This window comes from Sebastes fasciatus, chromosome 16 (genome assembly GCF_043250625.1).
Source record: "Sebastes fasciatus isolate fSebFas1 chromosome 16, fSebFas1.pri, whole genome shotgun sequence".
Classification (NCBI taxonomy): domain Eukaryota; kingdom Metazoa; phylum Chordata; class Actinopteri; order Perciformes; family Sebastidae; genus Sebastes; species Sebastes fasciatus.
In genome coordinates, this window is record NC_133810.1 from 21,905,748 (window position 1) to 22,044,061 (window position 138,314).

A 138,314-nucleotide genomic window follows, 5' to 3' on the forward strand; every position below is an offset into this window, starting at 1 on the left:
TTTAGTTGGTTGCAATCTGCAACCACACCACTAGATGCCGCTAAATCCTACACACTGCACCTTTACACGATTTAATTAGCTTTCAATTAATTTCTTATGATGAGTTGTTCTGTTATAAACCGTTGTTAGTTGTAAGCTTTCGCTGATTATGACATCTCAGTCTGGGATGACAACATCTGCACTTTATAACAGCTTCCTGCTCACAATGATCAGACCACCCTGTTGCAGTTTTACTTAGGCTATATTTATTTCAAAATGTTATACTTTTATCCACATCTTTAGATGATTCAAATTGGCAATTTCAATAGTTTTTTGTGTTTGTCATACCATAGATCTCAGAGAGAGAGGGCCCTGACTAAATATGTAGCTACTGTATTAATTCTAAAGTGTTTTGACCACCATTTTGAAAGTGAGCCTACTTTACCACATAACATGAAAATGACACAACCTGCAGTTTATTGCACCAAACAAGTTACACACGGACGCAATTTTAAAGACCCTCTTCTTCTTCTTCTTCTTATTATCATTCTCTGCTCGTGCTGTGTCCTTGGTGCTGAATGCTCATGATAGTAGATCTGAGGGTTGTTTTTTTCTCATAAGGTTAAGTACTGATCTTAACATATCTTTAAGGGTGGCCTTCACAGAGTTTTTTTTTTTTTTTTATATCTCCCTTATCTGACCATTTGACCCATTGCCAGCTGGGAGAAGATGACTCGTTGTGGGAGGCAGCCTTCTGTCACTCGGACACCGTGGTTGTTCTAGATGAACTGTATCTACAAGTGCAGGGCCTCAGTGCCGGTGCTGTTTGTCTCTTAAAATATGCTGACATTTGTCCTGCAGTGCTCCCATAAAATGTCAAGGATTCTCATCGCTGGTGGAACCCTTCAAATGGCTTGAAACACTAAAGCTGCGCTCCGTTCCAGAGCGTACATAAACACTACTCCCTATTCCCCGTTCTGGGAATGTCGGTCAGGGGAACTTCCCTCGTTAAAATTACCCCATTCGGAACACCCTGCAACGTCACCAACGCAGACATCACTTCCTTCGTGCATTATTTTGGTAACATAAACTCCTGGGATACCTGTTGCTGCTACTGTGGAAATTTTACTCTCCTAAAATAAAATATTGAAAATGAATAAATTTGGTAGTCTCCTCCCGGGACCCTGAATTAAACATTGGATGTCGTTAAACTGTGTCTCCAGAACACAACGCTGGCTGCGGCATGAGTGCTGTACTCAGCTGTTGGTTAGGTTGGTTTCTAGCCAGAGTGAAGATACTTTCTAGAAACTAGAAAAATCTACGGAATTCATTGGTACCAACCATGTCATACTAGCTTTTCGCAAAGCAGGCTAAATAACGCTACAAATTTACGCTACATTTTGGCGAGGAAAAACTGCCATGGCCATTTTCAAAGGGGTCCCTTGACCTCTGACCTCAAGATGTGTGAATAGAAATGGTTATGGTTACCCACGAGTCTCCCCTTTACAGACATGCCCACTTTATGATGATCACATGCAGTTTGGGGCAAGTCATAGTCAAGTCAGCAGACTGACACACTGACAGCTGTTGTTGCCTGTTGGGCTGCAGTTTGCCATGTTATGATTTGAGCATATTTTTTTATGCTAAATGCAGTACATGTGAGGGTTTCTGGACAATATTTGTCAATGTTTTGTGTTATTAATTCCCAATAATAAATAAATACATACATTTGCATAAAGCAAACATATAAGAGTATTAAATACTTGACAAATCTCCCTTTTAAGGTACATTTGATCAGATACAAAATGTGTTTAATTGTGATTAACTATGGACATCATGCGATTAATCGTGATTGAATGTTTTAATCGATTGACAGCCCTACTACTTATATACCTTAACATTGCCGAATAGTAGGATTGGGAATCACCAGAAGACCCACAATATGATATTATCACGATACGATCTTATTGCAATTTTAAACATTTTGTGATATACTGAGTATTACGATGAGATATCTTGTGATATATTGCGATTTATTCCCTTTTTTCAACTGCAAATTATGCAGTTTGTCAACAGCTGTTTTATCTAATAAGATACAGTTTTCACTCTGTTCATCTCAGAGTTTTCATTCACATATCTTGAGGTCAGAGGTCAAGGGACCCCTTTGAAAATGGCCATACCAGTTTTTCCTCGTCATAATTTTGCATAAATTTGGAGCCTTATTTAGCGTTCATTCCCTGACAAGCTAACATAACATGGTTGGTACCAATCGATTCCTTCGTTTTTTTAGTTTCATATACTGCCAGTATCTTCAGCGGCGGGCCGAGGATTGTTATGAGGATAATAGTGCTATAAATGTCTTTGGACTGGCTATATGAGGTCAGCTGTTTTTAAAAAACAGAATCCAGGTGGCATTACGTTTTTCCAAAATGTATGTGAAAGATATGCATAAGAACATAATTCACAGAGAATCCAGCTGATTGTGCAAGAGGAATATCATAGAGATGGATAATTGATTATTCATTCAATCAAAGATGTTTCCAGGTTAAAATGCCATTTGATAGAGTGAACTGTTACTTATAATCTACAAATGATCATGTGTGATATATGTTAGAGCAGTGCTTTGAGTCTAAATATAGTTTATGCACGTTGCATGCATCAAAGGCATGATGTTAGAGGCAGGACTGTAGTGTAAATACATATAAACTGTAAAGCTCTTAAAATGAAGGCTTTGGGTCATCTTGGCCTTTAACTGGGGGATGAGAGGAGGCTCAGGTGATGTAGTTCAGCAGGTGTGTGGGCGTTTACTGTCCATCAACAACCCAAGCAGCATTCACTTTAGCTGATGCTGCCACCTGTTATTCACCTGCCCAATTTGTGCAGACTAAATGGGAGCTCAACATCTTCACACATAAACATACAATTTCCCAAATCACAAATCAATACGCAGTTATCAAGCTAAACATAAACATGCTAGTTTCTAAAAAAAAAAAAAAATTCTGAAAGCGCACTGTTTAAAGAGTAAAGTAAGTTATGTACTTCCAATAAGTTTGGGGACTTGCTAGAGACGATTTTATAAAAATATGGTAAAAATTGAAGCAGTAGAGGCTAAAATATCCAGAGAATAGGTCATGCTCTAAAACTTCTGTCATATATTTCCCATAATGCAACTCAAAAGCGTCTTTCATTTGATCCTCCTCATCTAGTAGTGATGCAGTCAGGTCAGTTCTCCATCTAACCAGCACTTTGGTCCATGACAGAGTTATTAGGTACTCAATCTCGAACTCAATTCATTCATTGTAAGGTGTTTCCATTATTTTGTCCCCCAGCAGTTGGTTTCGTTTCTGATCATTTGATGGCTCTATTGAGTTTGAGTAGTGATCCTAAAGTTTCTCTCAAACCCTCTTCCTGTTTGTGCTGAAAAACAAATATGAGAAGCTTTGAGGAATTGAAAAACACAAAACCTTTTGAAGGTTTTTGGTCTTTTGACCAGCCGGGACAGAGATGCTGGTATTGGTTTGACCTTGTGAGTCTGTGTGTGTGAGTCATCATGGCAAAATGTGATCTTGGAGACAACTACTGTAGTGGGAACTACCACAGAAACTGTTTAGAGTACTTTGCCAGGTGTTTATATCTCTCTGTCTGTGGACAGATTTTGTCAACGTGATGGCGTCCCAACGGTGCAAGATACAGTCACAAAACTTTACAGGTGTGTTGTTTAGATTTCAACTTCTCCTCTGGCTTCTGTGAGCATCAGTTGCGTTTAAATCATGATGTGATTATGTCATTTGAAACAAGCAGTTGACATAATGTGTCGAGCAGTACGCTTTAGAGAAGGGAAACAAGTGTTGGCACCTTAGCTCGCCCTCGTGTATAGAGTGCCATCAATCAGCCAACATGCCTGTGTGTGGTTCTGTGGCCCGACTGCTCACTTGTTTCTTGGTTGGGTTGGACTGGCATCTATGGCTGCCAAGAGCTGCAGACCAGCGAGTCCTCCCACGTTTCACAAGCACAAACATTTATACACCGCAGGGAACACACCATGAGATGGAGACTCTCCAGTTTAGTAGTTAATTCAAAATTACTTATTTAATAAAAAGAAAGGTCTGCTACCGTTTGTTTTCTTTAGCCTACATTTTACAGCTTCAGTTTCTGAAATCATCAAACTTTTCATATCACAGAACATTATTTTAGAGTAATAATCTCTCTGTCATAATAATAATAAATGTCTGTTAAGTTACTATGTATCGCCGAATGAGGTAACACAATAGTAATTGCGCCTATGAACCACTGATGAAAGCCCTTACATTTACAGTATTACAAACTGGGTGTCTGTGGTGACATTCCCGGGAAAAATCACAAGCGGCGAACTATGGGAAGTAAGATTCAAAAACACACCTGCAATTACTGCTTGTTGCCATAAGTGTCGCCAAAGAGAACGAAACGGAGATCTTGGAGATGGTAACTTTAAATTTTAGTCGAGATCCAAACATTTCCACAGAAACAAAACACATCAGTCTGAATTTTGGGGAAATGTGAAGACTGAAGGGATACACAATACGTCTATAATATTCAAATTTGGTTTCATGGTGCAGCCAGAAGGAGCTACATCATATGTGATATTGTCAGTGCAGAAATCCTTTCCGATCCAGGGCATTCCTTAACGACCCGGGACAAATCAAATCCTGACTAAATTACCAGCCACAGCAGCAATGCTGTTATTGTTTTCACCTTGCGAGTCTGTGTGAGTTATCATGGCAAAATGTGGTCTTGGAGAGCTTGTAGCGGGAAATACCACCGAAAAAAGACTTAAAATAAGGTTCTTCTTCGCCTGAATTTAGTCCATTTCCGTTGTGACGGGAAAAACGAATAGTATACAGTATGTTTCTCTTCTGCTCTGGACTTTAGCCGCAACATTCAGGAGCGCATGCAGCAGCATTACAGCTCCCCAAAAGCGAAGTGAAAACATCTTGATCACTCCCTGGTGGCTGGCTGCTAGATTAGGAAGCGCTTGATTTGACGTATTTTAAACGTCAATATCGCTGTCGATCATGTCCATTTAACTGTGGGAAGACAAAATGTGATCGCGATTAATATTCGATTAATTGTGCAGCCCTACTGTCTTTGGACAGATTTTGTCACCGCGATCGTGTCACAACAGTGCAAGATTTCACGGTGTGAAATGGACTTGAGAGCAAGCATAAATAAAAGAACATAATTCAAAGCGGTAAGCACCCACAGCATACATCCGGCTGTCCTTCCTTTATTTGTCAGTTTAAACTGTGTTGATTTTAGCCGGGATTATGACTTTAAACTTTGTGCAATATTATCATAAGATCTGTGCACCGAGCTCTGATTGGTCAGTAGGCGGTGCTTTCAAACGAGTTGATCTCTTATCTGAAACATAACCTGCTCCGGAGCAGGTTAGGTGTTCAGCATAAGTAACCATTGCGATCTACCCTGGTAAGAAGTGAACGGAAAACTCAGGGTTAACCCTGGAGTTATCTCGCTAGCTCCAAATCCTGCTTCGTAGTACAGACCTCTGGGTGTCAGGTTTAGTGCAGAGCAGCATTTTCTTTACTACTGCAGGGTTTTGCTGACAGCAGCTCTGGAAAAGAAGGTGCTGGCTACCTGAGACCGGCTGATGATGAGGAATTTGTTCTTGTGACATTTAGGAAGCATTCAAAAGCAGAAGGAAATTAACTCAGATGACATGAGCTCTGAATGTGACAAATGTGAGGATACTGTCCAAGTAGCGGTCCCAGGAGATATTCTGACTGATGAGCGAACCTCATTTAGTTACCTCAACTGGCTCGACCTTGCTGTTATAAACAAGCAAGTAGTTTTCCTGGCCAAATTTCCAACTTGGAAAGCCAAAATATCTCACAAGCATTACGCTATTCTGGAAAAACCTCGGCCTTGTGGCCATGGCTGGAAAAAAGGAAAGAGGTGCCACAACTTCTAAAAGCGGATGGGTGCTCTGAACATAATTTAGACGTCTTTAAGAATCAGAATCACAAAACGTTTTTCCAGAAACAAAAATTCTTTAACTGAGGAGCTCCGACAAAAAAACACTGAACATGCTACATCTGTCTTAGGGATGCACCGATCTAAATTTTTCAGTCTCGATACCGATAGCGATACCTGGGCTTTGGGTATCGGCCGATACCGAGTACCGATCCGATACCAGTGTTTAATTAATAAGCTGTATGCCTCATCATTCTATTATGTGTAAGGCAACATCACGTGTTTAACATCGCTTTCCTAACTTTGTAAAACAAAATGTAACAAATAAATATATAGATAACATAACGTAAATTTAGTGAATTGTTTTTTTATTGAAATAATAAATTGTACACCAACAACAATCTTCAAAATTAACAGGAATTACAATTCGGGTGTAAACCGTTTTAATGCAGCAACAAATTGGTCAAAACTTCAACAGGAATTAAAATTCTAGTATATAATGTATATAGTGTATTACGACGGAGTATTAGGGCCACATTGAGGAAAAAAAATCGGAGATTTCGAGAATAAAGTAAAAATATTACGAGAATAAAGTCATAGGTTTACGAGAAAAGAAAGTCGTAATATTATGAGGATAAAGTCATAAGTTAACTAGAATAAAAAGTCGTAACATTACGAGAATAAAGTCATAGCTTTACGAGAAATAAGTCATGTCCTCCTCCTTAAAAGAGGCAATTTCCCCCAGGTCCGTGTGTTTTTTTTTCCGGAATAAACACAGTTTTTTGCACAATCTTTCCAAGTTGCTGATACTTATGATAATGTGGTGCTGATGTGCCAAAATATTAAGTATTTCATTATTTGTGAAACCTATACTAAAGTAACTTCAACTTCACAAGATGCTCCACGTTCGGCATTTTCACACAGGCGGCACGCTGCTCTATTTCTATTTCCCCTCTAAAATAATGCTTAAAATTACTACTTTATAATACTATGATTTTATGACACGCCCTGAAGAAGTCTCCGTGCCGAAACGCGTAAGCGTATATCTATTGTGATGTGAGCCAACAAGTGAAATGTTAGCATTTTGTCCTCCTTGATTTTCAAATCTGGGATGTGCTACCCTATCACATTTTTATGATTATGACTTTCTTCTCATGATACTACGACTTTCTTCTCTTAAACTTATGACTTTATTCTTGTAATATTATGACTTAATTCTTGAGATTTGTTTTGTTCTCAATGTGGCCCTAATACTCCGTCATAGTATAGAAACATAGAATTTAACTGAATAGATCAGCCCCATTGTCACCGATATCCGATTAATCTATTTGAGTCGGTATAGCCAATATAGCGGTGCATCCCTGATCTGTCTCAGAGAGTGGAGCGCACAGCTCTGTTGCTGAAGAGGTTTTAAATGCTGTCATGTGTTGTCAAATTGCAATGAAGAAGTTGTCTTCATCTGCTTGTGTTGTGTCTATTTGCATGTGTTCTCTTGATTGGATTGTGTGTATAGGATATCAGACCGATGCCTAACGGAAATAGCTTCATAAAGGCGAACTCACATCTCTCTATAAGAGAGATCTAAAAATGTTAAATTTGACAAATGAATCACTCAGCGCCCTGCTTTTCTTTCAGTGGGGTAATGTGTTTTACTGATAGGCTTTACTTCTCATCAAACCCAGTGTGAGCGCCTCTGACTGAGAGTCTCCGTTTAGGAGGAGTTAGTGACTCCTGGAGCTCCCTCAGGACCTGTCCTCTACCAAAACACGCTTTTTTTTTTTTTACAACGTGAGACTTGCAGAGACCTTTGTCGTGCAAAGTTCGGTCTCCTGACCGAGTAAACACTTTCTGGGAAATGAGCCAAACTAACCGTCAGTTATCTTGGAGCAACATGTGGCCAGGGGGGGAGAGAATCACAACGGGCGACGGTGTGTGCACTCCCAGCATGGCGCTAAAAACTGAAGAAAGTCGCCTCTATTTGACCAAAAACTCAACTGGAAACGGTGTCGGACAGCTGATAGAAGCCAACAATGCAGACGCAAACACTTACGGCTCCGGACACATTAACGCGCTGGCCCGTGCCATGGAAACACGGCGCTGTCACACAGCTGCTGCTGCTCAGGAGGAGCTGTTAAACGCTGACTGCCGGGTGGGCGACGGTCGAGCTTTTTCTGCCTGCGCCACAATCTCGGAAACAGCCCGGGAGCTGTGCAAAGCCGTGTCCGTGTCTCTGGGACTGGCCACGGAGTCCGCTGACACGAGCGACATGGACGCCGCGCTCACACCGTGCGTCGCAAGTGACCAAATGCGAGGTGACTATGTGTTTGGAGTCGGAACCGGAACCGGGTCACTGAACTGTCCCGCAGCTCAGGGTGCTGCCAACTCCGAGTACAAGTGTTCCTCCGACCGGGACGGCCACAAGCAACTGGTGGAAATGTTCAAAAGTTCCGAGACTGCTGCGCGTCTGCAACACCTTGCGTCCACTCGGACGTCCGCGGACGAGCACAACTTCCCGCAGTGCGAGGAGGCTGACGACAGAACTCCACAAGACATAGATCACCTGGACACAGCGCGTGCTGCCTCGTGCCCTTATGCCCCGTCCGCGCCAGGCGACCTGGCACACTTTAGCCAGCCGGCTGCGGAGCGACCTCCATGCAGAGGCTACAACAAGCCCGCCGAGGAAGCGAGAGACTTCGGGGAAGTCATGGAGAACAAGTTCGGCGGTTACCAGCCCGCAGAACAATACAGCAGCGTCAAAGTGAAGTGCGAGGACGGTGAACCTAGCGGGGCGTTTTGGGGCAGTAACTACACGTTTAATGACAAGTGCAACACTCAGTGCTGGGGCTCCAGGCAGTGCGTAAATGCGCACAGCGCGGGCACCAACACGTTCATATGTAATCCATATGAACGGAGCGTCATGCGTCCTGAGCAGTGGTACCCGGGCGGGATGCTGAGGCCGCCTTATCCCAACTCTAACTACGTGAAGGCTGAAGTCGGAGAGTGGCTGGATGTCGCCTACAATGACAACAGGTCAGTTATAATAATAATAATAATAATAATAATCACAATAATAATAATAATAATCACAATAATAATAATAATAATAATAATAATAATATGAATGAATGAATGAATGAAAGACTTTATTTCGAACATATAATAACTAAAAACAGATACAAAATAATAACAAACAAAACAAGAGTTATAGTGTCCGAAAAGGAGTAGGTAGAAGAAAAACTTATATTACCCTACCCCTTTCTCACTTCTCCTCTATTAACTCATATATCATAGAATGATAATATAATATAAAAACTATCTCAGATTTATTTACATCCCAAGTTGAATATATGAACAGCATCCCACATTTATTTACAACCCACAAATACATCCGCAGTTAAAAAGTATATAACCAACCTTTAACACAACTCTTCTTCAACCATGTACCTCCCAAAAATATCTTTCTTGTATAGCTTTTTAAATTGATTTATATTTATAATAGAAACGAATAATAACTGCACTGTAAACAATTGCTGTTAATTTACAGCAGGATTTCAACAGTATTAACCTGTTATTGCTAAAAACAGTGCTTTACTTTTAATACAAAAGAAAACCTGTTAAATTACGCTCATAGGCCGTTTTTTAACTGAACTATAATGCATTCTTAAAAAACAGCACTTTACTGCTGATCAACTGTCTAAAGTATCATCAGTAACAGTTTCATGCAGTATTTTTTGAATTCTGGGACCTGATCTGCACATGTGAGGCTTGTACATTGTACATGATTGGAAAATCAGTGAATTAGCTTTACTGTTCTTCACTCACATTTTGTTATGGTTTGCATTCTGTGCTTGTAGCCAGCTATAGAAAATACATTTTTGGGAAAAGTGTCAACAAGTCTATTATAGCCTTTTTCCTAAGAAGTGCCTTTAATTGTCTTTAGTGTGACTATTCCTATGTCTGTAACCTGCTATTCATCTAGGCAAAAAATGATGTATAGTATACACAGACAGTATAATAATGTTAATTTTAAAGTAACATAAAGGCAACCCTGCTGCCAGTTCTTTACAGTTATTTTACTGGGAAATTCTTAACAGTGTGGTATCCATCATGTTGTAAAGAAGCTGAAATAATGTTTAGGGAGCAGAGAAGGGTGAGTTTGATTTCTAGAAGATATTGCAACACAATGTACACCCTGATCCTAATTTAGTGCTCCGTGTCTCCAGTATGACCACAGTGTGACCTTAATCTGACCCCAGACATGAGTGTCAAGAGTCTGTCATCTGTGAAGTTACTGGCCTGTTTTTGGCAAAACAATGTGAACATTTAATCATAACACTAGAACTTCATCTGGGATGGATTTAGTCACTCATTTTGTTTTTTTATTTATTTCTTACAGACAGCAGTTTAAGTTCTTTGTGTTTTCTTTTTTTTAATGACAAGTAATACAACTATTCTACATTTGTTTCTTTCAGTTAGAAACCAAATGTCAGTGTGAACAGATGGGGAGTGGGGTGGAGAATCACATTTTCTACCGCATAGACAAAAGAATATTTTATGACATTATCAGGCTACTTTCAATAAAGGCTTTGCAAACTTAAGCTCACCAATCTGAGGTTGTGCTGCATTTTGAAGCAGATGTAGGAATATATTAGGCTGGTTCACATCCATGACATTTTAGATGCATGTGCAACTTAGAGCTTATTTCATGTTTTCATATATCAAATGTGACTGACTCGGTTTTAAAATGAAGCTCCTTCTGATTATATGAGAGGGGAAGCAATCCTTGTTAAAATACATTTTTCCATTACATGTTCCTTTTAATTAAAGTAATCCCCAGTTATAAAGCAATTATAAAAATGTGCATTATTAATGGCTGTAAAAAAAAAAGAAAAGTAATATCTACAAGATTTTATTTTTTACTTGTTTGGCATCTTTCATCAAACATAAAATGAATATAGTGTTGAGTGTTTTGTCTGAGGCACCTGCTCATAACATCCATTTGAACCTGAAGAAATTCTATTCTTTAATACAAATATTTCTGATTTCACCCAGTGAAAACAAAATGTGTATCACTGAAATGTGTTCTTTGTCTTCTGATATACGACTTTGCTTGCAAGCATAAATCTAGTTTTCCTTTAAGAGAATATTATCACTGAATTTGTTGGATTCATTTCATAAAGAGGTCAGATGTGACGGCACAGAATAGAATTTTGACAAACTAATGTTTGACTTTAATTTGTTTTGAAGTGGAGGCGAGCGTTTATAGTTCTGTGACAATTTCAGACGCTTGTTGATAATAAAGCTTTCACATGCTTTTTTTAGTGTTTGGTCCGACAGTTATATTTGCATGATTCGCCAAATGTGAATATGGCCTCCAGGAATACAAGGGACACATAGTGGACATGTTGACTGACAAAGTACTATGTGTACCTCAGACTGAGGTCTCATGCAGCTGACGTCATCAAGCCTTTTCTCAGACAGTCTGTGATTTCACTGGGCTGGTGAAACGTCTAAGCAAGGTATATAGATGAAGCAGTGGTGTTTTATAACATACAGTTAATTGAATTTCAAATCTTTACATTTTCAACGCCACAAAACCAATTCCTAAACAACGCCAGACAGAAGAAAGAAAAATTATACTAAAATAACAAAAAAAATGAAATAAAATAGGTGAGGACTAACTAATACTAAAAGATAAATAAAAGCAAACAGATAATAACAAAATAACCAATAAACTAAGGTAAATCAAAATAACAGCATTAACATGACATGTTAAGTAAATTTGTCAGATGAAAACTTATTGTCCGCTTGTTGTCCTTAATCAGAGGAATGTTTATATGATGTCCATACAATGTTTCCTCCCTCTGCGCCATCACCACATCCACCCTCCTGCAATCATGACTGTCTCAATCAGAGCTGTATACAGTACAGAGAATATGTCTTTGTATGTTCACAAATACACATAACAACATTATGTAGCAAACAAATATCAATAAAAGTGCCTCCCATGTGTTTTATGAGCCTGGCCCTTAAACAAAATCACTCAACCTAATGCTAAGAAAGGTGTGTTCACTGGTTCCCCTGTAGTGAGTGAAACCGCAGCAACATTCCCTATTTATTCTTGTATTTTTCTACCTCATTTAATAGATTACATGATATCCTCTCAAAAGCCGCCACCTTGCCCCTGTCAGAGATCCAGTCTTGGAATCCCGGGCATTCTACAGTTTTCCATTTTCTAATTGTCATCTGTTTACCAGTCATAAGACTTGAGTTCAGTGGTGTTCTTAAATGTGAGGACAGTGAAACCAGCTGCGAAATGTCAAACAAGGAGCTGCTCCCAAACACGTGGAGGTACAGCAGCAGCATGGTTTGGCCGACCTGCCGAGCTGTGATCTAACCTCATCTGCTTTGAATCAGGAAGATGTAGAGGTCTAAACATACATGGCAAAAGGTACATACTGGTTTCATTTTTTATGGTAATTTGCCTTTATTGAATGTTTGGACAGTAGGGGACAGGAAACAATGGGAGAGAGAGAGAGAGAGAGAGAGAGAGAGAGATGACGGATCTGTGACAGAGGTCCTAAGCCAGACCTTGGTCTGTTTAGACTTCTAGGTAAGCACAATGTCACCAATGTGCATAAAGTCACTGGAGTACTGAAAGATCCAGCTCTCCTCCTGCTTAACACCTTACTGAATTATCTGGATAATGTTGCTGCGTAAAAACCAGAGCATGGTCTTTGATCTGGCTCCTGATTTGAGTTTTACTCAGCAAAGTTACGCAGAAACATTTCTCTACAGGGATTGCATTTCCCTAATCGGAGTTAGTCCCATAGGTACAGTAATGTGTATTTAAATATCATACAGCTGTTTGGATTTTATCCCCCATTTTTTCCATTTAGACTGTCTTTTAACTGATTGAAACACGGCTCATTACCATACATACATGATGCATGATAATGATTCAATAAGACAACAACCCCCCCCGGCATTTAGGCAGATCCATTTTGAAATTCCTTTGTTAGTGGCCCAGTCAGAGGAGTGAGCTGAAACAGTGATTATCATCTAATGATTGCAACTACAATCAGTTTTTCTATGATTCAAAAAATTAAATACAGATTGGGAAAAAAAATCATAGACTACTGTAAACTCACTCACCCTTCATTTAGCTATTTGTGTGATGGTCTGATGCTATCACTAAATGGCTCAAATATCTCCTCTGGCATCTCTGTATGGGTTTATTAAGTCTGAAGAAGAGCTTGGGCTTACGTCACTTACAAAGATGTGCCAATAACTTGTACTCTAAGGGAGCTACAGTGTGGGGACCTTCTTCTACGTTTTTCATTGCTGTCTTCTACTGGTCTGGTCCAGCACCGGCCTACTGCGGTTTTGGATGTGCGTGAACACCTTACATTGATTGTCAAATATCTCATCTGCCATTAATGAGCACCTGTTGCTTTGCGTCTTGTTTCTGCTCGTCTCGGGGTGTGTACGAGGCAGACAAGGGCAAAATAAAGCAAAGGCATGAAGCAACATTGACAATCTGACCCTGAGCAGGAGGACATGGACACGGTCTAAATACTGTAAGTGTGGAATGAGGAAAGTAAGTCAGGTGACAGAGTAGTTAAGTAATGCATGGGTGAAGTGAGACATGGCTGGAGAAGGGGAATGAGGGACAGACCGTGCAAAATAGAAACAGCTGAGGCAAACGATGTGACACTGCTGCTGAGTTACTCAGTATTATTTTTATTTAAAAAATCAGTGCAGTAGATGAATGTGTTGCAGTTTCATCTGGTCTAAATGTGGAATATCAACAGTATGTAGTTCACTACAGAGTAAGGTGCCATCTGAGAAAAACATCAATGGGTTTTACACATTTTGGCAGTGGTGGAATGTAACTATATTTAATCAAATACTGTACATTCGAGGTGCTTATTGTTTACTTGAGTATTTCCATCTTATACTTCTACTCTAACTGCACGGTGGTGCAGTGGTTAGCACTGGCGCCTCACAGCTAGAGGGTTGCAGGTTCGAATCCGGCTTGGGACCCTTCTGTGTGGAGTTTGCATGTTCTCCCCGTGTTAGCGTGGGTTTTCTCCGGGTACTCCGGTTTCCTCCCACAGTCCAAAGTTAGGTTAATTGTGGACTCTAAATTGCCCGTAGGTGTGAGTGTGAGCGTGAATGGTTGTCTGTCTATGTGTCAGCCCTGCGATGGACTGGCGACCTGTCCAGGGTGTACCCTGCCCAATGTCGGCTGGGATCGGCTCCAGCCCCCCCGCGACCCCTAACGGGATAAGCGGTTGCAGATGGATGGATGGATGGACTTCTACTCTACTTCATCTCTAGAGATGCGTTGGGTCTCACAGGACATTTATACTACAACCATATGATGATTTTATAGAATGAGGCATTGCTGTAGATTAAAATTACCCAGTTAAAATTAGCACAACCTTAAACATGTGTACAACGTACACATTAATGCAGCAGTAATATTAATTCCAAAAAATCATTATATATAATAGTAAAACACTGAAGGGGAACATTTTACTGCAGAATGAGTACTTCTTTTGATACTTTAAGTCAATTTTGCTGATAATAATTACATACTTTTACTTAAAGCTTCAGTAGGCAGAATATTTCTGGCATCATTTGGCAAAAATTCCATAATAACCTTTCAGCATATTGTAATTCAAGTGTTCTGAGAGATAACTAGACTCCTGCACCTCCTCATGGCTCTGTTTTCAGGCTTTAAAAAAATCTAGCCCATGACGGCAGACTTTGGCCGATCACAGGTCATTTCAGAGAGAGAGTGTTCCTATTGGCTGTGCTCCAGCTGGTGGTCGGTGCTTGGTATTTCCTCAACTGATCTCAACATGGCTGCCGGGTCACAAACTTTCGCATTTTACAGCTAAACAGTACACTACAAGATGTTTCTGAAAACATTTGAGGCGAGAAATAGGCATTACAGTAACAGAACATTGATTCATATTTGATCAGCGCTGCCTAATTTGACTGATTGACCGGAGTTTGTGAGTGATTGACAGCTGCTCAGAGACGGCAGGCTCCAGCTCGGCTCTGATTGGTTGTTTTCCTCCGGTTTATGAAATCTTGCAGATGCCATTAGGAGCATCGGATGACACAGAGACACATGATTTTTTTTTCAGATTACCTGTCTCATGCACTACTGTCAGGATATAGCAACCGTTTTATAAGAATAACTTTTTTTTAATCATATTTGCTCCATTTCTATCCACTACTGCTTTAAGTAAGATTTTGAATACATGATGTTCACTTGTAGTGGAGTATTTTCAGAGTGTGCTATTTGCTGCTTTAACTTTAGTAAACAACTGGCACAGCTGGCTGCGGGTATATGGCGTGTTGGCTGATGGACCGGCCACTCCGGCCTTTCTACCATCTGTAGGCCACAAATAAGGATTCCAGTCTCAGACAGATGTTATTTCCTGGAATTGTTCTACAAAAGACTTTTTAGTAGGATTGCTTTGGTGGCATGTGCTGTACATAAACTTTTTATTATAACTGTCACACAAACAGACAGAAGTGATGAATTTATCTTTAACCAACCATATTTTAAGACTCACAGGGGCTTTAGTAAAGAGAGCAGAATGAGAAGTGGACCCTGTGTGCCTCCGATGAATTATATCCAGATTGGACTGGGAGCAACGCACGCCACTTACCCGTGACCAGTGAGCGCAGTGCAGCGAGAGAATTGTATAGTAGAGGAATTCAGTCAAGAAAGGTGCTAATATTGGCGCACTGCATGCCGTTACCTCTCCAATGAGTGGAAACAGATGTTTCTTTAACTATTTAGCTTAAGCAAACAACACTGTATACACAGTTTCCAGACTCACAAACTTACTTCAACCTTTCAAAATGTTCATGGATGCACATTAATTTAGCAAATAATACAGACTATGCATAATGAATGAAAATCAAACAAGCTGAAGCAAATCTGTGCAAGGAAGCAGGTATTTCAAACAGCTCATTGATATTTACATGTTTAATCATCAATTGCAGCATCATCGTGTCCTCAGGCAGGGCTCTGCTGGCTCTTCCTAAGTCCTAGTCCAAGACTAAAAGAGGCTTTAGTAGTTGGGGCCCCTCAGCTCTGAAGATCTGAGGCTGCACAATCACTGACATCTTTTTCTCAAAACTTTATCTTTAAAAAAAAAGAAGCTTTTTTAATAATCCTAGCTCACATCTATATTTCCAACATGTCTTATCTGTTTTAACATTGTTGTTTTTATCTCATATTATTGCTGGTTATTTTATCTAATTTTATTTTAGTATTTTTTTTTATTGTCTGATTTTATTTCATTGCAGTCCAGAGATGTTTTAATCCTGGTTCAACCATGTGAAGCACTTTGTAACTGTTTTGAAAAGTGCTTTATTATCATAAAGTTCATTATAGAAAAATACTGCTATTGCATACATACAGTAGAACACACTGAAGTGGGAATAATCCCACTTCTCTGCTGCATTAATCAAACAGCATTGTGCATGGACAATGGCTTAAATTACATTTTACTGACCTAGTTAAGAAACTTTAGAATATAGAAGACCACTCTTTTTATGTAAATTAGGAAATTGTGGAGATGTTTCACTCAAAATGGTTAAGTACCAGTATAATGTAATAGAACACATTCATCTGTATAGGGTCAGTGAATATATATATATATATATATATATATATATATATATATATGCAAAGTATTCAATTTTGTCTTGTGCATCTTATGAATTTATATTTTTGTAATACAATACTTCCTGTTGAAATCTATACACGCATACGATATATCTAGTGTGTCTTGCATTCCAAAGGTGTGAGTGAATATGATAATTTAAAGCAAATTAAAATAAGCAAATCAGCCACTATACGATACAGTATACCTAAAGTCAAATCTGATCATTTAATAGATGACAGAAAATTCAGTATTCAAGCCAGTATGTCAAAAAATCTTATAACCTCACCTCACAAGCCGAAAAGAAGAAGAGTGAAGGTTAAATCTTCCCCAAGCCCTGACAGAGAATGAGATATCCCATTTAAAAAGTAAAGTATCAGTAAAACTATATGGAGTGAGACAGTCTGTTAAACACTGCTCTTGATACTACACCAGGATCTTTGATCTCTTTTATGCTGGTAAAGGACTGGTTGGTCTTACATCCTCTACACATGAATACCACACGTGTAGATACAGACTGTTTTCTTGTACTATGCAACCTGGAATGAAACTAATAACAACAGACATTGAAAGTCACCCTGGCTTATTTAAAGCTTTAATTACAGCACTTTTACACATTTATTTTCACCATTCATTAGTGTGTTGCATCCTCTGGACTGGACTCAAGTTTAATGGGATAATTCATTTAATTTGATTTTTATTTGATAGGGACGACGCAATTTAACATATTTCCAATACAGGGCATGAAACTGATGTGCTGCACAGAGAGTTTATAGCTATTGCTAATTTTCAACTCTTGTCCCCAGTTGGGCTTTTACATGTACAGTGTAATTAAAATATACAGCTGTTAATATGATAAAACTACAATACACTACAAATTTGGAAATGTTGTTTATTGAATAACGAATAATATTTATACCATCCATCTCCACCTGAATAATGCTGCTGATGATCTTTTTTTTTTTTAATTAAAAGATAACCCTTTACCCTTTTTATACTATGAAAAATATCACCATGTGTTCTATCAGGCTTTATTCAAGAAAAATTCAGAAAGTCAGTAAACATGGATTACCACTCATCTTTTACCAATAAAGAGTTTCAGAGCATTGCCATGTAGATCTTGACATGCATATTTTAAGGTTTATTGATCTCTGACCTCACACTAGTCTAAGACTCGACGTCAGTCTGCAGTCTAAGGGAGTTTTGTGAGTGTTATGAATGAAATCCGTCTGATATTGAATGTAAGATCTCCATTATTTTATAATAATATATAAATATGCAGTATGATTCATTTTCATTTTGTATCATCAGTTTCCCCATTTGTCTGAATTATTTTTGTCCTAATGTCCTCTGTCACCTAAAGTAAATGAGGACACAGTTGAGCTTCATCCTTGTCTCTGTTACAGCGAACCTTGATATCTAAAGTTGCACGTCACTGAGGCAACGTTATGTCTGAACCTTTTCCAATCTCTCCGTGTTCAAGGCTGAAGCTGGGCGCCCATCGTGCCCCCCCCACCTCCCACCTCCTTGGCTGCGTTATTGCCGCTGAAATCTTTCCCACAACATCCTCAGCCATCACACTCTCTGTCCTCCTTAAAAATTGCACACCGAGAGGCCGTAGCAGAGGTCTGGGGAGTGAACCGAAACTGTTCTGTTGTTACAGTTTGGACAGTATTTAACAAGGAAAAAGCAATTAGTGTATGGACATGCTGTGGTATATGAGATAAGGCTAGGTTTTTTTGGTCCTAAAGTGGGCTATTAGTTTCACAAGTTAATAAAACCAGAAACACCAAAACAATGCACAATAAAATAGTGTGTGTGCTGTGACCCAATTGATACATCCAAGCTGGGGAACATGAACAACGGCTTCTAATGTAAAGAAATGATAATGATATTATACAGATATAATGAAATGTTTATAGAAGTCCTGTTTCATATGTTTGGCTGCAGGTTCGAGGCTGGCAGAGAGCACATGTTCCCAATGGAGTTCTTCTTTCCACCACAGAGGACGTGCCTGATCTGTTCAGACGAAGCATCTGGCTGCCATTACGGTGCGCTCACCTGTGGCAGCTGCAAGGTTTTCTTCAAAAGAGCTGCAGAAGGTACAACCTAAACTGATGTCCCTCGAGTCCTGAGTTTTTCCCACTTTGATGCCAGTATTCAACAGCTAGAGTAATCACACAGAGCGTGTTTTGCAGGTGAAAAACACGAGGCGCACCGACTTCCTTTTTTTTGGCCTGATTAGACGATCATGATGATTTTTTTTAGATTGCTGCTAAGCAACCACAGAATGAGTGCTAATATTACCTTAATACAAACTATGAACTGTACGCTACCCAAATAGTTAATAGTACAGTTTAAATTAAAGCAGCAGTAGGCAGAATATTTTCGGCATCATTGGGCAAAAATTCCATAATAACCTTTCAGCATATTGTAATTCAAGTTTTCTGAGTGAAAACTAGACTTCTACACCTCCTCATGGCTCTGTTTTCAGGCTTTTTATAAAATCTAGCATGTGTGGGAGACTGTGGCCAATCACAGGTCATTTCAGAGAGCGTTCCAATTGGCTGTTCATTCAACAGAGGCAGCTGTCACTCATTCACGAACTCCGATGAAACGGTCAAACTAGGCAGCGCTGATCAAATATGACTCAATATTCTGTTACTGTAATGCCTATTTCTCGCCTCAAATGTTTTCAGAAACATCTTGTATTGTACTGTTTAGCTGTAAAATGAGAAAGTTTGCCTTGACTGGTGGGCGGTGCTTGGTATTTCCTCAATTGATCTCTACATGGCTACCAGGTCACAAACGTTCTCATTTTACATCTGAACAGTCAGCTGCTTAGAGATGGCAGACTATAGCTCGGCTCTTACTGCTTGTTTTCCTCTGGTCTGTGAAATCTTGTAGGTGCCATTAGGAGCACCGGAGGACACAGAGGCACATGATTTTTTTTAAATTACCTGTCTCATGCATTACTTTCAGGATATATATGTAAAAACGCGAGGCGCATAGAGCAGAAAAACGTGCCAACTGTGGCGTTTTTTTTTTCTTTCCAAGGTGCTTGGGAGGTTACGCCCCTGTCATGCCTGCCGTTTCTTAGCAACCACAACCTGCGTGCTGCGATGACAATGATGATGAAGTTGCGGTAATTTAGCAGGAAGCCCGACTGACTAAACTAAACACAATCAAAACAAAGATAAATGCTTTTCCCCGCACCGTAAATCCTTCACAGGAGCTTTACACTTGATTTCTGTGTCAATGTGACTGACCTTTCAACCGGATGTTGTGACGTCCTCGGTCGGACAGGGTGAAGCAGGTAAAATAGTCTGTGGGGCAGATCATAAAGCTCTGGGTAGCTCTGCAATTAAGTAATTAACTTCTCCATATATTTACCATAGATTGATATTTACGGAAGAAAGAAAAGATATCTGCCGGCTTTGATTGTTTGTTCCTTGTCACATGACATGTGATGCACGCTGCAGCGTTCCAAAGGTTGAACTATTTTCAACTTTCACGGCCCGAAAAATAGGCGCTTGGGAACGTTTTCGCGGCGCGAGGGCGCGGCGAAAACGTTCCCAAGCGCCTGTTTTTTTTTTATTTCAGTTGGAATACAGATTCTGTACATCCAGTGTTTTTCTATCATTCAACAGATTGTTTATCTACAACCTCTGTTTCTTTGTCCAAGCAGGCAAACAGAAATACCTGTGCGCAAGCAAAAACGACTGCACCATTGATAAGCTAAGAAGAAAGAACTGTCCGTCTTGTCGGCTGAAGAGGTGTTTCGAAGCTGGGATGACTCTCGGAGGTAGGATGGATTAATGTACTAAAATCTGCCTTTAGAAGAAACAATTATCGTTTATTTTTTATTTTATTGTTTCGGTTTATTATAGTGTTATTAACCTCTGACGATTTTATTAGCAATATATGTTATCAGTTGTATTTCACTTCAGACATAGGATGTGTACAGTAGGAATATGCATTTAAATATACATCTGTGCAGTATGGACTATAACAAACCCTGTGCACTACATAGTGGATGAACAAAACACACTAGAAAAAGTGAGAGTCCCTAAAAGTGAAACTATTAATGGTTTCCCAAGACCAAGTACTTTATTCTCTCTGCACTGCACATCTTAGCTGGCTCTCTTCAATTGCAGCATCATCACAATAGGGGATGTTACTGATAATCAAGCCCCTGACTGAGCTGCCATGCAATTTAGACCTATTCCATTCACTTCTCCTTACCGTTACCCAGACCTGCTCGTCATATCAGGCTGTAAAGATTGACATGTAGTAGACTAATTTTAGTCTTGTGTTCAATTTTCACTCTCTTCCATTTTCTCATTCTGTTAACGGTGAAAATTGTACTGGAGGCACAAAGCTGACATGAGACATGTGAATTAAAGCAGCAGACATGCTGGTAATTTTGCCACCAGTCACTGACAAACCCATGGAGGGAAAATGTGATCTAATGCTGCGATTGTAAGTAAAAAGGCACACCTTTTCTAGTTGTGGCTAAAAAGAGGCTCCTTTCACTTATACGTTCTCATCCTGGACATGTAATTCACTCGCGGCATTTCACAGGAAAATTTATGACAATCATTTGTAGAAGTGGAGGCAGAAAAATTAGACTTATTATCCCAGAGGGTTTTTACTCAAAATATTTAAATAAAACAGCAGAGTCATAAAATACTGTAAGAAAAAGAGGTTTCTGGTTTGTCTCATTTGATTTTGATTGATTTATTACAAATTTGCTAATATATTTGCAGTTATATCAATTAAATAATAAACTTTGTCATTAAGATTTGTTATTTGTTTCAGTCTTTGTAGTTTGGAAGGTCTGAAGAAGAAGATGAAATCTCAGAATATTGCGTTTGTTGAGTTTGGCATCTGTTCAAGATTGAAAAGCATAATTATTGTAAGTTGCTCAAAGGTTTCATTTTTATAATTTGAATTCCCTATTATTCCTGGAATGTTAATTACATTTGCAAATAGAAGCCGAGCAGGGAGGCTGCCGTTGCCAAACCATGATGATAGCTGTTTCAACCTGAAGGAAGCTCACTGAACATCTGCACTTACATACTTCTTATGTTGAAATACAAATATATCTCACAGATTTTTTATCATAATAAAATCCTTTTTATAGTTCACAACCTCAACCTGTGACTTCCATGAGACTTCTAGAACAAATTGTGTCTTTAAACCAAAGTGAACACTTTGACATGCGTCCATAACCGCTTTGAGTCAGAGTTAGTTAATGATTGATGCACGCTGGTATTCTCCTCCAACTTCTTAATGGAAAAAAGGCAGTGCAGTGATGTAGAACTGTCCTGGCATCATTCCATTTTAAGTTTAAATATATTACTTATTCATAAAGTTATTTTCATGAAACGGTGAATGAATGACCATACTGTAGCTCTTCAAGCCCATAATAATGGGATGATGATTTACAGAGGTAATAACAAGGTCAAATCTTGACAATATGCACTGAGAATATATTGGCAATATTGAAAATTAAACTTTAAGGTAGTATTAGGGAAGTTAATGCAAAGTAAGGGAGAGGGGCATCTCTGCAATAACAAGGTAATACATGTGTAATATAGGGCAGGACTGCAAATAATTATTTAAATTTTTTTGATTAATCGATTTAAAAACGATCAACACTCAAAGAGTTTACAATGATATAAAACCGCTGCAAATCCTCACATTGGCGAAGCTGGAACCAGACGATCTTTGGCATATTTTCTTTAGACATGACTGAGACACTGATATGATCATCAAAATAGTTAGCAATTAATTTTCTGTCAGTCAACGAATTGATTAATCACATAATTGTCTCAGCTTCAGCATAATAACAGGCTGTTAATAATCAGCCAGTCTGATGTTATCTGTTAAAGAGGACCTATTATGCCTATTTTCAGGTGCATACTTGTATTTTGGGTTTCTACTAGAACATGATTACATGCTTGTGATTGGTCAATCGAACCAAACTCTTCAGACTCCGCTCCAGCTCTGCTCTAACTAACTTAGTTTGAGGCTGTGCTAAACTAGCCGCTAGGCAGGTATTATGCAAATGTGTTACTTGGTGACATCACCAGGTTACGGAAGAAAAGGAGGGAATTTATGGACTTTGGGCTTTGTAACTTTGCAGACCTTTTACATGCACAAAAAAATATATAATACACTAAAGGAAAGGGAAAAAGCACAAAAGCATAATAGGTCTCCTTTAAATGTAATGTGTAAAATATTTGCAATTATGTAGTAATAATGGGGAAAAGGGGGTGTTTTGATGAAAGACAGTAACAGTGGAGTAATAATAGAGTAATAACCCTTAAATCATGAGGTAGTATTAGGATATTATTTTAATTACCTTTAAATAATACTGAAATTCAACCTCTTTCTATGGGAATATTGTTCAGAATTCTACTTCATATACAGTCATTTCTCACATAAAACCCCATCCAGTACAGCACAGTAGTTTTGATGTAATAACAATAACTCGGGGCTGAAAAATACAATATCAACAGTGTGGTCCTAGTTAATGGTTATGTCTGTGTGTCAAGTTGAACAAAGTATAACCATAATTTAGAGATAATGGGACTGGCTTTTTATAAATATGTCACTGGAGTTAAGTAATAAGTGGTTTTGCATTTTTCAGAGAAACTACAATGTGTGATTCCAAGTAAATATTCTGGCCTTTGATATTTAGTTTGAAGTGATAATTAAACAGGGTTTTTTTTGTTGCATTTCCAGCCCTGATTCAGGTTATTTGATAGAAACTATCCTTGCCTTGGCATTCAAAGTATTAACATTAATATATCCATAACATCAAGGAGACAGGGCTAGTTTAAGAAGAAGAAAGTGACAGAGGGACTTTATGGAAGGGTTTTATCAGACCTGTCACTTCTCTCTCTCTTCGAGTCAGACTCTTCCTTCCAGAAACACGACTTACATCGGTGAGCTAATGATGTAATGACTTCTCCAACCTGGACACCAAAGTGAGAGTAAAGTGGGATCTGCAAAGGCACACATTACAAAAAGACATTTCAAGAGGAGGAAAAAGTGCTAAACTGACCTGACTGTGTTTTTTTGTGCAATCAAGTCACACCTGGCAACCTGAGAAGATAGTTAGGATAAAGATGGTGATTATAATGGTGATGAGACGGGTAATGGCATAGGGGGAAGTGGACCAAAAATGTGAGTATATTGAAGGGGAAATGTCCAATAAATTTTACATGTGCAATTTGATACGAGTGAAAATGGGCTTGTAACGGATACGTCTGCAGCTTATTCACTGGAGGTCAGTTTTAGCTGGAAACAGTCTGATATTGACGCCGCAGCTTAGTGTACTGGTCAGCCAACGTATGCAGATCGTTGACAACATCTTGACTAATTCATTGTAATCAGTGAGTATAACAAAGGCCGTGCTCGAATCTGTCGTTTGGATGTCAACCTCCTGTTTGCATTGGCTTCAACTGAAGCATGGGGATCTTAAGGTTAGCTCAACCCAAACTATTTACCCTGTGCTCTGCAAAGATCAGATGCCTGCCTGTGTCACAATCGAGAATCCCGGAGAGGAATTTTTTAATTAACCATTTTTATTTGAAATGTTTGTGATCGGATCAGACATTGAGATGTGAGACTTGCCAATTATCCTTCTTATATAATCTACAATTGTCTTTCAACCCCGCTGCTTTTGAGAGAGACTTAAGTTGTGTCTATAACTGGCAATTCAATATTTATCCAACTGAACTGGAAAGCCAGGCTGCGGTATTAATGAGACATTCTTACACACAGAAGCTGCAAGAGGCAATTGCATTACAATCAATGCAGTTTTTACTGCCAGTCAACAGTGACAATTGATTAAAGAAATGATACGTCGCTTCATATGTTGATTCTCTGAGTTTTATTACCTTTTAAAGCTAAAACAGATTGTTAAATTAATTAATGACACTTTTTTAAAGAGTATATCTGTCTTGTAACAAAGTTAGACGTAGGTGAAAAACAGAAATATCTGTTCTTCCAGCCGATTAGGCTGTTGTCAGGCTATTGAATAGGTGTTATCGGTCGCTATAAGCACCAAAGATGTGGGTCAATAGGGGCCTACTACACCCAATATCAGGTTTTATCATCTATTCACATGGCAGATCACCGAAAGAAGAAATAAAGGAACATGATAGTGACCTCTAGTGATCGTAGTAATTACGAGAGGAGCAGAAGTCAGACGCTGTAGAATAGACAGTGTGAAACTCCATGTGTGGTGGAGGTCGATGGATAGGATGCAAAACACAGGGTTTTCACCCAAGAGATAGGGGTTCGCATCCCTTATGAAAGTTTGTGTTCACAAGCGTTAAGTTTCACTTTAACTTTTTAAACGTAGTTATTTTAAGCCAAAACACTGTTTTTCCCTTAACTTAACCAAGTGGTTTTGTTGTCTAAACCTAAAGAAGCCTTTTTGTTTGTGTTCAAAACATAACGCTTCATTCAGTTTTACTTTTACAATGTAGGAGGCCCCTACTGACCCACATCTATGTTGCTTATAACGACCGGTAATGCCTATTTAATGGCCTGATAACAGTCGAATCGGGTGAAGCTTCAATACACTTAGCACATAGTCAATCTGTCCGTCACTCACTCTCCAGCACAGCTGTCATCCTGAAATAACAGGCTGAGCCGAAGCTTAACTGTTCACAGCTCTTTAACTTGTGGAAATAAAACAGTCACTTATTGACTGCAGGGAATGGTTGGAGGTCTTAAACCCGACTGTTATAGAAGCAAATGCATTTGGCTGCTGTTTAGCTGAACATAATAATGCCATTCTTGTTGTATTACTACTTACTCTGCATGGCAGTCTACTCCACCAAATCAAAGACTTGCCTCCAATTTAGTTTGTAAGTGCAGGTTGTCATATGGAGCAGCTGCCTCACGAGTTTCAGCATTTGTGGGGAAATTGCAGCTTTGTCATTGCTCAAGATGGGCAAGGTTTTTTTTTTTTAAACATACAGCATTTGTAATTTTTGGCCTTTTGTTGTCTCTTAATCCCTATATGCTTTGCAGTGTGTAAGGAAACACAAATGTAATGCAAATATGCATGATTTAGTGAGTGGTCTAGTACAATGATATATTTTCTACATTCTGCAAAACCTTCTTGGCAGAAAATAATTTAATAATGGGTGAAAACATAATTTATACATCTACATCACCAGTGAGTTCTCATACATGATGACCACGGACCTTTCCACCAGATGAGGCTCATCTGTTTAGAGAGTTTTCTCTCAAATAGAATATGATTTAATATCTTCAACGCTATTAGTAGGTCAGTCCAAGTATTGTTGGGTAAAATTGATTTCCCTGAAAAGGTTACTTAAAACCCACAGTTGCAGTATGAGACATTTCTAGCAGATGATTTGGAAAGTAGAATTACATTAAAGGTAGGGTTGGTAGTACTGTTCAAATACATTTGTTGCTCCATTTATAGAAATTCTCATTACATCCCGACAGCAATCAAAACATCAAATGCTCTGACAAAAAAAGGGGAAAAAAATATGTGGCTGTTGTGGGACTGTAATAAGCCTGTGCAATCATTTCATTCGGCCCGTGCAGTGTTGCCAACCCGGCGACTTTCTTGCTAGATTTAGGGTCCTTTGGAGCTAGTGCTGCTCGCTACTATCATTGGAAAAGAGTTGGCAACACTGGGCTCAGTTCTTTGGTTGAGATCTACCTTACTCTTGCTAGTTTCTCAAGATTACCCATCCTATTTTTAAATCTGAGGACACTCTAATGTCCTAGAGACAAAACAGCTACCCATAGTATGTATAGTGTAGGTGCAGAATGTGCTATCTAGCAATGGTGATTTAAGAGGTTGTAATTCATTGATTTTCTCATGTTGACTCTAAATTGGCATTCAGTCATCAAAGCTTTGAGAACGCCTGTTTTAGAGCAAGGACAGCTGGATTTGTCAGTCAAAATCAGACAAATATGTAATTTAGTTTAATTTGACACATGCAAATTATGTGTCAAAATATACAAAATAATTTGACACTTAAATTATTAGGTTGGACATTGAAGAGCAGGCTTGCACAACACTGGTTGTGTGATGAAATAGCTTAAACATAATAAATAATAAATGAACTGATTCTTAATTGCCTGCTTTTGTTTGTAGCACGTAAACTGAAGAAGATTGGACAACAGAAGAACCCTGAAGAGGATCCTCCTTTTCAGGACCCTTCAGAGGTCATCCAGAACATCTCTCCTAAATCAGGCCTGAACTTCAACTCCCAACTGGTCTTCCTCAACATCCTGGAGTCCATTGAACCCGAGGTGGTGAATGCAGGCCACGACTACGGCGAGCCAGACTCAGCCGCCACGCTGCTCACCAGCCTCAACGAGTTGGGAGAGAGACAACTGGTCAAAGTGGTCAAATGGGCAAAAGGATTGCCAGGTAGGACACTAGTTGAAGTTTTTGAATCAGTGTTGTGTTGACAGTGCTGATTTTTAATGTCGGTCTCTTTAGTTGCTAAATGCTTCGCTGTGTTCACCAGCTAGTTGCTGCTAGTCTGTCTGCCGTTTGGTGCTGGGTAGGGATATTAATAATTAACCGTTTAACTGCTAACCGACATTAAGCATTTTAACCAATTAACGCTATCGGTTAAATAGTTAAAAGAAATATTAATAATTAATTAAAAAGCTGAGAAAGACTTAGAGGAGCGGCTCGTCTCTTTAAGGAGTAAAGCTGGTCCACCTTAAGAGAGACTGAGCCGGCGTTGCAAGATACAGGAAGTTGGCTCCAGTCTCTGGCTCGCTTTGGCAGAGCGAGTTGTAGCCTCGTAGAATTTATCCACCGACAAATAAACTGTACACACACTGTCTGCTACACCTTCACATTTATAACGCCACCGACAAACACACACTCCCCGCCGCAACACACACACGGCCTATCGGACACTCGCAAAAGTTACGCTGCAATGACAGAGCGGCGGTGAGCACGAAGCTACCAGCAGAGCTACAGCTGCTCACGTAGCACAAAAACACACACTGTTTGTCAGACAATCGCTATCGTAAATCACTGCAGCTGGTAAACCGCTGCATGCGAGGCACTAATCTTGTCGGTTATTGGTTAATAATCGGTTAACAAGGGTCGGTTATCGGTTAAGATTTTTTTTTTGTTTGGATTACAAATGATACCTACACATATTTTTCCATTCAGTTTATTTTTTGCAAACCCATATACTCTATCAGTGATTTTTCAAAGCCAAAATGATACAAATTAAAGAAAAAAATATGTTTGTCAGCAGACCTTTTAAAGAAAATTAAAAACTTGCACGAGTATTCAACCCCTACACATTAGTACTCGGTAGAGCCACCTTTTGCTGCAATAACAGCTTTAAGTCATTGGGAGTAAATATCTACCGGCTTTGCACACTGTTTGCAAGTGATTCTTCCTGGCCGGTGTGCTCCAGGTTGTTCAGGTTGGCTGGATGACGCTTGTGGACCATCATTTTCAAACAGTGCCACAGATTCTCGATCAGTTTGAGATCTGGCCTTTGCGGAACATTTTTTGTTGTTTAACCACTGCTCAAAGGTGATCTTTCTCCCAAGCTTCAGTTTTTTAGCGGACTGCAGCAGATCCTGCAGCAGAACAGCATCCTTAGCGGAGTCACTTGTGCTTTGATATGTTTTTTCTTGAGTAATGGCTTTTTTCTAGCCACCCTCCCATACAGGCCACTTTTATGCAAAGCTCTTGATATGGTTGAGCACCTTCACTTCACTCTCAGTCACTGAGCTCCTTCAGAGTGATTGTTGGTGGCTTCCCTCACAAGTCTCCTTCCCGTCGGATGCTGAGTTTTGAGGGACAGCCTTGTCTAGGCAGTGCCTTGCTGGTACAGTATGATGCAGCGTCCATTTCCTGGCTATTGATCCAACAGCGATCCCTGGGATATCCAGACACATGGATATTATTTGTAGCCTTTTCCTCTTTTGTACATGTCTCTAACTTCCCTTGAATGCTCTTCAGTTTCACAGCTTTTCTTCAGATTCACATTCTGACCCCTGGTACTTAAACTTTGGAGGTTATTTCACAGAACACAATTCACAGGTTTGTAGCCAATTATAAGACAATTGTGTCGTCATTAGGGCAATATTTCTCACCTGTGTAAACTTGGAGCTTCCAGAGCATGGGTGTTGAATTCTTACAAAAACAGCATATTTCAGTTATTTATACCTATTACAAAATTATTTTCTAACATTAAAACAATATCACTTTAAAATAGCTAGTTCTGACAACCAGTCTTTTAAAATAATTATTATATTACACAGAAATAATTCTCAATGTATCATTTGTAATTCAGACAAACCAATACATTTTAAGGGGGTTGATTAAAAGATCATCGGTTTGTCCTGTGTCATTACAAGAGGTGTTGGGCCTCCTGATGACACTACCAGGACGTATCATATATAGATTAAAAAATAACGGCCCTAAAACTGTTATTTTACCGTTTTTGGAGAAATTATCACCTGTAGAGATAAAGAACTCTCTGCCAGAGATATACAGCAGGAGGCAAACCAATTAAAAACGGTTCCATCAGTGTATTTAAAATGAGTTGTTTGACACTCAAAAGATTTTGGGTGGAGTACCAATTTAATAAGAATGTTCTGGTAATGTAAAATGTACAAGAATTAGTGGTTCTTCAAGTACAAAATATGTCACAGTGTTGTATTTAATGATGTTGAATCTTTATCCTTAGGTTTTAGAAATCTTCACGTGGACGACCAAATGACTGTCATTCAACAATCATGGATGGGGGTAATGGTGTTCGCCCTGGTATGGAGGTCCTATAAGAACGTCAACGGCAGGATGCTTTACTTCGCCCCGGATCTCGTGTTCAACGAGTATGTACGGCTCTAAATTCTTGAGTTCTATTGTGTTCTCTAAAATGATTTCATCAGGGGGTGACCGACACGCTGCGCTCCTCATCATATATAGAGATCATCCCCAGTGAGTAAGCTGGTGCCATCGTACATAATACAGTCATCAGTTTCTCTCCATCTTCATCTCATTCTCTCTCCATCTCTCCAAACACAAAGACATCTCTACAAATTTTTGCAGGCTTTTTAGGACCATGTTCATCCAATTTGCTCCTTAGGTGTTCTTTTGTTACTGTGAGATTAAAGTGAGGAACATTAGTTTCCAGCATTCAAACTCTCACGGCCGTGGTGGAGCTGATTCAGGTCTGAATATTACTCAGGACAGACAACAGTGGTTATGTCTGTGTGAGTGTTCGTGAGGAATATTAATGGTCCCATCAAATGTTTACTTCCATAGATTTGTGGAAGTAGAAAATATAAGTTGATCTAAAAAAAAAAAATCTAAATCAATGATTATTTCTTTCAAAACTAATGTATCAGTGTCTAGTGCAAACTGATGATATACAGTATGAAGGATTTTTTAATAGGGCTGTCAATCGATTAGAATATGTAATCACTATTTATCACATGATTGTCCATAGTTAATCGCACATTTTTGATCTGTTCAAAATGTACCTTAAAAGGAGATTGGTCAAGTATTTTATACTCTTATCAACATGGGAGTGGGCAAATATGCTTGCGTTATGCAGATGTATGTATATATTATTACTGGAAATCAATTAACAACACAAAACACTGATAATATTGTCCAGAAACCCTCACAGGCACTGCAACAGGCAACAAAAGTTGTCAGTGTGTCAGTGTGCTGACTTGACTATGACTTGCCCAAAACTGTACGGGATTATCATAATATGGGCATGTCTGTAAAGGGGAGACTCGTGGGTACCCATAGAATCCATTTTCATTCACATATCTTGAGTTCAGAGGTCAAGGGACCCCTTTGAAAATGGCCATGACAGTTTTTCCTCGCCAAAATTTACCGTAAGTTTGGAGCATCATTTAACCTCCTTCCCGACAAACTAGTATGACAGTTGTTTTACCAATGGATTCCACAGGTCTAGTTTCATATGATGCCAGTATCTTCATCTTAGCTTTAAAACTGAGCCAACTACAACCTTAAAATCGCAAGTTGTGTTAATGCATTAAAGAAAGTAGTGTAAATCGTATTTGCGTTAATGCATTATTATCACGTTAACTTTGACAGCCCTAATTAAAAGGCAGAAAAACCCATCATGATAAAGTTAGATAGGTCTGTCACATTTAGAGAAAATTTATGTAATCCTATACCATATACCACCTGTCTCTTGCTATATTCTGTTTTTATGCAAACTACAGTAGCAGTATGTTGTAGTATCTCCCAATAAGAATTTGTATTTATGAATATAATTAAAAGGTTAGTAGCTGGCTCGATCTTGAACTGGCAGGGAAGTAAATGAGCAAAAAAAACTAAACTGCTCATTTGAAGCTAGTCAGTGACAGACGGACAGTAATGGTCAGACTGGGCAGCTCCCAGTTATGATTGTGTAACTGTGTGAGTGAGTGTGAGGCAGGATCTTGCTCAGCAAACCTGCACTGAATAAATAAAGCTTTAAATAAAGTAGTAGTTCAAATTATCCACGTAGCCAAGTGTTAGGAAATAGGAGAAATAGCTAAATGCTTGAATAGTTAATAGTCTCACATTGATAGCACTATTCATAAGTGAATCACAAAAGCCCAACTTACAAAATAGAAAGTTCATTGAGCTATTTACATTTAATTATATGTAGAATTTAGCTATTAGACAGCTCTTTAGCTATTGTTTGGTCCACTAAACTGAAACTGTCTCACTGAATAAATGAGGGAGGTCCATTGGTGTGACATTTTCTTTTCCTTTTTACTGTTTTTACTCTCCTTGACATCACAATCATAATGCAGCAAGGTTTTAACAAACTGTGGAAACGCAGTGTATGGATGTGTCAGTCCTGGCAGGTGGCATCAACATTTAATAATTTCAACATCATGAAGCCCAGATTTACTCACTGTTTAGGTTAACTCCTGCAACAATCAGTGAACTTTATAGTTTAAGCTGTGGTTATTACTTCATGTTTATACTAATGCATTTCCTGTAGGTCATTGAATTGAAAAAAAAAACGGTACAGTCATCATAATTGGGGACTGAATTAAGGAGTGACTGAAAGATTGTTGGGCTTTTTCACTGAACTAAAAGTGCAGGTGTACTTATATACCTCACCTTTAGAAAACCCCGCCATAATTACATCAGGCGTATGGTTTCTGGTTTACTTTAATTATTATAAAAAGATATATTTTCAGGTTAAAGAACAGATATCTGCCATGATACTTTATCTCATAAGACAGTTGATAGAGATATTGAATCTATGGTTGTGTAGGTTTGTATACAGAAGCAGATTGTTATGTAGACATTTTTAGCTGTTGGTATAACTGATTTAAAGCAGTAGTTTGACCTTTTGGTAAATATTCTTATATGTTTTCTTGCCAAAGGCTAGATCGTAGACTGAATATAAGTGGACGTAGTCACCGTAACGTCACCCATTGGTTTGTGGACTACGGTTTTGAAGCCTCGAGTTGGGCATTTTGGTTTTTGGTCGTTGCCATCTTGTTTTTTTGCAACCAGAAGTGACACGAGAGGTGGAGCTAAGTACAACCAAACGCTGAATAAGACATTTTAGAATCTTACAATTAACTTTCATGAACTGAAAACAGACTGTGAAAGAGTTAAAGTTCTAAGATAAAAACATGGACGACTTCCAGACCGGACAACGCCGTGGTAGCAACCTGTCAATCACAAGGTTGCCACGCCCTAAAGCATACCCTGCTTTATGGTCTATTTGACTCTAAATGGGACCATAATTTACTAAATGAACATCATGCTGTATTGAAGAAGACTTGAAACTAGCGTTTGAGACCATAAACTCATGTTTACAATGTTTACTGAGGTAATAAATCAAGTGAGAAGTAGGGTCATTTTCTCATAGACTTCTATATAATCAGACTTCTTTTTGCAACCAGAAGAGTCGCCCCCTGCTGGCTATTAGAAAGAATGCAAGTTTAAGGCACTTCTGCATTGGCTTCACCTGTCAGACCTGGAGGTTGCCCACTGGTTAAGACAAAAGAGTTGATGTTTTCATGTTGGTTCTATTGTGAATTGACATACGAGGCTCAATGTTCAGTGTGCTTAAGAACATGCCATTTGGCTTTATTGGATAGTTGAGAACAGAGAGCAACAGGAAACATAAGAAGGCAAAGAGGGTTGACATGCAACAACATGCATTTTCATCTTTATCTGAACGAATGCATGCTGGACAATTAATTTTACTCGTTGTGATGTTTTTCACTTTGCAAGAAAATAGCATGAAAAGCAACAGGAATGATTTTCCAGACTTTTTGAATCTCAGAAGATTGTGACTGAGCAGCTCATGTTGTGGTGCCAGTGGAAATACTTAGAAGATGCCTGTGCAACAGTGCCATATTTCACCAAATCAATGACAGTGGAAGTGAAGTGTGGAAACATTAAGTCACTACTAGACTTTTATTCCCTTCATTTAAATTAGGACTATTTATTACTGCTCTTGAAAGACATATCTTCTTTAAACGATTCAATTAATTTTAAACTAGCAATTGAGACCATAAACTCATGTTTACAATGTTTACTGAGGTAATAAGTCAAGTGAGAAGTAGAGTCATTTTCTTATAGACTTCTATACAATCAGACTTCTTTTTACAACCAGAGGAGTCGCCCCCTACTGGCTATTAGAAATAATGCAATTTTAAGGCACTTCTGCATTGGCCAGGCTAGCTGTTTCCAGTCTTTACGCTAAGCTAAGCCTTAGGCCTTAGGTCTTAGCCGTATATTTGCCAGACAGACATGTGAGTGGTATCAATCTTCTCATCTAACTCTCGGCAAGAAAGTTAATAAACATATTCCCAAAATGTTAAACTAACCAGCAGGCTTACATTTTGCATACAGTTTGGTTGTTTTAGGTGCGTCGGTTGTCATTTTAACCTGACTGCTGTATGAGTCGTTATACATTGACTTGATGAAATTTCAAGGCAGAAAAGCAGATGCAGCAGCTCAGTATACAGTAGTTCTGATCAGTGCTTGGAGGTTGGTGTCAGCAACATCATCATCCCCCGACGGCAAACCATCTCCATCATCACCATCCTTGCAAAGTTGGCTTAGATGGACTTTTCCAGAAAATTTGCAACAATTGGATTATACACTGGTCTGTCTATGCTATACATTTATACACCCACATATCGGAAACTCTGCATCCATTTGCAGAGGGATGGAGAACAATCAGCTCTATTTAACTCTATTTCATTTCTATCTCGACAGAATAATAATATGTTACAAAGCGTCTCTCTCGTCAGTCATAAGAAAGGCTGAATCATTTCATCAGACTGCATAGAGATAGCAAATGTTGATCATGACGCCTGTTCTCCCACTCCCATGCGTGTTGAAATAACTGAAGATTATTCAGGCATGATGAACATGGAATATCCAATCATCTCTTATTATATTACAATATGAATGACTAAAATGTTTTTCTTAACTTTATAGCCAATCGATAAAGTAGAGATTCTAGCTTAACGGAGCTCTGCATTTTTAACATCTTACTCCAAATTTCAAAGGTCACACAGCAGTATTGTTATAAAGATAATTCCCTGTCAATGCCCCCATTACACCATTAATAGATATACCGATCTAACCTCTGACATTCCTTTCCTCTTCAGCAGTTATTCATTACAGAATAAATGTCCGAGGTGTAGAGCAATTTGTTCCTTCGCCTCTTGCAATTTGAACATTTCCATTGTTTCACCGTTCTCATCCTGACCTTTTTGCAGACATCGGATGCACATTTCCACCATGTATGAGCACTGCATACGGATGAGACATCTTTCGCAGGAGTTCCTGCTGCTGCAGATCACTCAGGAAGAGTTCCTCTGCATGAAGGCCTTGCTCCTCTTCAGCATTAGTAAGCACTGTCCTGTGTACCAAGCATCAAAATGTCAAAACAAACTGCTCTACTTTATCCCAGAAGTAGGTGTGCAGGAGAGAGACAGGTAGTCAAAACAGTTTTTTTCTGTTTTTACACTAGTGCCAGTTGAGGGTCTGAAGAGTCAGAAGTACTTCGATGAATTGCGTCTCACCTACATCAACGAACTCGACCGCCTCATTAACTATCGAATGGCGACCAGCTGTCCTCAGAGGTTCTACCAGCTCACCCGACTCCTGGACTCTCTCCAGATGGTGAGATGCACTGCTTCTAATGATTTCAAGTTACCTATTATGCTTTTGTGCTTTTCCCCTTTCCTTTAGTGTGTTATATAGTTTTTTGTGCATGTAAAAGGTCTGCAAAGTTACAATGCCCGAAGTCCAAAGGGATTTACTCTCCCCCACAGAAACACTGCTCCTGAACTGCCTGAAATGCCTTGCTTGAAGTCCTGCCTTTTATTCTGTAACGTGGTGATGTCACCAAGTAACACATTTGCATAATACCTGCCTAACGGCTAGTTTGGCACGCCCTCAAACAAAGCTAGTTAGAGCGGAGCTGGAGCGGAATCTGAAGAGTTTGGTTTGGTTGACCAATCACAACAGTGATTGGGACCAATCAGAGCAGACTGGGCTTTTCGGGAGGCGGGGGGAGGAGCTTAAACAGAGCATTTCAGACAGAGGGTGAAAAGAGGTGCTGCAGAACAGCCGGGATGAGAAAAATAAAGCGTTTTTTTTAACATTAAATCATGTAAACATGTTTTAGTAGAAACCCAAAATACAAGTATGCACCTGAAAATAAGCATAATAGGTCCTCTTTAACTGTTGTTACATGCACACGTGTTCTCTCCCCAACAGAAGGTAAAGGTATGGAATTTGTGAAAGACATTTGCATTCGACCGAATTAGACAAGCAGGGAAAAACGTCTAAAGCAAGAGTAATCCTACTGATTTGCTTAAAACATTTCTTGGCAATGCATGCAATTAAATCACATCGGGTGCTTTGTTTTTTTTTAATAGCCCATGAAAAATGCAGCATTCAAGCCAGTACAAGCAGACCCTGGCACCTTATAAATTTAACTACAGAAGAAAAAGCCTAATGGATGAGTTTACTATGATTCAGAGCTCTCCAAACCTCAAATTTTTATGTTAGTTGGGTGTAACATATTCTTTTCATGAGGCAGTAAATTTTATTCAAATGATATAATTTATTTGTGTTTCTTCTGTTTCAGACGGTAAAGAAGCTCCATCAGTTTACATTTGACCTTTTTGTCCAGGCTCAGTCGCTCCCCACGAAGGTCAGCTTCCCAGAGATGATTGGAGAAATAATCTCAGTACATGTACCGAAGATCCTGGCAGGTTTGGCTAAACCCATCTTGTTTCACGAGTAGAAGGATTTTTTTTATTTATCAGAAAGTGACTCATCTGCTGCCTCCATAAACTTTAAACAAAGGTACTGTTTCCCTACATCTTCAGTCTAATAGCTCTTAGCCCTGTCCTGTAATCATTATTTTGTTGCTCAAGTTTTTTTTTGTTCCTTTTAGCCATAATTGAGATTGTTTGTTCAGAACTGTTAAAGCTTTTATCTGAAGCGTTGCAAGGCGTCACCTGTTGACAGCTCTGCTATTTCTGAGTGGACAGTTTGTGTTTTCAGCCGGAGCAGAGATGCTACTTTACATACGCAGTAAGTCTGTAAATCATGATTACAGCAGCCTAAAAGTAGCAGGGTTAAAAACATTTTTTGCAAGTTTTGCATGTGACCTTCATTATACATAAACTTGACAAAGTATTCATAAATACAAAAAAACAGACAGCCCAAAGAGCAGATGAGAATTGGATCACAGAAATAAACAAATACTTGTTTCCCATCAACTTCCCAAAATCTGTTTTTCTAAGTGCTGCCTTCAGGTGCACCTACTAAGTTCCTGCTTGTGAAATCGAGAGTGGTCAATACAACTTGGGAGGCGTTTAAGTGCTTAAGAGCCTTCAAATCAGAAATGCAGATCGTTTTAAAAATGTAACTTTTTACACATTTTTTATTAAACTTTGTAACAAATGGGCAAAAATCCAATGCTGTGACAATCAGTGCAGATATGGCAGCCAAGTATTCCAAACACACAACATTATGTGCTACATCATGCATTGTGTACAGTGAAGCTAAAATATTAGATTGTCTGTCTGTGTGAATGTACAGTAGTTCTAGTGCTGCAGGTGGATAAATAAGGGATAATGTACAGCAAGCCGGCCATTCGTTGCGGGGGGTCTTGCATTGTCCTGAAGGTTGTTTTTTTCCCACAACAATGACCCGCTAGCTGTACATTATCCCGCTTATCACACGGCTACTTACTTAAGAAATCAATAATTTGACAAAAAAAATGGTCCTCCAGACTCTGAGATCAGAACTGTGTCCATAGCAACGATCTGTTATGCATGACAACGTTCTGCTATGAAGAAATAACAGACTTTAGAGCGCCGTGTTTGAACAATCACAATTGAGTATGCAACAAAGCCGTGTAATAATTAACGATAAAGTCTACGGGGATATATGATGTCTTAAAAGAACAATGTGTAACATTCCGAGGGATCTATCAGCAGAAATGCAATATAATATTCATAACTATATTTTCATTAGTGTATAATCACCTGAAACTAAGAATCGTTGTGTTTTTGTTAGCTTAGAATGAGCCCTTCATATCTACATAGGGAGCGGGTCCTCTTCACATAGTCCGCCATGTTGCTCGGACAACGGACAAATCAAACACTGGATCTAGAGAGAGCCTTTCACGTTTTCACGTTACCTGACTGCCACCATAGTTCTCCGACACACTTTGGAAAGGGAGGAATGAATGAGCGGAGGGGTATTCAGTTGGTTGCAATCTGCACCTTACCACTAGATGGCACTAAATCCTACACACGGCTCCTTTAATCAGAAACTGAACAGTGAAATTTCAAGTCGAGTATTAGTTGCTGATATGGAAATCCGACAATGTAATGACCAATTACATCATTGTTACTACCTCTTGGGCTCACATGCCTTTCAACAACTAAGGTTGCAGAAAATTCCCTCCCAGTTGTATTTACTGAACATTTAACTGACAGCAATTGAAGGTAGCGGTAGTATATTTGTTTTTATCTGACAGTAAAAACTATTTATGCAAGACTGTGTTCATCCAGTATTCGCTTAAAATCACAATTCCTAATAATAACGCCAAAGGCGTATTTCCTTTCTCTATTTGGAAGCACAGCGGAACAAGATGACAGGTCATGACAGGTCATTTTCGGTCTTTACTTAAAACCTTTTCTCATCACTTTGGCAGCAAACGCGTAGGGCTGTTTTCTATATCTTACTAATTTTAAAGCACTGACTTAAATATGTAGTGGGTGAACTTGTTAAAGCAGGTACTTGGCAAGGGAAATTGGAGAAAATTGTAGTTTGTTAAGAAGTTTTGATTGACTTTATTTCTTCACTACACTGCTACAAAATTATTGATAAAAATATTCATAATGCAACTTTGAAGAAGTTGCCACAGAGATATCATGCTCTTTTTCTGCATGCCAAACTATGTCTGTTCAGATATAGTGCCTTTAGAAAGTATCAAACTCCCCTTCAGTTTATTTTTGCATTCACTAAAAGCATAAAGGCAAAATATTCATTGATAAAACTAAGCTATCAGCACTTGCTGTGCATTATAGCAGAGTACACCATCCCTAATGGACAACAATATGGTGTTGACAGCGTCGTGCTGTGTGCGGCGGGTTGCAGCAGCAGAGACTGGGAGACTTGTAGGGACACGAGGACGAGCGCATGGCACCAAATACAGGCAAACACTGAACGAGAACCAGCGATTAGGGCAGTCATGTTCCAACAGGACAACAAATAGAAACTTACAGCCAATTTATAACTGGAAGGGCTTCAGATGTAGAATGTGAAAGTCCTTGACTGGCCCTGCCAAGGCTCAGAGATGAAAACCAAGAAAAAAATCTGTGGAATGCCTTGAAGATAACTGATCAAAGACACTTGAGTGAAAAGTATGTTGAAAAGTATTCATTCATTGAGTCGAATACAATTATCAAGTTTTTGTATTTTATCTAAAAAAACATAAACCAAGGTGGTGAAACACAAGACACTTTGTACATACAGCTTGGTCTACTTGATGCAGAGCGTACATTACACTGAAATAGTTTCTTTCAGTAAATGAACTAGAAGTGTAGCAGATCAACGTTTTTATCACAATTAGGGCTGGGCGATATTGCCAAAATCTTCATATCTCAATAACTCAATATATATCACGATATAACATGTTTTCTGGTAATTCAATGAATAAATAGTTTATATGAGATAACCACATGGTAAAGCCTATTTTTGTATACTCCTGTGTGAATTAAATACTTGACAAAGACATTTAATTGAGAAGTTTAGTGCAAAAATGAACAGTTTTAAGTGAAATAATATAGGAAAAAAATGAATATTTCCAGCTATACACTGACTATGTTAACATACATGCACACAGATACAGAGTAATCAGATTAGGAGATTGATTTAATTGAGTTTGATTAGATTTTCTGAGAAATTTGAGTTAGTATGTGCTTGTTATTATCAATTTAGACGACATAATTGTGTATCACGATATCTTGATATGGTTTCTTGGGGCAATTGATTAAAATATTTAATCGCAAATTAATCTCAAATTTTTTATCTGTTCAAAATGTACCTTAAAGGGAGATTTGTCAAGTATTTAATACTCTTGTTAACATGGGAGTGGGCAAATATGCTTGCTTTATGCAAATGGATGTATATATTTATTATTGGAAATCAGTTAACAACACAAAACAATGACAAATATTGTCCAGAAACCCTCACAGGTACTGAATTTAGCATAAAACAATATGTTCAAATCATAACATGGCAAACTCAAGCTCAACAGGCTGTCAGTGTGCTGACTTGACTATGACTTGCCCCAAACTGCATGGGATTATCATAAAGTGGGCATGTCTGTAAAGGAGAGACTTGGGTGGGTACCAATAGAACCCATTTTCATTCACATATCTTGAGGTCAGAGGTCAAGGGACCCCTTTGAAAATGGCCATGACAGTTTTTCCTCGCTACAATTTAGCACAGGTTTGGAGCATTAGTTAACCTCCTTTGCGACAAGCTAATATGACATGGTTGGTCCCAATGGATTCCTTAGGTTTTTTAGTTGATTCTAGTTGATACCAGTATCTTCACTCTAGCTTTAAGACCTCTGAAAGTTTGATTGCGTTAATGCATTAAAGAAATTAGAGGCGTTAAAACAATTTTGCGTTAACGCGTTATCGCATTGATTTTGACTGCCCTAATTTCCAGCTATACACTGACTAAATGTACATGCATGCACACAAATATAGAGTAATCACATTAAGACAATAGTTTGATTTAACGTTTTGATCCGAATTTTTGAGAAATTTGAGTTAGTATGTGCTTGTTACTATCAATTTAGACGACATATTTGTGTATCACGATATCTCAATGTATGATTTCATCACGATACGATTCCATTGAAAGATGATAAATTATCATATTGAATTATCGCCCAGCCCTAAGCACAATCCAACACAAACCAAACTAAAAATTCACTTCTGTGGTACATTCTATAACACATTTTTTTATAACTCTGTAAATTCAACACTTTTTAACAATCCAACACATGTCTTTCACAAGCTTGTAGATGCATGCATCATGTGTTTGTATAACCGTATGCATAGTTTTTAGCTTTACACAAAGCAATGCATGGACACATCCATGCATCGCTCCATGTACCCGTTTATTGTATACTGACAGATAGCGTCATCATTGCTCAATGCATGGGACATCTGTCAGAAGGCATGATACCATTTTGTTGTACAGTGGACAGTGATAAGTTGACTACAACAGTCAGTTTCACCATGTTTTGTAACTGATTCATTCATAAACTTCAGTTCAGCGTTTGTAGAGTATTTTACTTCATCTGCACAAATGAATGTCTTCATGTTTTCATCTTGTCTTTTAATACAATATTTGCTATGTGAACAGGAAATGGAATCCAGCATATCTATGGACAAGTTCAGGTGATCTATGAGACTTAACCCCACCACAACAGCTAATTATAGCCCTCACACTTGAATAAATGTGTCTGCTGTCATTTGAGGAAGCAGCAGTTCAGTGTGAGGTTGAAACTACACAGAAGTCTAATCGGTATTTCAAGTAAGCACTTAATGCTTAAAGGAGCAGTGTGTAGGATTTAGGGGGATCTATTAGCAGAAATGGAATATAATATTCATAGCTATGTTTTCATTAGTGTTAGGGATGTTAATAATTAAGCATTTGACCGTTAACCAACATTAAGAATTTTAACCGATTAACGCTATCGGTTAACAGTTTATTAAAAAATAGAAATATTAAATAATAGCTAAAAAGCTGAGCAAAACTCAGAGGAGCGTCTTGTCACTTAAAGGACAATAGCTGGTCCTCCTTAACAGCCCACCTTAAGTAAGTCTCGGGATGTGAACTCTGGTCTCCTGGGTAAAAGTCCTGTGTGTCCCCGACCTCCTTCCCTCATGGAGTTTCACACTGACTATACTACAGCACCTGACTTCCGCTTCTGCTCCTGTAATAATTACTACAGTCACTAGAGGTCGCTGTCGTGTTCTTTTATACCTTCTTTTGGTGATCTATCATGTGAATAGATGATAAAACCTACTAGTGGGTGTTGTAGGCCCCTATTGACCTACATCTATGGTGCTTATAGCGACTGATAATGCCTAGTTAATAGCCTCACAACAGTCTAATCGACTGCCAGAACGGACAAACCAAACACTGGCTCTAGAGCAAGTCTTCTTTTATGTTACCCAAAGGCCGCCGTAGTTCTCCGACATGCTCGTGAAAGGGAGGAGTGAGCGGAGGTTGGATGCAATCTGCAATCTCACCACTAGATGTCACTAAATCCAACACACTGTCCCTTTTAAGCTTTGATCAAATAAAAACATTCAGAAATAGATGCCTTCTTACATTTCCTGAATGCACTATATTGTAAGACTATTGTTGCAGTTAAAATTGTGTTACTCTTTATCGTTGAAATTAACGTTGGTTCTCAATAATGTTGTCATTTTTGTATGCTGTTTTAACTTTATTATGCATTATACATGGGGAATTTGAGGCCAGTGGGTCATGCACCTCAATGAGCCACCTAGTTGCCCTGTACATTTTTAATACTAATATGATTTAATCACAGTTAGGCTACAGTGTTTGTATTATGTCAATGGACAATAGCTGGTATGTGCCCAATGTACTGCATATTAACCTGGTTCTTTGTACTTGATACAGTAACTGTATATATTGATTAGTTTAATGTCTGTTTTGGTGTCTAACACTTGACTTTTAAAGTCATCTCTTGTATGATTTTTACCTTTTGTGATGTGTTTTTCAATATGTGTGTTTTTCAAAATGTTTAAAGCTGCATCATCTTTTAAAGCCAAAATAAAATAATTCTGACTCTTTTTTTTTTTTTTTTTTTTTCAACTTTTTATTTTAAAGACAAACACAAACAAACATACAAACCGCAATACAATGATACAATAACGTTACAAGACTGGTCCATAAAAGAGAAATAAGAATAATAAATACATTTAAAAAAAAGATAAAGCATAAATAAAATTGAGGCACTGCACTTATATAGAAGAAAGTATGGTGAAATTAAATGATAGAGATGAAGTCCATAATTGTGTATGTGTATCTGATTCACGCCCACTGTCCCCGATTCAAACATTTGTCCACAGTTATTATCAATTTAAGTCCAGATTATATTGAACTCCAAGAGATTCCAGTGGGTTCTTCCATTTCTGCAGAAAAAGATGAGTCCTTCCATCGATACGTCTCAATTTGTCTTCATATTGTTTTAGAGAGTCTGGGACACTTCCGAGCAGACATAGAAGTGGGTTTGCTGACACCTGTTGACCTATTGCTGTACTAATGTTAGCGCATATTGCCTTCCAGAATAACGGAATTTTGTTGCATTCCCACAAGCAATGCAGCTTAGTACCCACATGAGTTTTACATTTTAAAACAATTTGGTGATACTCCAGCCTTATATGGTATATATATATATATATAGATATATAAATATTATGTAGGATATTATATTGTAACTCTTTATATCTATTACAGATTGAAATTCTGGAAGGCAACAGCAGGATCTTATCCCACACATCATTATCCATCACACAGTTGAGCAATGTACACCAAGATGTTCTTAACCATGCAAGTTTGTTCAAGTTCAAACTCAATAATTCTGAATAAAACTTAGATATAAAGTGCTTTCGCCCTTTGCGGTCCATAAGAAACATCTCTAGCATGTGAGTGTCATTTGAGAATTCCAGCTAGTTGGCTTTCTTATAGACATAATGTCTGACCTTTAAGTATTTGTAGAAATCTTTGTCTGATATATGGTATTGAACTTTCAGTGATTCAAATGTCTTAAATCTCCCATTCTCAAAGAGATCGTAAACTCTAGTAATGCCTGCTCTTTGCCAGAGTGTACAATTTGGTCCAGTTCCCTGCGACGAAAGCTCTGGGTTATCTACCAGTGTCGTTAGAACATTAAGTGGGTGGGTGTTTTTAAATATTTTCTTTAATTTTTCCATGTCCACATTACATTCGTTATCAAAGGATTGTTCTTAGCAATGTGTGGTAATTCATTCAGGGGCTTACCCAACAGGTTCACAGGAGAAAAGGGTTTACAGATCACTGACTCCAAATCAAGCCAAGGGGAATCTGAATACTCATTCACCCAGGAGTAAATAACCCTGGCCTGCATGGACAATATATAGTATTCTATATTTGGTAAACCCCACCCACCTTGTTCTTTTGGCAAATGTAATGTCTCTAGTTTGACTTTGGATTTCCTGCCGGCCCAGATAAAGTCTGACATTGCTTTATTGATAACCTTAATGTCATTTGATTTTAGAATCAAAAACAGCATAGATGTAGGATATAATATTTTTGGAAGGACTGTCATTTTAATAAGGTTAATTCTGCCAAGAAATTATATAGGGAGGCTCTCCCACCTTGTCAAGGTGTCTTTGAGAATCTTTATCAAGGGATTAATATTTTCTGCATATAGCTGATTCATTTTGGGGGTAACTTTAATTCCTAAATAATTAATTCCTGATGGAGCCCAACGAAAAGACTTGACATAGGTCGTTTCAGTATTTCCGCTGTCATCCAAGGCCATTATTTCTGATTTATCAAAATTGACTTTATACCAATATATTCGGCCAAATTTTGTGATACACTCAGTTAAAGCTGGCAATGATTTAGTGGGGTCTGTTAATGTCAAAAGATATCATCAGCGTATAATACAATTTTACTCCCTGAATATTTGGGTTTTGTCTGATAGCCATTGCTAAGGGCTCTATAGCCAAAACAAATAAGACAGGAGAAAGCTGGCTTCCTTGAGCTGTGCCTCTTGTTAATTTAAATGGAGCAGATAACAGACCATTTGTCAGAACCAAGGCGTAAGCTGACTTATACAAGAGTCTAATCCATCCCAGAAAATTTGATCCCATACCGAATTTCTTCATTACTTCCAACATATATTCCCATTCAATCTATCAAATGCCTTTTCGGCGTCCATAGAAACAACAGCACCTGGTGTTTGACAGAAGTTAAGATAATGAATAATGTTGAATAGGCGTCTTGTGTTGTGATAGGAGTTTCGACCCTTAATAAAACCTTTCTGGTCTGCATCCACAATGGAGGTCAAAACCTGCTCTAACCTGAGAGCCAGTCTCTTAGATAGTATTTTATTGTCCTCTCCAAGAAGGCTAATTGGCCTATAGGAAGAACATAGCTCTGTGTTCCTATTTTTCTTTGCTATTAGTGTTTAATGGCCCTATACATTGATTCTGGGAGTTTGGAGTCCTCAAAAGATTCATTAAAAACCCATAGTAAGAGATTATTAATTTTCCCCTTCATCACTTTAAAAAACTCGACTGGGAAGCCATCCTCTCCTGGACATTTCCCTGATTGGAGTGTGGAAATAGCTTTATCTTCTTCTAATTGGGAAATAGGGGACTCCAATACATTTGCTTGATCCTCTGGTATCTGTGGAAAAGTTAAGTTATTTAAGAAGCAAACTGTCCTGAGCCTCTCCAGGTCAATCTCTGAACTATATAGGTTTGCATAGAATCTTGTGAAGCTCTCATTGATCTGGCGATTATTTAATTGCCTTTGGTTATTCTCATCCTCTATAGCTGAGATAAAGGACTTTACAGGGGCATTCCTTGCCAGCCGTGCTAAAAGGCGATTTGGTTTGTTGGCCAATTCAAAAAAATTTTGTTTAGCAAATAGAATATCCTTTTCTGCTTTTCTATCTATCAAATTATTCAGTGCTGTTCTAGTTACTTTAAGTTCAATTAGGGTCACATCTAATTTTGTTGCATAGTAGGTCCCCTCTAATTGTTTTCTTTTCTTTTCAATTTCCAGTTGCTTTGCTATTTGCTCCTTTTTCTTTTGACTTGTATATGAAATAATCATGCCCCTCATATAAGCCTTATAAGTATCCCACACAATTCTTGGGTCAGCTCCATCCTTATCATTGAATTCTAAAAATAAATCTGTATGATCATTTAAAAATGTAATAAATTTCTCATCCATAAGCAACGTTGTATTCATTCTCCAAGAGAGTGATCGTTCATTAGGTCTAAGAGGTTGAATGGACATAACAAAAGGAGCATGGTCCGAAAGGGCAATATGGCCTATATCTACACGTTCAACTAAATGAGTAAGACATCTAGAAAGAGCAATGTAGTCAATGCGTGATGCTGACAAATGAGGCTGAGAGTGAAATGTATATTGCTTTGAAAGTGGGTTGTAATGTCTCCATAAGTCCAAAAGATCAAATTCCTTATTCATATTTAAGATAGCCTTGGCATTTTTGGATTGAATTGTCTGAGAGGAAAGTCTGTCCATCATTGGGCATAACGCAGAAAATTAAAGTCACCCCCTATTATCATATTAATCCATATCAGCTAGTTGACTAAATAAGGATGCATAAAATGCTTCATCTTGGACATTAGGGGCACATTTCCTAACAAAATATTTTCACCATGTAGCAGCCCTTTAACTAGGACGTATCTTCCTTCAGTGTCTTTACAGGAAGCCGTGACAGTAAATGGGAGATTTTTGTGTATCAGTATATCACACCCCTTTTACTTGTTGAGTGTGATGAGAAGAAAATCTGACCAACCCATTCCCTGAGATACTTTTTGTGCTCCTCATCATTTAAATGCATTTCCTGTAAAAAAGGTATTTGAATCTTATCTTTTTTAAGGGAGTTCAGGACAGATTTCCTCTTCACCACATTATTAGAACCCTGAATATTCCATATACATATGGAAGCAGTCCCGTTCTATCTAACCTCAAGCCAGAGGTTTATTTTGATGCGGGCAGCTTACTGATATAGCCATTGATTTCATCCGTAGATGCGAAGGAGGAGCTGGTGCCGTTTGGGTGAAAGATTCTGATGACAGCAGGGTACAAGAAGGAGTACTTTATCCCGGCTTCTCTCAGTCATTTTCGAGCGTTTGCCGACTCCTTCCTCTTCCTCACGACTTCTGTGGAGAAATCCTGATAGAAGGACACATTTCCACCTCCGATATTTATCGTGCCTCGGTTTCTTGCTGCATACAGAATTTTCTGTTTGTCAGTGTAGCTGTGCAGCCTCACCAGGACGGCTCTCGGACCCTCCTTGCCGGCGAATCTCACTGCCGGTCCCGTACGGTGTGCTCTCTCAAACTTGAGTCGATCCTTTTGCATATTCAGCACATCTGGTATCCATTTTTCAAAGAAATCGACCGGTGTTTTGCCCTCCGTACCTTCTTTCAGTCCGACAACTCTCACGTTCTGCCGTCGACTTTGGTTTTCAAAACTTTCCAGGCGATCTAATGCCTTCTTTAGCTGGACCTCCAGAGCTCCCACCCGGGGTGTAGTTGTAGCCGACACGTCCTCCAATCTGAACCCCGCTGCTCTACTGTCCCCATTCTCTCAATTAAGTTGTCGAGTTTCTCCGAGACTTCGCTAACTGTTTTAATTATGTTAGCTAGTTTACTGTCCAGCATCTTCTCTATATTAGCAGTGACAGTGTCCACAATTCATTTGTCTTGCTGCACATGTGGGACTTCGTTGTCAGTAGGCTCATAGGCCGCATCGCCCTTCGGGTCAAGCTCATTGTCTTGGCTAGCATAGTTGACGAGTTGTAGTATAGACAGTGTGTCGAGTGACATTATAAATATAGTGTACACCGGAGGTATTTTCCAATGGTAGGAAATGTGTTAAAAAATGATATTTACAGCAATCCAGTGGGGAGGGACGAAACTCATGCTTACCAGCTATCTAAAGCTTAGATAGCTGGTAAGCATGATGTTGTTAACTAAAAAGTAGAAAAAAAATTGAATGAGTATCAGACGGTACATTTCCAAAGTAAAATAGGTTATCATAAATACATGTTTAATTCAGCTTGGCCATCCAGTGAACCGTGTGTGAACATACATTCTTTTGTTCTCGTGTGCGTGCTCCCCTTATTTGAAAGTCTCGCACCTGGCTGCATATTCGTTTACTGAAGCTCAAGGTCGTATGAATTGGCACGAATGCTACAAGGGATTTTCCACTGGTCCCTGATGTGGGCCAACCAACCACCAATTCCAGTGCAGAGGCTGGTACAGTCACGGTTAGAAATTGAGGTACAGATCCGCAGATTTCAACGTGGCTCTGACTGGTAGTGAAGGTTGGAATGTGGCGGGAGGAGTGGATGGCAAAATAAATAAAGTGTCCGACTACATGTTTATATAACAGATGGAGGTTATTATACTGAACCGCTGTGTGCATAATGCTATGAACGGTTGTGTTCCTCTGTTTCGTTTGGAATGTTTCAGGTGGGAAAGTTAACCGTCTTAAAGCATCAGTGGGTAGAATTGTAGCAAATATGATTTAAAAAAAGTTATTTTTATAAAACGGTCACTATACCTGACAGTAGTGCATGAGACAGGTAATCTAAAAAAAAAGATGTGTCTCCGTGTCCTCCGGTGTCCTTCGGTGCTCCTAATGGCATCTGCAAGATTTCACAGACCGGAGGAAAACAACCAATCAGAGCCGAGCTGGAGCCTGCCGTCTCTGAGCAGCTGACAATCACTAGCAAACTCCGATCAAACGGTCAAACTAGTACTGTTTAGCTGTAAAATGAGAGAGTTTGGGACCCGGCAGCCATGTTGAGATCAGCTGAGGAAATACCAAGCAGCGCCAACCAGCAAACTATCTAATTTTACAGCGAAACAGTACATTACAAGATTCTTCTGAAAACATTTGAGGAGAGAAATAGGCATTACAGTAACAGAGTATTGATTCATATTTAATCGGCGCTGCCTAGTTTGACCGTTTGATCGGAGATTGTGAGTGATTGACAGCTGCCTCCGTTGAATGAACAGCCAATAGGAACGCTCTCTCTCTGAAATGACCTGTGATTGTCCAAAGTCTACTGTTACGGGCTAGAGTTTCTAAAGCCTGAAAACAGAGCCATGAGGAGGTGCAGAAGTTTAGTTTTCTCTCAGAACACATGAATTACAATATGCTGAAAGGTTATTATGGAATTTTTGCCCAATGATGCCGAAAATATTCTGCCTACTGCCGCTTTAATTTAAACTGTACTATTAACTATTTGGGTAGCGTACATTCATTTGCCCAATGATGATGCCTACTGCTGCTTTAACAGTTTAACTCAACTTGCCTTTTGAGAATATCTTGCCTCTTTAAATTGTATGTATTTCCTGTTCAGACATGATATTTGAATGGAAGTGAATAAAGGTAAAACTTGACTAATCATGCTCCTCAAAACATGGTTGGTTTTTTAGAAAGGATCACAGTCATAGCCAGATGGCTCTATGAGGTTTGCTCAAGTATTCAACACCACGGGGTTTGGACTGGAGGGGGACACAGAGAGAACTGAACATAAAAGAAATTTATTATACAAACTTTTTTATTACTAGCAGCATGCACTCTAGGGATGGCAATGTCTGTGGTCCAGACTGAACAACAACTGAATGGATTGCCGTGAAATTTTGTACAGACGTTCATTGTCCCCACAGAATAAAGCCGTCTGACTTTAGTGATCCGCTGACGTTTCCCCTAGTGCCACCAGCAGGTTGACATTTGTGGTGACGACTGTGGTTTGGGTTGCTGTGAAGATTTTACTACATGTATTTATGTTCCTAATGACTGTGAAATGACTTTTGTGATCCCCTGACTTTTTATTTGACATCATCATAAGGTCAAAATTTCAATGTGCCCAATACTTAATTTTTGACTAAATTAGAATGTTAACCAGCTAAACTAAGATGGTGAACATTATAAACATATTACCTGCTTAACATTAGCAACATCATCATGTTCATCATCATGAACATGTTAGCACACGTTTCGCTCAAAGCACTGCTGTGCCTGTTTACAGCCTTGCAGAGCTGCTAGTTCAGCCCTTAGTCTTCTTTTGGGAAGTTATAAAATGTCATGGCAGAGATGAAAAATGATATCAAACCTGGGACATCTTTCCAATCAGACATGTTCAGCAAACGTAAGGTAGGCAACAGTTCATTCTTTGCGGACATTTTTGTTTGGGATCCCACAGGGTTCATTGTTGGGCCCCATCATTTCCCCCTACATGCTTCTGACTGGATGTTTTTAAAGTACAAATAAACTTGGAAAAAAAGTTTGGAAATTTGTGTTTAGTCGATTATTTCTCTGTTGTTACAATTTACATCGTTGGAAAGCCTGTTTATTTACCTTCACAATGATGTCCAACTTGTAAGGATCATGCATTTGTGGGATGAGCAGCACAGCTGATTATGTGGGTAGCGCCCAAGTAAGATTTGCCAAAATTCTCTGCCAATGCTAAACAGTGTATTCTCCTGTTGGAATTGACTCTTGCTTTGAGCTCCAGGTGCTGCCAATCAGGTGCCTGATGTGCATGGGGCCTGCTGGGTGCTGCACCCTACTAAAGTGATCATTTGGTGTCTGCTCCAAGCATCGGCATGCCACGTTTGTCTAATCTAGATCAGGCCTGTGTGATAGGGCAAGTTGTTCTGCAATACCAAGTTGAATCCAAGTTGAGGAATGGAACGCCATCCCACAGCAACGTGTGAGCAGGTTGGTGACCAGCATGAGGAGGAGGTGCCAGGCTGTTGTGGCTGCGTATGGATCTTCCACCCGCTACTGAGGCTCCTGATGGTGTATTAAATGAATAAAGTGTAAAATTGCCAGCATGTCTTGTTTGTTCCTTATTACTGATAGAGAGTTCAATCATCCAATCCACCAAACAACTCAAAACAAGAGTCAATACCAACAGGAGAATACACTGTTTACCATTGGCAGAGAATTTTGGCATATTTTACTTAGGCGCTACCCACATAATCCGCTGTGCTGCTCATCCCACAAATGCATGATCCTTACAAGTTGGACATCATTGTGAAGGTAAATAAACAGGCTTTCCAACGATGTAAAATACAATGACAATTAGCATTGTAACAACAGAGAAAAAATCAACCAAACACAAATTTCCGAAGTTTTTTCCCGAGTTAATGTCAGCAAATTTTTAAATTTCACCACAAACCAGATCAATAGAAAGACATTTCAAGCAATTTCTTTGTCACAAAAATTCACCACCATAAATGTCGTCTATTTAAAGCCAGTGGTCGTAAACATGAGTAAAACATTTGATGTTATCTTTAATCTGGCCAGACAAATCTCAGAGTTGTTCTTTTTTCATTACATTAAAATGTTTCTAACATTAAAGAGGAACATTCATTTTTGTTCATTTTGGCGGTCTCTGTGTTTCTGAGCACTAGAGTCCCTTTGGAAAACCTCATTTTACTGCAGCAGTGTCTGACAGTGTGCCCCGCGCAGTCCTGGTTCTCCCGTGTCTCCTTTCAGTTCAGTGGGCCCATGTGGCCTGGGCCTCCAGCAGCGTGTCGTCGGTGTTGGCTCCCAGCAGGGACCGGCGGAGCGACAAGGCGAAGCTCTGCTCCTGGCTGGAGGATGAGCCGCAGCTGCCGGGCGCGGAGCTCTCCACCTCCCACCGGAGCTCAGACTGCAGGTCGAAGGCAGCAGCGAAGCCGGATCTGGTTCTGTCAACGGCGGGCTGGTTGCTGCTGGAGGCCTCGCTGGAGTCTGAGCCTAAGGAGTTTCTGATGAACCTGCATGATTTCATCAGATTTCTCACGGAATCCGACCCGGTGGCACCGATGACAAGCATTAAGAATAACTATATAGAAATAGCCAATCTCCTCCTTGATGGTCTTGTTTACATATGTAGGTCATATAGAGGCATCAGTATTAAAGTGAGACTGTCTCATATCCAGTTAAAAATTCCTCACAGTAAATTTAAGCTGTACTAAGATGATAACATTCTGCTTTAATTTTTTTACATGTCTTGAGATTCTGTTATGATTTGACTCTATATAAATAAATTGAATTGATACTTGCAAATTCATCTTGCACTTTCAGTTTGTACAAACATAATAGCTTTAATTTGAACTGAACAAAAAGATAAGCTCACAAAACCCCAATTTTTCGCATTTTTACATGTGTTGTCTGGTTCACTTTGATGGCATAAATGAGTCTGGCACAAAGTTATATTACAGACTAAGAAACAGTTAACTGCTCTGCAATCTCCCCAGAGAGAACACTTAACAATAAAAAAAAGTTATTAATTTAGTGCAAATGTGAAATAGATTTTATGAGTGATTTCTAACGGAACAGGGTTAGAAAAGCCATTTTTAAAGCTGATTGGTATGACAATGGTTTAACGTTTGTCTATGATTTATTGAATTCAGATGGACACTTGTAATCCTTTGAAGATTTTACTAGAAAGTATAAAATTAGAATATACTAGTTTACAGATTCCCAGTCCTTTACTGACAATTTTCGTTGACTGCAGCTTCCGTGCCTTCTCTGAAAGTTGGTGATTTCAATTTGTTGGATAAAAAATGTGATAACAGAACAATTAGTCTGGTTTTCAAACAAAAAAAATATCAACTCATACTCTTTACAGGATAATATAGAAGTCCCTTTAAGGAGACAGTCCTTTTCTTTTTATCTAAGTGAATGGAAACACACAACTACATTTTAAGAAATATTCACGAGCCATGTTAAGAGCTTTTTTTTGCGTTTATTTTCCATCCTGAAAACAGATCCAAACAGACAACAACCAGAATTTTCAAGTCGGGTTTAAAAAATAAAATAAAAATACCATAACTATTTTAAGAATAAAGAAATAAAACAAAACAATGGAGTGTTATTTTCATATACAATATTGTAACAATCACTTTACCTGACCTGCTTTTTTAATCCCAATTATTCATTTGAGGTGCACCAAATTCATGTAAACTTTGAGGATTCTTCTGTGCGACCTGACCTACCTACATCAGGTAAGAAGTGAGGGAATGTACACTATTGAATCTAGTTTTAATAATTCCCTATTAATCTAACATTATACTCACTATGTAAATTCAAACCACACTGACTGGAATGCTGGCTTACATTGTGTAGCAAAATACTTTTGTAATGCCTCTTAAAAAAGTGACTTAAGGCTGAATGACAAGTTATGTCTCAACTGACAAACATGATTCAAATTTTGATCTAAATATTCTTTTTGAACGGACCGACTAAAACAACTTCCACAGAAAAATTTAATCCATAGATGTAGCTTAAAATTAATTTCCTTCATACAGCTCCTTGAATATTAAGACAAATCAGTAATGATTAAACCTATTTAATCAATTAGTCTTCTTTGGGAGATCTATTTTACAATGCTAAAAACAAGTGTTACGAGTGTAGAAGAGATTTAAATAAGCTGTTATAACCAGTTATGGTAGTTAGTTCCCTCAAATAAAATTGGCCATTCAAATGTTTTAACACCTTAAAGAGACTAAATGTTGTAATATTATTTGACAAAATTGTCAATTGGCATGAAACAAGGGGGAAATAGTACTGTTACTCCATCCAAACTTTGGAATAATCAAACACTGAGACAATTAGCTACTTTGCGACCTCATTCAAAAGTCCATCTGCTACCGTGTTGCCTTACAACATCATTCTTATGATTAAAAACCAAATGGAATCAAATACATCCATTCAGTTCTACTGAGAGCCACTTGTTCAGTCTGTCCGATAAGATCATTGACGGTGACTCCCTCCAGCTGGATCAGCACCCAGCAGACCATGTAGAGCTAACATGATGTGGTGGTCACATTAATTCTGAGGAAACAAAACAAACAGTCTCCCTCAAAGATGAAAATAGACACATTAAAAACAGTTTATTACACAAGTACTTTGCAATTTATCCAGTATTTTAATGTTGTTAAATCTTCCACAATCACTGTAAATCTCACCTCTTTTTTTACAGTTGACCTTCTTGTTGCTGACGGTGAGGCCGGTGGACTAAATTAGAAGAGAAAAAAAGGTAAATTACAAATCCATTTTATGGCTTCAGCTCAACCACGAGACCACCCATGATCTGCCTTAAAGGTGGAGTCTGCAGCTAGCTTCTTTGAACTCAACACCCAAACAAATACTAATAACAGATAGGAAGCTTAAAAATACTCAGAACAAACTAATCATCATCCTTAATTACAATCCAAGAGCGCATATTAGCCCAAAACCATTTTAAAGAGTTGAATTGTCTCCCTGTTGAGGGTAGAATTCCAGTTAAAACTTATTACGCAAGATTTTACAAGGTCCATTTCCAAATCTTTTATTGGGTATTTTCAGTACCTCATCAAGCAAGAGCGACGAGAGCAGTTAGCTCTGCCAGTCACGGAAATGATATTGTGCTGTTGCATGTGTTGGCAGAAAAAGATGACAAGTTAGCCACACATTAAAGCTCTTCAAACATGTTTACCTGCACTTAAAATCGGATACAGCATGATTTAATTGAAGCTGTTGTCGAGGTTATCTGGAGTCATATAATATACGACACAAGCACCTTTGTTGTAATGAATGTGGGTGACAAACAGCTCCTTGGTCTTGAAAAACCAAGGCTATGACATCTGCATATGCTCTGTGGTGTAAGAGACAGCAGTTTGACCATCTTTATGATCGTTTTGAACAGGAAAGTGAAGAACTAAAACTGGTAAAAAAGAAAAGAATATTCTATAACGGTCTTGACAACATCACTGAACAAATGAAAACCCCGTTTGACAGTCTGGAGGAGTTTGATTTCCTTGGCTTGGGTTGATGTTGAGATGTCAGCTAAATTTGATGATCACAAATTGAAGAGCCTGTCCAGATATGCAAAATTCTTTGATCTGGTTATACTGTTCAAGTCCAAAGAATGACGCAGCTGCTTACTTTTTTGACAGACAATAAGATTATTGTTTATAGGAGACTATAAAAGGCCACAAAACACCTTCTACCAACCGCATCTGCTGTGGTTAAAGCATTAAAGTGCATAAAGACCTACAGCTGTAACAGACTGGAGCAGAACAGGCTTTTGTCCTTGGCTCATGTTTCCATTGAAAAGGAGAGACTATGAAACCTGTAATACATCAAACAAGGAGGACTTTTACATCAAAGTCATTGACATCTTTGTCCAGAGGGATAGGCGCATGGACTTCATCTACAAATAAAGTATGTGCCTCCTTTGAATCAATAAAATTAGGTCTATATATAATAGGGCTGTACAAATAGTTTGAAGTTTCATTCTTAATGTTGATATTCTAATTATTATTATTAATAACTTATAGAAACATTGTGTGAAAATCCACCTTATCTCTCTTTCACACACACCTAACACACACCTCCTTGTCGCTGTAATTCCAAAAGTCAAAATTTACTGAAAAAAGATGGATGTAATCATTTCCAAAATTCACATCATGTTTTTATCCAACAATGTCTGGCTTCAGTCCATATTTGTTGGCATTTAGCCTTTCAAAAGCAACATTTACACTGCGGTCAAAAAGTGTTTGATCTCCGGCTCGCCCCACACAAAGGGGCGGTCTAGTCGCAATAACACAATAATATTTACCCCATTTGTTTAGGCTGACGACATTATATGATGACGTTACAGCCCCAATGTATATATAGCCTAATTTATTTTATGTTGTCTGTTTTCTACTGGTGCACTGACACCAAGCTTTTTCTTTACCCTGGTGCGCCGTCACCAGACGCTCAGTATCGGTATCTCGGTATCGAGGTCAACCGTCCAAACCAATTGTGAGCTGAGCACGGCCGCAGTTTGTCAGCAAGAGAGACTCACAGCTGCCAATCATGACGTCTCAGCCCCTTTTATAGCATCAAATAACTAATTAAAACAAAACGTATCAGTAAAATTAACACTTGAACATACATCAATGTGATAAGAACTTCCTAAAATGACAAAAACATACTTTGGAAAAAAAAGGTATTTGACATCTACTTTGACTTTTAAGTTTGGCCCATGTCCCATCCACTAACATGGATGGGGCGGGATATATGACCTATACTGCAGCCAAACACCAGAGGGCGATCAAAATGTTTTGGCTTCACTTTTGGGGAGCTGTCATGTTGTCCATCTTTATATACAGTCTAGGGTGTGCACTTTTGGTAGGAGTGGATGAGCTGTTTTCTACTGGTGTGCTGACACCAATATTTCTGTTTTATTCTTTCTAATGGTGCGCCATCATCAGATGCTCATTGTGTGTGGGAACGCTTTTGCGCTTTGGAGTGAATAAGCTATTTTCTACTGGTGCGCTGACACCAAGCTCTCTCTCTCTTTTTCTTTACCCTGGTGTGCCGTCACCAGACGCTTATTGATTGTGGGTGCACTTTTGTGCATTTTGTAGGAGTGAATAAGCTACTGGTGCGCTGACACCAAGCACTCTCTTCATCTCGGGGCGTTTGTGTTGTATGTCTGCCTAATTAATGTAGACTATATTTTATCTATGCATAATGTAAACATACACCGATCAGCCATAACATTAGGACAGCATGGACACCCTGACCGTTCTGCAGTTACGAAGCCCCATACGCAACAAACTACGATGCACTGTGTGTTCTGACACCTTTCTATCGGAACCAGCATTACTTTTTCAGCAATTTGAGCTCCAGTAGCTCTTCTATTGGATCGGACAACACGGGCCAGCCTTCGCTCCCCATGTGAATCAATGAGCCTCGGGTCTGATCCTGTTGCCGGTTCACCTGTTTTCCTTCCTCGGAACACTTTTGGTAAGTCCTGACTGAGCAACCCGGGAACATCCCACAAGAGCTGCAGTTCTGGAGATGCTCTGACCCAGTCGTCTAGCCATCACAATTTGGCCCTTGTCAAAGTCGCCCAGATCCTTACGCTTGCCCATTTTTCTGCTTCCAACACAAAGTTCAAAGTTCAAAATGTTCACTTGCCGTATAATATATCCCACCCACTGCCAGGTGCCATGGTAACGAGATAATCAATGTTATTCACTTCACCTGTCAGTGGTCTTAATGTTATGGCTGATCGGTGTATGTGCCACATTGATAGGTCACTGCCTACCCAGGCAAAGATTTCACCGCACATTTCTGCTTTCTCTTCTTACATCCATGGCCTTTCCCCTGTCCTGTGTAAGAACACCCCCTGTTGCTGATTGGCTGGAATAGTGTTGTGTGGCTCGATCTAAGCCACTTTGTTTGTTTCCCGTTTACAGAGGCAGGGCTGTGTATGAACACCAGATTTTTTCTCAGAGCACACAGAACGGACAGCTAGAGGACCACAAGCAGATATTCGCTGAATTTGACACAAAGTGTTTTGGATTAGAGTCGCTGACTGCACCTTTAAGGCCCATATATGCTGTGTAATAATAGAGATCTTGCATCTTGGTTCATTGCATCTCACACTGTGCGAGATGAGTCTGATAAAGTATTGAGTATTGGTTGTCTGTGAACCACCTGTAATTATCTTCAGAGGCTAACAACTGATTATTAGATCTAAATATATCTAAATATAAACTAGGAGATTACGATGAAGAAAAAGATGAACTCTTTTGATAAAACTCCCACAAACTCTTCCCACTCAGGCATTCTTCGTTTACAGCCGTTATCACTGCGTGTGCAGGGAGGGCAGCAGGGACCTTAACTTGAACCATCCAAGCAGATCATAAAAGCGGAGATGTGTTTCCATAACTGCGTCATCAGAAGGAAAAGTCTAACTTTAATCTTCTGTGATGTTTTTATTAGCTTTCATCTACTGTACTGTAAAAACACGCACATCTGATTAGTGTCCTGAACTAAAGAAAAGGAAAAACTGGAGCACTTTTACATACCTGCCAACGTTCCTGGAGGCATTCTCAAAAAACTTTGCTTTAGAGGCAACACTGCAGAAAAAGAAGAAAAACGACATGTTGATATTGTAGATAAACATGTATGTGAGATTCTTCATTAGATCCTTTGTGATCCAACAGTCATCACGTATTATTTGGTAGTTGTATGTTATAACAGGAAAAGCTAAGGTAACTAAAAACATTATAGTAACTAGAAGGGCATTCGGAGAGCAATGTACCAGAATTCACGACTATGTAGGATATTACTACTGACATTCGTGTAATATTACGTCACAACAGCTGATGTATTACTATGTGTTTATTTGCATATAGAGCGAGGAAGTGAGATCGGATCACAAGTGGTCACTGAAGACGCATGTGGAGACGCATTCTAATGCCAAGTGTGAACAGACGTACTTAGAGCTGAGGACGCATGTTAATACCAGGTCTGAACAGGGCCATAGACTGAAACTCATCTGTTCAGACTGCACCTTGGCCCATAACAATACTCTCACCTCTTTCTCTCTCTCTCTATCTCCAATGTCTATAAATGTAGCACTGGAAGTAGATCAGCATATTTGATGAAACTGATGCATGATTCTTGCACTTCTTGGGGTACCAACATGGTTGATCGCACTTATTGTAAGTCGCTTTGGATAAAAGCGGCAGCTAAATAAATGTAATGTAACGCAGGTGCTCCAGTTCTCTGATATTGTGCATGCTGGCTCACTGGAACAGCTTACTGAGACACTTAATGGAACAGAGGCATTGTTAATGTTATCAGTTGCACCTGTGCTTTTCCTATTAGAACAAGTCAAAATGTCCCTTAGATCAAGTTAATTAGCTCGTTAGCTCAAGATAACATATAGGTTTTCTTGTGATAACTGATAACTATCTTGTTAAAAAGGCTTTTTTTGTGTCAAAATAAAAGCTAATGAATCCATTACCACAAGAAAAAACAACATTACAAGATATATAACAAGATAAATAACTTAAAACTGTAACCTGATTTCTTTTGTTGACATAAGGTCGCCTTTTAAGTTGATATGGTGAACTTGTTAGCAACCTTATTTACATTAGCATTTATTTTGAGTCCTGTTTTTAGCCACCTAGTGTATTGAAGTGCAATACTCACTCTCTTTTAGCTCTGTTTTTGGTCTCTACCACCTCGTGAGGGAAATATCTAGTTCTTGAGTTGCTAAATGCTAAATCATGTTCACCAGCTAGCTGCTGTAGTAAGGTAGTGTACAGTGTTTTTTTTTAGCTTTTACCGCTGAAAAGTTGTGGCCCGTAAAACCAAAACAATGAGCTGAAAGATGGTAAAATGCTCCGAAGAGCTGAGAAGAAATCTGCAGAATCAGGTGATAATTCTCTGTGGGTTCATCACTACAAGCGACCCCGTTCACATGCAAGTAGTCCATTGTTAACATAATTATATTGATTATAGTATCATAATCAATATAGTATTCAAATTGTATTATTGTATCATATTATTAGTATATTTTTACAAATCTTTGGGATAACAGAATCTAAAAAGTAATCGTCACCTCGGTTGCTTTTGGCAGCTCTTGACAGTTTTGATAATCAAAGCTACTAATACCTTGAAGGCTGCTGATTCTGACACTTTGCACGTCTGGCATTATTTCAAGGTTGCCTAAATTGTGAGTTCTATTGTTTTTAATAAAAACAGAAGATCTATAGTTGAATTTTTATTGGACCTCTCTTGGACTTTTGGAGTACTTACTAGGATGTGGCTGTGCTCTCGCTGCTGGCTGCAATCGGGCTCTTTTGTGGAGCGGGGTATCTGGAGGGGGGCTCAGGAGGCCTGACAGGGGGTCTACAAATAACATGTTTCTCTGAGGACCTCGTTCTGGTCAGACCGTCTGAATCTCCTGAAAGAAAAACAATATTAATGTAGAATTACAGATTTTGCAAAAAAAATTGTAAATGGCAAAATGAAAGACTAAAGGCTGTGATGGGTTAAGAGGTTAGGAAACACATTTCAGTATTCACTATAACATGGATCTTCTGTTATTATAACAGATCTATACAATGACATGCTGAGAGTTAGGAAATACTTGGATACCTACTTTCTTGGGCAAATAACTCAATAAGAAACAATCAGCAAAGACTTTATGTCTGCAACCAAGCTCTGAACAGTGACTGCTTCATTATCCACCATAAATGCTCGCATAACGCTCATTATGTGGGAGATCCAGATGATTAATGGCTTCCAAGGCAAATTTGCAAAGCAAGGATCAGTAGGCTACCTCAGGGTCTGAGAAGTGAAGCCAACGCTGAAGTGCCTTAAACTTGCATTCTTTCTAATAGCCAGCAGGGGGCGACTCCTCTGGTTGCAAAAATAAGTCTGATTGTATAGAAGTCTATGAGAAAATGAGCCTACTTCTCACTTGATTTATGACCTCAGTAAACATTGTAAACATGAGTTTATGGTCTCAGTCGCTAGTTTCAAGTCTTCTTCAATACAGCATGATGTTCATTTAGTAAATTATGGTCCCATTTAAAGTCAAATAGACCATAAAGCAGGGGATGATTTGGAGCGTGGCTACCTTGTGATTGACAATCTGCTACCACGGCGTTGTCCGGTCTGGGAGTTGTCCGACTTAACCCTTTCACGGTGTGTTTTCAGTTCATGAAAGTTAAGTATAACTTTTTGGTCGCCTAAAAAAGTCTTATTCAGCGTTACTTCTGGTTGCAAAAAGCCAAGATGGTGATGACCAAAAACCAATAATGCAAGGGCCAAATGCCGAACTCTAGGATTCCAAACGGCAGTCCACAACGGCAGATATCATGGTGACTACGTCCACATCTTATTACTACTGTATACTACAACAATAACCTCGTATTTTTATACCTCCGCCAACCAGTCAAGTTGCAGTTTACATCCATGTCTGTCCAAAATGTCATCACTTCATCATTTTATCCTGTAAGAGGTGTATGAAATTGTCATAATTAGCACATGAATTCTTGAATTATGGCCAAAAAACTTGAGGTCACAGTGACCTTGACCTTAACTAAACACTAAAATCTAATCAGTTGATCCTTGAGTCCAAGTGGACGTTTGTGCCAAATTTGAAGAAATTCCCTCCGAGCGTTCCTGAGATATCGCGTTCATGAGAATGGGTCGGACTGAAGGACAACCCGAAAACATGATGCCTCAAACCACGGCTATCGCTGGCGCGGAGGCATAAAAACAAATCAACTGTAGAGAAGAATGCTTTTGAAGGACTGGATGTAGCCACATGACAAAGGGAAAACGAGTAAATGACGTTCTCAAGAGCTGACTGACAGTATTCAACATGTCTATGACTATTCATGTCCCAACATATCTGACCAATACGTCGCGACTTTGCTTTCTACATTGCATTATATCCCTTTGTCTCTCACTTTTTAAAATCCCATAAAACCTGCAAGAAGTCTTTTTTTTTTAGCTGAAGAAACAAGTGTGATATAAGGAAGTTTCAGCCACATAAACACAGACGTTTCATCTTACCTTCTCTGTTGGCTGGTGTGCCTTTAGGAGGTGGTCTTCTGCCCTGGAAGGACGGTACTCGGCTCACATAGATTCCAGACTCCCCATTTGCCGCTGAAGAAAAGTCTGGCCTTTGCCTTGTATCGTCTATCTTGCCAGCGTCGGAGTCTCCGTCCCGCCGGATAGATGGTTTGGGTATCAATGCTAGTCTTGGAGGAGGTTCTCTTGGAACGAGTGGAGGAAAGCTTACAGGTTTTGTCCGCTGCAGGGGAACGGGGTTCGTTGAGACTTCCCCGTCCACGACAGAGCTGTCGTTCTGGCCATCTGTTGCAAAGAAACAACATAACCGATTAATGCAAGGTACTTGGGAGTGGACTCAACAGCTACACATTGAGATAAAGAATGGGATGTTGTTCTTCCTATCTGACTACAGTAACTTCAGGCCTCAGTCAAATGTTTTCCTCTATGAAATAATACAAATTGTCTTCAATGTGCAAATAGAAAACATGCAAAGCATACGGAAATATGTACTGAAGGTCATAACAATACAATGTAAATGAATGTCAAAAACATTCATTAATCATTAAATTGGTAACCCAACCACAGTGTAGTGGTGTAGTAAGTTAAGAAGAGTTAAATATATAACCAACGCAGGGAGGACAAGCTGCAGGTGCTCCAAATCTCTCTGCCACAGTGTATGTGAGGATGGAGACACACCCACTTAATGAGGGGTTCAAACAGACAGAAAATTACATGATTTAGCCAGAGGCCTTGAAAAAAAAAGAAAAAGACTAATGTGGGAAAAAAAATGTAGAGTGGATAGGTTTATTTGTACTTTATATGAAAAAGAACCAGAAGAATTCCTATCAACAATAAAAGGATAAGACAATAAAGACAGAGAATAATATTAATTTGATTTAACATTCTTTGACAAACAAATAAATGACTCCATGTTTAGGAATATGTAATCATTTTTTTGAATGGTATTTGATGGACACACACACTACAGTAAATCACATTTTTCTGTACTTCAGAAAATGTTAAGATATGACCCTGCAGGGGCGTTGCGGTTCAAATCTTTGGATGGGTTAATGATGAGGATGATGATGACAGTCAAGCCAAGTGAGGCTGATAATTACTCTCTGTGTGGAAGTGGTGACTAAGAGCTGGATAAACACGAGGTGGCCGCTTGGATATGGTGATGGGCTGCCGCTTTCTCGGGGTGATTCGCGGAGGAGGGACAGGTGGGGCAGTGCTGTCCTCTGGCATATAACTGAAGATCTGTAATCACAAGAAAAAGTTACATTAGCACTTTGGTTTAGTGACTACAATTACAGCCTGTAAATGAATTAATAATGTTATATAGATGAGAAGGAACAGAAAAAACAATGACAGTAAAATTAAAAAAAGAAATCACTGCTATTTTTCACAAAACAATCTGAACAAAATCCCATGTACTTCAACATCCACTCCTTTATTACCATTTGCATACTGTTTTTTTGTTAGGAAGTTAAACAGGTCATTACTCCCTCTCTATTATCTATTTTATATTGCTGTGAAAACATCTCCTTCAAACAACTGGATTTATTCAAGTTTCTTGCAAAAAAATACATTTTACAAGATTACATTTTAACACATCATGATAACGTTAAAATTTTCCTTTGCCTTATACTCACTTTTTACTGAATAGAGCCTGAACGCATCATAAAGTATATCATTGTGACCTCCAGTGTTGAAATTCGCAGGACAAGAGCTTGTTAAGGTAAGCAGCACAGTCCTGCACGGCGCTAACAGCGAAGGCCAACTAGCTCTTGTCCTACTGATTTCAACATGGATATGTTGTTCATGTAAGGATGTAGTCTGAATGCGACATTAGGTGTCGCTGTTGTACTATTTATTGAACTGCGAAAACAGCAATTTGCGCCGTTTGTCCTCAACAGGACACTGTAGCTTTTTGCTCCATGTATGACGCCTTATTCAGACTTTATTTTGCCATGCCCCGTAAGGTAAGCATGTGTTAACGGCCACCTACATTATTATCAAATATTGATAAAAAGTACCACCCATTTGGTTAAGTTGTTCGTCATTATGGTTAATAATATGATAAGCTATAATTCAGTGTGTGTAAGGAGTATTTGCGTGTAGTTTTGTTGACTGTTTGTAATGTAGTTAGACGATCATTGTGGTTGGCATGCCGTGCGCTAGCAGTGGATAAACAGGATTTTGTGTAGCAGCGCCGAGTAAGGCAGCAGCACTTTGGTTTACTTCTATTTTATTTGATAATTTGTTTTCATGTTGATGACTTACATTTTTCAGTGTTATATTTAATTTAATGTGGACCTAATCTTTATTTTAATACAATGTGTCTTAAAACTAAGTTAAAAGCCAGATTATTATTTTTATACGGAATTTATTGAAAATAAAGACTTTGTTTTGCCATGGCCTTCAATTAGGTGAAGCCTGCATTATCAGGGGAGAAATAGAGTGCATCCCCTGGACGCGTCGATAGTGAGTTTTCTGCGTCCCAAACATATTTTCTATCGTCCCTGGAAGGACAGGACGACGTTAGTCTCGGGCCAAAAAAAGAATACCGTCACGTTTTCAGAATTTTGGTGTGGACTTGGTACCCAAGTATCGGTTCTCGTGACATCCCTATTAAGAAGCATTACATTTTTCAACATTTTGGGAAATACACTTATTCTCTTTCTTGCTGAGAGTTCCATGAAAAGATTGATACCACTCACACGTCTGTACGTGTAAGTATGAAGCTACAGCCAGCAGCTGGCTAGCTTAGCTCAGCATAAAGACTGGAAACAGCTAGTCTGGCTCAGTTCAAAGGTATAGTTTAGTCTCTTGTTTGTTTAATACATATACAAACCAAAGTGTAAAAACCTCAATTCGGAATTTTATTGGGGGTTATGTACCGGACTATTTCTTGGCCGGGACCAGTAACTTCGTAGCGTCTCCGTCGGTTACCTGGCAACTGGTCCTGGCCAAAAAATTGTCCAACTCCCCGTTGTTGTTTTTGTACTGGTGCCGGTAGGTGATTTTGTTCCCTTTAGACAGAGCCAGGCTAGCTGTTTCCACCCGTTTCCAGTCTTTGTGCTAAACTAAGTTAGCTGGCTGCTGGTGGTCGCTTCATATTTACAGACATAAGTGATACACTTTGATGCTGTTTTACATGTATTCTCAGACCCAACAAAGGCTGCGTTCTCTGTAAACGTACCTTTTTGGAGTCCTCAATCAGAATCTCGACGACAATATTTTGGAACTTGATATCCAACATGGCCGCCACCGTCTCCTCCTTTGCTCTCATCAGTGTGGGTCCAAAGATAACCGCCATGTTTGAAGGGGTCATCCGATTTTCTTCACTGTGACTGCACACACTGTCAACAAACATCACGTTGGGTTGCATAAACTAACTGTAACTAAACTGTTGTAAACTGTGTGAGAGCAAAAGTACAAACTGTAAATCACAACAAAGTATGCTGCGAGCACTTACTTGACCAAGTGTTTAATAAGCATCTCCACCATCTCCCGATTCTTCTCTGGTAGTTTGTAGGAAAGAGAATGAATCTCGCTCAGTCGAAAGTCCAGATTATCTGACTCTGTGACACAAAGACAACACAAAGTTACCTAATGGATGGATTTGAAAGAACGGTTTATATTAAGTTCATGAAATATTTACACAATGGAGGTATAATTTAAAATTCAGGTGCTCTGAAAATATTTGTGATGAATAACAGAAATGATTATGAGTTACATATAAACATGAAATGTTTAAACACAATAGGGCACAGACATACACTGTGATGGCATAAAGCAAGGTCTCCAAAACAAACCGTATAATATGTAAAGACATTTCCAGGAAACTGAAGCCAACAGTGGTCTTACTGTAACATCCTGACAGAATGAGGCTGATGCTATTAAACTTGTTGTCTTCTCTGTTTTACAGTGACGTTGTGTGTGAAAGGGCTCAGATTTCTTTTAGTGTCTTCCAAACAGAACTGGTGGTGCCTGTTAAACTGCTGGACCTGCAGCCTGCACAGTACTGATTTACAAATGTCTCTTTAGTACCTGCCATTCAGGTTTTGCTCATCTTTGCAAAAAGAAAGTCTGTTGACTTTGGGTACTTGAAGTGCAACATGAATAAGCATGCATGCAATGCGATGGAGATATCTTTTTTCCCTATTGCATGCTAACAGGTGAGGACAAGTTTTTGTCAAAAGCACATAATCAAGTTGCAACCTTCTTAATGCTTGTGAGTGACATTTCAACATTTTTATCAAGGGGATTAGATTTTGAGTGAAACACCAGTGTGAGTTCGAGACACACTTTAGCGGTAGGTCTAGATCCGAGAGGAGACCAATAAAACATGAACATGCAAACAAAACTCCTTAATCTTTGCGCTGGACAATTTCCAAAACACGTCTTACTTGCAGCACACATGAGGTCTCTGTGTAGGTTGTAGGTCATCAGAGGTTCAGACAAGCTCCTGCAGATGAATACACACACTCGTAAAGAAGTACAAGGCCGCAGTGCAATATAACTCACCACGTCAAACACAAAAAAACACTCACTTACACAATTACAGAAAGCTCTCAGAGAGTATAACCTCTGTCAAGGCTATTTTAATAACCAATGGCTTTAATGTGCATTAGACAATCGAGCAGATTCATGGAAAATACCTAAATCCTTGAGATATCAGGGATTTGTACAAGAAAGAATCATGGAAAATTTCAAATGCAACTCTTGACCAATTAAAATGTAGTCAACAATTCATGAATAATAATAATAATAATATTCATAATAATATTCATAATAATAATAATGTCAGTAAAAGACAGCCATAGAGCTGGAACTATACAATGTTATTTAGTATTTTCCACGAAATTAACTTTGTGTCTCCTACTAACACACAAACATACCTGAGATAAAACTTCATTGCACTTGTGATGGTTTTAACGTCCACATCGCTGCTGTGGAAATCCGCATCTCCTGGATGTGTGGGGTCTGTGAAGGAGCAAATCAAAACAAACAAGCAGAAATTATTTATAGGTGCCATTGATAACATTCAGCCACTTGATGTCGTGTTCTCCCTCCCCTGTTCCACTGCATTTATTTCACATCAATTCGTTGTCAGGATCTTACTGTCAATATCAGTCATTTATCCGTTTTTTCCACACTAACTGACTTTAGGAAAAGCCATACTCTTATTCGGCACCTTTCTAAAGGCTTTGAATTTATTATTATTATTATTTTTTTAATATTCGTCTACATAACAATGTTATCAACACGACCTTTAATGCCATTATGTTATATTCTGTGTAAACAACACTGATAACCACCTGTGATTAGTACCTTCATTGATCAAACTGGCTAGTTGTGGCATGTACTATAGCCATAATTAAATAATAAGCAATATTAGGGCCAGAAATTCACTAGACAATTAGTAATTGCAAAAATGTATAAAAAAAAGAAAAGAAAAAAAAAAGGCAAATCACAGGTGTAAATAATAACATAAATGATGGCTGAATTCCATTTAGCTGCTTCAGTTTCAGGGTCCTTATTGCGCATGCTTACTCACTGCCATGACTTACAGGGACACTTGAATAGGACAGAGCCATCGTTAATGGTATTAATGTGCTTTTCCTACCTTGTAAAATATCTGATGTAAAAAAAGTATTTAACAAATGTAATTTAAACCTGCGATAACTGATTTTTGGCCACTTGGGGGCAGCAGAAACAAGGTGTAAAAACACTGACATATAACCTTTTAAAGGTCTCATATTATGCTCACTTCTAGGTTCATAGATGTATTTTAATGTTGCACTAGAACATTTTTACATGCTGCAATGTTCAAAAACCCTTTATTCTTCTCATACTGCAGCCTGAGTCTGCCTGCCTCAGAGCCCAATTCAGCCTCTGTCTGAAAACCCCTGATTCACAGCCTGTCTCCTCCCACTCTGCTCTGATTGGTCAGCGTTTTCTGTCAATCAAACGTCCTCAACAACACAGCGTCACTATCTCCCCCTCCCTCCCGGAGAAGCTCTGGAGAGAGGAGTGGAGAGAGAGGAGCTAGAATAAAGTTTATAAACCACTTTAAAGTTTATAAACCAGAAACTTCACCCAGCGCACGTTACTGGAGGAATCTGATCAGAAATCGGCGACAAATGATGAACATCTGCAGTCCAGATTCCAGGTTTTCCTGACGGTTTCTCTCAGGTAAATAATGCTGTTTATAGCTCTGTTGGTTAGCTCAGTGATTACCTTATGCATCAACTCTGTAAACCGTAAACATACACTCCGTTTTACGTTTGACTTTACAGATCCATCTGTGAGAAATGACCGACAGAATCATCCCAGAGGAGAGCAGACAGCTGAGAGCAGATAGCTGTGAGCAGATGGGAGATACAGAGCTAACCCGTTAGCATGTAGCTACATGCTAACGGGTTAGCTACATGCTACCGCTATGACACGTGTGTAAACACAGCGACCATCAGGGTGGAAAATAGAAGATGTGAAACAGTAGTCAGTTCATTATTTCTGCTAAAAGATAAATGTATGGAAGATCAGAGTAATGGTATATTATTTACAGTAGTAGCTGTCTCTGTGTTACCATGACTACAGACCACCGGAGCTTAGCTTACCATAGTTTACCAGAGCTGAAGACTTTCTCCTGTACCATGTTAACATAACTGCAGGTGAGATGATTACAAATGCTGTGAATAATTAATATTGTCATCTGTCAACTCAAATAAAGTTTGACTGTGAAACAGAAATGTGTTGTGTTGCTTACAGTCACTATTTACTACCTGTATTCTGCTACATGCATGACATCAAATATATATAATATATAAATATCATCTGTTTAAACAGTGTAATTACATAAAGCCTTTGTGAAAGAACATGTTATATTTAGATGATGGGAGTACATGAAGCCTGTTCTGCTGGTTCTTGCAGACTAACAGTAGGAGCTACTTTGCTCAAGTTCGGTTGAGGAGGAGAGACAGTGACGCGCTGTGGGGCGGGGTCAGCTACTGAAGTTCTGCTCTGGTTCGACCAGGAAACCCTTACATGGCTTGCATTTCTCTAACGACGTCAGAAGAGAAGGAAAAGCTGCGCAGCGTTTTTCGACACCCATTTCCGGACAAACGGAGCAGGAGAAAAAGAGAGAGGATGGTCTTTTATGATACTATGGTGACTTGTAGACACACTGGGGACAGATATTGATGTTTAAAAGACATGGAAAAGTGCATTTTGCATAATAGGTGACCTTTAAGTTGCCTATTAATACAACCAGATAATAAAGCATCATTAGCATTCATTTAGAGTCCTGTTTGGGTCCACCTAATGAATGTTAGTCCAATATTCACTCTGTTTTAGCTCTGTTTTTGGACTCTACCAACTACTAGAGGGAAATATATGTCTCTTTAGCTTCTAAATGCTCCACTACACCAGCTAGCGAGTCGCTAACTTTATTCGACTGCTGTTTGGTGCTGAGCAGGTAGTGAACAGTGGCTTTTTAAAGCTTTTTCACTGCCTGTTATGACCGAAAGTTATGCTATGAGAGCGGTGAAAGTGAAAAACTAAATTTAAGTTGAGGGCCAGGAAATGAAAGCAGTGAGTTAAAAGACTCTTTAAAGCTAAGTTGAGCTGAAGGGAAGAGCAGAATCCGGTGATAGTTCTTTGTGGGTTTGCCACTACAAGCCTTTAATGCATAGTCTTTTGATCCATTGTTTGTGTAAAAATATAATTTCTAGCCACTTTAAGGCAGAGCCTTCCAGAGCAGGAGCACTGCGAGTCAGCGACCTGCTGATATTTTCTTGTCATTCATACAGACGAGCTTCTTTGATTCGCTAAGGAACAGGATCCCAAGTGAAGAAACACAATGAATGGGCAGATGTAAAACATGTTCACAGGCTTATTTCCTTACCAAAGAAGGCATTTAAAAGCTTCTGCACTTGGATGTTGCTGCCAACTGTTCTGTACACTCCTTCTTGTGTGACTCCTGGAAAGACGAGAGGGGGAGTGTAAAAAGAAGAGGAAAAAAAGCTGGAGTGTAATCTGGACATATACAGAGCAGTGGAAATGTACCACATGCTTCTCTTCAGAGCCTGCAGGAGCCAGAATTAATATACAGATGTTCTTTCCTGATTATGCACGCTTCATTTAACCATTTAGTTTGAGACTGAACGACATGCCATGCTTGGATCATGAGTCAAATTACATGGCTTGAGTACTTCTTTCCATTCTTGTAAGATGAATTGGACAACTGGAGAAACATTTTGTGATTGTAAAATTATAAGGTTACATCTTCTACATTGGGCGTTTACGTTTTATCATGCATGTAGAGAAAGGGTTTTGTTAAAGAAATAATTTAAAGAAAAAATCCTTTAAAAAGATGTGATGATTAAAATTCTCTACAATCTGAAATAGACTATTATTTAAGACTACTAGTATTGTGATGAAGGACATTTATTCCCTGCAAGCTAACCTATGACTCAACTACGCCCCCTTCAGGGCAAGAAAGCAAACTAACAGAATTAAAAACAGCTGGAATAAATTTCTAATGGACCGTTTACCTTTTGTTTCGATGTAGTTGATGCACTTTCGCACAAACTTGAATCCAATTTCATTCAGTTCCACTATGGAAGTAAAAAAAAAAAAAGAGAGCAGGTTTAACAGCAAACAATCATTTTAAGAAAAATCTTCTAATTGTTAAAACATAAATACAGATGTGCTCCGTGACATGAGATGTAAAGTGAGACATCAAAGTATTACTAATATATTAGATTTATATAGCGCTTTTTAGTGATCTCAAAGACGCTTTACTGTGTCTGTCTACATCTCATCACATCAGCATCACAACATAAGAGGGTAATGATGACTGACTTACTTTCAGCTTGCTTGTGAATTGGGGAATGATAGATCTGAAATGAAAAAATATGTAAAAAGGAAATTGAGGACCGTGAAACATATGGACAGCATGACGTCTATCTTAAAACTCAAAATGAGAGAAACACTTGATGGCAGGAGGACACAAATCTGCTCCACTGAATCCAACTTCCCGGATAGTTTATTTTCCAGTTTAAGTTTACCTTATGAGCGGATTGTAATTGCATGAAAATAATATCAATGGAAACAGAGAGAAAAATATGAAGGGACAGAATGTGTGTCTTGTTAACTGGTTGGAAATTAGAAAGTTTCCTGAATCAAAAACAACCAAATGAATAAAAAGGATTCAGTTTACTTGGGAGCAATTTGGTGAAGCTTTAAAATTAAAACCAGTACATGACTACAGTCATAGTCACCAGTAACTCACAGCCGGGACCATCCAACAACTCAAATCTATCCAAAGTAGCTTTTATATCCTATTCCTCCCCCAAAATAGCTGATTTTGTTATCAGTTTTTCACTCTGTCACCCTCCCCACTGATGGCTGTCAGAGGTCATGGCCAGCTACAGAGCAGCTGGAGAGAGTAGAGTCTTGTTCAAGGACTCCTCAGCAGGGATCAGTGCTTGTTGTTCTAGGTGGCTGAAGTGTGAAATATCCCCAACTTTACTGTGTTATTGATTTAGACCTGAGAATAGATCTACTACTACTTCATTCATGGGAGGAAATTACTCAAAATCTCTCAAATCTAATATGTTCTGTTTTGGTATTTTTTAGGGCTGTCAAAGTTAACGCTACAATAATGCGTTAACGCAAATTTGTTTTAACGCCAGAAATTCCTTCAACACATAAACGCGATTTCAGAGGTTGTAGCGGGTTTCAAGCTAGAGTGAAGATACTGGCATCATATGAAACTAGAAATTAGGAATCCATTGGTACCAACCATGTCATACTTGCTTGCCGTGAAGGAGGCTAAGTAACGCTCCAAACTTGCACTAAATTTTGGCGTGGAAAAACTGGCATGGCCATTTTCAAAAGGGTCCCTTGACCTCTGACCTCAAGATACAGTATGTGAATGAAAATGGGTTCTATGGGTACCCATAAGTCTCCCCTTTACAGACATACCCACTTTATGATAATCACATGCAGTTTTGGGGCAAGTCATAGTCAAGTCAGCACACTGACACACTGACAGCTGTTGTTGCCTGTTGGGCTTCAGTTTGCCATGTTATGATTTGAGCATATTTCTTAAGCTAAATGCAGTACCTGTGAGGGTTTCTGAACAATATCTGTCATTGTTTTGTGTTGTTAATTGATTTCCAATAATAAATATATACATATATTTGCATAAAGCAAGCATATTTGCCCACTCTCATGTTGATAAGAGTATTAAATACTTGACAAATCTCCCTTTAAGGTACATTTTGAACAGATGCAAAAATGTGTGATTAATTTGCGAATCATCACAATTAACTGACAATCATGTGATTAATCGCAATTGAATATTTGAATCGATTGACATCCCTGCTGTTTTTACATGGCAATTAAAAAAATAAGATCACATGGTAGCTATGCTACAAAACTGATAAATCTGATCTATAGATGCAAAGATAATGAAGCTACCATCAGAAAAAGGAATTACTGACAGTGAAAACTATGGGGCCATTATTGTAGCAAAACCATTTGCAAATGTGTGCAGAGAGTTAGGTAACTGTTTCTCAATCCGTGTGTTCATAATCAGATATGTAAATCTGTAAAAGAATCTCTAAATGCGTACTGAGATTTTTTTAATGTGTAGAGGAATCTGCAAATGTGTAATCAGAATCTGTGTGTGCATCAGATTTGTAAATGTGTAAAAAACAAATCTCCAAATCTTTATTCAGATTTGCAAGTGTATTGAGATTTGCAAATGCATAAATAAATCTGTAAATGCGGACATACACGTACACGTTTACAAATCTCAATATAGTTGCAAATCTGATTACGCACACACGGATCAAGATACAGTTATACAACTCTCCACACACATTTGCAAGTAGTTTTGCTACAATAATGGTCTAATTTTTTCCAATATTTGAATGATTTTTTAATTTCAGTGGCTAAAAAGAAAATTGCCAAAACGTCCTCTTGCTTGGGGGAGTTTGGAGGGGAACATGCAAACATTTTTCTCTTAGTCCTACACTTTAATGCCAAATACTTTGAACTTGTAAGAAGTTCCAGTGGAAAGTGCACAAAAGAGGGCCTTGAGGCAATTTGTAAGTGTAGTATTACATAACAGTTGTCTGTTGGCGCACAGGTTCATGCATGTCAACCACTTCTTGGTTTGGAAATGTGACAAACTTTCCAAAAGAGACTTATGGACTGATGGACCAGCTGGCTGCCTGTAGAGACCGGCGTCGGCCTGCTTTTGCCTCCAGAGCTCCTGGAAATGTTTTATTATGGGCACAAAACCTCTGAAATTATAGTGTGTCTACTAGGGCTGCAAGTAACCACTATTTTTTATTATCGCTTAAATCTGCAGATAATTCTTGATTAATTGGTTAGTCGTAGAGCTGCAACAATTAATCGATTAGCTGTCAACTATTAAATAATCGGCAATTATTTTGATCATTGATTAATCGGTATGAGTAATTTTCTAAGAAAAAAAAAAGTAAAAATTATCTGATTCCAGCTTCTTGAATGTGATATGAGTTAATCTATTATCAGTTGATTGACTAATCGTTTCAGCTGTAGTGTCTACTCTAAGCCAATAAATATACAATGATAGGGATATATTACTTTCTAGAGTACCAGATTAACGCTGTACATTAAATGTGCAGGAAAGTCAGCATACTTTCAGAGCAAAGGTCTGGGCTCTGAAAGCAGAGCATTAGAAAGTTTCAAAAGATGCGGTATGAAGAGACACATGTTGAAACACATTACAGCATGCATCGACATGCTGCACAATGAGGCCCATATGAGCTAATAGAAAGCGTCTACATGACCGCACCTTATATGTCCGCTATTCAAAAGGCTAAAGGGCATGCAGAGTGTAATAAGTGGCAGAAGAGATTATTCTAACAGAACACCACAGAGTTGATCCCTGTCCAGAGTAGACCTGGCAGTAGTGCAGTGCAGCAGATGATTGCTAGACAATATTTGGGCAGAGTAGGTGGAAAAGCTCTTGTGAAATGTGGACGATATACAGAAGTGATGGGGGGAAGTTGCACAGGAAGAGGGGGCATTGAAAAAGTGTGCTTCTGTTATTTTCACATCCTCTGGTAGTGTTACCGTCTATTTGTTTTGTCCACCACTCACACGACATCCGCCGTTAAAACTAAACCGTCTAATATGACAAGAACTGCAGAGAAAGCAAAAAAAAACTTTAAAGCTACAACCAAAAGAGGAATTAACAATGTTTTACATTTTGCTAGTAAAGCAATGTGGTTTTTAATCGGCTCAAAACTGCTGAATACAAAGACAGACCGTGGGAGCAGAAAGGTTTGTCAGATTAAAGAGGACCTATTATGCTTGTTATGTTTTTCCCCTTTCCTTAAGTGTATTATATAGTTTTTTGTGCATGTAAAAGGTCTGTAAAGTTACGAAGCCCAAAGTCCGCGCCGAAGGGAGTTACTCTCCCCCACAGAATCACTGCTCCTGAAACTCCTTGAAGCCCCGCCTTTTCTTCTGTAACGTGGTGAGGTCACCAAGTAACACATTTTGCATAGCGGCTAGTTTGGCACGCCCTCTAACAAAGCTAGTTAGAGCGGAGATGGAGCGGAGTCCGAAGAGTTTGTTTCGGTTGACCAATCACAACAGAGTGGGCCAGCTGACCAATCAGAGCAGACTGGGCTTTTTGGGAGGGCGGGGCAGGAGCTCAAACAGAGCATTTCAGACAGAGGGTGAGGGCTGTAGCACAGCCGGTATGAGAAACATGTGTTTTTTGAACATTAAAGCATGTAAACATGTTCTAGTAGAAACCCAAAATACAAGAATGCACCTGAAAATAAGCACAATAGGTCCTCTTTAAACTCTTTATGTGGTTTCCATTAACACCTAAACATGATTATAAGATAAAAAAAAGAAAAAGAAATCACTGATTGTGTGAACCTAACCCCGCTGTGAGGTGCCAACTTCTAGCTGCACACTGAAACCATAATGTGCCTAACAAGCTTCCTACCATCTCACACATCTGTAATAGAGAAGCCATAATGAGATCACTCATGCCTACGTGCTGCGGTGCTTAACAAAAGTCACACGTGAGCTGTCACATGATGGATCTGATAACAAAACATGATATTTTGTTTCTGTAATATAATGATGAATATGAATTATGAATATAAAACACTTTTAATTAGGTGCAATCTAATTAAGAAGCTGCCAATGATTTCATCTTCATAAATTATTATAAATAACAATTATTATAATTTTATCATAAATAAATCTTCCTAATTGTCGCTTCCTTCCCCCAAAAAGTTGTGATTACAGATTTAACAACCTGCTCAAATTTAAGGAGATTTTATTTAAAACAGGTTGGATAGTCTGTGATATGCAGATTGGAAGTGGAAACCGGCACTGTGGGTTTTATGTGTCAGCAGCACAATAGCCAGTAGCCATGTCTCCCCTCAGTAGCAGACTCTATATTGCATTGTAGATATTTTTTGGCAGTAAAGTAGTTTTCACAAAGAAAATATTATCTCTGAGAATCCAAACTGAGATGAGATGATAAATGAACTCACAGGCTCTTTTCCATCCATGGCCTCCATCCACAACTTCCTGTCTCCCTCCGATAGAGCTTGGAAAGTGACGGGCGCGTTTCTATGGAAACAGTAACAAATGCCATTAAAAGAGGCAAAGGTTGCAATTAAATTATTCAGTCACACGATGCACTGCTACAGCATCCAACCATTGTGAACATTCAGTCTTAAGGATCTTACACATTTTTCAAGCAAAACAGGGTGTACAAAATAACAAGAACGCCACAACAAGAAGTACTTTAAGCATCTTTGGAGTAACTGATTAAATCCCATGTGTTAATGATTGGAGGTAGCAAATGGAGACGAAGCGTGAAGAGATGATGAAAATCCATCGTTGCAATCTGTCTTCTGCAGAAGCAACAAACTTCCACTGCCAAATTTTACAGCTTGTAGGCGACTGAATCAATTGTTAACTAAGACAACTGTGCTACGAGTTTCAAGCTGCCAACTGCACTCATGAACTAACTATAAAAACTTTAAAACTCTTATAAAATAACTAACAACCCTGATATCTGTAGGATATGGCCATGTGGCTATGATGTTAGTGATTCCATGCATTTCCTGATTTGTTTCGAAGCTCGTGCATGTCAGTACGCCTGAATGGGACACCTGAACCAACCAATGAAACACTCGTACGCTGGCATCGCCCTGCGTAAACTCCTTCCAGAGAGGTCAAAGGTCAAGGTCAGGTCCCAGCACCGTCCACGAGCATTTCAGGCTCTCCTTATCTTGAGCTGACAACATTTATCTTCTACACTAGACAGCACTGCCACCTTCAGTTTAATCAAACAGCTTTCTCCTCATTGTTCAGCTCAAACACTGGCTGGCACAAATTAGTTGCTCAACATCCAGAGACACTTTCAAGCACCAAATGAATAATTCAAGCAGCTTTTAAACCTTTAACAACACCCTGTCGACACTCTCGAGTATTTCCACATATGTCAAGAAACCTGATTATGACAGAGCAGCCTATGGCTCTATTAAAATGCATTTTGTACCGAATGGCCTGCTTATATAAATATGAGCTTGTCTCGTTCCTTCCCCTGAAATCACAGACTTTGCCATCTGTTCCCAGCCCGTGCCCCGTTGCTTAGGGATTGTTTGGGCTACAGTCCATTTAGCCCTCACACTCTGTCCTTGTGAGCCACCTGTTCACCTCGACGCCCCGAACCTGTTTATCCCACAAGGCTTCTGTGTGTGTTGCCTAATCTCACAGTGTCTCGGGTTTGTTTGCGCTAACCTCTCGCTAGTTTCCACGTCAAAGCAAAAGCGCTTGTCTATGGACTCCGTCTTGCGGCGGAAGCAGGATTTCAGCGTCAGCTGCGTAGGGCCCTGCAGAGAGAGAGGGAGACAAAGTTGGTACGTGTGATGGAGACAATGACAGTAGAGCTAGCAGTTAGGGGTGGGAAAAAAATTAATAGGAGCATAGTATCGCTATATTTTGCGTGCCAATATTGTATCGATTAGGGCTGATCCGAATGCCTCAAAGCTTCGATCGTTGCCATGATATTCAACCTCCAAATCACTATTCTAATGCTTTGTTTTTATTTTTTCATTTTTTATATAAAAGTATGTAATAATAATGTATAAATCCCAAAATAGCCCATTGAATAAGATATAATCCCACATTATTCATATTCAACATTAATTATTATTAGTTATTCTCAGACGGATATCGCTGTTTCTTGTGTGTAGAGGTGCGTGTGTGTCCAGTAGTGTGTCAGCAGCACTGAAACGGGGCAGATGGAGACAAACAGACAGAAGAACATGTCAGCCTGCCATGCCCCGCTGCTCTGCAAAGCTTCGAATACCTTAAAAAATGTCTTACTTAAGCTTTGAAGCCCAAAAAATCGTATTTGGGACAGCCCTAGTATCAAAACGCGGACGTCAAGTATCAATCTTTTATTATATAAACTAACCCCGGATGCTAATCTGTCTTTCAGAGGTTGAAGCGGGCTCAGTCTTAAATCTAGAGTGAAGATACTGATATCATATGAAACTAGAAAACCTAAGGAATCAATACTACCCAACCATGTCATGTTAGCATGTCAGGACGAATGCTAAATAACACTCCAAAGTTAACATTTTGGCAAGGAAAAACCGGCATGGCCATTTTCAATGGGGTCCCTTGACCTCTGACCTCAAGATATGTGAATGAAAACTCTGAGATGGACAGAGTGAAAACTGCATCTTAATAGATAAAACAGATGTTGACAAACTGCATCATCTGGAGTTGAAAAAATTTAATATATCACAATATATCACATGACAAAATATTTAAAATTGCAATAAGATCGTATCGTTACTTAAGTATCGTGATAGTATCGTATCGTGGGATCTCTGGTTATTCCCATCCCTACAAGCAGTCTGAGGATATAAACTGGCTACAGATACTGCAGATGTCAGAGCATGTTTGTCTGTCGCTACGAGTGGTTGATTTGTAGTAATAATTGCATATTTCCATTCAGTGAAGCACCTGTTTCGTTGTAGGCTTCTGTTCACACGGCACCATGACCAGCTGTCTCCCCTCCTTGTGATACTTGCAGTAATATTTGACCCATGACACACCCAAAGCCCCTGTCGGGACAAAAAAAAACAAAAAAACAGGTTGTCAGAGGGAATTCCAGCAAAAGCTTAAAAGTATCAAGCTTCTGCATAAACATCTAGTATACGTACATTTCTCCTGACAGTACAGATAACCCTCCATGGGCAGAAAACTGTGCATTTTACAGATCTGAGATGGGTGTTTCATTCTCTTCATCAGCTCCTCCATCTCCTCGCGAGTGCTCTCGTAGTTGTTTCTCGTCTGCGAGAAAAACCAGACAGCACTTATGGATATCCGATTAAAGGATATTAAATCTCGCTAATGGCATCATTTTTTACACCACTCACATTCTGCAGGCTGAGCTGCAGCTCTTGCTTGTAAGGCATGAAGTCCTGAGTCATCTCCACCGTCAGGTTGTTGAGCGTCAGAATGCTGTGAAGAAACGCCAGCACCTGTCCAACCAAAGCATGAATTACATACTTGAGACTGCTGTTGAGATGAGCCAAAACAAAGCAAGCGCTGCCATAAAGAATGGATGTATGACCAATGGGATTTGTTTTTTATCATCCATCATCAAGTTCTCCTTCTAAAGTGCAGTGTGTATTTCCTCGATCTCTTGTTACATGCTCGTAGCCGCGAAGAGGAAGAGTGGGAGACCACAGGCAGCAGCACTCACCGGCTCCACCACATCAAACTTCTTCCTGTCCTGCACCTGATGGATCTGGTACACGTACTCCACCGACGATTCATAGAAGTTCACTCGCTCTTTGTCAAGGAGTTCATCAGCCTGTGGTAAAAAAAAAAGAAGGAAATTTCAAACTGTTTCCTCTCTCAGTTCTACATTTCACTACACAGCTGATGAATACTTGCAGTACTCCACCTCTTGAAGTTGACTCTCTTTCTTCTTGGCAGAGAGATTCAGGTGTTTGTCGACCTGGGAGTGATATTTCTCACTCTCTTTCTCGAACTTCTTTTTCTTTTCCTGCAGGACAGATGTGTTGATTGTGAAAATGGAAGATTAAATAAAGTCTTTATCTGGCACAGCTTGACTGACAAATAGTGTTTAGAAAATGTAAAATTATGAGCTGCTCTCAGAAAGTAATACAAGCAAGATTTTATGTAGATTTTATAGGCAGATTAATTAATACCAACATTTGAGAGCTTCAAACATTTAATAATGTTGTCAATATTTATTTTTTTTACATTAAAAAACATTTTTACGAAAGATTCCTTAAATTCTTTCAATTTTTTTAATTGTTAAGATGATTTGTACCGAGCAGTTTTGCAGTTGAAACAATCTCTGTGGTGGTCAGACTATGTAATGGAGACACGGTGAAATCAACATATCTGCAATTGGCTAATATAACTCAGTTATTTCCCACCAGGGGGTTCTTATATAGTTGCCAGGGGGATATTTGGAGAAATTGTAGCTCAACTAATTTGATAAAATGGAAAATATAAATAAAACAAAAAATACATCCACTTGTCGCAATTGAGTGTGTGAAAACTTGTAAGCACGCGAGTAGAGGAATCTAAACAGTTAGATAAAACAGTGATTCTCAAAGTGGGGTCCATGGCACTCTGTCAGGGGGTACACAAAATAATTTACTATAAATTATAACATTGTGCTTTATCATTAAACAGTACATATCTACAGATGGGAACCATTTGTGCCAATAAAACATGCATATTGTGTCCATTACACCCAACTGCGTGGAAACACTGATATGATTGTGACACACAGCAATAAGTTCATTATTTTTAAGTTGAAGCACTTACTAAAAGTCAGCTTTAGACTGGTAAATTTAACGATCTGGATTTATTAGTAGTATGCCAATGATCAATTGCTTGAAATGTAGGCTATAAATGCTGTCCAGTTGAGTCCAAATACAATTTGAATATAATCACCCTCTGTTTTAAAGGTATATCAGTGGTATTAACAGTCAATAACATTGCAAATGTCCCTGCTTTGGGACTAATAAAGGACTATCTCATCTTAATATTGAAATGTGTTTCTGTTTATCACTATGAAACAGGTCTGAATTATTTGGGTTGAAACGTTTTAGAATACAAATAGTTCATGACATCTAAGAGTGCAAATGGTAGTAAGCATTATGCTTTATTAGTGTTACGATTAAAAGGGGGTCTTTGGAAAATTCTCTCAACTGTAAGGAGGAGTTTGAGAACCACTGAGTTAAAAAAAATCACAGTTGAAATAATAAACTGAAAGTAATGAATAGACAGTTCAAATAATTAAGTAAATTTAATGCATAAACTGAATAAATCGTTAGCTTAAGATAAACAGTTGAAATAGTTAACTAAAAGTAATTGACAATTGGTTAAACTAGACACCTAAAAGTGACCGATAAATGGTGATATATTCTGTTTCTGCCTCTCCTATTGGTAGCGTTATTACTGCAAACTTGACCAAACCGACCTAAAGATATAGTTCTTTAACATCCAGTTTAAAATCAGTTCAAACAATCGCATTTGAGACATGACGGCTATTGCCGATGATGAGGTTCTTGAGTTCATCTGATAGGGCTGTGGGAGTCAGACAAAAAAGGTTGGGGACTGATCTAGTAAATTTTATTTTGAACATTTTCACTGCGTGAAATATTGTCTTCTTTTTAGAACAGCGTTCACTCACATCTACTTTCTCATTGTAAAGGACATTATACCCCCTTTTCTCCTATTGAGAAACCCCTGATTTTCTTAACCAGTACGCTATTAGTATTGTTGAATTGGATAGTTATTGTCATTATTTATTATTTTAAAAGGGGCCAAATACATATTCTTCTGAATAAGCTGCAGTAGTTATTGGAACAATCAAAATAAGTCGTTAAATTGTATTAGATTAGATTGTTTTTAAAATATGATTTTAATATGAATTCATTTTCCAAGTCATCTACAGTAGGACCTGTATATTTCATGTACATTTCGATTCTTGCGGATTAAGTTAACATCAACACAGCAGCGAATCTTACAAAAAGCAGCTGGTTAATAAATACACCGAGGGAGAGAAAACCTCTTTTGAACACCAGAGCGCAACCAGAACGAAACTCAAATGTCATTGTGAATAATCAAGGGGATCTCCCGCAGAGTTTCCTGATGATTTTAAAAGCAGAATAAATCATTGGTGAAGGAGCGACACAGGGGGTGGGGGTCACCTTATGAAAACATGAGCTGTTCTCAACCACAAAACTGCTTTCAACAAAATATCTTTAAAGACTCAAAGAGGAAGAAGAGACTCAAACGGGTTCATGTTTCACACATACATTCATAAATAGATTTTGGGAAGTACCTCCTGACAACCTGTTTGGTCTGTGAAAGGACGGTTGTATATGTTGTAGAATGATTTGACTCTCCATGCATAGCAACAGCAGAACAGTGCTGACTCCAGAAAGGACTACTTTTGCCACATTCAGAGGAATCAGTAAAAAAAAAACACTCACTTTTGTAAGTCCTATTTGCTCCTTTCTGAACTTCTCCAACGGCTTGATGAGCAGATCAGAGGCGTTCTGAACCTGGACGGGAAAACATGGAGCAGCCGTTACTGCGGTGCATTTCTACACGCAAACACACATACTGTATTGCCATATGTAGGACACACTCTTTCACACAGTATGTTTGTAGATAAATTGTTATCTGTGGGGCACCAACGTGTTGAAAAGACTTTAAATATCTCAAGTGTGAGTCGTGAAAATGTGTTGTTCATAATAATGCTGCTCTTCCACACCATCGCAAGCACAATTAACCAAATGACGTCCAGTTTTTGAATTAAATCTTTATCTAGAAAACCCAGTCTAACAGGAACTGCTGCTCCTGCTGCCAGGAGTTAATTGCTGACGCGTACAAGGATGAAACAAAGATTCGTGCTTGAGTTTATCTGGCTTTGTCAAAAAGGAGAGATGTGCGAAAACTTGTGCGTAATAATAACATAAATTATGAAAATGAAAGCAAATGGGTTAAAATTAGGGCTGTCAATCATTTCAAATATTTAATCGCGATTAATGTGTGATTAATCGCAAATTAATCGCACATTTTTATCTGTTCAAAATGTACCTTAAAGGGAGATTTGTTAAGTATTTAATACTCTTATCAACATGGGAGTGGGCACAAATGCTTGCTTTATGCAAATGTATGTATATATTTATTATTGGAAATCAATTAACAACACAAAACAATGAAAAATATTGTCCAGAAACCCTCACAGATACTGCATTTAGCATAAATCAATATGCTCAAATCATAACATGGTAAACTCAAGCACAACAGGCAACAACAGCTATCAGTGTGCTGACTTGACTATGAGTTGCCCAAAACTGCATGTGATTATCATAATGTGGTCATGTCTGTAAAGGGGAGACTCGTGGGTACCCAGAGAACCCATTTACATTCACATATCTTGAGGTCAGAGGTCAAGGGACCCCATTGAAAATGGGCAAGCCAGTTTTTCCTCACCAAAATGTAGTGTAAATTTGGAGACTTATTTATCATTCTTTGAAACAAGCTAGTATGATATGGTTGGTACCAATGGATTCCTTAGGTTTTCTAGTTTCATATGATACCAGTATCTTCACTACAACCTCTGAAAGATTAATTCGGTTAAAGCATTCAAGAAATTAGTGGCGTTAAAACGATTTTGCATTAACGTTTTATTATCGTGTTAACTTTGACAGCCCTAGTTAAAATACAACAGACACCATAAATAAAATATTCAGTATTTATAGTATAATAACATGTGAAATAACAGCATCAGAAGTGATTAAAAAAAGAGTATGAAAATGTACCAGCATGCAGGCAATATAGAACCATTATTTACAAAAAGGGAACAAGAAAACCAAGAGGGGAAGTGATAGCCTAATAATGACCAGCATTCCTCTCACAAGCAGACACAATGCCATGCAGTGCATCTAGGTGGGTGCATGTGTCTTGTGATAGAATATTCCAATTACCAGAGACAGATGGAATATCGACTATAACAATAAAGTGTTGTTTTTGCATCATAACAAACAGGAAGTTAGTTATCCATAACAGAATGTGCCAAAGACTTCCTGTGTGGTGGTCTAATCTTTAGTGCAGGATACGTTAGTGTGGTTTCTAATGTCTAAGGAGGAGGATGCAGTGTCAGCGTGGAGGAAGTCGATAACCCACCAGCATCATTCTGTCGTGCTCCACTTCCTGCAGGAGTCCGGCAAACTCCTGGAACGACTGAGCTGGGGGATGAAAACACAAAGATGATGACGACCGGAGTAAAGACATCGCGCATTCTTATCTTAAGTGTCTGACGCAGGAAACACAATTTGGAAAAGATTAGAATTAGAATAGACTTTATGATGATAATATTTCCAGCTATTTTTTTATGCACATTTGTCATTAAGCTCTGAGGCAGAGGTTTTTCCAAACCATTTTGTTTCCTGATTCCTCACATTTCATGCTGTGAGGAATTACCAAGACGTGGCTGCCAAAACATTTTCCTCTCTGCTGAGGTCAAGTCTTTTTTTAACAGCTCGTTCTGATGTAAAACAAATATTTTGTCCGTACTGTATAAGTAAACAAAGGCATGAAATGTTCTGTAAGTTCTCTAAAAGTCAGTTCATCATCATGACTTTAACAGGCAGTAAACATTAAAGCTGCATTATCTTACCGATGTTTATCTCATCATCGGTCAGGGAGTCACCGATGACGTCGTACTGGAACATGCTGAGAGTCTGGGAGAACTTCTGTACTGCCAGAGAATAGCCTGTAATAAAAAAACAAACATTTAGTCCTTTTGAAAAATCTGAATGGAGTTCCAAATACAACTATGATTAACAACAATTTGCAATTCTTTATCATTAAATTCAACCCAACTCTCGTAAAACTTTAAGCGCAGTTCAGGATTATTGTAACTGCCGTTTTTCTTTTTTTCTCTGGTAGGAAAGTCTAAAGTATGAAAGACCTCCTTGGCAGGGTTCATCAGCACAACAGCAGCCAGTATGCATTATTTTATCCCTGCTTAGTCAGGGTTTTTATTACCAAAACAAAACCGTCTGTCAGATCAATACTGTAGGGCTTTTTGCCTGAGGAACTTGGCTGATGTACCTAGTATCATATTCTAAAAGCTTCCTTAAGTCCATCTTCGTGTAATGGAACAGTTTTCAACCTTCTGTCATTTCACATGTTTTTTTTCCATCAACAAATCATGTGTTGTTTATTTTGGATTCTTGCTTTAACAATGGCTTTTTATAGGACTTTTATTGTAGACAAAGTGCAGGGCAGAACACATATTTCATAGCTCTTTACAGCTGGAGATCAGTGTTTAATGTGGAAAAGATATGTGACTTTCAATCAGTGCTCGAGGTGGGCCGGTACTCACGGTACGCAGTACCGGCAATTCATCATTTTACTCTGCAGCGCTGGTGTTTTTGGCCTCATAAACAGTATGAACATAAAAACTATGTGGAGAGAAAAGAATAATTAAATGTCCAGATGAAGGCTGTGATATGTATAAATAATAAAATAATCCTTTAATTAGTAATAATAATGGTCCAAAATGATGTAAAATTGCATAGTTTCAAGTCAAAAACCTTACAATTTTCTTGGGGGAGGGCTCCTAAACCCAATATCTCTGAGTACCTTTTATTCACTGTAGAAATTCAGAATGTGTCCCTTTATCCTACTGTATAATATGTAGGAGCATCCTGACTGTCTGGGACACTGCTCCTAAAACCTGAATCTATAGCTCGCACCTCAGCTCTGCATGCATACCTGCCTGTGTGTCTGGCTGGCTGCTGTTGATTCCAGACTATAGACATTCCTATAATATGTTATAGAGCGATACAACAAATAACACAGGAAAGCACTTGAAGTATTAACACTATACACAAACACACCACCTTAACCCTATAATGTTCCAGTTGGGATATTATTGGAGTATTATAGGCCTACTATAGAAGATGCATAGCCCTAGTATAATAATATAACAATAAAATCACAGCTGATTGTGACTGACACAGTATAACAGGCTTAAAGAAATAATGACTAAATAGGAGTCAGTCGCAAGAAATTGCTGATGCCGGCTGATACCGGCTGATACACATGCCAACATGTGAATAAAAGGAGTACTGGCACTTTCAATGAATATCTCTTGGTGCAGTTGACCCCAACAAGAGCACTCGTGACCTCTGGCTATTCTGTGGACTGAATATACAGTAGGACCCTCTGCAGCACTGTCTGCTGCCACAGCACCTACAATGACAGTCTGTCTACGAGGTGAAAAGCTGCTCACTGCTGATTTGGATAGCTGAATGGGATCTTAACAGTGTTTCTCCTTCATGGGTGCCACACTGACCCAAATATACACATCTAGTGCGTGCTGTCATACTGGCCCTGGTCCATACTACCAGTGGTGGGACTGGTCCCACTCTACAAGCAGCAGCAGAGAGATGACATCACACAGAGAGGGGAGAGGTGGAGAAGCAACACAAGAAGACAGCTGTTGTGTTATTTTGGGAACAAACAGAGCCGGTCATCCTGCACATCTGTGCCTGATCCATGGCCTTTCAGAGCGGGCTGTTTGGTCCTCTCCCAGGGGAGCACTAGCACCTCCCTCCCACCTCCCACCTCCCACCCACACTGATCCTGCAGGCCCTTCAAAAGGCCCCACTGATGCTGATCCTCAGTCACACCACTATATCCACTAGCACTGTGTAAAACTACTGAGAGAGATCTCATGCTTACCTTTGATAGTAGTGATCACACTGTTGCCATCTTTGATCAACTCTTTGAGGAACTTGCTGGTCCTCTCCAGCTCCACTTCATAGCACTTGAGAGTCTCTCTGAACTCCGGACTGTCCAGATAGCAGTCGCTGAACTCCAGAGGAGGATGCCCCATCTTCTGGACAGCTGGCTTTCACACAATAGAAACACTGAGTTGGTTCTAGTGAGCCACGCAGCCTCCTGTACGTTCGTCTACCGCACACTACCGCACACTGCTCATAGCTGCTCAGTAGAAGCGACTCCTCACTCCCGTCTGTCTAAGTGGAGCAGGAACCATGGTGTCCGTGAGAGCCTGCTGCCGCTGGTCAAGTATGAAGTGCACTAAACAGCGAAGAGGCTCCCTTTTTTATTCACTTCCCTGTTTTCCTCGTCTGACGCGGTTTAAACTGTAATTTAGTCGTCTCCTAGTCCTAGTCCTCTTTACCACTTTTTCCTTGTTGCGGTGTCGTGATTAGCAGAGCGGCTAGAATTCATTTGGACGCGTCCCATTCTGAAATACTTCACCCTTTCATGAAACCTCCTTCCATCCTTTACCGTGGTTTGAAATCGATTTTTAATTTGTAAAGTTAACAGCACCCTATTAAACCACTTAATATGTGTTAGTAAATAAATATATTTTCAAACAGAGGTATCATACACGCCCGTTAAGTCCCACATCTTTACAAAGAGCGTAACACAGAGCTGAATGGGACGTAACCAGCTGGCTACAGACTCACTAAAAACTTCCCCTTTTCCACACCCAAGAGGTTCTTAAAGGGGCTGCTGGACAGTTGCTGTATTGTGCCGACGATGCTGCATTCAGGTACTGTCGGAAATCTGCAAAGTTAGGATGCTGAAGTCATTAATGGGCCAAAACAAATTGGTAATAATTACAGGGAAAGCAGGAGTGAAGGACAAATAATAGCACATTGGTTATACATATATTATAAATAAATTAATTAATTTAAAAGTATACAATTTAAAGGAGATTACATTGTGTTTTATATTGCATTTATATTAGATATACAATACATTATGCACACAGTCTGCATCTAATCAGCTGATAGAATAAAGACAAGTTTCTACATATTTTCTTGAGGTGCAGTAGTTACTTAAAGCAGTGGTTCCCAACCCACAAATGGTCGTAAAATAAATCTGAGGGGTCACAAGATGGTGAAAAAAAACTAAAATATTTGTCTTTGTAAATCTGCCACATAAAAATCAAGTATTTTTCTTTGGACTTTCTAATAACCTTTTTTCCCACTGTGAATTACTGTATCATTTTAATCTTAGAAACATAGACTGTATATAAGAAGTGGACGTAGTCACCATAACGTCACCCATTGGTTTATGGATTGCAGTTTTGAAACTTTGAATTCTGCATATTGGCCGTCGCCATCTTGGTTTTTTGAAACCAGAAGTGACACGAGAGGGTGGAGCTAAGTACAACCGAACGCTGAATGAGACATTTTCAGACGACCAAAAAGGTTATAATAAACTTTCATGAACTGAAAACACACTGTGAAAGAGTTAAAGTGATAAGACGAAAACACGGACAACTCCTAGACCGGACAACGCCGTGGTAGCGACCTGTCAATCACAAGGTTGCCCCGCCCGAAAGCAGACCTTGCTTTATTGTCTATTTTATTCTAAATGGGACCATAATTTACTAAACGAACATCATGCTGTATTGAAGAAGTCTTAAAACTAGCGATTGAGACCATAAACTCATGTTTACAATGTTTACTGAGGTAATAAATCAAGTGAGAATTAGGGTCATTTTCTCGTAGACTACTATACAATCAGATTTCGTTTTGCAACCAGAAGAGTCGCCCCCTGCTGGCTATTAGAAAGAATGCAAGTTTAATGCACTGCAGGATTGGCTTCACTTTTCAGGTTTCCCACTGCTTAAAAAGTAATTCAATAAAACAAAGGTGTAAAAAAATACTTTTTGGTTGAACTAGTCACAAGCAGTTGTTGCAAGTGGACATTGCTTTATTTTAAGGGATTGCAATCCTGAAAGGTTGTGAACAACAAGGTTAGAAAAGTGGGTTTATGATCAGAAACAGGAAGAAATACCACCAATGGGGTGCTCTTGAGCAAGGCCGTCAACCCTCAACTGCTGCAGTGACCAACAGATCAGGCTCTGGTTGTAATGGGCAGCTTCTCGTGTGAATGTGGACGTCCTTGAATACATGAAATAAAGGTTCAGCTTGCTTATATCTTTATAGGTCTTTAGTCGAAGCTACTGTAACGCTTTGTGTTGGATGAAAATAAATTTAGTTTTCAAAGCAGCTCACCATACAGACACACCTGCACGGACACATTAATGTGTGGGGCCTTGAACATATCATGTGGTTATTCTGCAGTGAGTCAGGTCACACCTGCATGTGACTGGGTGTGTGTTAATATAACTGGTCTGTTCACAGCAGGTAGCTTCACCAGACTTAGTTTACACAGGAGTGGCCCTTACAGCACACACCTACAATAATCCTGCCAGATTTTTAGATTTACACAGTGGAAACATCAATGTAAAAACTATGTCATCACACACTACTATTACTACAATATTATTATAATAACAAAAGTATTAAGGTCATTTGTCTCAATTGAGTACCACTTTAGGAATATCAAAGAAATATCAAGATGTGTCTGAAAATGGACATGATTATTGATCACTGCATGATGACAAATGTTGTGTAATGACTTGACAGATCTGCAGGCATGTTTGTGTCGTGAGAGGCCTGTGTTGAGGTGTTGCACTTGAGGAGAGTAGAGTTGGATCACTGAACAAACTGCCGTTGGTCACTTTCTCAAGACTGGATTACCTTCTGCAGAGTAAGAGAAGCAAAATGTTGCAGTAAGTGTTAATGACCTCCAGATGTCATTATTCAGACTGAACTGAAGCAGGGGACCACAGTTATCCTGCAAACACACACACTGTTTTAAATGTTTTATTTTGTATCCAGTTACATCACAATTATGCAGCATTCAGTCATTTATATCTTCGCTTATCGATATTTGCAAAAAGGGACTGATACTTTATCAGTTTATCTGAAAAAGCTTCATCCGTGTACAGGTCTCTCATTTACAAAAACATGAGGAGTGTTAGAAATGTTGCAGAACAGGTCATGAGAGATTTTAAGTCATCTTGGAATCCCACAGGAATGTTTGCACACAATGACATCCCTTGACAACAACATGTCTCTAACAGCAGCAGCAGTTAATGTCAACAATATGGTCATGTCGTGTAGTATAGATGTATAGATAGTATTCAGTGGTGGAAGAAGTACTCGGATGATTTTCTTAAGTAAAAGTATATACCACAGTGTAGAAATTCTCTGTTACAAGTCCTGCATTAAAAACTTTATGTAAAAGTAACAAAAGTATTAGCATCAAAATATACTTAAAGAACCAAAAGTAAAAGTCTTCATTATGCAGAAAAATATATATTATATTATTGGATTATAATTAGTGATGCATTAATGTGTTCATCACTTCAATGTTGCAGCTGGTGAAGGTGGAGCTAATAATTACTTTACATACTGCGGGGTAGCTTAACCTATAATAATATATCATAACGTATCAGTTGATTTGTATTTTGTATTAATAATTTAAATCAGCAAATTAAACAGTAACTAAAGATATCAAATAAATGTAGTGGTGTAAAAATACAATATTTGCCTCCAAAATGTAGTGGAGTAGAAGTATAAAGCAGCATAAAATAGAAGTACTCTAGAAAATACAAATACCTCACTTGAGTAAATGTCTACTTACATTCCACCACAGCCTTTATCAACATTACAACTATTCACAATGTGTGCAACTAGTGTTGATTAGAGTCAGAATGCATCAAACAATGCAGATGTTTTTTTCCAGTCTAACCTTAACCTGACTCAAACCAAATTTTATTCACATCCCAGACACTAACATCCGATTGAATTATTGTGCAGTTTATGAGCATGAAAGTGACATTTTGCATGCATTTGATACTGTTAATAATAATAATTTGTTTTAAAAAAAAGGCTTTCCATTGGTTTTGATGATTCTGCTGACTGCTGGTTCAGATCACATCTTTCTGCTAGAGTTCAGACTGTTGTTGCCAATAGCTTCAAATCAAGTCCACACAGTTGATAAAGGTGTCCCGCAAGGGTCAATATCGGGACCCCTGCTAAATAATATCTATTTTCAAAATCAACATTGCAGTGTCCATTTTGATGCTTACAACCTATTTTATTAATCAGAGAGCTTGTTCTAGACTCCGTAAAGCGTAAGAGCATGATAAATACTTACGGTTTTGGCTAGATATCAGAAATAGAGCTAGTTGTCTCACCGGCTGCTGCCGAGGCTGATTGAGACTGACTGTAGCTAGCTGTGATTATGACTATAGCCATGGGATGACATAGCTTTGGCTGTTGCTGTCGCCGTGATTGGCTGTAGCCATGGCTGTGCTTTGGTTGTGATCATTATGGCCGTGACACATTAGTTATGGGTGTACTACATGCAGGTTGTACAGATATGCAGTGAATTGACATGGTTGCTGGCTGTAACGAAGTTGTAATGAAGCTACTGTATACCTGAATTCTGGTGTTTTTGTTACACATCTGTTATATCTGATAAAAGCACCGCAGGTTCAAATCTCAATAATTGTATCCACAGTGGCAGCTTCAACCAGCACAGCCAGGCAGAGCAGCTGCAGCTTTTTCATGGAAAAGTAGGCGGAAATGTGTTTTTTATAGTCAGTCACAATTGTGAGCGGTGGGTTAACGTGTTTTATTTACAATTTATAGACTTAATTAACACATTTCTTCTATACAGTCATTAAAATTCTTACATATCCCGACCCAGATATTGACCATAACCTGTATGTAAGAAGTGGACATAGTTACCATGACGTCAACCATTGGTTTGTAGATTGCCATTTTAAAGCCTCGAGTTTGGCATTTTTGCCGTCGCCATCATGGTTTTTTAGCAATTAGAAGGGACACGAGAGGGTGGAGCTGAGTACAACCGGACGCTGAATGAGACGTTTCTATACGACAAAAATGTTACAATTAACTTTCATGAACTGAAAACACACTGGGAAAGGATTAAAGTTGTAAGACGAAAACATGGACAACTCCCCAGACCGGACAACACTGTGGTGTTACCTGTCAATCCCAAGGTAGCCACTACCTAAAGCATCCCCTGCTTTATGGGCTATTTGACTCTAAATGGGACCATAATTTACTAAATGAACATCATGCTGTATTGAAGAAGACTTGAAACTAGCGATTGAAACCATAAACTGATGTTTAATCAAGTGAGAAGTAGGCTCATTTTCACATAGACATCTATACAATCAGACTTCTTTTCCTGCTGAAATAATGCAAGTTCAAGGCACTTCCACATTGGCTTTGGGTGCGAGGGAAAGCAACATTTACTGTGAGGGAACTTTAGTTACTTAAAGGTACAAAGTAAAAATGCTTGAGTGGATTTTGTGGAAATGTTTCGATACATATTTATTATTTTAAGTTATGTAGAAGTACTCCAACACATCACACCGCTAATGAGGTTATTCGGTTTCAAAAAACGAGCCATTAATCCCACAGGAATACGTCAAACTGTGGTCCCATGGAGGACAGAGTGAGCAGGTTGAGTCGGTGATTCGATATTAGGCGGGCAGCAACAATGTGGATGTAAAGGCTGAGGAGAAAAGCTAGATGATTATTATGATAACAAACTCATGTTCTCTTATCTTAAGATTTTATGGGTCACTCTTTGTTGTAGACCTTTAAGTTTTACTCCATATTGCGTCAAAAACACCCTCCACTTCCCCTGCAGAACACAGCACAATGAAGACGTGAGGACAGACTGCAGTCCCCACACAGATTCCTCAGCTGGGCAGAAATTAAACCGTTTGATCTGAACTCTGAAGCCGTTTGTTTGGTGTCTCTAAATGGGGCTATTGTATGCAAATATGGCGCACAGAAGCATATGACCTCTCCAGTGCAGGGCAGTGGCTAGTGTGAGGGGAATCATTAGCAATGCAAAGTCATGGTGCTCTGATACTCTTGTTCACAGTCACAGATTGAAAAAAAAAATCTGCTAACGTAAATGTTTCTGGATGTGCTTTATACCTAACTACAGCTGAGGGTAAGTCTGCTTCAGTTCTAACTCTGTTATCAGGTCATATAGATGAGGACAAGATAGTTTTCAGTGTGTTCAGATGGTTAAATCTGCGTTTATGGGTAGTTTATACTTTACTGTTATGTCTCAACTTGGCTGATGAATTTGGAAAATGTGTGTATATACAGTTAAGAGTTACAGATAAAACTGTGACACTCCAGCAAGTATGAGTTTCTAAAAAAATGTCAAAGAAAAAAATGCCTTTCTCATGGTGATAATCAAACAAAATGCTATTTATTTCGCAATCCCTAAGTCATGTTTATGTATAGCTATACAGCCGGTCATGAAGTCGAATTTTCAGATTCTCATCATAAGTTTATAACCAGAAAATATCTTCTCTAATGCACATCAAAACACTTTGAGACCACAAATTATATTCCCACCAAGAATTAAAAGCGGTACAGACACCGTTAGGTTTTGGCACAGATGCCCACTTTGCATGCTACACCATGGCGACTGGTGAAAGCATGTCACATGACGCACGGTGCCAGACTTCAGTGTTGCACTCTTAAGTGGCCTGCCAACTGCAGAGGGGGGCAGAGAGGCATCCTTCTTCTCTGGATTCACATCCATGCCAAACCAGCGGGTCAACATTTTCCTCCACGCTGCCTCCTATGCCTCTTACACCTCCTGCTGAGCCGGGTAACAACTCTGACATTTATGCTAGACTAGAAATTCAAGCATGTTGAGGGCACAGGTCATCCAATAATGATCAGCACAGAGGAGATCAAACATGTTGGATGCTCTGTTGCCTTGAAATTAATTCTGGACTTGGAAAACGTCTGATTTACTAATGTGGTGGAAAGAAGAAAAAGTAGATTACTTTAGATCCAAGCATCCAAAGTGCTCTAACCTAAGTTCATTTTGAGTGTACTAGTTTCTATAAAGGTACAGTATGATGTGAACTATTATTAGCACTAAATTTGTTTATTTTTTTAAATTTGTAGTTATGTTTGTAAGTTTTCTTCTAAATACTTGCATAGCTTCTTTAATAATCTTTCAATCTCTTGAGTCTCTGGTCATCACTGGAAAAGACAGATGGACAACAGAAGTTTGGGAGTTGAAGCTGCAACCTCTTCACTGTGAAGCTGCAGTGATTTTTTTCATTATCGATTAATCTGCAGATCTTTCGATTATTCGGTTAATCGCTATAAGAAAATATTGAAAAATGGCAATTCCTCAAGTCCAAGGTGACCTCCTCAAATCGCTTGTTTTATTCGACCAACAGTCCAAAGATATTTAGTTTATCACGTATAAGACAAAGAATATCAGCAAATCCTCACAATTGAGAAGCTGGTTCGGTATTTTTGCTTGAAAAATAGCTCAAAATAGTAGCTGATAAATCAGTCAGCTAATTTATTAATCATCTAATTATTTCAGCTCTTATGTAGTCTGTTTAAACTATGTTAAAATCTGCCGTGACTGAGGGGCCCGATTTGAGCATACTTATCGATATAAGACAAAATAGCACTACTTCATTATAAGTAAAGATGTTAAGCTGTTTTCAAGTGATTTTTTCAGCAATTAAAGCAAGAATATACTTATAATGAAAAATAATATGTTTTCTCCATTTAACTTAACATTTACATTTAACTAAGAGTAACCTCTTTGATACATTCAGCACAAATTTTATACATTTAATAAGAAAGTTATTAACGTAAGAAAAAAGGTTATTAACATTTTTCAACAATTAGTTTTCAAGGTATCTACTAATCAGGAGCTGCATAAAGGTTATTCTGTATTAAGTGAAAACAAGAACAAATTATTTTTAATAGAATTGTGGTAAACACTCTGTATGGTAAGTGTGACAATTTGAGACATATTTGGGGAAGGGGATGTTATTTTAAATACAGTTTGGATTTAAAGCTAAACACGGCACTGACCTATGTATATATGCATTAAAGGAAATTGTAAAGAAATATAGAGGTAAAAATTCATCAGTTCTTATGTGTTTTATTGATGCTTCTAAAGCTTTTGACCGTGTTAATCATAGAAAGTTGTTTATTAAATTTAGTCAAACAGGGGTGCCCAATTACATTGTGAGAATCCTGGCTTACTGGTATGCTCACCAGACCATGCAAGTAAAATGGGGCAACAGTGTCTCAGCCTCATTTGGGGTTAGCAATGGTGTCAGACAAGGGGGAATTTTGTCCCCAGTTCTTTTTAATTTATATATTGATGATCTCTCCATGCAATTGAAAGCCTGTAATACTGCGTGCATGATTGGAAATACTTTAGTGAACCATATCATGTATGCTGATGATCTTGTGGTCTTTAGTCCAAGTAGCGCTGGTCTTCAGCAGCTCCTTAATGTATGTTCTGTGTATGGTGTGGAACATGATATCCAATACAATGCCAGTAAGAGTGTAGTCTTGACCTGTATAACGAAGGAGGACAAATGTCTAAAATTTCCAGACTTCAAATTGTCTGATAACAATCTTTGTGTTTGTAATAAGGTAAAATATCTTGGACATTTCATTACTGAAGATATGACAGATGATGATGATATTTATAGGCAATGCCGCAAGATGTACGTACAAGCAAACATTCTCTTACGGAAGTTTAGTATGTGTTCAGATAGAGTGAAGATGTCTCTGTTCAGGGCATATTGTACACCACTGTATAAAGCCCATTTGGGGTCAAACTATAAAAAAGCGAGCTTACAGAGACTTCAGGTCGCATATAATGATGCAATGAGAATATTACTAAAAAGACAGAGATGTTCCAGTGCAAGTGAAATGTTTGTGTCTGCAGGCATAAATACTTTTCAAACTTTATTAAGAAATCTCACGTACAAATTTATATGCCGGCTTAATCACTCTGAGAATGACTTAATCTTGCGGTTGTCTAACATCAGATTTAGCACTACACGGTACCAATCACAGCTGTGGAGGCACTGGTATAGTTCTTTATATGTTATTGATGTATGCATATATATTTTTAATATTTATATTTTTAATATCTTTTAATCATTACTTTTTATAGTGCTTCCTGTACTGCAATGTATTATATGTGATGTATTGTTGTTGTTTTTTCTTTATTCTTATCTGGACCTTGAGTCTGCAATAAAGTTTGAATTGAATAAAATATATAGGAAAACATGGTGGCGGATGCCGGGTGGTCAGTTAGTGATGCAGTCGGCAAATTTACACAATACAAAATTATACTCAGATATTATGATAAACCAGCTAAACTTTAAAAATTGGCCGTACTGTTATTCCAATTACTATCAGAGGTGTAAAAATGAACAAGGTATGTTGATTCATTTAATGTAGGAATGTTTTTTTGTTTCTCCTTTTATGAAATGAGTAATCACAAGTATTGGAGAGGGAGTGGTTGCAAAATATTATTATTAATAATAATAATAATAATAATAATAATAATAATAATAATAATAATAATAATAATTATTCATTTTTGTAATTTATACAAAAAAAGACACAAAATAGGAGGGCAATACTCAGATTTTTACTGTGAAAATGTTGTATTTATGTTGTATTTTATTTGTACTTTTATTTATGTTAATCTGTTTATGTTATTTTTTCTATTAGCTACTTTTATGTGCTCAACTGATTTGTTCTGTTTATTCTGCTCCATATTCCTCAGTGATTTAGTGTAGGTTTGTTTTGTCTTGTGTTGCATTATGTTCTTTTTTTTATTAGAAAAGCTTAAATTACAAAAAAAATAAAGTCATATTCAGCAAAATATTCTCTCAGCTGTTGACCCTTTGGTGTGTTCTCCATCAGACCCGGAACCGAAGATGAACTGGGCATCATTTTATGCCGTCATCAGCGGTGTGAACAGACACTCCACAGGCATCGGTCGCATCTGGCTCTCTGTCCTGTTCATTTTCCGTATCCTGGTTCTGGTGGTCGCGGCGGAGAGCGTGTGGGGCGACGAGAAGTCCGGCTTCACCTGCAACACCCAGCAGCCGGGCTGCAACAGTGTCTGCTATGACCACTTCTTCCCCATCTCCCACATCCGCCTCTGGGCGCTCCAGCTCATCCTGGTCTCCACCCCCGCCCTCCTGGTAGCCATGCATGTGGCCCACCGCCGCCACGTCGACAAGAGGCTCTACAAACTGTCGGGGCGGACCAACCCCAAAGACCTGGAGCAGATAAAGACCCAGAAGATGAAAATCTCAGGGGCTCTGTGGTGGACGTACGTCATCAGCTTGATGTTCCGTATTGTCTTTGAGGTCACCTTTATGTATCTGTTTTATATGATCTACCCCGGTTACAAGATGATCCGGCTGGTGAAGTGTGACTCGTACCCTTGTCCCAACACGGTGGACTGCTTCGTGTCGAGGCCCACAGAGAAGACTGTCTTCACCGTGTTCATGCTGGCTGCGTCGGGGGTTTGTATTTTGCTCAACATCGCGGAGGTGGTCTTCTTAGTGGGGAAAGCCTGCAGTAAGCAACTGCAGACTGCTGGAGTCTCGACTATGGGTGCTTGGATCCAAAAGAAGCTCTGCTCGTACTAACAAAACACAGATTTCATACCTGCACAAAGGAACATATATGTGACCTTAGATCCAGGTAACGGCCATTGATTTAAAGGGACTGTTTGTAAGAATCAGAAATGCTTGTTAACAGCGACACCTGTGGCCGTTAAGTCAACAAAAGTCAGCGTCGGGCTCGAGCTTGTGCTCGCTCTAAATAGACATGAACGAGCATCGCTCAAAACAGTGAGGCGACACACGTCAGCTAAAACCACAATATCACTCTATATGCTTGGCAGTAATGTTAGCTGACCAGACGAAGGTCTCCCCATGAATCAATGCTGATCCTAGTATTGGCTTTTCCTGCTTCAGCCTCCCAACCGCGGTCGGAGGGAGACACCAGCACCCGGTCAGAGACGATAACGTTTCTCGCTGCGGAGCCCCGTCACTTCACAAGACACGGAAAAACTCTGTTGGTCTGGAGGAGCTGCAGCATTTATTTCTGCACAAACGTCCACTGTACATTCACTAGATATTCTCAGAGCTAAACTAACTCTTCTGCAGTGTGTAGTGTGCTCGCATGCACGTGAGGTGGAGCGAGCTGTGAGTGAAGGCAAGCAGGCAGGCAGAGGAGCAGAGGAGCAGAGTACAGTAGAGACTCCGGCCCTGGAGACCAAAGCTACGGTCTCCCCCGCGTCCTCCGACCGCGGCCAACACTGTTTCACAAGACAGGCTTCACTAGATATAACTTTGCGGTTTTGGTGCTTCTGTGTAGTTTGTGTTGGAGTCTTGTCTGAACAGCGTAACCACACACGAGCGCACGTGCATATGCGAGTGCCGAGCGTGCATATGCGAGCGCCGAGCGTGCATAGCGCGCATGGGACACCGACCCGGGTGATTTATACATGTTAGAAGTTACAAACAGTCCCTTTAACTTGTGAGTAAGGTGCATATAATATATTGTAAATCGCAGTTTGATATGATTAGTGGTTTATAATCTCAGTGACAAAGCATTCGATGCCAAAGTGGGGAAAAAGTAGTGTTCAAGCAACACATTGTGTTCTCACCAGACTTAAGATAATACTTCAAAGAATACCCACAGGAACTACTGCCTTGAACCTAAAAACTTGATACAGCAGCACTTTGTACTGACATAATATAATAGCTTGATGTTAGTCCAATAAAGATCAATTAAGTAACATTTATGAAGAAATATTCCAACTGACCACATTATATGCTTTCATTGTCATGGACTTTGACATCCACAATGGTGGACTTTGATTTTGATGAAGATTTTTGGTGTTGAAAAGAAAAAATTATATCATGAAATGTGACACATGCTATTCAAGATCATCAGAGAAATGTGCCAGAGTACGGAGTAGTAATATTTGGGGCATTCTAATTTATAATATTCTATTCATCAAATATGATCATGCTTTTGCCTAAATCACCATGAATTGAATCTAATGGACTGGAGGATTTATGTTTTTTCCGTAGCTGTTATTAGTGAGATGTTGTACTAATACATGGAAAACATGTTAAATCATTGACAGTGTTTGTTTAATATTGGTTAAATGGTTCCTTTAGATATGAACAAAGCATTAACTCACATCAAAAAACTTGAATTTCAATCTTTTTTTCCCTGAAATGTACTAGTGATTGCTAAATATGTTATTTAACCCTTGTGCCTCACTAGGGACATTTTTGGCTTTTTGAGTTTTATTTTTTGATAATTTTGACAGCTATTAATGTATGGCATATATTTTGACAAGGGTGTGAGTTTTTTTTAATTTTGGAAGGTCAACCATGGCTCATAATAATAATAATAATAAAAATTCTGTAATAAACTGTGTAGCCAAAATACAAACACCTTAGGACAAAAATGTCCCCATGAAACCCATTAAAACTAAAAAATTTACACGGCCATTACATCATAAAATCGTTAATTTTACTAGGCTTTCAATCTAGAGCCCAGGCTTCAAAATTGTAGTTTTACTATTTTCCACCACATTGAGCCATTTTCTCGCATTTGCCCTATGGCGCAAATACATGCTATTTTCCTGGTTTCCACCTGGTTAATGCTACTGTATTATGCAGCACTGCAGTGTTTGATGCAATGCATCAAAATCAATATTGCTGGTAATCAATGGCATATCACAGACTGTGAAATTTTTTTTTTATAAAATATATTATATTTATAAAATAAAAATGTATTTTAGCATTTAGTATACAAAAATGGTTAAATTTTTTTTTTCTCATAAAAACCAACAGTGGTGTTAGGTAAAAAAAAAAGGCATTTAAAGGGTCAAAATTATGAAAAGGAATTAATATTTGGCAGTTAGTAGTGGATGTGTGGGTGTGTTTGTGCTTTAGAACGTAACCACCGTGAAACAATCAGACAATAACGTTTTATTTTTCTGATTCACTGCTTTGTTCTCGCTAATGCTGCTCCCTCTCTTCATTCACTGTATTGCTAGCTCGACCACCGCTTCGCTCTCTCTAGCTCGTTGAGCCAGGGAAGAGGGGTCAACTTTGAATGCTGTAACAGCAACCGACAATGCACCTTTAAATCTGACACTGCACAAAAAATAAAAATGCATACAAGTAAGTGTTGTTGCTAATCATTGACATATCCCAGACTGTGAAAAAAAAATTAAAATTCCCCTAGCATTTAGTATACAGAAATTTTTTATTTATTTTTTTTTTTTTTTAAAAACAACAGTGGCATTATGTAAACAAACTGCCATTTAAGGGGTTAAAATTTTGAAAATTAATGAATATTTGGTAGTAATGATCAGGACTAAAGTTGGCTAAAAAGGTCTGAGGACATTAGAGCACCTTTTTTAAAGTGAGGCACAAGGGTTAAATTCATTCATTTTGAAGATGGATGTCTATTTATTGTCAGTACACAGCAGAATAAAATCAACAAGAGTTTGTGTAATTGTGTAATTTTTACTGTTTTTTCACCAAATCCAAAATGTGATTTAAAAATTCTGAAAGAAATGATTATACATGCCGAAATTACTTATGTGAAATGTCTACGGCTTCTTAAATTGTTCAATTTGACTCCAATGGGAGTGCTCCAGCGTATAAGAGGTTGAAATTGTTCTGGTGCACAGTATTTTGAAAGGATTTCCTGACTGAGTGGAAATAGTTCATGTAATACGTTAAATCACCAGAGAGCAGCAGTTATCTGCAAGAAGAATTGAAGCTGTAGTCACAGTGGTGCCAACCTGTGATTCTCCACAGCTGTCAGCACTGTAACTGGGAGAAACATGAATGAAACTCCATCACACATTTACAGTAGTGGCGCCTTCACCGTCTTTAGACGAGAGATCCTCGGAGCCGTGTTGCCACCTGTTAGGAAACATCTCAGGCTGATTAAGTCCTTCTTAAGGTCCTTCTGAAGGCCAAAGTGCAGAGTTTTTGGTTATCAATAGCCTGGCCATGTAAGGGGTCAGTGTGTGGGTGACAATGGTTGACCCCTCGGACAGCTGGACCTGAGGTGACCGAGTATGAGGGCACTTCTCTTTTTATGGAACGCATCGACGCACACCATCTATAGTAGAGTTCAGATTGACGTGACTCATATTGGCAGCACTATACATAAAACAAATTCCTCCAATCTGTTATTCCTGTCTGTGATTACCGTTAGTGGTGACTGTGTGTGAGCAAAGTTGTTGTCATGTGTGGGGCTTCTCAGTCCCACCCACACATGTTTTTTTAAAAGGATTGGAAAAGTTAGAAGTTCACCAGAAGGAGGCTGATTTTGATGAGGATCTGTTTAATATCAAATGAGTCAGCTACAACACCGCTCAGCTTTTTCATTAATCGGTAATCGTCTTGTATGATGGATGATATGTATGGAGGAGATCAGGCTTTAATGGCAAAAGGTATCACGGATCAACTGCGACCTTGTGTGTGTGTGTAAGTATATATAATTGACTTAAAATCTTAATACTTATCAAAGTACTTAATTTTACTTAAGTTAAAGTACAGAAACATAATCAGAATGTGGTGAAGTACCATAGGTAAAAGTACTCATTATGGTTTTTTTCAGAGTGTTATATCATGATATACAGTATGTTACAGTATATTGTGGAGTTTTTGTTACTGATGCGATCAAATGTAAGAAGCATTTTAAGGTCTAGCTAATTCTATCTCATATATACAGTATATATGTATATATATATATACATATATACATACAGTATTTTAACAGATTACACTTAAACACATGTATATATACATACATATATATGCATATGTGTGTGTGTATATATGTATATATATACATATGTGTGTGTATATGTATACAGTATATGTATATGTATATGTATATACTGTATATGTGTATATATGTATGTATATATATATATATATGTATATACAGTATATATATATATATAGTATAGTACAGTATAACAGTATATATATGCAGTATATATATATACTGTATATATATATGTATATATATATATGTAAAGTACAAGACAGGTACCTCAAAATTGTACTTAAGAACAGTACATGAGTTAAAGTAGGCTACTAAGTTACTTTCCAGCACTGTTGAGTGGTCTGCACTGCAGCAACATGAAGAAAATTAAGAATTTAGCTGAACTTTGAGTTGATAGAAAGAATAAAGAACTTCCAGATGACACAGTCCAAAGAACAGGACCAAGTTTGTTGTCTCTCTGCGTATTACCACCATGCATAAAGCTTATCAGTCACTCGACAAGCAGCAGCGCTCACTGCAGCACTGAGGGAAGGCTCGACGGTGCCTGACGCTCCTTCACACAGTCAGGGGTCACCATGAGAGTGACAACAAAGCCACTCCCATCACCATGACTTATATTTAGATCACACTGACATGTAAGACTAACCTGCATCCTCACTGGACTCTCGAGCTGCCACTCCATTGAGCAGGAACACCTCTTAAGCGAAGAGTTTTATACTCTTGTACAAGTGGGAAAGTTTTCATCTGTGCTTTGCCTGGGGACCAGAAGGGTTTAGCTGTGGTGCTTGTTGAACGCTGGGCATTGATCAGGTCAGAGTGGGAGGGCAGCAGGCGGGATCATAGGACCTCAAGTGAAAAGTTTATCTTGGCGCTGCACTTTCCTCAGTGGTTCAGGAGAACATGGCCTCTCTGTGAACTGAAGAGGCTCCGTCACTGACTGACTCTGGATCTGCACTGCTGTAGGAGATGAAAATTATCAGGTAAGTCTTTCTTAATGAAGATGTCCAAGCTAATTATTTTAAATGTGTAATTTAATAATCCAAAAACATATTACAGTTCTGAAGTTAATTTCATGTACAGTATCTTTAATATAGTATATCTAAGTATTCATTTGGGACTGAAATCTAGAATCAGTATTAAATACACTTACAACAGTTAGTACTTTATGAAAAGTGCTGATCCTTTAAGTAATCCTTTAATTCCTGGCTTACAATCTTTATGTATTTCAAACAGGTGTTCCAATTCACAGTCTGTCCACTTCTGATCACTAAAGGACAAGTACGACTATTTTTAAAGAATATTTTTACTATGTTGTATTGTAACCAATAGGCCCTGAAATCTAAACTAGAAACCTAATTCTGGAGTCGGGGAGCACTGTTGGGTACTGTGTCACAAGATGTAGGAGTCTCCCCTGCCTGCTCCAGGGCTTTCTCTCACACACAGTCAGCTGTGTCCTTGCCCTCTTTATTAGCGTACACTGCATAGGACACAACCTTTGAGAGTACAAACAGCGAATTCATTATAAATCAGTGTTTCTATTAGTAAATCTCCTCTGAAGTACAGTAGCCTTTGGTTGTGCGGTGACAACATCAAAAACAAATAGCATATTTATAATGGTAAGCATACAAGGAATGTCATGACTAAATTGTACAGCAACTAAACTCATTTAACTTAATGTTCTTATTGGATTGGATTGGATGCATAGATTGTCCATTTAAATTAAATTACAACGCACTTGATTGAATTTCATTTTTATCTTTATTGAATTTCATTTTCATGGTTCCCACATTTAATTTTGTGTCACAGGTATTTGGATCTTTTTGTGACCCCTTGCTTCTAAATTTCACTTAAAACCTGCAGTAGGCAGAACATTTTTGGCATCATTGGGCAAAAATTCCATAATAATCTTTCAGCATATTGTAATTCAAGTGTTCTGAGAGAAAACTAGACTTCTGCACCTCCTCATGGCTCTGTTTTCAGGCTTTGAAAAACCCATGACGGGAGACTCTGGCCAATCACATGTAATTTTAGAGAGAGAGAGAGCGTTCCTATTGGCTGTTTATTTAATGGAGGCAGCTGTCAATCACTCGAAACTTTGATCAAGCGGTCAAACTAGGCAGCGCTGATTAAATATGAATCAATATTCTGTTACTGTAATGCCTATTTCTCGCCTCAAATGTTTTCAGAAACATCTTGTAGTGTACTGTTTAGCTGTAAAATTAGAAAGTTTGCTCCGGCTGGTGGGTGGTGCTTGGTATTTCCTCAATTGTTCTCAACATGGCGGCCGGGTCACGAACTTTCTCATTTTACAGCTAAACAGTACACTACAAGGTGTTTCTGAAAACATTTGAGGAGAGAAATAGGCATTACAGTAGCAGAATATTGATTCATATTTAATCAGCGCTGCCTAGTTTGACCGTTTCATCGGAGTTCGCGAGTGATTGACAGCTGCTCAGAGACCGCAAGCTCCAGCTTGGCTCTGACTGGTTGTTTTCCTCCAGTCTTTTTTCAGATTACCTGTCTCATGCACTAATGTCAGGATACAGTGACCGTTTTATAAAAATAACTTTATTTTAATCGTATTTGCTCCAATCTGCTTACTGCTGCTTTAAAGCTGCTAGAATCAATATATATTTTTTTAATAACAATGGATCAAATGACTATGTGTAATATGCAAGGGGTCATTCACAGTGACGCACTCACAGAAATTTATCATCTGAGTCATCAATTATCAGCTGCTGTTGCCCACAGCTCTACGTAGTGTTTTGCGTTTTTCTGCTCATACTTTTGGTTTTACAGCCCACAACTGAACTGTTTCGGTTCATTTTAACCTCTCGCTGCATCGTTATCAGATGTAGCAGGCAGATGTTCTTGGCAAAATAAAAAAATAATTTTAAAACCCACTCTACCTACGCTACTTGCCCAGCACTAAACCACAGACGCACAAAGTAAGCAACTAGCTAGCGAACAAAGTGTCGCATAGAGCCGCTAACTATCCAGATATTTCCCTCAGGAGTTAGTGGAGACCAAAAACAGAGCTGAGCGGAGAGTGAATATTGGATTTACATTCAAACCAGGTAGACCGAAGCAGGTCTTCAAATCATCATTTCAACTTAAAAGTGTTGCCTTCACAGCTTGTTTCCATTGCACCGAGTAGCCAAGAAATCAGCTGATTTAATGTTCTCTGTGTAAGTAGGCTACTTAGTGTATTTTTTGGAAGGTTCAGCTAGTTAGAAAAGATACAAGATAAGATTGAAAACCAATTTCACAACCAGTTTTACAACCAAACCATGTCAAAGCAAGGGTCTGATTTGTAGCTTAAAGACATACTGTACCAAGTCTGTTTCAATGACTAGACCACATTCTGCCGCGTCACTGTCTGTTTATTTAATCGAAGTAAAAATAAAAAATGTTCCCTCTCCTTACAGGCTTCTCTCCTGGTTTTTTCGATAGAACTGAGTCGATATTCGTGAGCCAGTATGGGGGACTGGAACTCGTTGGGGAAGCTTCTGGAGAGTGCCCAGGAACACTCCACCGTCGTGGGCAAAGTCTGGCTGACAGTGCTGTTCATCTTCCGCATCCTGGTGCTGGGATCCGCCGCCGAAAAGGTGTGGGGCGACGAGCTGTCGGGCTTCACGTGTGACACCAAGCAGCCCGGTTGTCAGAACGTCTGCTATGATAAGACCTTCCCTATTTCGCACATCCGCTTCTGGGTGATGCAGATCATCTTTGTCTCCACGCCAACGCTCATTTATCTGGGCCACGTCCTTCATCTGGTCCGGATGGAGGAAAAGGTGAAGCAGAAAGAGAAGGACTTCGCCTTGCTGAGTGAAAAGCAGCAGCAGATGGTTAGCACCAAAGCCAAGAAGGCCCCAATTAAAGACAACCAGGGCCACGTGCGCTTGAAGGGCGCATTGCTGCGAACCTACGTCTTCAATATTATTTTCAAGACCTTGTTTGAAGTGGCCTTTATTGTAGCTCAGTACTTTCTGTATGGTTTTGAGCTCAAGCCGATGTACACCTGCGACCGCTGGCCTTGCCCCAATAGGGTGAACTGCTACATCTCTCGACCCACTGAGAAGACGGTCTTCATCATCTTCATGCTGGCCGTGGCCTTTATCTCCCTGCTACTCAACCTGGTGGAAATGTACCATCTAGGTTTCAAAAAGTGCCACCAGGGCCTTCGTTACAGACGAGCCCAGGCTGCGGGTGAGGCTTCCAAGGCCCTAACTGAGGCGGTCATGCCCTACGTCCCGAACTATAACTACTTTGGTGGTCATCCTGCAGTGCCTGAACCCTTCCCCGCGGAGTCAAAGTACAGCATGGCGGAGCCGAACTCGGCCTACAGTCCCTACACCAGCAAAGCGGTTTACAAGCAGAACAGAGACAACATGGCTGTGGAGAGAAAAGGTAAAGCAGAGGGAGATGATGTGAACGAGAGGAAAATCTCCAGCCCTGCCTTTGAGATGCCCATTGAAAACCATCGCAGAAACAGTCAGTCAAGCAAGCACAGCAACAACAAGAGCAGGCTGGATGACCTGAAGATCTAGGGACCTTCTGTTTCTATCCAAGACTCAGGAACAACATGCATTTGCCTGTGAAAAATATTTGCATTAGTATGGAAGACTATTAGGAACAAAACTATTGAGTGACCACATAACAGATTATCAATTTGCAAGTCAAGATTTGCGAGCGCACAGGGACAGATTTGTAAAATGTCAGAGGCCATTACAAACAACGTAGCAGGATGGTCAGAATGGCGGCCATTTTAATGTGCACCATTGCCATTGCAACCATTGTAGCGGGCTAATTTCTGTATAAACTAAACCTAGTTACGGCAAGTCGCGGACTCATTGAGGTGAGATTGTACAGTAACGACTAAAACTAGCAGTGGAGTAGTAACGTTACGAAGCATAGAGAGACAGACTAAATGAGTAAAATTTCACAACATAATGCTTCATCCACACACAGGAAAGCGCATTGTTATTGCCAAATGACAGTTGTTAGGCTCATTTTCTGTAACCAGTGTAGCATTAAAGCATAGTGGAATTATCAAGATAGCAAGCTAACTAATGTAGCATTAAAGCTTGGTAGGATTAGCAAGCTAGCAAGTTAACTAGTGTAGCATTAAAGCATGGTGGAATTAGCAAACTAGCAAGCTAACTAGCGGATAACTGGCTAGTTAGCTAGCTCTAACACTGAAAATGAGCCGAACAGCAGGCTGGTGGCCAGCGGCAGCGTTGGGTCTAACTGTCCCTCCGCCTCACTTCCTGCCGCTCCGAAGAATGACAAGCTACCGGCGAGCTTCAACCATACTCTACGGCCCCATTGACGTGTTTTGTGACCATAACAACTAACAACAATCGCCATTTTCTTTTCTACTAGTGAAATGACCATGGAAAACAGTTCAATGCCCATTCTACTCCTATTCTATGGGACATACCCATAAATGGCTCTTATGGTCAATAGCATGATGTTACTTAGAAGGCAGGGTTAAATATGGTGACACTTGAATACATTTTACTCTGCTCTCACCATGAGTTTGCATGTGATGGATACAACTTTGAAAATTATAAGCAAAAGAAGCTGCACTTCTCACTCAAATCACAATTTAATTAATTCCTCATGTGGCATCGAATCATCAACTACGCCCACAATTCTTTGATTGTACTCAAAAAACGTCCTGTGTCTACAAATCTGTTCTTGCATTTTCTGAGGTGTTGACTTGCTAATTAATTAATATTCAAATTTCTTTTGCACTCGCTCAATAGTTTTGACATTAACAAACTTCCATATTTGTGGGTGATAAAGATACAGATAACTTGAAAATTGTTTTGTTTACAAGCAATTTACTCACTAAAACTGTGAGACGTACAGAAAAGATGTCATAACAAAAGCAAAAAGCTGTTAGACAAAAATGAACCTCTTACTTCAGTTGGAATATGTGAAATGTTTGGGAGACACAAACTCCTGCTTCCATTGAACATTTGCTTTTATTAATCAAAAAGTAGATATGTTGACATACACAAACATTCTGTTGTTATGTTTACTTATTTGTGACTGTAATTTGATTAAACTGATGTGCAGCAAAAGAGTCGTCTGTCAACTTTCATGTTCCAAGTCAGATATCAGATCTATTGTGATCATCAAGAGGTCAAAAATAACATCCATTTCTTTCTCATCCATCATAAAAAATGTCACAGATATACTCTGGCTGTATTTCTTCTACTTGCATGCAGCTTTTCCACAACACACGTGATAAAAACTGCAGTCATAAAAATTTATAATTTATCCTGCAGCTCAGCAAATGTCACAGTTTCAGAGCCAGACACCTCTTATAAGATGACTGATGTTTCAGTGTTTATCACAACAACAACAACAACAACAACAACAACAACAACAACAACAACAACAACAACATAATAATAATAATAATGATAACTTTATTTATATAGAACCTTTAAAAACAGAGTGTACAAAGTGCTTTGCCAGATAAATCAAAGATACAAGGCAATATAACAACAGATAGCCAAACAGTGAGGTCAAACAAAAGCAAGACAAAACTAAGGTCAAATTTGAACACAAAGACAAAAGACGAAAAAACATAGTAGAGAGACGACAAATGACGATGAAAGATAAAACAATAAAAAGACAACATTACATAAAAGCAAGTCTATAAAAAAGTTTATAAAACTTGTAATTCATCAAATGTGAATTTAATATGTGTGACAGCTAGATTTTAAGTATTTGGACGTGAAATGTTTTAGTCAGCACAGTTTGGTTTGCACTGTCAACTCATTAAGAATGTTTTCATATCATTTAAGTGGACTTAGACTTGAACAAATTGTTTACGTTCACCTCCATGTCAGTTCTACTCTACCCGCATCAGACATGAACTGCTTACTCATTGTCGACTGACTTTGACTGAAAACGTTTTTTAACTGAAATATATAAACATTATTAGCTACCAGAGTAGAGTTAGGATTTATTCACTGGGCCTATTCACAAGATGCTTTTTTTTTTTTTTTTTTTAAAAAAAGCTCCTCTTTATTGAAAACCTCCCTTGTTTGAGATTAAGTACCATGAATTTATTCCAAAGATAATGTCACATGAACTGAAAAACTGACGTCACCGTCATAAAAAACGTTTGCAAAAATGTATTAGTTATAAATCACATGCCTCTGAGCTAGCTACATCCAAATGTTTATTTCTCATAGAGTCTTAATTAAATCTCTAGATGAGAATAATGTAGGATGTCCTGAGCCGTTCCTATGGATTGGTATATATTGGGTCGATCCGTGCATATCGGTATCGGCTAAAATAAAGCCCATCAAAATTTGACCTTTCTTTACTGTGTTCTACTGTTTCTTTACTTACCTCTACTGTGTTTCTTCACCGTACTCTACTGTGTTTCTTCACTGTACTCGACTGTATTTCTTCAATGTACTCTATTGTGTCTTTACCATACTCTACTGTCTTTCTTCGCTGTACTCTACTGTGTTTCTTCACTGTACTCTACTGTGTTTCTTCACTGTACTCTACTGTGTTTCTTAACTGTACTCTACTTTGTTTCTATACTGTACTTTGTTGTGTTTCTTCACTGTACTCTACTGTGTTTCTTCATTATTGTGTTTCTTCACTATACTTTACTGTTTTTCTTAACTGTACTCTACTGTGTTTCTTAACTGTACTCTACTGTGTTTCTTAACTGTACTCTACTGTGTTTCTATACTGTACCTTACTGTGTTTCTTCCCTGTACTTGACTGTTTTTGTCAGCACTGCTCTCCTAGCAGCCTGCACTGCGAGCATCCTGCTGCATATGCAAGTGAAAAAAAGAGTGTGTGAATGTGAGAAATGATTTGGGGGCACCAATGTGAATCATAGTGACTATGATTTCCAACGTCCAGTTTGGTAAAATAAACACATTTGCTTATCTCCAAATGCTAAGCTGTTGTCTTTCCTCTCTCTTTCTCATTAACAAAGCTCAGTGTACAAAGCATTCAGGTAGAAAGCTTCTCATTGTTATGCCCCGAACAGTTAGGGGTTTGGTGCACCTCAGCAGGGCCCAAGAGGTGAACTGGCACCTCTCCAGCTACCAGTCCACACTCTGTACCTGGTCCGTGCTGGTTCCTAAGCCAAGTCCCTACAGACCAAGCTGCTACCGCCTTAAACTGATAAATTTAATAATTTGGAATCAGGACCTTCAGTATTTTAGATTGGACCAGTGGGCAACACCAGGGTCTGAGAAGTGAGGCCAATGCGGAAGTGCCTTAAACTTGCATTATTTCTAATAACCAGCAGGGGGCGACTCCTCTGGTTGCAAAAATAATTCTGATTGTATAGAAGTCCATGAGAAAATGAGTTTATGGTCTCAATTGCTAGTTTCAAGTCTTCTTCAATACAGCATGATGTTCATTTAGTAAATTATGGTCCCATTTAGAGTCAAATAGACCATAAAGCAGGGGATGCTTTAGGGCGTGGCTACCTTGTGATTGACAGGTCGCCACCATGGCATTGTCCCTGTTTTTGTCTTACAACTTTAACCCTTTCACAAGGTGTTTACTGTTCATTAAAAGTTAATTATAACCTTTTTGGTTGCCTAAAAATTTCTTATTCAGCATTCACTTAGCTCCACCCTCTTTCGTCACTTCTGGTTGCAAAAAACCAAGATGGTGACGTCCAAAATGCCAAACTCGAGGCTTTAAAAACAGCAGTCCACAAACCAATGGGTGACGCCATGGTGACTACGTCCACTTCTTATATACAGTGTATGGATCGGACTCTGTACTGGCAGATTCTTAATGTTAAAGGACTCTAATCAGGATCAGAAACAGAGGAAAAACCTGATCAGGACACCCCTAGAATAACGCCCTTTATGATGTTTCACAAATAAATGCTCAGTAAAAGGTTAGTTCCTCAAAGGCAGAAAAGTCCCAATCTGGACCCTGATCGCTTGACAACAGCTTCCTATGGACATCTGCTTTAATGTCTGTTTGAACACTATACTCTCACCTGATTGGATGGGAGTTTGGTGACGTTGAACACAGCTTGTATTGAATGGATCAGTTGTTTGTTTTCTCAAAAACAGTAAAAAAGATGAATTTGAAATCATTCACATTCGTCATCAAAATTCAATGACGTATTGTAATAAAAAGAAGGTTTGTATGATTTGTGTTCACTGAGTTTTGCAATCGCAGCTATGATTCGATTTGCCCGGCGTATCAATGCAGCCCTGCTATTTTCTGCCTGAGGCTGCCATCTTAACTGCTTGATTTCCAGCAGCTGCAGCAAACACGCACAGACTGAGCGCAGTGTGGATGGACCCATTTCCAAAACACATACCATCATACACTGGTGAGAGGTCTGCTTCAAAGACTTCCTCACTGCAGCTATAAATAACTCTCATGCACACTTGCAGGAGTGTTGTGGGTGTGTAAATGGGGGTGGGGGGCCAAAAGTTTCTCCTCCTGCATCAGCAACAAAAACATTGTCGGCAACAACGTGTTTTTGCTTGGTGAGCATAATGCAGTTTATCGTCTGTTCTCTTCCCTGCAGCTGATTAGCAACTGCAATAGTTTCATTCATTCAGTCAAATGCTATAAATACTTGTTGGCTTTTTAATTTCAAAAGCGCTGGCGGCATTTTGAAATAACAATGCTTTTTTTCAGTGGCCTACAGTACCATTTAATAGCAATTCTGCAATTTGTCTGTGAGGACTTAGGAGAAATGCTTAAAGGGATAGTTTGGATCTTTTGAAGTTGGGTTTTATGAGGAGCTTATCCATAGTCAGTGTCGATACGCACCCAGTTTAGAGAAACAGACAGGAGTACCAGCACAGGAGAAAAACAATGTACTGCTGTGGACGGGGACAGCATCAAAATGTATTTTAGCCACCTAAAGAAAGACTCACCAAAAAAAATCAATATCTGTTTAAGTGTACGCTATATTTAGAATATTTTCACTGCCTTAATTTGGCTTCAGACAGCCCTTTCCAACTGGGAACTGAAACAATTATATCCATATGCTCTCCTCAAAGCCACCAGGCTCCTTTGTAAAAAACAGTAGTTCTATCTTGCAGAACATGGAAGTTGCTGGTCTACCGCTGCCTCGATTGGTTAGTTTGTTTTTGTTCGATCGAGGCAGAGATAGACCAGCAACTTGCGTGTTCTGCAAGATAAAATTACTGTTTTTGTCAATGGAGTCTGGTGGCTTTGAGGAGAGCAAAGAGAACGGCTTCAGTTTTCTTTCTGAGAGGGCTGTCTGATGACAGGGTGGTATATTATTATTTATTTATTATATTCTAAATATAGGGTACACTTAAACTGATATTGATTAATTTTAGTTTTTTTTGTGCGATTAATTTGCACATCAATATAGTTTTTCGAAACTGTTGTTTTTGTCAAGAGTTTTTTTTTTCAGAACGAGTTTTCGCACCATGAATAATAGCATCAACCAATCATGTTGTGTGGAACGGGTTGAGTAATTGTGTTGAGTTTATGAAACAACAAAGGCAGCTCAGACCAATACACTCATTCTGTTCATACCTTTCACAATAAAAGCCCTATACATAAAATAATCGCAGGTGAGTATTTCACATTTTGGTGTTGTTTCTTCGTCAACCCCTGGTGTGTAAAGGTCTTAATACACCGACTTATTCTATAAATAAGTACCTCATACAACCCCACAAAAGATCCCAACTATCCCTTTAAAGGTCTCCATTGACTTTAATCAATGTTATGAACCAAGACAAGAACTCTGAAACTTCCAGAGCAACTCTCTTGACAAGACAAGGCTGAAAACTGAACAGGTGACGGGGGTGAAGGTTGTGAACTCTGGGTTGCAACCATATGCAACCAAATCTCTGAGCCAGAATAGTATGAGTGTTACGCAGAGACCATCCGTCACCGAGTCACACTGTCATACTCGTAAATCAGACAGACAGAGTGCACTATTTAGGACGAGTTAACGGGGGGACATTTCACTGTTAATGAGGATTCATTATGGGCCTACTGTATATGTACTGTATGGTCCCGTATTTTTGTCACGCCATAAAGAGGCTAATTTTGTAGCTGCTGTGTCGCCAGTAAGCAATAAGACTGTCCATCATAACGCCTGCTTTTCAGGTCCAAATATGACACACTAATGGAGAGAGAGGATAACAAACAACAATTGTGCTTCTCTTTCCCCAAGATATAAAAAATAAGTCCTCTAGTATATGGTAGCACCATATTTCATTTTGCATCGTCTACATGCTCAACACATCATTTGCATATGGAATGTACATTTTTTAATGCATTTTCATCCTACTCCCACATACACGTGGTGTGAAAAGCCAGGAAGTGGACAATGATTATCAGTGTAGATTATTGGACTTTTGTCACCAAGCGCAGTAGTGTTTTTAAAAAGCTTTTAAGGTTTTATTTACTGAAGCTGTCGTCTTCAAAATGCATTATAACATAACCATTATAACCTAATGCCAGGATTTGCCATTCTTACTGTAGGCTGGGGCACCATATGAGGCGGGACCCTTTAAAGCTTTTGTGGGCCCAGACCTGGACAGGAAACATGCCAGGGACTGTCTGTAGATATTTATTGTTCGTTGGTGGTGGCGTAGTCAGCTGTTGTGAGGGGGCAAAGAACTTCCAGACCTGTGGGTGACCTGTGGCTCCTGTTTGGAGCCTCTCTCACAAAAACGATGACAGATATAGGCTAATAAGCATTCGGGGTGTAAGAAAATATTGAGTATCGCGATATTATGTTTTTTGATACTGTATCAATTCACAGAAACACTGTACTGATTTTCAATTAATAGTTTACATGCAAAGATTAAATCAGTCAATACTTTATTTCATTTGCAATATGACTTGCATGTTCCCTCTCAGAGGATGTGCCCTCTCAGAGTATAATGCTATGATATTTGGATGTTACAGGGACTGTGATAAATAGAAATACAGATCCCACTGTTCTGATTGCATAAAAAAGTAAACTTTTTAACTCAGATTTTATTCATATGGTGGTGTGTTCTTTATATATTTCCTAAAATTAGATTTTAAAAAATCACAATATATCGCCATGTTTGCAACATCGCAATATAGTGAATCGTAACCCCTGTATCATGATACGTGTCGTATGGCCAGATTCTTGCCAATACACAGCCCTAATAAGCATACAGTATATTGAGTCATAGCTTCCTTGTATCAATTGAATTGAATCAATACATTAAATTATCTGACTATTTCACAAATTGCTGTGACTGGGCTGCAAAGCAACACAGAATTGTGTCATCTGCATAAAGATGGCCGTTACAATTTGTTAAGGACATAATATTGTTAATATAAATTGTGAACAAGACAGGACCGAATAAAGACCCCGGTGGAACCCCCTTTGACAGAACGATAATTTCCCAGAATCACACATTGTTGTCTATGAAACAGGTAGTCCTGAAACCATTTCCAGGATTTATAATCCAAACCAATTTCACATATAACCTCTGCAGGAGCATGGCATGATCAACAGTGTCAAATGCTTTTGTTAGATCGACAGAGAGGGCAGCACAATATTTCCCCTAGTCAACAGCAGATACAATATCATTTATAACCAAAGTAATAGCAGTGGCAGTATTATGTTTGGGTCTGAAAACAGATTGTTTTGTATTTAACACAGAAGTTCTTGAGAGGAATGATTTGAACTGACTTTCAACTATTGATTCTAAGAATTTAGCAAGACCAGACAGTTTGGAAATTGGGCGATAGTTATTAAGATTGTTTTTATCACCACCATTGTGCGTTGGGATTAGATGTGTAGTTTTCCAGACCTGAGGGATAGCTCCAGTAGAAATGGAGAGATTAAAGAGATGTGTGATTTGTTCAGCAATAAAAGGGGCACAGAGGATCTAGTTTATCCTTCCAAGTTGCTTTCCTAAAGTCGATAGCTTGTAGTGCCTCCCTAACAGCAGAGGTAGTGAAGGCCTATGGGGTGAACTTAGAGGTATGGCTTACTATTAAGAGCAGATCCTGGGTACGCCATAACAAATGGATTCCCAGCAGCAACAAAATGTGTGTTGAAAGCATGGCAAATCTCTGAAGTTACTTATGTCATTAATCAAGCAAATATGATTTAAAAAGTATTTTTATAAAATGGGCACTAGATCCTGACAGTAGTGCATGAGACAGGTAATCTGAAAAAAAATCATGTACAGGTACCTCTGTGTCATCCCGTGCTCTTAATTGCAAGATTTCACACACCGGAGGAAAACAACCAATCAGAGCCAAGCTGGAGTCTGCCGTCTCTAAGCAGCTGTCAATCACTCATGAACTCTGATCTCAGGTGATATATTTTTACTTAATTACAAAAATGGATCAATCCCAGATCATTTCTGGATTTGAAAGCATGTGGGTTAATTAAGACTTGCCAACGGTCATAGGATTATCCACCCATGACTATATTTATTTATACATAAAACACAATAAAATCCTATGTTAATATCCCTATATTACATGCATATAGAGAAATATAAACTTACAGTACTTACTGAAGGATAACCCAAAGGCAGAAGCTTGTTATGACCCTTAAGACATGAATAAACAAGTAGCAATTAACATGTTATGAGTCACATTTCAATTGATGGTTGGTGTGTGTGTAGATCTCAGGTGCTTCAGGTGACACTCAGAAAGACCCAAACCTCATTATTCATAGAATCATCACTCTTTATTCTGATACCTTTGAATGGAGATACAAAAAGAAAGCTTAATCAAGCAGGTAAACAGAAATATCTGTGCTTCACATATTTTGCAAAACAAGCGTTCAAGCAAAAGCTACAGACTATAAAAAGCTGCAGACTACACTTGCACGTACAGTATACAGTATTGATTAATCATATACTAATGCAGGAGCTGGAGTGTTATCCATGCCTACTGTATACACTCTGATGCTTAATGGCAAATCTGACAGCTTGCCAGGGGGATGAAGATTTCAAAACTGTCCGTTTTTCCATCCGCTGTTTCTACAAAGTCACCGCCTTTCATTTAAGTCCCCACCGAGCGGAAACCGCAAACTATTTCAGGCTAAAAAAATAATTCATCATAAGTGCCACTTTCCAGAAGCTATGCCTAAAGAAACACAGTTAGGAAATTACTGAGCATCACAAGGTTTGTTTTGTCTTAACCACTATTCATTTATTTCATAAAGACCACCAAATGAAATGAAACTTTTGTATGATTTCTACTTTTTAAGATTTTATCGCATATTATTAGAAATCGACTAAGCAACAAAAGCTCAGAACACTCGCAGAAAGAGCACAACGCAGTCTTTGATAAGAGCTTGTAATTAGAGTTATATAATAACTTGTTGAAGTTCAGAGAAGTTACAAATACAGCATGAAACTGCCGGGGAACAGTCGTACTGAAGTAGTCAGACCATGGTCGTAGGTGAATTTTTTTTTTTTAAATAATGGAAATAGAGTTGCTGTTTTGAAAGGTTGAAGGTTGCTGCGCTCTCCTTTTACTGAACTGAAGTCATTGATGTAGTTTTAGATTTAAGTAATGATATCAAGAGATGAATGGGGTGTATTTTGATAAATATTTTTTTTACATTAGTCATGTAAACAGTGACAGATTTGTCTTTTCAGTTCATGAGTTATTTTCAAAGACAGCTCACTTCAACAATCTATATCAATTAACCCAATAATTACACAATGAAATACTTTTCAGATTGGTTCTAAAATCTTAAGTGAAACAATAACCACAAAACGTTCTTAGCAAATGGGAAAATAATAAAAAATAAAGCACATGGAGAATTGCACTTGCGCTTAAAGAGCTTCTAAAAGACAAGCAGAGATAAAGCTCTATAAATGTGTGAATTTGGCCCCTGGAGACGACAAGCTGCAGCTGAAGCGGTCATGACCTTGCGGGATCTAGCCGAGATACAGGCATATCTACAAACGTGTGAATCTCAAACAACTGTGCAAATGATTCACTGAGATAGAAGCAAAAAACAAAGCAGAAGCAGAAATTGCACAGATAAAAATTAAACAGAAATACTGTAAGTTAGATCTGGCTTTCTGTAGCGAGCAGTAATAATTGCTGTTCATTGACAGCTAGCATAATGTGGCGAATCCTGTAACTATGCTACACACATGCTCTTATATTTGTAATCTTACAGACATTTGTAAGCTATGTATAACTCAGTCGTATACTTTCTATATCCCAGGTCGAAAAAAATATCCCTTTTCTCCCTTTTTATTTTACACAAATTGCACCCTGAGATTTGATGAAACAAAATGTCCTTCAAAAGGTTTACGTTGCGTCCACAACAGTCCACTAGTAGCTCATATCTTACAATAATTAAACGACTATTGAACTGATCCTTATGTACAAAATGCTGCACTTATAGTTGAGCATAACATCCTACATATACAGTAAGACAGACGTAAGCAAACGATACATCAACCAATCGCACTCTGTAGATCACGCACATTTTCAGAAGCCGAGGCAGAACGTTTTCCTGCAGCAGCACTGTGGAATACAAACAATTTTACCTTTACAGACTTTCCAGTATGACATAGTCGAAGTCATGCTATAATATTGTCATTGTGTGTGCTCAGCCGATTAGACCATTTTCAGGCTATTAAATAGGTGTTATCAGTCGCTATAAGCCCCATAGATGTGGGACAAAACGGGCCTATTACACCCACTAGTTGGTTTGATCATCTATTCAGATGGTAGATCACCGAAAGAAGGTATAAAAAAAAAAAACACGACAGCGACCTCTAGCAACCGTAATAATTATAACAGGAGCAGAAGCAGAAGTCAGGTGCTGTAGTATAGACAGTGTGAAACTCCATATGGGGTGGAGGTTGGAGATGAAAACACAGGGTTTTCACCCAGGAGACCAGTGTTCGCATCCCGTGTAAAATGAACAACGTGTAGTTGTCTTTGTGTTCGTAGTTTTTTTTACCCAAAACACGTTTTTTTTCTCCTAAAACTTAATTGATTTGTTTGCCTAAACCTAAAGACGTTGTAGTTTTGTTGCTTAAACCTAAAGAAGTTGTAGTTTTGTTGCCTAAACCTAAAGAAGTTGTAGTTTTGTTGCCTTAACCTAAAGAACTTGTAGTTTAGTTGCCTAAACCTAATGAACTTGTAGTTTTGTTGCCTACACCTAAAGACGCCTTTTTATTTGTGTTCAAAACATGACATTTCATTCGGTTTTACAAAGTTAGAACGTGTTGCTTTTAAGTTTCACTTTAACTTTTGCAACGTGGTGTGTGTAGTAGGCTCCTAATGACCCACATTTATGTTGCTTATAGCGACTGAGAGCGCCTATTTAATGGCTTGATAAGTCGAATCGGTTGCAGTGCTGCTGTTGGAGGAACGAGACGGATGAGTGTGGCAGTACGGCTCATGTATTATTGCAAAATCTATAATACCATAATTGAATCTTTCATGCGCTCAATAAAAATGCATCTGACATCGTCATTCAGGTAATCTCTGAAATCTATTTATGGCTTCCAGGGACGACTCTGCTGCTTGTCCTTACTCACTGTACTACTGTTTATTCTGGGCCTCTTCAACTGGAAAGCTGTTGTTTCTCACAATAAGTTGACATTTACAGAATAACACTGATGTTGCCTAAGAACAGGAGACACTGAAGTCACGGGACACGTTAGGATTTACAGTTAGCAATCTGAAAGAGAATATCAAGATATCCAGAGGGAGCATCTTCCTGTGGACTCTCAGTCATCTTGTTTAAGTCATTTGTTGATGACAGAGGGAAGGACAAACTCTTCTGTCATGTTTCTAAATACAGGGGACATTAGTACTGAATGTCCCTTACACAATACAAAACTATACTGTGTGTGCTCCATGGCATATAGGGGAAAGAAATATGTTCAACTAAACTTCCATAAAATCCAAAGAATCTGAGGCTACATGAGAGTATGAACCTCATCACAGAGGTTGAAAATGCATAATCAGATTTGAGGAAGGACAGCCTACGGTATGCAGGGAGGCCTGACATGAAAATGCACTAAAGGTGTTGGTCAGTGGCCTGTAACAGTGTTTTTTGTGCCTTACTTATTTCATTAGCCATCATTGCTGATCATCATCTGCCTGAACACATGTTGCACCCCAGATTTTAAAATCTGATGTCTCCTCTTTATTTACGATACCATTTGAGCAGTAATCTCGCTGTCTGCCTTGCCAAAACCCGCTGCCCCTATCCAAGTGGAGAAAGCAAATTCATGGTGACTTGTGGGTTTGAATCAGACTCACAGTATCAATTCACTTATGCATCCTTTCACTTATTGGCCTTTAACTTCAACTGGGCAACCCTAGCTTGTCCCAGTTTAGTTTGAACGTCCACGGGCCTGTCGAAGAAGCTGACTACGGTCGGCTCGTTGAGCAGAGAAGCCAGGACCTGCTCAAAAGAAAAGGACCACTCCATCTCCGTGAGGTCGGGCCCTGCGTCCTGGCTGTTGTGGGAGCTGGAAGTTTCGGAGCTCTCAGGGGTGGTAGGAGCTTCTTCCGTTGAAGGCTGCTCCTCCTCAGCAGAAGCAGTGGTGTCGGCAGGCTTTGTGGACTCGGGGGGGCTCCTCAGCTCCTGCTCCTGCAGCCTCCGTCCCACCTCCTCCATCCTCAGGAGGAGGCTGGTCACATGGGCCACGGCTCGGTACAGAGACTCCTCCTCTGGAGCGCCATGAAAGATGTTGTACAGCGTCTTGGAGAACTGGATGAACTGAGTCTGAGATAGAAAATAATAAAATAAGCAAGTGTTGTGCACTTAGGTGGTTTTATTGTGAAAGTGTGAAGTTAAAGCTGCAGCCGGTAACTTTGAGCAAATAAAATGAAAACTTATTTTTATAAAACGGTCACTATATCCTGACAGTAGTGCATGAGACAGATAATCTGTGAAAAAAATCATGTTCCTCTGTGTCCTCCTATTGCTCCTAATGGCATTTGCAAGATTTTACCACGCCTGAAGGAAACCAACCAATCAGAGCCGAGGAGTCCCTACATCAGCTGTCAATCACTGCTTGCGAAACTTGTGAACTTCGATCAAACGGTCAAACTAGGCAGTGCTGATCAAATATGAATACATGTTCTGTTACTGTAATGCCTATTTCTCTCCTCAAATGTAAGATACATCTTGTAGTGTACTGTTTAGCTGTAAAATTATAAAGTTTGCTCTGGCCGGTGGGCGGTGCTTGGTTGTGGCTAGACTGTTTTCAACATGGCGGCCGGGTTTCTTATTTTACAGTTTAACAGTACACTAAAATATGGTTCTGAAAAGGCGAGGATAGGCATTACAGTAACAGAGTCTTGATTCATTTTTGTTCTGCGCTGCCAGTTTGTTCGGTGTTCACAAGCTTCACGAGCAGTGATTGACAGCTGCTCGAGAGACTGCTTGGCTCTGATTGGTTGTTAAGGTTCGGCAGCTGTGAACTCTTGCAAATGCCATTACGAGCACTAGAGGGAGGCAGAGGAACATGATTTTTTCACAGATTATCTGTTTCATGTACTACTGTCAGGATATAGTGACCATTTTATAAAAATAACTTTTCATCATATTTACTTCAGCTTTAAATTTTATTTTTTGTCACTTCCGGAAGAAAATGGCCCCTTCAGTCAATAAAAACAACATGGATTAAATTACCTGGTTAATTCGAGGCAGGTCCTTAATGGTTTCCTCTTTCTTAAGTATTTCATTTTGCCATTGTTTCAGGTAGGCCTGCAGGTCCACTTTTCCTTTACCTGTCAATTTCACACACAAACTGTAAACCATCACACAAAACTAAGACAATTACAGTTTTTTTTTGTTATAGCCATGGAGTGTTTGTGATCAATTTGGGTGAAATACTACCTCTTTCAGGGCTTTTCCTTATCACACCATCTTCTGGCAGATCAAATGCTAAAATACAGAAGCAGCGTGTGAACAAACTGCACAGAGAAATGCTTCAAGAATAAATCAATGCATTCAAGGAAATCAGGCAAACATCAGGACAGAATTATGACAGAATTTAGGAGGAAAGGGTAAAAGGAGAAATTTGAGTTTTAAAAGGAAAAGATAGTAAAGAGGCTAACCAGTGAGTCTACTCAAGTGAGAGGAGTCTTCAGTCACTGGAATAAAGTGCTGGATTCTTTGTTCCTTTAAGTGCAAAGGACTACCTGTGAAAGCTAGAAGATACCGATTGTAAGTGAGGAAAGATGAAGACATAGAGGTGACAGAGGAGCAATGTAGATTTGTTATAGAGGACCTATTATGCTTATTTTCAGGTTCATACTTGTATTTTGGGTTTCTACTAGAACATGTTTAAATGCTTTAAAGAAAGAAAGAAAAATATTATATATTATAATATAAAAAATATTTTTCTCATAACGGCTATGCTGCGGCACCTCTTGTCACACCCTCCCCCAGATTACCCGCTAGGCAGGTATTATGCAAATGTATTACTTGGTGACATCACCACGTTACGGAAGAAAAGGCAGGACTTCACGCAAGGCGTTTCAAGCAGTTCAGGAGCAGTGTTTCTGTGGGGGAGAGTAACTCCCTTTGGCGTGGACTTTGGGCTTTGTAACTTTTACATGCACAAAAAACTATATAACACACTAAAGGAAAGGGAAAACGCAAAACAGCATAATAGGTCCTCTTTAAAGAATTTGATTAAAGAAAACAACATAGATATCTGTATACGCTGAGTCATCAGTTTATTAGATACAGTGTAATGCAACCCCATCTAACAATCCTAAAAATAGATTGAATCTTTGTTGATGTTGAATGAGATGTGCTATACTTCTGTGCTCCAACCCCCACCAATGACTGAGTGTGTTCATGCCTGTGTGTCAGTTTGCATTGCTGGGTTACACAATTACCCTCACGAGCCAGCGGTGTCATTATATTTGGCAGACAGCTTCGTGCTGCACAAGTGGCACAGCCGGAAGATTGCCTTGTTAGTCGCTCTGTGTGTCTGTGATGGTATCCAAACTGAATGAACCTTAATGATTGTGGTGACCTTTCCTCACTTGCCAGACTTGAGCACTAATTTCCATCTAAAATCTAAAATACTATTTAAAATCGAATGGGCAGATGAACATGAAACATATTGATTATCTCCAAATTATTATTATCTTCAAATTCTGGCCTTTCCCCCCCATGTCAACGATGCTTCAAATGATCACCTTTGCACAAAGATAAATAATGATTTTCTGTGAAAACATTTAAACTAAATTTCAACTTGCACACAAGATAAAGCATAATTTAATAGACTATTTGCCATGTGTAATCATGTTCATGCTCCACAGATGTACAACTGTTAATAGTAAGTGCAATCCTGATGTTAACATTGTTAGCACTCCTATCTGTAGCTATAAGTTAAGGTAGTGGCGCCAAAGATCACAGGGGTTTGCTCATGTATAACTAAAATTATAATAACACTTGATGGATTTATACAAAAGTCTGTATAAAACTAATTAAAAATATATATTTTTTGCTACTTAGTAGCAAAGTCTAATGAAATATTCTGTTCGTAGTAGTTTGTTGGCGTTTAGCCTTTCAAAAAGAACATTTTCACTGCGGTCAAAAAGCAATTTTCTCTCCTGCTTGACGCACACAAAGGGAGGCCTGCACCTGTAGTAACGGGGCGGTCTAGCACCAATCTAACAACACCATAAATTACATTTATTTAACCACAATAACAAAAATATATTTTGGCTCTAATGCCATTATAGTCAAATTAATTAAAGCATTACCAAAAAAATTTCATATAATGTATCTGCATTCACTTGGCGATTCCGTCAAGACGTCATCACTTCATTCAGTTATATTTATTAAAGAAAGTTGATTTAATAAAAAAGACTAATTCATTTAATACACTGAATCAATTTATTCAAATTGAGGATTTTGTTCAAGGATTTGTAATTTTTTTGTATGATGATGTACTTAGATACAAGTAGAGGGGGCTTCAAGGAAAATAGGTTGGGAACCACTGAGTTAAAGGAACAACAAGACATTTTGTGTTCCCTACAACCAATCACGACACAGATGGTGTCACTGTGTACTCCCTGCTCTCTGACTGAAGCTGATGAGTGAACACAGCTGCTGTTCTTTGAGTCTGGACTGAAAAACGTACAGCCTCTCAGCTCTAAATAGCACATGATTCCATTTCCTTGATCAATGGAGCGTTTGGCCCAGTTCCAGGGCCCAGGGCTGTCCCGCTGTGAAATCAGCAAGCGTTTGTGATCACTGTGATTTATTTTTTTTCAGCTCTCTCTGCACACTCTCTGCACCCTTTGCATAAGTCCGTAACTCTGACAACTTTGCTCGAGGGGGAAAACCCACAATGCATAGCGTTGTGACGCCAAAAACGGTGATGACAGTGTAATTTTGCATCATAAAAAAACAAAAAAACACTGAATGTGTGTGTTTGTCATATGATGGCAGCCATGGTGACATCAAATATGTTGATTTGGTCCGACAGAACTCTATTACTTCTACACAAGAAGCAAACAACAACTTCCTTATAGTCCATACTGAAATATCAACCTCACACTTTACTGTGCATAGAAACATCACTGTCCAGGTAAAAACAATATCACATATGTGCTGTCCCATTTATCAGACAACGTTTGGAGTCTGTGAGGGTTCAGTACCGGGGACCTGTCCTTGGTGCTGAAGCAATACACACTCTCCACGAGACATAAAACAAGCTTTGCTGCTTGACGTTCACTGGCCTGGCACATTGCAAACGGTGACTCAGTGCTCTTCTGCTGCTGCTAAGCTGTCAGTTGTAATTTGAGCACTTCATCCTCATCACAGATCCTCTTTGTGGAGAAACTAGTCCACTGCAAAATGCCCTCACAGCTCCTCACACCCATCGTTGCCATGGCAAAGTTCTTTCACCCAACACAGACTATTCTTACCCCTGCCTTCGAGCCCGCGGTGCCACATCATGCAGACACACATTCACGGACAGTTTCTACCCCCGGGCAATGTGCTCACTCAACAAACGCTGCGTTATTAGACGACTCCTACATTTTCAAGCCCTGTAGAGCAAAGACTGATGTCTATCTGACCTTGTGTTTCACTCTAGGCTGCTTCTGTCTGCTGCTGTCATGTTAGGTAGAATCTAGAGAACGATAAGGATCCAGTCTGAAAACATTGGCTGCGCTTGATCTTTGAACCTGCTGGTGTATATCAGCACTGTAGATATGTTGTGAGAGAAAATGGGTCAGAGGTTGGAGCTCAAGGTTCACTGTAATGCATTTCGTAGTTTACAAAAGACAGAGAGACAACACAGTGGGTTAGGGGTTAGAGTTGTCACATGACTTGTCATTTAAAATTGCTGCTACAATTGTTCATCACTCACCTGGCGGCAGGTGCAGCTTGAAGAGGAATTTCAGCTTATTTGTGAACGATCCGCTGTACAAAGTGTCTGCGGGAGAAGCAGTTAGAAATTATAGCAGTAGGGATACTGAGGTTGCGTTAGTAGAGAGCAGAGAGCGAGTAAACTCACCAAGGGTGCTGCAGAACTCTTTAAAGTTGACGAGGCCATCCTGGTTCTCGTCTATCAGGCGGAAGACCCAGAGGGAGAGGGTGCTCTTGGGGCTGCAGAAAGCCCAGGGCTCCAGCAGGGAGAAGAGCACGCTGAACTGTTGGAAGCCCAACTGGTACTGCTCCAAGTAGGCCAGGCTGGGGTCGTGATGCAGCAGAGCCGGACTCTTCATTGTCCAGTAGCAGCAGAGGAAATGCTGCCTCTGAAAATAGAAACCAAAAAAATATATAACTCGCCCATTTCTCCATTTTTTTTAATTATGTCTGTTGACATTGTATGATGACACTTTGACTCACTTTGAACAAGTTATAAAGCCCGTCAAGATGTGAGGCACTGAATCGGACTTCTTGGGTCACCACCCGAATCTGAAAATACAATTTAATTCATCCTTAATACCACAGTAACTAGAGATGTTCCAATACTATTTTTGCCTTCCCGATACCTGAACTTGCGGTATCTGCCGATACCGAGCACCGATCCAATACCAGCGCGGTAAAAAAAATAAAGTTATTATTATTAATATTATTTAACAGCTGTTTACTACTGACCATGTATGGATAAGATATGATTACTATCTTTGTTGTATGGCCAGGCTTAACCTGAGCCTGGCCTGGCTCAGGTTAAACCCTTTGTAAAGCATGGACAAATACATACAGACAATGAATGCAAAAGACCTTTCTTTTATTATTCAGTTTGTCAGTTAAAAAGAACATAAATATCCGTATCCTCTTAGCGGTCTCCTCAGTAGACAGCCTGTGTGCTAATTTGTCCTGCAGGGTGTAATACTCACACACCTTACTAGGGTACTGCCACCCCTCGGAACGGAAGCCTTACACACTGGACATATCGCCGTTTTACTTGTTGGATGTTCCACTGTGAAATATTGTCAAATGGAATTGACATTTTCCTCGCTCTGACTACCGTTACACTCTCCACTGGCACTGCACTGTTGTTGTTTGCTATCGTCATGTGACCACCTGCAATCACTTCTTCTTCGCTGCTCTAAAGCAGTAGTTGCCAGTGGCAGCCATGATACATCCAGGGCGAAAGCACAGTGAAGGTAACTGTTTTGTAGCCGCGAAGAAGAATTGATTTTCGGTTAAACATGTTGATTATTTTCTGGGTTAATAAATTATGGTATCCGATCGGTGCATAGACTGGCGTACTCCCCGATACCTGATACTGAATTTTGGGCAGTATCAGGTGCATTTCTTATACTGGTATTGGAACAACTTTAACAGTAACAATGCAAAGTACACTAACTACTGTAATCTCAATGGCCACTTACCACATTTTGTTTGGTTGTATCCTCCAGTGTCTGAATCACATGCAGTTTGTTTCTTTTCCGTGAACTCTCGACATCCTCTGAGCGAATATTTCCATATTTCTAAAACAAGGCACAATTAGTTAAATCAACCACAACACAGACATCACTAAATAAAACTGACACGGAAAAAATGTAGTACCTCGTATGCCTCTCTGATCAGTTCACTGATATCCACCTTGAAGTGGGATGATTTGTCGTTATTGCTTACTGAAGCTTGCTGCACTGTTGAAGGCAAGGGGCTGTCTTTGTTTGTCACGCTGTCAAAAAATCTGAAATAACACCATCAGAGTAAGAGAGATTTACACGGTGATAACGTCTAAAATACATCAGTCCTGCTTTGTTTTGTGTTCACACAGACTTGTTGAGGATGGTGACGGCCTCTGCATCGTCATGGCAGCTGATCAGAGCCTCCAGGTTGTAGTCCAGCACCGCCAGGCCGAGCTGCAGAATGGCTTTTATGCCGTCGTAGAAGAAGCAGTCCACCACGTTCACGGCGCTCTCTATGGGCAGGACACTGATGAAGAGAGTGAGGAACCAGGACAAGGACACGGACGAGAAGAAACTCAGGTCCGTCATGTGCTCCACCAGCTGGGGGAGGTGTTCTCGGATCAGATCCTCAAACACCGCCTGGTCGACCAGAGCGCCTGAAAGAAAGATAGGCAACATTTCAGAGTGTGACTTCACTCCTGAGATCATTAAAATTTTATCACCAGCAGAAACGGTGTGAGAATCATCGCTTCCCCTCTCACCAATAATTCGGCGGTTAAAGTAATCCGGCAACATCCTCTCGCAGACGGCCACTAGGAGCCAGAAAGCCTCCTCTTCTTTCGCGTAGAGCAGGAGCACTGAGGTGAGGATATTCATGGCCTGAACAGGAAAAAAGGGATTTTAAAACTACTTCAGTTGTAAGAATAAGGTTAACTGGATATAAAGATAAAGGTGTGTGTGTCAAAATGGTATGTATTTCAGAGCATCAGTGCTTTTTTGAAAAGGTTTTCAATGGTTTTCATCACTTATGGCTTACTGTACTTAGCCTTTTTATAAAAATCACCTCTGCTTTTCAGAGTTGCTGCCCTCCTCATGAAATTAACAATCACAGTAAAGGACACAGGGGTTTAAAACCGTAAGGATTATATGTTTTTGTTGGAAGTCTGTACCATAACCGTCACCTCACCTTTCACTGTTAAAACAGTAAAAACAAAGGATAATCTCACATAAATTACCACTACAAATGAAGAGCTAAAGAATGATCATGAGAGCAAATTGGCTGGACACTATTTTTGTATGGCTGTGTCCGAAATCATTCACTTATTCACTACTTCCTACTTGCTATCCAGGGAGTTCTATGTAGAGGACTGTATAGTGAGCTCATCTGTAAAATGAAAAAACACTTTCGGAAACTACTCAGGTAATTTTCTTTGTGCCGTTCATCAGGTCTTTGCTGTTGCACAATTAAAATGTGATAGATAGTCAGCTGGTAGACCATCAATAATAATTACCGACATATATTTTTGTGATAAATACATATTGTAAGTAGGACTGCACAATTAATCGAAATGTTATCAAAATCGCAATATGGCCTACTGCAATTTTAAAATCGCAGTATGAGGAGGAAATTGCAATATTTGTTAAAGGTGAAATGTGTGTCAAAATACCATTTCAAATTTAATATTGTGGTGCTGCAGAGATGTTCTGCCTACACATCATATTCAACAGACTTAAGAAAACATCTTTGTTTGGTACAGATCCCCGCAAAAATCACGTTTTTCAATGAAAATTACAATAATGATGTACAAATGATCATACCCTCTAATATCAAAAATCATATCACAAATTGCAATATCAGTCAAAATAATCACAATTAGCAATTTTTTTCAAAATCATGCAGCCCTAATTGTAAGCTATTTTGTTGAGGTGCCTCTTAGTGAAATGCTCTGAGTGAATTTAAGTTCTCCCTGGTGAGCACTGAGCAGTGATACAGCGTATATATGTAGGGATTTACAGTGAAAGGTAAGAACAGAAGGAGTACAACGGAGATGCGCTGCCGTCTGCCGTTGTGGCAATAAACTTTTTTTTCCTCAAATTAATTAATGCAAAGTACTTTGTTGCCGTCTGTGTTGTGATGTGCTACTCTGCTCACATTAAATATATTATTTTCGCACCGCAACTGTCATCAGTCTGACATTTTTTCCTTCAGCGCAAAGCATGATGGTATATAGTGCCTGTTTAGTGACCATCGTTTGTCCACTATTTCTCACAATGCATTGTGGGATACTTTAAGTCCACTATATAGGGTATAATAACACTCACAATACATTCGGACAGTACTACAAAATGGTAAACTCACTATATAGTGAGTAGTGAGTGATTTTGGATACAGCCCATGTTTTTCATATTCATCTTATATTTTTCAGTGATAAACTTCTGGTTACATACAGTAATTGGCTAATGACTGGTCCTGCATTTTACTCAAAGCCTCAAATGCTATGTTCACACTACAAGCGCTCGTTCAAGCTCTCTTTGCCGTAGTTATGTCATTAAATAGCACTGAGAACTGGCCAACGGCAATTTTAGATGGAACGGAACAGGGTGAAACAAAAACATATCATTAGTTGATGCTACACCGCGTCATTGGAGCGCTAAAAAAAGTCGAAACAAGCTCAACTTTATTTGCAGTGCTTCCCGCCCGTCACACAGCAACAAGTGTCGGGCATCAGTTTGCAGCTTCATGTCACCGGCTTCCATTGACTTGTAAACTGTCGCGGTGTCGTTCTTAGTGTGAACAAAGCTTAAGAGCTTCTGAGTGTTTGTTATCAGAGTCGATCAAGGTTTTTTCAGCCCCGTTGAAAACAAGAAATCAAAGTACCTGGCAGTAGCCAATTTTCGGGTTCCTGAATGCATAAGCAGTGAGGACTCTGCGTAGAGCTGAGATTCCCGTGTCGCTCTGAAAGGCAGGGTGCTCTGGCAGAGAGCGGTGCAAGTCTCTCTCGATCTCATCTGTAGCCAAAGTGCTCGTGCCCAGAGACTGTTCGACCAGGTCCGTGTAGTAGCCGGGGTGAGTGGCCATGTCATTAACAGCTCCTGCAGAGGCAGAACCACAGTCAGTCCAAAAACACATGCAGCAGCTGCAGAGATCCCACACCAACCATGTTTTACTTAATTATTTATGTTGAGTGAGCACTTGTGTATTTAGCACTTTCAACCATGCAAGGCTTCGTTGGCAAAACACAGACACTGTATATCACTTACTGCACATAACATGTCTGCTATGTAAATACCTGAAAAATGCATCCACAGCTCTCCCCTCAAGGCCTCAGGAACACCGCGAACAATCAAGTCTCGCGTCTTCCTGGTGAAGAACATACTCGTGCCGCGTCCATATTCAGCAAAATGGATGTTCCAAGACTGTTCCTTCATCTTTTCTTTAAGCTGTAAAACACACACGTAGAACATACGGGTGGGAATCACCAGAGGCCCCACGATACGATATTATCATGATACTTAAGATACTTAGATCCAATATTGCCACGCAAAATATCGTGATACTATGCTGTATCGATATTTTTACCCCACCCCTAGTAGCACGCACCACAGAGTTATTGTACATGCTCTGCAACACTGTTGAAACTGGTTGTATTTCTCAACAGATGCATGCTTAATTTTTATTTATGTCCACCCTTGAATTGGTCAGACACCCACCCAGACACCCCCCATCCTGCAGAGCATGAGAAGGTTCTGGTGCATTACAATTGCATAAAGGCAATCCAGTCAGATTTCTGTAAGAGAATGTGCTTTTCACTGAAAACAAGTGAACAAAACTCTGATATTTACCATTTTAGGTTCAAGGTTTTCAACATCCTGGGGGTGGAAAACAGTCATGAGAGCTTCAGTGCTCACAGCCTTGCTGCTGTCTTTCTGTCCCACCATCAGTGTTACGTCCTCTGGGTTGTCCTCGAAGTGGTTGATGAGCGACTGGCACTCGCCTCGTATGGCCTTAAGTCATAAATACATGTCAGTTTTCAATGTCAGAAAGCACTCATAACTGTAAGTCAAGTGTACAACGGCACGAATAAAACACGTTACCTCTGTTGACGCAGAGTGCTGAGGGCTGGGGCTAATCCCACACCTGCTGCGGATCGTGGTGGCAAGCCGCTGGTAGTCCCGTATCTCGGAGAAACGCAGCGCCCTCTTGCCGCGCACACACACCGTTAAAGCCCTGCTGCTGGAGTCTGGCTTCTCGACATTAACAACCTAGAAGAAGGCGATGTTGGCAGACCACACGGTAATTTTTTCTGCTGTTCATCAGTATGCAGGGTGCTATTTGAGGATCCAGTTTCACTTTACCTCTCGCATTGGAATGATGATATGACATTGGCTTCCATCTTGGCTGGCGAAACACAGGTAGTTCTCGGACAGACAGATCTTGCCAAGTGTGTTAAAATGGCTGAAGGGCACCCACAGGAAGCACTCATGCACCTCTAACAGGTTTTCCTCTTTGGGAAGCCTGAAAAATGACCGGAACTGCTCGCTCTTTGCATGAGCTTCTAGGCCTCTTTGGGGGGAAGTAAAGCAGAAAATACTGTAATGAGTAGAACGTCACGTTTAAGTTTTCAAAGAACATCCTTTTAGCCGGCTTACAGACTGTCTCACACAGTCTCACAAAAACCTTGTTTTCGTGCTCCTGACTGTCACCTTCCATATCAATCTTTTACGCACTGCAGTATTAGGTTATTTCAGTGCCTACGGGTGCATGACCTACCTGCCACTCCAGGCAGGTTAACACAAACACAAATGCTTTTTGACTCAAGTCGGACTTTATGTTTACTCTGCTCTTCAAGTTGGCAGCCGGCGCTAACAGGATCATGTAAATCTCTGCAGTGCAGCAGACAGGCAGACAGTTACCTCTTGGTAATTTGCAGAGGGTCGGAGAGCGCCGGCTCTCTCTGGAAGGCCTCTTTATCGAAAAGGCGCTTGATGGAGTAGTCGGCCAGCTGCTCCATGATGACAAATGTTTCATTGAGGTGCATCAGCATGGAGAAGTAGTGGTCCTCCCCGTTAGCCAAGACGTGGATGCTCTCAGTCAGGATGACGTTAGAGGTTTTCTCCAGCCTCCAGATCTCATCCCAGGAGATGATCAGTTTCACTGTCGAGTCATCACAATAAAGGAAATTTAAAGGGGAACTACGCCCATTTTCAAAATTCATACATGTTATTCCTATGGTCTAAGACAGTCCAAAAAAAAATATTAGTAAACATGAACACCAAAAACTAGAGTGCTAAAACTCAAACTTGTGATGTCATCGGATATAAAGTGTGGAGCTGCTCCATAGACAATGAATGAGTATAGATGTTATAGATGACACTGAGAGCATCCAAGTGAATGTTCTGAGTACATGGGGACATTTTCTGTTTCATAACTGACAACACTACAGTAGAATAAAGCTAATTTGGGTATAAAAAAAAGAAAACAAACATTCAGTTTGTCCACAAAATCACCCTCCCATTCATTGCCTATTGAGCAGCTCCAGACTTTATACCCTAGGACATCACAAGTTTTTTCAAGTGGATTTGGGAGAGAGTTGGTCATATTTACTAATATTTTTGGACTATCTTAGACCATAGGAATAATATGTATGAATTTTGAAAATGGCCATAGTTTCCCTTTAAAATCATCAGCAGCAAGTAAAATGATCTTGAATGAAAGAGTAAATTATTATTGTGCAATTAAGTAACTAGTAGTAAGTAAGAAAAAAAAGTAAATTTTCTCAATAATTACAATATATGAAATGAACTGCAGTAACAACATACTTCATAGTACCATTATAAAGAATTGCTGCTAGCAAAAAAATTAAATGTTCATAGCATCATGGTGAAAATTCTTAAAATATCACTCAGTGTAATTAAAATAAGTGTTATCCATTATCCACATTGCTTTTCAAGTCTGCCTCCACTATGAGGCCTGCTATGTTTTTTCACAATTATGGAACCTGTAATTACCTGGAGCGGTTTTCTAATGAAAAAATACTCAGAGTGTTCATTTCAGACCATAAAAGCCAACTGCCATTAGTAGCTGCCACAGTCTTTGTTATCACCCATCAAAAACTGGCAAGACAAATGGCAGCTCATGTTAATAAATGGCACAGAAATCAGCTTACCCTCGGATCCCAGCAGGTACGAATAGAAGCACAGGAAGTTTGTGCTGAGGTAGAGCCAGCCCTGGCATGGTACTTTGCCTCTCCAGTAGCTGCATGAGTAATATGTGACCAGCTTTTCCTTCGGTGGCAGCTCAAACCACTTCTCAAACCTCAAAAGTGCTTCTCGAAACTTCTCCGGATCTTCCTCCAGCACCAGGGATGTCTTCCCTTCCTCAGCGATAAGACCCTTTAAAACATCAAACATTGAGGGGTTACTGCACAACGAGGGTGATAACATGTCAATGCACCATCTTCCTTAAAGCGGCTCTAAATTTAATCTGAAAGATGTTGCTGTTGGGGATGAACCCACACTTACTTATTTGCCAAGTGGCCAGAAAAATTACTCTAAATAAACAGGGATAAGTCATTGAAAGTTATAGAGCAAAGTATTACAAGAATTAAGAGGCCCTGCTGAGAGATTAACCTGTCATGTAGACATATTAGCTGTGTGGGCTGTTCCCAGTCGTCCCCAGTAAAAAATAAAAGGATTTTTTTCAGAGGTTCTTACTCTAATCTTGCCCTGAACGAAGCTGGTGATGTCTTCGCTGGAGTCAAAAACAGAGAGTGTCCTCATGATGTTCTGCTGCAGCCAGTCCCAGTGCTGAAGGATCTCCTCTTTGGTGACACCTGACCCAAAGTCGAGAGAAAAGATTACAAAAACTCAATTGTCAAATATATATATATATATATATTTTTTTTTAGTCTAAAAGAAAAAAAGACTTGCTTTATAGCTAAAATAGTCTTAAATGACATAATTTAGTGACATGACATTTTATGCAATTTCAACATGTGATTTAATCAGTGGTGGAAGAAGTACTCAGATCCTTTACTTAAGTAAAAATAACAATACCATACTGTAAAAATACTCTGTTACAAGTAAACGTCCTGTATTCAAAGTTCTACTTGAGTAAAAGTAATAGAGTATTACCAGCAAAATAAATAAATAAAACTTCAAGGTTTCAAAAAATCATATATATTTTTTATCTTATGCACACAAGATAATGCATTATTATTGTGTGCTACACAATTAAAAAAAATAAAAATATGTTTGGGGTGACTTCAGGGGCCTTTAATATATGATAATGCATCATATTTAATAAGTTGATCATATGTTTTCTTTGTAAAATGAAAGTGACTACAGCGGTAAAATAAATGTAGTGAAGTAAAACGTACAATATGTCCCTCTGAGATGTAATGGAGTAGAAGTATAAAATGTAGCATAAAATGGAAATACTAAATAAATACTAAGTAAAGTACAACTATCTCAAAATTGTACTTAGGTACAGTTCTAGAGTAAATGTACTTAGTTATTTTCCACCACTGGACTTAATATACAATTATTCACATTTAATTAATTCTTTTAAACCTAATCATTTGACAGCAGCACTATTGAAATGTTTGCCAGAATAAGATGAAAATACAGCGACGTACCGCATGCTATGGACCAATACACCTGTGAGTCCGGTGTGTGGTGCAGAATGCGGTAGGGAGCAACTTTGGATGTCGAGTCCAACACAGTGTCCAGCGTTCCCACAAGGAGGCCTGTAACATACAGTACATCAATATTTTTAACCACCACATGATCTTTAGCCATGTGACGCCTTTGAAAATCAGAAAAACAAACATCAGAGTTACAATACGCAACAAACTCAGAGCGAAAATAACAACCTCACATTTTTTTGACCATTGACCAATCACCGTTTGTTAAGTGATCACTGCTGTGTTGTAACGGTGTTAACGACCATTTGACAGCATCAGAAAATATGAATTAAGCGAATTCAACTACGGTCTCATGTTAGCCGTGTATCGAAAGACCTGCCAATCAATCTTTTATTTATACTCGGATCACAGACTGTGCCTTTAAACTGACAGTGTAGAAATGAACGATACCTCAGGTCCACGTCAGAGCCGCACAACTAAAATTAGCTAAATCTGTTACCTTCATAACGTCTCCCCGACATGCCCTCCATGAATAATTAACAAGGTCGCAGTGAAACCACACACATGCACTGCATCAGCATTATATACAGGCCTGCCTGCTGAGCACGGACCAGCTCTCCACATGTTCTACTAGGGAGCTAAAGGATTCAAAGGATCAAACACAATCCACATAATTTATGTTCTCATCGGTGCAGAACATCATCCCACTGTAGAGCATGGACTTAAACACATAAAAGACACTTCAGACATAAAAGGCTCTTGTGCTTGGAGAGGGCTTCAAGTGCATCATGTCATGTACCATCAGGTAGTATTTAACCCCCACTATCATTAAACCAGCCAAACAGGACATTGGTCCTTTTGTCTTCAGCTAGAACACCATTCATTAACACTAATTATCTATTAATTACCTTACGGCTGTCACACTGAGGCCAGGGGTTAGAAACTGTAGGTTACAATCATTGGTAATATTACAGGCACCACTTTTATACTGGTAGGTGACAATGGTTATCAATGTCTTCCTGTAAGGTTTACACAAGGTTGTGTCTGCATCACAAACTCCCTTGGGGTTCAGTTAGCATTGAGGATCGGAGGGTGCACGTGATGTTGCATGATTTAAAGGAGAATGCCGCTATTTTTTAAGAGTTCACACATTATTCTTTTTGTTTCTAACAGTTCAACTAGTTACTTTGATATGCACCAGTCTTTCCTAAAACTGGTACAAAATTGTTTAAGTTCAGCTATTGTCCCTCAGGGGTTATTTAGCTTACAATAAGGAAATAATACAAACAGATAAATATGAATTTATTCGATGAAATAAAATAAAATTCATCATAATCCACATGCAGTGGTGCAACCCATGACTGACTGTTCCTTCCCCAAGACTAATCATTTAAACGTATCTGATCTGAGTGTTTCTTTAACACATTAACACCACTTGCGATTTTTAATTAACATCTTAAAAATCCGACCGGCATTCTATCTTTTGGACGTTGTAGCAGGCTCAGTTTTAAAGCTAGAGTGAATATACGAGCATCATGATGAAACTAGAAAACCTAAGGGATCCATGTCATACTAGTCGTAAAGGAGGCTAAATAACACTCCAAACTTGTGCCAAATTTTGGTGAGGAAAAACTGGCATGGCCATTTTCAAAGGGGTCCCTTGACCTCTGACCTCAAGATATGTGAATGTAAATGGGTTCTATGGGTACCCTCGAGTCTCCCCTTTACAGACATGCCCACTTTATGATAATCACATGCAGTTTGGCGCAAGTCATAGTCAAGTCAGCAAACTGACACACTGACAGCTGTTGTTGCTTGTTGTGCTGCAGTTTGCCATGTTATGATTTGAGCATATTTTTTTGCTAAACCTGTGAGGGTTTCTCGACAATATGTGTCATTGTTTTGTGTTGTTAATTGATTAACAACACATAATTATATACATACATTTGCATAAAGCAAGCATATTTGCCCACTCCCATGTTGATAAGAGTATGAAATACTTGACAAATCTCTTTTCAAGGTACAATTTGAACAGATAGAAAAATGTGTGATTAATTTGTGATTAATCATGATTAACTATGGACAATCATGCGATTAATCGCGATTAAATATTTTAATCGATTTATAGTCCTAATATATATATATGTTTGTGTGTGTGTGTTATTCACATTTCCATAGCAAGAAAACAGGGAAAGCTGTTCTACAAAAGATCTGTAGGAGGGCTAAAATGATTATAAATCAATTAGTTGATCAACATGATATTAATCAAGAACCACTATTATAATTAACTAAGTCATGTTACAATGAAAAATGCAAAAAACATTCACTTGTTTTGGCTTCTCAAATGTGAGTGTTTCCTGTCATGTTTGGCTTTATATAATTGTCAACAAATTCGGTACTAGACTGTTGGTAATAATAAACACATCAATCAGTAATGAAAACAATCATTAGTTGCAGTCTTTCAGGGTTTTCTCTCCATGCTAAAAAGATGACATATCATTTTTAGCACAGCTATGATCTAATCTAAATTACAGTGTGACAACTCCACTAAGCATCAATGTTTCCACCAAGTCGCTGACACATATTGTCCAGGGAGCAGCAGCAGTCTCTGACATTGCAGTGACATTATAAATGTGAGGATTTTCTCTAATATATTTCTAGCCTTGGGGGGAGAAAGTGGTGCAAATCCTCACAAACTGACTGAACTGCCCTGGGGCACAACAACAACATGTAATACATATTCCTTCAGAGATGGACTGGTCAAAATCTGTAGCTAGATTCTACAAAATGTAGGATTTTTATCTGTTTTTGTCAGCTGGCAATGTGATGTGAGTCTAAATCTGACAACAATGATCTCAACGTGTTTTGGCATATGTACCAGCTGTAAACTAAACCACAAGCTCCAGGCAGTGAGATCAACAGTGTCAGTGATAGTTAGTGTACAAACCGGCTTGTTCCCAGTGTAACCAAGCCTACTTGTCAACTGTAACACACCAAATAAGCTAATATATTGACACGTCCTCTCAAAGAGACCTTCACTACTGCAGGCATCTGTGACGACACGAGGAACCAGCTGTTCAGTAGAGCTTCTACCTGTTGCTAGGAGGATATGTGTGTATGTAGGCTATCCAGCAGCACCGCCCTACTGTATACACGGCACACAGCACGTTAGCTATGCAAACGTATGGCGACTTAACCCGTTAATAACTTCTTAGTTTTAACGTGGTTTGGCGTAGCGGCAGCGGCTGTCCCACACATGAGAGGAGGTGATAACATAACCGCTAAGACGTTAGTTACCTGTCAGCCCGCCTCCACCTTCTCCGTACCCTCGTCTCCGTTGCAGTACGAAGTATTCGTTATCCTCCTCGGTCACCCACAGTTTGAACGCGTTTTTCAGCAGAATCTCGTCCGGTTTGAGCCACATGTTTCTAATGTCATGGAGTTATCTATCATAATCCACCTGACATGTCACAGTTGTCTTTAACGTAGCTCCACATCAACATCAAACCCGTGGACGTTTGTTTGTGTCCGAATCCCTCCCTTCCCACGTCGACAAGAAATGCTGCCAACGCTGCAAGGCATTGTGGGATTGTAGTTTCTGACGGGAAGGCGGTCCTAGGAGATTCATTCGCTGGGACGAGTTATTCCATGAATGAAATTGGGGTGGAAAACATGAATAATTGATTCATTTATTTATATTATATTATATCTATTTGCTCATCTTTTATTCAAAAGCAAAATTGTTTTCTTTTTCATCCAAGTTGAAATATTTTTTTTAATACTTAATAGACATACAAGCAACTTTTTTGTGATCACATTTTTTATTGCTTTTTCTACATCCTTTAAACATAAGCATAGTTGCATTTTTTTCCACACCCTTCCTTCACATAATCTCAAAATAAAAGAAGACTGAGGAGATGATGATGGAGGTAGACATTACATAATAAAAATATACATAATGTGAATTCACCATTAATTCAGTCTGTTTACTATTATATATTTTTTTAAATATATTTTATATTTAGTTTTTTTTACTATTTACTTATTTATTATATCTTTATTGTTTAATAACTTTTTTACTGATGCCTCTTGTTGTTTGCACTGTCCCCTTTGCTGCTGTAATACTACAAATGTACCCGCTTTGGGACTAATAAAGGATAATTATATCTTAAATAAGTTATTAAATTAAAGACAGTTCTAAACAATTTTCTCCCATTGTCTCACACATAGGCTACATACAGAACAGTGGCAAAGTTGAGGGAAAATCAATAAATGCAAATACTTTTTGAAAAAAACAGAACTTTAAAAAGTACATATTTCACTTTTAATTTTCCATTTGGAAATTTCATATTTTTCCATTTTTTTAATGACATTTCTGGTGTTTTTATTTCAACTTAAAGAATATCTTGTATTGTAAAGTATTATTTCAATGAACTTGTGACAGTATTTGCCAGCCTCTATATTTACATTTCTGTCCGTGTTCTTAGTTTTGTAATCATCTTGTCTTCTTTATCTCCCAATTGGAAAATTTTATAGATTTAATGGTGTTCTTCTAAACTTTTACACATTGACTGAATCGTGTAGTGCTTATACTGCTGTTGTTGAAATAGGCAGTATTAAAAGAGCTATAATGGCATCTCACAGGCCAAAGATTTTTTATTATCAAAGACATCAAGAGCTGACAGGGCATCCAGTAGCTACACTGCAGGGGAGGTAATGACAGAGCACAGAATTCCTTTATCAGCAGCATCCAGCATCAGCCATATCTAATAACTATATTTGTCAGTTTGCTTCGTAACACATTGAACCTCATTGTGAAATTCTGCAATAAGAGGTGAAATACCCACTGGGTCCTAAATGCAATGTAAACACTAATAGTACCCTTAAACATATCAACAGGTCTTGCTGACAGACCTCTAGAATATCTATATGCTGTGCCTATGACTTTATTATGACACGTCAGGGTGGTGGTTGAGCACTTTAATAAATGTAAAAACAACGTGTATGGTGTGTGAACAAGACTTACAGTTGAACTCCATGTAGTCTGTAAAAATGTAACACTGCCAAATGACGGTTGCTTCATTGAAGGAAATGAGAGTACCATGACAGGTGATTCACTCACCAGGAAGTTGGAGCAATGATTTTTCTAACAGATCAGCAGTATGAACAACTGTAAACCCTTTACCAACTAATATTGATGGTGTGAGTGGTACATATTAATGTTTCATTGTGACTCAGTGAATTAAATCCACAGCAAAAAAGGTTACAGTTGATGAAGTGTCTGAAGCTACACGATGTGGCCAAAAGTGTGTGTACACCCAAACATTACACCCACTGTTGATCTGTCATTCCGGGAAAGCTTTCCAAAAGATTTTGGAACCAGAGTGCAGGAATATGCATATACAGTATCACTCACTGTTGGATGGGTTGAGGCCAGTCAAGTTCTTGCACACAAAATTCAGAAAACTATTTCTTTATGGACCTTGATTTGTGCAAGGGGATATTGCCAAGCTTAAACAGGAAAGGGTCTTCTCTAAACTATATAAATCCTGTATATACAGTATATGTTGCATTAAAGGTCCCATATTATGCTCATTTTCAGGTTCATACTGGTATTTTGTGTTTCTACTAGAACAGTTTTATATGTTGTAATGTTAAAAAAAAACTTTATTTTCCTCATACTGTCAGCCTGAATATGCTTACCCTCTGTCTGAAACGCACCGTTTTAACGCATTTTGACGGAATTGCAACAGAATTGCGTTGCTAAACAACAGCTTGGGTCCATGTGTACTTCCTGTCAGCTGATGACATTCACATGCACTTCAACCAGGAATAAACTGGGACACTTCTAGAATGTTTACGTTTAAAATTGTGTCAAGGGCCTAAATATTGTATATTCGTGACATCACGAATGGGCAGAAATCCTGACAGCTTGTTTCAAATGCAGAGTTTCTGAATACGGGCTGTGTGTACTACCCTGTGGATTTTAGATACTTTCACAGTATTTATATAGGACTTAAGCCTGCTTTATAATAAAAAAAAACATGAAATCTCCTTTTTTATAATATGGGACCTTTAAGGTGTCCCTTAATTGGAACAAAGAGGCCTGGCCGACACCAGGCCAGCATTGGCCCTATTATGTGGACATATTTTTGACCATACTGCACAGGAAAGCAGACTTGACTAACGAGGTTGGTTTGCAATAACTTCATTTGAACAGCAGAGGTCCTTTTTGAGCTCTTGGAGCCCTCCATGATTCTTTTGCAATGAAAAGGGAAGGTCAACCTGTCACCCCATGGCTGCTAATATAATTGAAGGTATTAGCAGTATGAACATTGATTGAATTGAGATGGCTGCATAATATCTGACAGCCTTTCTATACCAAAAGAGCCTTTCTTTTGTTAGTGTACTCACCATGAGGCTCACTGTGGGAAAAAGTGACACCATGCCCTTTGCCCACAACTGCCACATTTCACCAAGACCTTTTTTCTTTGTCCAGTTGACATTGAGCAATAGCGCAATAACAGCTCTTGTGATTGGTTATCAACAATCACAGTAAACTCTCCACAAGTTTACGTAGAAGTGGTTGTGTTAAACCCGATTTAAAACAATCTACATATATTTTGTTAAGCATTGTTTTCCTTTGTTTTGTTTTTCCTGTCTTTCTCAACGCTATCCACCAAAGTACCCTTCAAAATAAAATATGCATTTTTTTATACCTTTAAGGCAGATTCTGTACCCTGTATAGGGCTAATGTAAAGGCTTATTCTTAAAATTACTGCCATTCAAAACTATTTGTTGAATGTTTAAAATCCTTTATTTCATTGATTGAACACTTCAGTCATAATACAGTAACAGGTATGTGCAATGCATCTCTAATTTTGCCTAATGTCATGCTAGATTGATTACATTTTTAAAAGGCTCCAGGATTTAACGGTACATAACTTGACCCTGCATTTTCTCCACATCGATGAGTTGATCCGTACACATTCCATGTTGATACAGTTAGATCATTTGAAGTAGGGTATGCTCCAAATCAATACTGTGATATCAGCAGGATTATTACAAGCACTTTATGCATCATGTAAACAGCCAGAATACACACAGTATTTGCAGTATTGAACACAACATGTAAATGTAACTAGATGCAACCAACTGAATGCAACAACATTTCATAAAAAAATAAACTTCAATTTGTAACCCACAGACAAAATTGTCCACTAAAAAATGTTTCCTGAAACAGAAATACAGATCTGCCTTGGAAAGCGTATGTGGAGTGCTTTATATTCATATTTGTCTTGCTGTATATTAATCATTAGGGAAGTTTGTATATTTGTATTTGGAAGAATGTGACCCACACAATGTAGTTCATTTTTTGTTTATGTATTATTTTAATTTTAAAGTAAAATTAACTGTATTTTGGGGATTAGTATTCTGTTTAACCATTTTAAGTGGATCAGTGTTGGATCCTGTCCAGGCCACTAGTGGGCACCCATGGACTGCTAGCCTTTAAACTAACATAGACCACTTTAAAGTCCATTGGAGAAAACAACATTATAAACTTTAAAATTCGCAATCAGTTAGGCCTATATAAACAGGCTCAATCTCATCTATATATTTTTTTTCAACCACGGGAGGGCGACAAAATTGT

General features: G+C 39.0%; 5 protein-coding genes across 15 annotated transcripts; 3 read left to right on the plus strand and 2 right to left on the minus strand.

Annotated features, from left to right (window-relative positions):
• The first annotated feature begins 7,679 nt into the window (after positions 1 to 7,679).
• Positions 7,680 to 66,265, plus strand: LOC141753433 (androgen receptor-like). 5 transcript variants are annotated; one of them, XM_074612091.1, is made up of 9 exons: positions 7,683 to 8,976; positions 18,594 to 18,745; positions 20,329 to 20,448; positions 26,806 to 27,084; positions 29,387 to 29,531; positions 34,431 to 34,561; positions 34,685 to 34,836; positions 35,810 to 35,993; positions 36,062 to 38,239. In XM_074612091.1, the coding sequence occupies exons 1-8, from the start codon at positions 7,802 to 7,804 to the stop codon at positions 35,966 to 35,968; spliced, it is 2,313 nt and encodes a 770-aa protein (XP_074468192.1). In that variant the 5' UTR covers positions 7,683 to 7,801; the 3' UTR covers positions 35,969 to 35,993; positions 36,062 to 38,239. The 5 variants fall into 5 exon arrangements, 4 of the variants coding, with proteins under 4 accessions (XP_074468192.1, XP_074468194.1, XP_074468191.1 ...); XM_074612093.1 differs by having other exon boundaries at positions 20,332 to 20,448; XM_074612090.1 differs by having other exon boundaries at positions 35,810 to 36,002; positions 36,071 to 36,211.
• Positions 51,783 to 85,005, minus strand: ophn1 (oligophrenin 1). Its single transcript, XM_074612089.1, has 24 exons — positions 84,298 to 85,005; positions 82,223 to 82,318; positions 81,730 to 81,791; positions 80,028 to 80,099; positions 77,453 to 77,554; positions 77,249 to 77,359; positions 76,920 to 77,024; positions 76,704 to 76,833; positions 76,504 to 76,604; positions 75,268 to 75,359; positions 74,010 to 74,088; positions 69,296 to 69,329; positions 68,982 to 69,044; positions 68,333 to 68,407; positions 65,325 to 65,409; positions 64,833 to 64,891; positions 63,899 to 64,004; positions 63,623 to 63,782; positions 61,536 to 61,677; positions 60,418 to 60,720; positions 58,648 to 58,795; positions 56,907 to 56,957; positions 53,025 to 53,073; positions 51,783 to 52,890 (listed from the first exon to the last, which is right to left on the minus strand). Exons 1-24 carry the CDS (start codon positions 84,449 to 84,451, stop codon positions 52,885 to 52,887), a joined length of 2,385 nt encoding a protein of 794 aa, XP_074468190.1. The 5' UTR covers positions 84,452 to 85,005; the 3' UTR covers positions 51,783 to 52,884.
• A 5,309-nt stretch (positions 85,006 to 90,314) lies between these two features.
• On the plus strand, positions 90,315 to 97,985 carry gjb1a (gap junction protein beta 1a). 2 transcript variants are annotated; one of them, XM_074611354.1, is made up of 2 exons: positions 90,315 to 90,450; positions 94,230 to 97,985. In XM_074611354.1, exon 2 carries the CDS (start codon positions 94,244 to 94,246, stop codon positions 94,964 to 94,966), a length of 723 nt encoding a protein of 240 aa, XP_074467455.1. In that variant the 5' UTR covers positions 90,315 to 90,450; positions 94,230 to 94,243; the 3' UTR covers positions 94,967 to 97,985. The 2 variants fall into 2 exon arrangements, with proteins under 2 accessions (XP_074467455.1, XP_074467454.1); XM_074611353.1 differs by lacking the exon at positions 90,315 to 90,450 and adding an exon at positions 90,991 to 91,125.
• Positions 97,986 to 98,727: 742 nt separating this feature from the next.
• On the plus strand, positions 98,728 to 105,521 carry gja2 (gap junction protein, alpha 2). Of its 4 annotated transcripts, none has more exons than XM_074611541.1 (3): positions 98,728 to 98,851; positions 100,045 to 100,138; positions 102,587 to 105,521. In XM_074611541.1, the coding sequence occupies exon 3, from the start codon at positions 102,638 to 102,640 to the stop codon at positions 103,706 to 103,708; it is 1,071 nt and encodes a 356-aa protein (XP_074467642.1). In that variant the 5' UTR covers positions 98,728 to 98,851; positions 100,045 to 100,138; positions 102,587 to 102,637; the 3' UTR covers positions 103,709 to 105,521. The 4 variants fall into 4 exon arrangements, 3 of the variants coding, with proteins under 3 accessions (XP_074467642.1, XP_074467643.1, XP_074467641.1); XM_074611542.1 differs by having other exon boundaries at positions 102,612 to 105,521; XR_012590399.1 differs by lacking the exon at positions 98,728 to 98,851 and having other exon boundaries at positions 99,874 to 100,138; positions 102,587 to 104,176; positions 104,271 to 105,521.
• Positions 105,522 to 112,841: 7,320 nt separating this feature from the next.
• Positions 112,842 to 134,225, minus strand: tbc1d8b (TBC1 domain family member 8B). 3 transcript variants are annotated; one of them, XM_074612245.1, is made up of 22 exons: positions 133,961 to 134,224; positions 130,655 to 130,765; positions 129,732 to 129,850; positions 129,185 to 129,410; positions 127,932 to 128,172; positions 127,374 to 127,581; positions 127,113 to 127,280; positions 126,861 to 127,022; positions 126,308 to 126,458; positions 125,896 to 126,110; positions 123,779 to 123,896; positions 123,388 to 123,673; positions 123,169 to 123,298; positions 122,991 to 123,089; positions 121,999 to 122,067; positions 121,664 to 121,904; positions 121,517 to 121,582; positions 118,236 to 118,328; positions 118,015 to 118,062; positions 117,808 to 117,905; positions 115,255 to 116,895; positions 112,842 to 115,194 (listed from the first exon to the last, which is right to left on the minus strand). In XM_074612245.1, the coding sequence occupies exons 1-21, from the start codon at positions 134,085 to 134,087 to the stop codon at positions 116,452 to 116,454; spliced, it is 3,420 nt and encodes a 1,139-aa protein (XP_074468346.1). In that variant the 5' UTR covers positions 134,088 to 134,224; the 3' UTR covers positions 112,842 to 115,194; positions 115,255 to 116,451. The 3 variants fall into 3 exon arrangements, with proteins under 3 accessions (XP_074468346.1, XP_074468347.1, XP_074468348.1); XM_074612246.1 differs by lacking the exon at positions 118,236 to 118,328 and having other exon boundaries at positions 133,961 to 134,223; XM_074612247.1 differs by lacking the exons at positions 112,842 to 115,194; positions 115,255 to 116,895; positions 117,808 to 117,905; ... (3 more) ...; positions 121,664 to 121,904; positions 121,999 to 122,067 and adding an exon at positions 122,563 to 122,766 and having other exon boundaries at positions 133,961 to 134,225.
• Positions 134,226 to 138,314: the final 4,089 nt, after the last annotated feature.

Excerpts from the sequence above, each read along its gene's own strand:
- LOC141753433 (XM_074612091.1), top strand. The coding sequence starts at position 7,802 with ATGAGCCAAACTAACCGTCAGTTATCTTGGAGCAACATGTGGCCAGGG. Across the intron at positions 8,977-18,593 it reads GTCGCCTACAATGACAACAG|GTTCGAGGCTGGCAGAGAGC; the intron begins GTCAGTTATAAT and ends GTTTGGCTGCAG. Across the intron at positions 34,837-35,809 it reads TCCTGGACTCTCTCCAGATG|ACGGTAAAGAAGCTCCATCA; the intron begins GTGAGATGCACT and ends CTTCTGTTTCAG.
- ophn1 (XM_074612089.1), bottom strand. The coding sequence starts at position 84,451 with ATGGGGCATCCTCCTCTGGAGTTCAGCGACTGCTATCTGGACAGTCCG. Across the intron at positions 82,319-84,297 it reads TGTGATCACTACTATCAAAG|GCTATTCTCTGGCAGTACAG; the intron begins GTAAGCATGAGA and ends TTTTTATTACAG. Across the intron at positions 53,074-56,906 it reads GCCTCCAGGAACGTTGGCAG|TCCACCGGCCTCACCGTCAG; the intron begins GTATGTAAAAGT and ends CTTCTAATTTAG.
- gjb1a (XM_074611353.1), top strand. The coding sequence starts at position 91,098 with ATGCCTCTTACACCTCCTGCTGAGCCGG. Across the intron at positions 91,126-94,229 it reads TACACCTCCTGCTGAGCCGG|ACCCGGAACCGAAGATGAAC; the intron begins GTAACAACTCTG and ends GTTCTCCATCAG.
- gja2 (XM_074611541.1), top strand. The coding sequence starts at position 102,638 with ATGGGGGACTGGAACTCGTTGGGGAAGCTTCTGGAGAGTGCCCAGGAA.
- tbc1d8b (XM_074612245.1), bottom strand. The coding sequence starts at position 134,087 with ATGTGGCTCAAACCGGACGAGATTCTGCTGAAAAACGCGTTCAAACTG. Across the intron at positions 121,905-121,998 it reads GGCTTTATAACTTGTTCAAA|AGGCAGCATTTCCTCTGCTG; the intron begins GTGAGTCAAAGT and ends TTCTATTTTCAG. Across the intron at positions 118,063-118,235 it reads TCACTTGAGTAGACTCACTG|CATTTGATCTGCCAGAAGAT; the intron begins GTTAGCCTCTTT and ends TCTGTATTTTAG.